The following is a 144179-nucleotide window of genomic DNA, read 5'->3' as shown; positions in this document are numbered from 1 at the left end:
GCTGCTTTTGCTCCTTAAAGGTACAGGACGCATTGGGATTCTCCTCTCATCTTCCTATCCTATGCCATGAAACTGATTATTTTATACTATTATTCTATTGCCATATTATTATCATCATATTCTGTTACTATTATTATATCCCATTATTATATTATCCTATTAATATATTTTAAATCATTATTTTATATATTTTTCTATTATTATATCATTATATTATTATTCTATTATTATTCTATTATATTTTCATATTATTATATTATTATTCTGTTATTATTAAATTCCATTTTATATTACCCTATTAATATATTTTATATCATTATATTCTATACTATTATTCTATTATATTATCATATTATTATTTTATTATTATTAGCATATTCTGTTATTATTATTATATTCCATTTTATATTATCCTATTAATATATTTTATATCATTCTATTCCATTCTATTATTCTATTATATTATCCTATTATTATTATATTATTATGCTATTCTGTTATTATATCCCATTATTATATTATCCTATTAATACCATATTATCATTTTCTGTTATTATTATATCCTATATTATATTATCTCATTAATATATTGTATATCATTATATTATTATTATATTATCATATTATTATTATAGTATATTATATTATTCATCATTTATGACTACATTGAAACTAGAATAGAGAGAAATCAGCGTGGAAACCTTGTGAAACCTAAATTGCAAGAGGTACCATAGATTGTTGTACATGTAAATAATGGTAGTAACAAGAAATTCTTGATAGGATTCATAGTTTGTCTGGTTATGCTGGTTTGTGATGACAACTACTTTAGAGTATATAATAAATGTTCATTTTGTTGTTCAACAATAAATGTGAGCTCTTCTTCATGGAAAAATAAGACATCCCCTTAAAATAAGACCTAGTGCATCTTTGGGAGCAAAAATTAATATAAGACCCTGTCTTATTTTCGGGGAAACAGGGTAAGTGATGTGAATCACACAGCTGGGATGGGGAAAGGGAAGACTATTGGTCCATATGGGCAAGGATGCAGGCAGTCAGAAAATAAATAATAAATAATAATAATAATTTTATTTTTGTATGCCGCCACCATCTCCCCGAAGGGACATGGAGCAGCTTACACGGGGACAAGCCTAATCAGTCACATTTAAATCATAAAATATACAGTTAAAACACCAGTATCGAACTAAAAACAGATAAACCATGGTTAAAATAGCTAACTATAAAAACATTAAAAATATTACCAATCATCTGTGAACCTTTAACAGGTCCAGTCCTAGGGCATAACGGGTGACTAACAAACTCATTAAAATTAGAACTGATGTATATATCGAAGTAAAAATACATGGAGTAGGGAAAATAGTCCTGAGATAGAAAACAGCTGTAAGGTGGAAGGGCAGATTTCAGTATGAATAGGGGCCAGGTTATCTTCTATATATATAAAAATGTAATGTGCATTTTTCCCATGGAGTAAACAACAAAACCACTGAACCAAATCGCACCAAATTTGGCCACAAAAGACTAAAGTCATCCAATCTATGTCTTTCAATCAAAAAGCTTAGAGAAATAAAGTCTAAATAACAGAAAATCTCCAATTGCTTACCACACATGCGCAGAAGCCCCCCGGTAACTGAAACAACTACATTACCCAGAGGACCTCGTAGCTGTGCGCAGAGCCTAACACCCATTTTAAAATACATTGCCATGGTGGAACAGCCTTGTAGCTTCAAAGCCAAGCTGCTCCCTAACCAGTGGGATCTTCGGTTGGCCACCTTGAATACTACTGAACAGCCTTACAGCTTCAAAGCCAGGCTGCTTCCTAACCAGAGGGATCCTAACCACCAGACTACACTACAGCAACACGTGGCCGGGCACAGCTAGTAAGGTTATAAACTGGCAGTAATAGATCTGTAGAGGTAGCTACATGGGATGAAAAGTAAGTTGTGCTCTTGTTGTTGATGTTGTGTGCCTTCAAGTCATTTCCAACTCTAAGGCAACCCTATCACAGGAATTTAAAGACTCTTAGAGTTGGAAGGGATCCCAAGGGCCATCCAGTCCAACCCCCTTCTGTCAGGCAGGAAGACACAATCCAAACTCTCCTGTGAGATGGTCATCCGATCTCTAATTAATCACCTGTAGAGAAGGAGCCGCAACCATTTCCAGGAAGGATATTTCACTGTCACACAGCTTATACCATCAGGAGGTCTTTTCCTAATGTGTGCGTCTCTTTCCTTGTTGTTCATTGCTCCATGTTTTAGTCTCCAAAGCAGGGGTCCTCAAACTTTTTAAGTGGAGGGCTGATGCACAGTCTGTTGGGGGGCCGGACTATGATGAAATAGTCCAAAATTAGGGTTGTTGTTGTTGTATGCCTTCTAGTCATTTCAGATTTAGGTCAACCCTAAGTCTAAAGTTGAGAACAAAGGCCAGGTCAATGACTGTGGAGGGCCTTAGTTTGGAGACCCCTGATCTAGACAATCTCATAAGACCATAGGTAAGCAAAGAGGCCTCCAAAGACCATCTAGATGGTCTCATAAGGCCATTGGTAAGGAAAGGGACCCTCAAAGGCCATCTAGATGATCTCATCAGGCCATCAGAAGACCATAGATAAGGAAAGGGACCCTCAAAGACCACCTAGATGGTTTCATAAGACCGTCGGTAAGGAAAGGGGGCCCCAAAGGCCATCTAGACAATCTTATAAAACCACAGGTAAGGAAAGGGACCCTCAAAGGTCTCATAGGACCATAGGTAAGGAAAGTGACCTCCAAAAGCCATCTAGATGGTCTCATAAGGCCGTAGCTAAGCAAAAAGACCTTCAAAGACCATCTAGACGATCTCATAAGGCTATAAGTAAGCAAAGAGACCTCCAAAGACCAGGTAGACTTAGGTCAACCCTAAGTCTAAAGTTTAGGACAGGGGCCAGGTCAATGACCTTGGAGGGCTGCATCCGGCCCCCGGGCCTTAGTTTGGGGACCCCTGCTCCAAAGCAATGGCAACAAGCTTGCTCCCTTCTTAGTATGACATCCTTTCAAGTATTTAAACATGACTATTGTGCCATCGCTTCACCTTCTTTTCTCCAGACTCCTTAAGCTACTCCTCAGAGGAATTCAGGCTTTCCAGACCATTGATCATATTAATTGCATTTCTCTGAATACCTTATAGCTTGTCCGTATCCTTCTTGAAATGTGATTCCCAGTGCAATGGGTTCAAGTGGAAAGAAAGGAGATTCCCCATAAACCTTAGCAAGAAAGTCTTGACTGCAAGAGCTGTTTGATGGTGGAATGGACTGTCATGGAGGGCGATGAAGTCTCCTTCTTTGGAGATGTTTGGATGGGCAAGCCACTGGGAGAGATCACCCATAGACATCGGGTGGGGTGTTAACAGTGTGCTGATGACACCCAAATATATTTATCCATGACTTCAGCTAAGGATAGAATGTCTCCTCTGAATGAATGCCTGGTGGAGGCAATGGGCTGGATGAGGATAAACGAATTGAGACTGAACCAGACAAAACAGAAGTGCCTGCCATCAAGGGTCCTCCTCTGGGGATGGAGGTGTGTCAACCAGTCCTGGATGGGGTCCCACTCCCCCTGAGAGGCTGTGTTCACAGCTTGGGAGAAGTGCTCCTGTGTCCGTCTCTCTGAATGTCAGCCCAGGCAGATGCGACAATGGTCAGGAGCACTTACTAGCAGCTTCTGCAGATACGCCAGTTGCACCCTTTCCTGGATTCAGAGGACCTGAAGATGGTAGTGCATGAGCTGGTAACCTCAAGGTTGGACTTCTGCAATGTGCCTTGCATTGGGCTACCTTTGTGTCAAGTTCAAAAACTCCAGCTGGTTCAAAATACAGCAGCCAGGAAAGTTACAGGAACATTTAGGAGTGAATGTATTACACCCACTGACTGCTAATTAGTTTCCGGGCAAAGTACAAGGTGATGGTTTTGACCTTTAGAGCCCTACATGGTTTGGCTCCAGGTTTCCTACAGGTTCACCTTCTCCTGTACTATCTGCCCTGAACTCTTTGGTCTTCTGTGGGGCGTCTGGCCCAACCAGACAAAACCCGACTGGCGACTGTCACTCAGAGGACCTTTTCATTGGCTGCCCCAAGACTGTGGAATGACCTGCCAGAAGAGCTCCAGAAGATAGATCAGCTGTCGGAATTTAAGACACAAGTGAAGACCCATCTCTTCTGGCAGACCTACCCAGATAATGATAAATTTTAAACTTCCACTCTATGTCTAACTTTTGTTTCATGTATTTTAATATATATTTTATTTATTATTTATTCATTTACTTTATTTCTATCCCTCTCTTCTCACCCCGTAGGGGACTTAAAGCGGCATACAATATACATCTAGGCAAAAGTTCAAAGCCTCATTATACAAACCAAATAAAACATAACATAAAATCACTAGAAACAATCAACATATAAATACAATTAAAAACCACTAAACATATTAAACCTAACAACCCCATGCACAGATAACACATTGCACCAATCCCTTCATCATAATTTGGCTGCTTCATTTCTAACTGTGTCATGATAGGATGTTGGACAGCATTTCTGTCACTCGTCAAACTTTAATAGTGATGTTTCTCAAGTCTCTTGGTCTAGTAGCAGCATTACAGTCCATGACTATTATAGCAGAATCACGAAATACCCTACCAGGCTCTCCCTCTGTCATGATCTTGAAGTCTTATTTGGCTCTCTTGGATGGTGCTGTGCAGGGCCTGAGTCTGTGAAGAGACAGTCACCAGGATCTAAGGTCAAAGGCGGCCTGCAGCAGACAGACACTGCCTTTTCCTCCAAGCTCCCTGTTGCTGATGTTCTTTGGCTCTCTTGGACGGTGCTGTGTGACTGGGCCCCTGCCAGCATCCTCCTCTTATGCCCCAGCCTCAGGAGGCAGCAGGTGTTTCTGCTGGGCCTTGCTTCATTTCTGTCGCAACCCTACAGCTTCTCTTAGTATAAACAGCTGTTGCATGAGAAAACCAGCCCTGGGTCCTTGAGATGTCTAGTTTACCTGGGCCTCACTGAAGTCTAGATGTCTAGTTTACCTGGGCCTCACTCACTGAAGTCTCATTTTTTCTCTTTTTTCTTCCTCCTTCCCCTTCCTTTCCTTCCTTTCTCCTTTCCTCTCTCTTTTCCTTCTTTTCCCTTTCCCCCCCTTCCTCACCCTTTTCCCCCTTTCCTCACTTCCCCCCCTTCCTCCTCTTCTTCCACTCTGCCTGCCTTCCTTCCCCCTTTTTCTCTGGGAAGCCTGGCTTGTTAAAGGCACTTTGGAAAACTATGTCTCTCATATGCATAATTTGCCCTAAATGCTCCATGTTCCCTGCCCTCTGGGGAAGAACCAATTTCACCACACTGCGCCTTTGATGAATGGGACCTCTCGCATTGGAAGGAAATCTGCATGTCTACAGCCAAACCCATCCTCTGTAATTTTTGCATGATTGTATTAATATATGGTGTTTTGTTTCTCTGGGGTTTGGAACCGCCAGCCCAGCCCTATTAATGGGCCATGCCATGTTCATCTCATAAGACAATAGCATTCCTGGGTAGGGCCAGAAAATGTCCTCAATCACTTTGTTATTTTTCCTGTTCAATAAAAGGAACCCCATTCATCGACACTTAATCATCCCTTGTCCCAGCCGATGCTGGCATGTGAGCCAAGCCCCTCTCTGCGATTGGTCAGAATTCGAGATTTGGCTGCAGCCTGCCAACTTGTGTATAAAAGGGGCTGTGAAACTGTATGCTATCTACTTCATGAATGTATCACTGGCTTGCATCTTATCTGCAGATAATAAAATCTTCCTTGGCTGAAAATCACCTTCTCTCCTTGCTTGCTGGCTAATTTCAATTGGGCCTAATCTGAATGCTCGCCAAAGCAGGGACTCACTTAAAATGGGCAGCTCAGGTAATTCACTTGCCTGGGTTTCTGCCAACAGGCATCTTCCTGATCTCACTGCCAGGGGTTGCCTCCTAAAATGGGGCCAACACAGCCACTCACAGTCCGAGTCAAAGCCAAAGTAGATTCAAACACCAAACCATGTAGGGATAATCAAATAGGCGTAGTCAATAGTCCAGTCCAAAAGTTCTCACCAACTCATCCAAACTATACATATTCCAAGGTCCAAAGTCAAGGTCTAACATACGATAAGGCACACAAAGTCTTCTGACAAAGCTCCAAGCTGTAGCAGGTTCCAAACGTTGCTCCCAGCAAAGAGCAAATCTAAACTGCCACTCTTCATGCTCCATAGCACAAGTGCTCTCACCTGTTGGCCCTTCTCTTTGCCAACCAGGCGGATCCACGCAGCTGAATACCATGAGTCCCCAGTTTTTCTGGGATACTTAACTCTGCCTCATTGCTCTCCTGATCCTGAGCTAACTCAGGACTCCCACTTGCCTGAGGCACTTGGTCCTGCACTGCAGGGGTGGCTTCCTCAGATTTAGGCTGCAGCTGTTGTTGTTCCCTGCTTTCCACTGACTCAGATATTTATTGTTTATTTATTTATTTACATCATTTATATTCCGCCCTTCTCACCCCAAAGAGGACTCAGGGCGGATCACATTACACATATTAGGCAAACATTCAATGCCTTTTAAACACAGGACAAAGATAAACAAACATAGCTCCAAGCGGGCCTCGAACTTATGACCTCCTGGTCAGTGACTCACTGCTCTCCCGTCTGCGCCACAGCCCCCGGCCTGGCAGCCCTTCCTCTTCGTCTGTATTGCAGACCCTGACAATTTCATTTTGTGGAAAAACATTTTAACAAGTGTATTTTAACAACTGTTTTTGAGTGAATGTATGTTTTAGCAGTGTTGTAACCTTCTGCGAGCCGTGAGGAGAGGCGGTCACTATATTTCTCCTTGGATTTAAAGCTAACTTTTAAAAAAAGAACTGGGCAGCCCTGGGTCTCAAGCATTTTAACCAGAGGTCAGCTGTAACCAACATTGGTGCTATGGATTTTGAAGAGGCACGAATGGAGCGCGAAAGGAAGAAACGTGCAGACAGGAAGGAGGTGCCTCAAGCAAATCCTTGTCGGGATCATCTTCCATCTGGGAATCTATGTCCTCATTGTGAAAGAAAGACTATGTGGATCCAGAATCGGTCTCCACAGTCACCACCAAGACCTTCAGACTCAGGGGCCACGAGGGATTGCCTATGATGAGTTTCCTTCCAGTGTGGCCAAGGGTTGGACTAGATGGCCCTTGGAGGTCCCTTTCACCTCTATGACTTTAGGCTATTTTTTCACCTGCAGTTTTGCCGCAGTTTCCAGCAAAGGCGAAGGGGCCATGGGCTCCACCATTTAATATCCCTGATGGGCTTCTTATCCCAGACAGAGAGCTGGTTAAGCTCTCAGCCTCTTTTGGAGACAGCTGCACATCATTCCGGGTTGTAATTACTTGATGGATGAGCTTAGGAACCCCGGAGAATTGAACTGTGCCAGCTGCTGAGTGGGAGCCCTCCGCACTTGGCTGCACTCTGCCTGCTGGGTGTTGTCGGGGTGCAAACAAACGGGAAGGAGAGATTTTCATGAAAAGGAGGAAACTCTCACGGGCGGGAGGGAAATGAGGCCATGAGGTGGGAACCGCAATTGCAGAACCAAGCATTTCTTGTTCCCAGCATTTCACACAGGAAAAATAGGAGAAGTGTGGCCAATCAACATCGGAGGGTGGTCAAGAACCCATCAACTGGAAAGGCTATTGCCTAACATACTGGGAAGGGCACCGTTTTGCTCCTTTTCTCCTTTCCCTGCTCCAGCTGCATTAAAACAGTACAAACGACTGCTTTTACTTCAAAATCACCTTGCAGCCAACAAAGTGAGCTCAGGATAAAAAAGGATAGTGAGAGGATGAAACTGGGACATTTTAAAGCAGTTTAAAGGGTGGGATGATAACACTTTGATTTCACTTTATTTGCCATGGCAACATCCAATGGAAATTGAATCCAGACAAGACAGAGGTCCTCCCGGTCAGTTGTAAGGCCGAACAGGGCATAGGGTTACAGCCGGTGCTGGATGGGGTCACACTCCCCCTGAAGACACAGTTCACAGTTTGGGTGTTTTCCTGGATTCATTGCTGAGCCTGGAAACGCAGGTCTTGGGGTGACCAAGGGAGCATTTGCACAACTAAAACTTGTGCACCAGTTGCGGCCATACCTTGGGAAGTCATACTTGGGCACGGTGGTCCACGCTCTTGTTTCATCCCGCTTAGATTACTGCAACACACACTATGTGGGGTTGCCTTTGAAGACGGCCTGGAAGCTCCACCTTGTCCAACGGGTGGTACTCCAACTAGTACTGCAGTGGCATACAGGGAGCATACTGGTCCTCTGTTACGTTAGCTCCACTGGCTGCCTATATGCTACCAAGCCCAATTTAAAGTGCTTGTCTTGGCCTATAAAGCCCTAAACAGTTCTGGTCCAACTTACCTGTTCAAACGTATCTCTTATGAGCCTATTAGAACTTTAAGATTGCCTGGGGAGGCCCTGCTCTCGGTCCCATCTGCCTCGCAAGCGCAGCTGGTGGGGACGAGAGACGGGGCCGTCTCAGTAGAGGCTCCTCAGCTCTAGAAGTCCCTCCCCTGTAACATCTGGCAGGCTCCATCCCTTCTGGGTTTTAGAAAAAAGCTGAAGACCTGGCTATGCGCACAAGCGTTTAAAGAATAAGTTTCTATGGCTTCGTCTGGATGAAGGATTATGCACAAGGTTTTGGATGAATGGAACTATGCACTTTATATGTTTTAAGTTAGGAGCCCCCATGGCCTTGTGGATTAAAGTCTCGTGACTTGAAGGTTGGGTTGCTGACCTGAAAGCTGCCAGGTTCGAATCCCACCCGGGGAGAGCGCGGATGAGCTCCCTCTATCAGCTCCAGCTCCACGTGGGGACATGAGAGAAGCCTCCCACAAGGATGGTAAAAACATCAAAACATCCGGGAGTCCCCTGGGCAACGTCCTTGCAGACGGCCAATTCTCTCACACCAGAAGCAACTCAGGTTGCTCCTGACATGAAAAAAAAGTTTGTATATTGTTCCATGTGTATTAATTGTTGTTGTTGTTCAATCACTCATTTGTTTCCAACTCTTCCTGACGTCATAGACCAGTCCAGGCCAGAGTTCCCTGTCGGCTGTGGCCACCTGCAGCTCCTTCACGGTCAAGCCAGTCACTTCCAGGATACCGTCCATCCATCTCGCCCTTGGTCGGTTCCTCTTCCTTTTTCCTTCCCTTTTCCCCAGCATTGTGATCTTTTCCAAGCTTTCCTGTCTCCTCATGATGTGGCCAAAATACTTCAGCTTTGCCTCTAATCTCCTTCCCTCCAGTGAGCAGCCATTGGGCATTATTTCCTGGAGGATGGACCGGTTGGGTCTTCTTGCCAAGGTCCAAGGCATGCTCAGCACCAGAGTTCAAAAGCATCTTTCTTCCTTCACTCAGCCTTCCTTATGGTCCAGCTCTCGCATCCATAGGTTACTATGGGGAATACCATGGCTTTCACTATGCGGACCTTCGTTGCCAGTGTGATGTCTCTGCTCTTCACTATTTTGTCCAGGTTGGCCATTGCTCTCCTCCCAAGAAGGAAACGTCTTCTGATTTCCTGGCTGCCGTCTGCATCTGCATTGATCTTCGCACCTAGAAAAACAAAGTCTGTCACTTCCTCCATGTTTTCTCCCTCTATTTGCCAGTTGTCAATCAGTCTGGTTGCCATAATCTTGGTTTTCTTAATGTTTAACTGCAGCCCAGCTTTTGCCCTTTCTTCTTCCTTTCCCCTTGGTGATAAGGCTCCTCAGCTGCTCCTTGCTTTCCGGCCATCAGAGTGGTATCATCTGCATACCTAAGGTTGTTAATGTTTCTTCCAGCAATTTTAACTCCGTCCTTGGATTCCTCAAGCCCCGCCTGTCGCATGATGTGTTCTGCGTACAAGTTGAATAGGGAGGGTGAGAGGACGCAGCCCTGATGTCCGCACTCCTTTCCCAATCTGGAACCCGTCTCCTGTTCCGTGCTCTGTTCTGACTGTGGCTACTTGGTCTTTATACAGATTCCTCAGGAGACAGACAAGGGGACTTGGTCTCCCCAGACCACCAAGAACATGCCATAGTTTATTATGATCCACGCAGTTGAAGGCTTTGGAATAGTCAATAAAGCAGAAGGAGATGTTTTTCTGAAACTCCCAGATCTGTAAGCCACCTTGAGTCCCTTGAGGACAGTTAAGCTGTTATTCTCCAATAATGTGATAGTATATCCTCCAAATATTTCAGCTGGAACCCTGTGTCCAGTTTGAACTATAACTCCCAAGTCCTCCAGCCAGCCTGTCTCCTAGCCAAGCTGGTTGGGAGCTTCAAGGAACAGTAATTTGAAAAAAGAATTTTTTCAGAGCTACAGCTCATTTCTATTTTTCTGCCTCGCTGAAATAATTGGAAGAGCTTTAGTTCATAATTAGAAGACTTCTGAATTAATTAGACAACATCCCACAAGGACAATGAGGTTCAGACTGCAATTATCCAAACCACCCACCCAATCATATGCTTGGAAATGGCGCCACCTCATGGCTTGTAGTGGAATGGACTACAGGCACTTTTTAAAAAGAAGTACAGTAGAGTCTCACTTATCCAACACTCACTTATCCAACGTTCTGGATTATCCAACGCATTTTTGTAGTCAATGTTTTCAATATATCATGATATTTTGGTGCTAAATTCATAAATACAGTAATTACTACATAGCATTACTACGTATTGAACTACTTTTTCTGCCAAATTTGTTGTCTAACATGATGTTTTGGTGCTTCATTTCTAAAATCATAGCCTAATTTGATGTTTAATAGGCTTTTCCTTAATGCCTCCTTATTATCCAACATATTCGCTTATCCAACATTCTGCCGGCCCGTTTATGTTGGATAAGTGAGACTCTACTGTAATGTTTTTATTACCTTCATTCAGTACTGCATCCTAAGCAGTTGGGTTATAACATTGAAAGTTCACGCAAAAAATAGATTTAAAGATACTGCCTTTGTTCTTTTTTCTTCTTCCCTTTCCATGCACGAGTTAAAGCGGCGTCAAACTGCAATAATTCTACACTGTAGATACATTTCCTGTTTTGTGGGCAGACACAGTTGCATTTTATTTTGGTTATGTTTATTTATATCCTGCTTTTTCTCTCCATGGGGAGACTCCAAGCGGTTCCCAATTAAAACCATTACAATACAACTTAAAATATACACATATTAAAACAGTATTAAGCATCGTTAATACTGAAAAAAGAATTCAAGTCAAAACCATAATAGCATATACCAGGGGTCCTCAAACGTTTTAAGTGGAGGGCCGATTCATGGTCCCTCAGATTGTTGAGGGGCCAAATTATCATTTGAAAAAACAAAAACAAAAAACAAATTCCTATGCTCACTGCACATGTCTTATTTGTAGTGCAAAAAAACCCTCCAGCAACAATTACTTATTTATTTATTTATTACATTTCTACCCCACCCTCTCTCACCCCGAAGGGGACTCAGAGCGGCTTACAAGTTGTATGTACCTACAATATATTATATTATTAGCATAGCACAATATTAGCATTATAGATTACTATATTGTACTATACCATTATACCGTAATATTATTAGTAATATTATATTTAATATATGATATGTAATTAATATTATTATATTATACAATATTATTATATTGTATTATTATTATTAGCCGCCCTGAGTCCCCTATTGGGTGAGAAGGGTGGGGTAGAAATACTGTAATAAATAAATAAATAAATAAATAAATATTATATTGTATTACATTATATTTATTCTCAATATTATATGTATACACAATATTTATTTATTTATTTATATTACAATATATTATATTATTACCATACCATTCATTTACAATATTGGTAAATGAAAAAACAATACAATATTTAAAAATAAACATAATTTTAACCAACATACTGTAAACTTATCAGGATTTCAGTGGGAAGTGTGGGCCTGCTTCTGGCCAATGAGATCATCAAGTAGGATTGTTGTTGTTGTGTGCCTTCAAGTTATTTCAGACTTTGGGTGAGCCTAAGTCTAAAACTGAGGGCGGGGGCCAGGTCAATGGCCTTGGAGGGTCGCATCCGGCCCCCGGGCCTTAGTTTGGGGACCCCTGGCATATACAATCACAGCACCCCAGAGACCTTCCTTGTAAATGATACATTTGGGCAAAATTTGGAGTTGCACAGCAGTGTCAAGAAAGTGAATTGCTAATACGGATTGTTCCAGGCTCAGGTTGATGGCAGGTTTTATTTGTAATTTACAAATTTGTCTTCGCAATTGCTTTACAAATGCACCATCTTTTGCTCTTTGTGATGATGATGATGATGATTGTATTTATTTATATCCCACTTTTTCTCTCCACGAAGGAGACTCAAAGAAGCTCTGAATGAAATGCAATAAAAGGACATTATTTCCTCCTACCCTTAACCTTCCCTATTGACACCTTGAACCTTTCATAGAATCATAGAGTTGGAAGAGACCTCGTGGGCCATCCAGTCCAAGCCCATTCTGCCAAGAAGCAGGAAAATCACATTCAAAGCCCACTCAACAGATGGCCATCCAGCCTCCACCAAACTCTGCAGCAGAGAGTTCCACTGCTGAAGAGCTCTCACAGTTAGGAAGTTCTTCCTCATGTTCAGGTGGAATCTCCTTTCCTGTAGTTTGAAGCCATTATTCCACATCCTAGTCTCCAGGGCAGCAGAAAACAGGCTTGCTACCTCCTCCCTATGACTTCCCCTTTATCATCATCATCATCATCATCATTTAATTACTTATTAATCGCCCTCCATCCACAATGCTCTAGGCCAGGGGTCCCCAAACTAAGGCCCGGGGGCCAGATGCGGCCCTCCAGGGTCATTTACCTGGCCCCCGCCCTCAGTTTTATAATGTAATATTTTTATATAAGTTTTAATAATATAATATATTGTATATACATATAATATTGATAATAATCTTATGTTATACAATACTAATAGTAATACCATATAATAATATTAATTATATGGTATATATTACATATTATATAATAGTATAGTGGTATGGTTCAATATAGTAATATATAATGCTAATAGTGTGTTATGCTAATAATATAATATATTGTATGTACATACAGCTGCTCTGAGTCCCCTTCGGGATGAGAAGGGTGGGATATAAATGTAGTAAATAAATGCAGTAAATAAATAATTAATTTTAGACTTAGGCTCAGCCAAAGTCTGACATGACTTGAAGGCACACAACAACAACAACAACAACAACAACAACAACAACAATCCTAATTAACTTGACTATCGTATTGGCCAGTAGCAGGCCCACACTTTCCATTGGAATCCTAATAGGTTTACGTTGGTTAAAATTGTTTTCATTTTTAAATATTGTATTCTTTCGTTGTTGTTGTTGTTGCACTACAAATAAGACATGTGTAGTATGTATAGGAATTTGTTCGTATTTTTTTTCCAAATGATAATTCGGCCCCTCCACAGTCTGAAGGATTGTGGACCGGCCCTCTGCTTAAAAAGTTTGGGGACCCCTGCTCTAGGCGATTTACAAGATAAAATTGTAAAGGATAAAAATACATACATACAAATATTGATAAAATTAACATAGATTAAAAGCTCTAGTAAAGAGCCATGTCTTGAGTGCGAGGGTAAAAGGCCCCAACTCACGCATGGCTCTCATCTAGGGCGGCAAGGCCTTCCATAAGGCAGGGGCAGAAACAGAAAAAGCTCTGCATCTGGTCCTTTCCAAGTGCACTTCTCTAGGACCCGGTACATAGAGTAAGTCTCGTTGGGATGGTCGTTGCGACCTCCGATGATGGGAGAAGGAGAGACGGTCCCTAAGATACGATGGGCCCTGGCCATAAAGAGTTTTAAAGGTCAGAACTAGCATCTTATAGAGACCACGGTAATCAGTTGGAAGCCAATGCAGATGCTGCAGCACTGGTGTGATGTGGCATTTCATGGGTGTTCTTGTGAGTAGCCTGGCTGCCGCATTCTGAACAATACGGAGCTTTCGGGTCGTGGACATCGGAAGGCCAACATACAGGGCGTTGCAATAGTCCAGCCTAGACGTGACCGTGGCATGGATGACTGTTGCCAGAGCCTCATCAGATAGATAGGGAGCCAGTTGCCTCGCTTGCCGTAGGTGGGAAAAGGCCTGTTTGCTGGCAGCAGCGACCTGAGCTTCCATTGTCAGCTGCGAATCTAAAACGACACCCAGGCTCTTAACGGTGGGCGAAGGAGATAGGGCAGCACCATCGAAGGTGGGGAGCAAGTGGGTCAGACCAGTCGAGCGGCCATGGCAGAGAATCTCAGTCTTCGCCGGGTTCACCTTCAGTCTACTAGCACGTAGCCAGTTCGACAGAGCCTCCAGACAGAAGGTGAAATTGTACATGGCTAATATGCCTCTCTCATCTTCTCTTCTGCAGGCTAAACATGCCCAACTCTTTAAGCTGCTCCTCCTAGGCCTTGTTCTCCAGACCCTTGAACCTTTGAGTCACCCTCCTCTGGACACATTCCAGCCTAGAGTCAACATCTCCCTTCAATGGTGCTGCCCAGAATGGGACACAGTGCGATTCCAGGTAAAGTGGTCTGACCAAGGCAGAATTGAGGGGAGCAGGACTTCCCTGAATCTAGGCACTAGACTCATTGATTCAGGCCAAAGTCCCATTGGCTTTTTAAGCTGCCACATGACATTGTTGGCTCATGTTCCCTTCCTCCCTACAAGGACTCCAAGATCTTTTTTGTCGAGCCAGGCATCGTCCCGTCCCCCATTCTGTCTCTTTGCATTTCTTTTTTTCTGCCTAAGTGGAGTCTCTTGCATTTGTCCCTGTTGAACTTCATTCTGTTAATGTGTTGTCGAAGGCTTTCATGGCCGGGATCACAAGGTTGTTGTATGTCTTTCGGGCTGTGTGGCCATGTTTCAGAAGTATTCTCTCCTGATGTTTCACCCACATCTATGGCAGGCATCCTCAGAGGTAGCGAGGTATGGATAAACTAGGTAAGGAAAGGAAAGAATTTATATCTGTGGAGAGTCCAGGGTGTGGCGAGAGTCCTTTGTCACTGGGAAGCCAGCATTAATGTTTCAGTTAATCACCCTAATTAGCATTGGAAAGGTTTTGTCTCTTGCCTGGGGGCATCCTTTGTTCAGTCATTAGCTGCCCTCTGCCCTCAGAGTGTTGGTTCCCATCTACTGTTTTGATTTTAGAGTTTGTTTTGGCCAATCATCTCTCTAATCTGTGAAGATCATTTTGAATTCTGCTAGTGTCTTCTGGAGTATTGGGTCTCCCTCCCCATTTGGTCCTGTCTGCAAACTTGATGATTCTGCCTTCTAACCCTTCATTTAAGTCATTAATAGAGATTCTGAGCAGAACCAGGCCTAGGATGGAACCCTGCTGTGATACTCCACTCGCCACTTCTTTCCAGGATGAAGAGGAAACATTGGTGAGAATCATCCATTGGGTTTGTTCATTTAACCAATTACAGATCCATCTAACCGTAGTTTTGCCTAGCTCACATTGCACTAGTTTGTTTGCCCGGAGATCATGGGGGACCTTTTTTGAAGGAAGACCTTCTACCTGCTTCAAAAGGATTCAAAACTCTCGATCCATAGTTGTTTATCATCTTCTTTTTATTTATAACATTTCGGGATGTTTCCCAGTCCATTCTGTAGCTGCCTTGAAACTTTTCATTAAGCATCATTTGTCCATTTCTGACAGTGTAAAGACCTTTATGATCCTTTCTTCTGTCATTGGTACAAACAAGTAAAATCAATGCATGCTAATATCTTACAGTATATGACAACTGGAGCAAGCGTGCTTTAGGCACAATATTCTGCATATAGTATTCTCACTCTAATTGTCATGTAGTGTAGTAGCATTTATTGATTTTTACTTGCTTGCTTTGTAGTCCTAATTAAAATAATACTGCCAAGGTGTATAACAAGTTTTAATCATCATTCAGTTTATATTTATATGTCATCTATATAAAGTCTATGAGAGGATGCTATTAAATCGACTAGGACCTGTTATCGAACCCAAGCTTATTGCACAACAAGCAGGTTTCAGACCAGGGAAAAACTGTACAGGTCAAATTCTTCATCTGACTGAGCATATCGAGGAAGGCTATGAGAAAGGCTGCATTACGGGAACAGTTTTTGTGGACCTTACGGCAGCCTATGACACGGTGCAACATAGAAAAATGCTGCATAAAGTCTACCATATCACCCGGGACTTTGACTTTACAAAAACTGTCCAGACCCTCCTAGAAAACTGCAGCTTCTATGTGGAGTTTCAGGGCAGGAAAAGTAGATGGAGGAGGCAAAAGAATGGTTTACCCCAAGGCAGCGTTCTTGCACTGACCTTATTTAACATCTTCACAAACGATCAGCCACAACCACCACTCACAAAGAGCTTTATATATGCTGATGACCTTGGCCTTACAACACAAGTGAAAGATTTTGAAACAGTTGAAAAGCAACTCACTAATGCCTTGAAAGACCTCTCCAGCTACTACAAAGAGAACCACCTGAAGCCCAACCCTTCCAAGACACAAGTGTGTGCTTTCCACCTACGTAACCGCGAAGCCAACAGGAAACTGAAAGTTACTTGGGAAGGCCAAGAGCTCGAACACTGTTTCCATCCTAAATATCTTGGTGTCACCTTAGATCGAACACTAACATATAGGAAACACCAAGCACAAAGTAGCTGCATGCAATAACATCCTGGGGAAACTGACTGGCAGCGCGTGGGGTGCAGACCCACAAGTAGTAAGAACATCAGCCCTGGCCTTGTCTTTCTCAACTGCAGAGTCTGCCTTTCCTGTCTGGCACAAGTCTGCCCATGCAAAGCAGGTGGACATAGCACTGAACGAAACATGCAGAATCATCACGGGATGCCTTAAACCTCCACCTGTTGATAAACTCTACAAGTTAGCTGGCATTGCCCCTCCTGACGTGCGACGGGAAGTTGCTGCTAACGGTGAGAGAAATAAGGTTGAACATTGTGAAAGCCACCCACTGCATGGCTATCAGCCTCCTCCCACCAGACTCAAATCAAGGAAGGGCTTCATGAGAACCACCACTCCCTCCTCTTGATGTTCCTCCAGCAGCAGCAAGGATGTCCCTCTGGGCAGCTAAACCTGGCAATTCTAACTGGATGGCCCCCCATGAGGGTCTTCCTTCCTCCAGGGACAAACCAAGAATGGGCAACTTGGAAGTCCCTGAACAGACTGAGAAGCGGAGTGGGCAGATCAAAAGACAACTTGGCAAGGTGGCACTACCTGGAGGAATCCTCCACCTTGTGTGACTGTGGAGCTGAACAAACAACTCTGCATATGTATGCTTGCCCACAATGCCCTGCCTCATGTACGGAGGAGGAGTTGTTTAAAGCTATGGACAATGCGGTTGCTGTTGCCCGCTTTTGGTCCAAAACTATTTAGTTGCTTGTGATTTCCTTTTTTCCCCTCATCATTTTGAAATGTATTTGTCGTACAATGCTTTTAACACGAAATAATATATAGTTTATATTTATTCCGACAATTTTATTGTTTAATTAATATGTTTTTACTGTTTTATTTTGTTTATGATTTGCTGATTTGTTGGTTGAAGAATGTTGTTTTTCCTCATCGGTCAAGTATTATTATGTATACTGTATTTTTTTTTCTATTGTGAACAGCCTTGAGTCCCTTTGAGGAGAGGGAGTGAGATTTAAATAAAGTTTTATTACTATTATTTTATTATTAAGGTGGAGGTTCTTGAAATCATGGTGGAAAACCTCAAATGTTGACTTTCCTTGTGGCCAAATTACAAAGATGTCATCAATAACAAAGGAGTCATCTAGGTCCTCCAGCATGACCCTATGGCCAACTTCTCTTGCAACTCCCATTGAAATGGTCATCACCTTCAAGCATCTATTGCTTTCTTTGGACTAACCCCATTGTGTCCACCAGAGCCCAACAATTAAACCTATCATAAACCCATTGCAATCCTTCTTGATTGAGTCCCTCTTGGAGGAGTATCAATAAATGGATTGACATCTCAAAAGCTACAGTTACAGTTTATTAAATTTCCCATCACACAAAGAGCCAATCAGCAAAGACAACTAATAGAGTCCTGAGACACTCAGGATGCAGATTCTAGCCAGACAGTTTTTGAACCAATCAGGAGTTGGTATGAATTTCTCGAATAGTTGTCCAAATGTAATAAATATGCTCTGTATTCACAAATGGCCATGTCAGTTATTTGGAGTGTTTTCTTCGCTGACATCCTCTCTGGCCATTAAGAATAAACCTCTGATTTTGCCTTAAGTGTCTCATTGAGTCTTCTGGGTAGCTAGGCACATTGGGCCCCCAAAACCATGCTTCTTGCGGAAACTGAAGTCACTTAACAACTGGAAAAAGCTGATCATAGAGTCAACACTGGAGGATCAGAGGTTATTAGGGACAACTTTTTAAATCAAATCAAATAAACAAGTCCTGGAAAAAGACTTCTGTTTGCCTGAACATGAGCTTTGCCTCCGGAGCTCAATTTTCAAGCTTCTGAATTTCCGGGAAATGCTTCCTTATTCTTTTAAAAATGTTATTAGTATTTTCCACTATGTATGAAAGAAGGGATACAACTTATTCAAGTTATTGTTAGTATTTTAATAAGTTTTAGCACATGGCTAATGAATCATCATGGAAAGGGAAAATGTTGTGAAGGGCAGGTAAACAAAACATTTTATAACTTTATTTTGTGTTACATTTAAGTTTTTATGAAGTCAAACTAGAATTTGGAGGGTCTCTCCCAACGGGAGAGAGCCCACAGACCCACCAAATAAGGGTCCGATACCCTGGTGAGAAAAAGAGAGCCTCTAGATAAAGGATTCCCCTTGAATTTCCCAGATAAATCTCACCAGAGCCGAAGAAAATGCCACCGAATTGTTTATTGCGATCCAGCTGGAAAGGATGTCAAACCGTGATAATTCGTCAAGCAGACATACCACACAAAACATTACAGTACATTTTATAGCAACAGAAGAGGGCGGTCAACTTTAAATTTCCCGCTCCCGTCCCCCTCTGCCGGCTCCGCACTGATTGGTTGTTGTCATCGTCTGGAGAGGAGGCGTGGACGCCTCAGCCAATCAGAGAGCCAGCGCTGCTTCGGCCTCTTGGCCAATCAAAGTGAGGAGGCAGTTCGAGCAGGAAACAAAGGACCGGGGATGAATTTTGAGTGGATTAAAATGGCTTAGTGGATGTCCGGCAGCTGACAATAACCCCTGGGGGGTCCTCCAGCCAGCTAGGTATTATTCCCAGTAGTGTGAATATACATCTGAGTCTGACGTGGCCGTCAGGATCTGGATTTTCTGGGGACTAAATACAGAAATAGATGGGTGAGATTTTGACAGCAGTTTCATAGAATCATAGAATCATAGAATAGTAGAGTTGGAAGAGACCTCATGGGCCATCCAGTCCAACCCCCTGCCAAGAAGCAGGAAATCGCATTCAAAGCACCCCCGACAGATGGCCATCCAGCCTCTGCTTAAAAGCCTCCAAGGAGGGAGCCTCCACCACAGCCCGGGGGAGAGAGTTCCACTGTTGAACAGCTCTCACAGTAAGGAAGTTCTTCCTGATGTTCAGGTGGAATCCCCTTTCCTGTAGTTTGAAGCCATTGTTCCCTTGTGTCCTAGTCTCCAGGGCAGCAGAAAACAAGCTTGCTCCCTCCTCCCTATGACTTCCCTTCACGTATTTGTACATGGCTCTCATGTCTCCTCTCAGCCTTCTCTTCTGCAGGCTAAACATGCCCAGCTCTTTAAGCCGCTCCTCATAGGGCTTGTTCTCCAGACCCTTAATCATTTTAGTCTCCCTCCTCTGGACGCTTTCCAGCTTGTCAACATCTCCCTTCAACTGTGGTGCCCAGAATTGGACGCAGTATTCCAGGTGTGGTCTGACCAAGGCAGAATAGAGCATGGGGAGCAGGACTTCCCTGGATCTAGATGCTATTCCCCTATTGATGCAGGCCAGAATCCCGTTGGCTTTTTTAGCTGCTGCATCACATTGTTGGCTCATGTTTAACTTGTTGTCCACGAGGACTCCGTTTCGGCCAGGGTGCGGGACAATCTCAGCTTTCCGAAGGCAGATTGCCCCTCATTGGAATATGACAGGATTACCAGGGGGCATCCTTTTCCAGGTGGCCTTGCTCCGAAGCTGGGAGAGGATGTCCATTGTTCTTGTCCATGCAAGGAGTCTTTGGTTGAGTCCTTTTGTTTAGGGATTATTTACTCTCGGAAATGAGAAGGTTTCCCTGAGGGCTGGAGTGCTGGGGTTCTTTCCCTTTAAATTTGATTCCTTGGAATAAAGGTTATTTCCTGAAGCACAGGAGTCCAAAGTGCAAGAAGTGAGATAGCACTTAGTCTTAGAATTAGTCTAGGAAAGTATGATGCCAAAATGGTGCCGATCCGTTGACGCGTGGATACCAGGACCCAGTGGTTCTCAGTATCCACGGTTCAAAGAGACACAGTTTTGGCTTGCCGGCAGCTTCCTGTGGCTCGGGGAAGGGAAGGTTCATGTGTTAGAGGGCTAGTATCTGTGAAGAGACACAGTATTGCTATGAGAGGGGAAGATTAAAGAGACACACAGTATCACTATGAGAGGGAAAAGTTAAAATGCAATGGTACTTTTATTTGGGATTTGTTACAATTGTTGCACCTCAGAATAGTTCACCTTGCTATAGATATCCAGTCAGACACAAATGGAAGTCTTTTGAGGTTTTTATTAAGCAAAGCAGTATATGAATCAAGCAAGCAATCAAAAGGTTTTTCAAAGTTGCAATGAAAGAGTCAATAAGAATCCAAATACATCACAAGGCAAAGAAAGGTCCATAAATCCATAAAACAAGGTCCAGTAGTCCATGAAAACACAGCAAGAGTAATAATCCATAAAGCAAGGCAATAGTCCTTAGAATCCACGAACAAGGCCCAAGAATCCCAAGATCCAAGAACTCTGATGACAAGAACATCCACCTAGATTAAGCGAGGAATTGCTCTGACAAAGAAACAATCTACAAAGCACACTTTTAATAACAACTCAGAAATGTGTTTCTTTTCCCACAGCTGGTCTCTTTTTTGCGCGCCAGTCTCTCACTTCTTCGCACCTGAGAACTTCTCCAAGATAAACGGTCCTCCCTAGATAAATCATTGCTTGTGCTAACGTTATCTTGCACCTGGAATGGGGCTGAAATCTCTCCCTCATTTCTCTCATTATTTCTCTCATTATTTCTCAAGGGAATGTCACCCTGTCCGTTATCTATAGCTCCTTGGGTCAGCAGTTCATCCTGCTCAAACTGAAACTGCAAATCTCCGGCCTCTGAGTCAGAATGCATCTCTGAATTAACTTCTGCCTCTGCCGGCTCTTGGATCTGAAAACCAAAATCCCCTTGGTCTTCATCCTGAATCTGGCCAGCCTGTGGCTGGGTCACAACAACAATGTTGGGGTTGGGGAAAGAAGTAGAGAAAAGGATAGTCCCAGCTCGTTGAGACTGCTGCTGGGGCGCACGTTTCATGAATGACTGGCCCAATGGGGCTTTTTGGATCAGTGGAACTCCCTGCTGCAGGTCAGATCAGTTTGAATTCAGGAGGTCCCGGGGGGCTCGACCTCATTTAGTCTTTATTATCTTAACATCCTCTATTAAACTACTGAAGTTTTTGAGAAGTCAATTTTTCTTCTCTATAAAGGAGGGATCTTGTTGTTCTTTAAATTTACTGTTCACGTCTTCTTTGAATAAGTCTCTATATCCTTTTGGTTATCCTTTCTTTCTTTCTTTCTTTCTTTCTTTCTTTCTTTCTTTCTTTCTTTCTTTCTTTCTTTCTGTCTTTCTTTCTTTCTGTCTTTCTTTCTTTCTTTCTTTCTTTTCTTTATCTTCTTAGACATTCTTCTCAGTTTTTCCTGTTGGGTTACTTGTTTTTTCTACTGAACCAGTCTTAGGAAAACATTGTCTAAATCTGTTTATTAGTACGTTAGTGTTAAACATACTTAATCAACCTTATTCTGATTGCCCTGCAATGAGATTTGAACCTTGGGCACAACTAACAGCCAATTGTAGAGAAGCATCAGGTGAATGGGAAGGGTTCTGGAATGTTCTACATCACAGGGAAAGGTGGTTGGAGCTTCTGGAGGAAGGAACAACTGCAAGGTAAGGAGAAGATAAAGTGACACGTGGGCAGTCAACATTATCCGTGTGAAGCTGCCTTGCGCCCATTCATCCTCCTCTTGTTGCCACCACCATCACAAATGCAGTTGGCAGCAATGAGAGAGAGGGCCTTCTCGGTGGCCACTCCAACTCTTTGGAACTCCCTCCCCAAGGAGGTTAAAACAGCTGTTTCCCTGACATCTTTAAAAAGCAGTTAAATACCTTCCTGTTTGCACAAGCTTTTGATGAAGACACTGGAAACCGCCCTGAGTTCTCTTGAGGAGATGGAGCGATATATAAATAAAGGATTATTATTATTATTATTTTATTATGACACAGCAAACAAGATAGATATGCTGGATTTCATTTCACAAAATCACAAGTCGAACACTTCCCAAGTGTCTAGGACTGTGTGATGTATTTTCGGATGATGCGCGCAGATCCCAGTAGGGTGGCCTTTTGTAGCTGGCAGATCATAATTTTGTCAATGTCTATTGTTTCCAAATGCCAGCTGAGATCTTTTGGCACAGCACCCAATGTGCCCATCACCACCGGGACCACCTGCACTGGTTTCTGCCACAGTCTTTGAAGTTCAATCTTGAGGTCCTGATAGCGGCTGAGTTTTTCCTGTTGTTTTTCGTCAATGCAACTGTCACCTGGGATGGCGACATCAATGATCTAAACCTTTTTCTTTTCCACAACTGTGATGTCTGGTGTGTTGTGTTCCAGAACTTTGTCAGTCTGGATTCGGAAGTCCCACAGTATCTTTGCATGCTCATTTTCCAATACTTTTGCAGGTTTGTGATCCCACCAGTTCTTTGCTGCTGGGAGGTGGTACTTGAGGCATAAGTTCCAATGAATCATTTGGGCCACATAGTTGTGCCTCCGTTTGTAGTCTGTCTGTGCGATTTTCTTACAGCAGCTGAGGATATGATCCATGGTTTCGTCGGTTTCCTTGCACAGTCTGCATTTTGGGTCATCAGCTGATTTTTCGATCTTGGCCTGAATGGCCTTTGTCCTGATGTCTTGCTCCTGGGCTGCAGGGATCAGGCCTTCTGTCTCCTTCTTCAGGGTCCCATTCGTGAGCCAGAGCCAGGTCTTCTCCTTGTCAGCTTTTCCTTCAATTTTGTCAAGGAACTTTCCATGCAATGTTTTGTTGTGCCAGCTGTCAGCTCTAGATTATTATTGTTGTTGTTATTATTATTATTATTATTATTATTATTATTATTATTATTATTATTATTATTCAATACTATAAACAGACAACATGTATGAAATATAATTTAGATTGTTTCTGAACTATGTGACAAGCAGGTAATCAGAGTGCAAGTGCAATAAGTCTTTTAAAAAATTAATTTATGCTGCTGACAAAAATAGAGCTGAATTTTAATAATTTTTTAGTATAGACTCTATGCAGTCATCTGCATTTTCAGTTTGACAAATAGGTTTGGGAATCTCTGTTTTAGAGCCTAAGGCATTTCTACTTTTCAAAACTGGTAAAAAGGAAAAATGAAATAAATTAATGTTTCATCCACCTCTGTCCATTTGTGTTTAATTGTGAGAGGGTCAATTTCTCAATAACATTACCGTATTATATTCATCTAAAATGGGGACGGGAATCTTGCAGCCATCCTAATGTTGCTGGGAATACAGCTTCCGGCCTTCTTCAATAGCGATTGTGCTGCGTGGGGATGATGGGATGCACAATCCAGCGACATCGGGAGGCCTGCCAGGTTATCAGTCATGGCCTTAGGATAGTGTTTTAACAGACTGTTCCATTACATTATCTCCCAAACAGAAATCAATATGAGACAACACTGAAAATAAGGAAAGGATGGCACCCGAAAAACCTTCACCATCTCAAACAAAACCTCCCAAAGCACCAGCCCCAAAATTGGAACTGAAGGCTAAGAGTAAGTTGATTCTACTTTTATTCCATCTTCACAAAATCCAGAAATACTCTGAATCCTACCTCTGCTCCCTTTATTCATGGGTTTCCTTCTGTCCTAAGGACAGGATGTAATTACTGTAATAATAATAATAATAATAATAATTATTATTATTATTATTATTATTATTATTATTATTATTATTATTTTCCAGCAGAAACAAACTACTGGCATTGTTTGCTCTTTCTGAAAGAGGCGTCTTAAAAATAACACAGATTTTGAGGACTACTCATAGCCTGAATCCATGCAAAATTAATTCCATGAGGTTGTGAGATTTTCTGTGCAGGAAACCTTTTTAGTGCTGTCCTGCCCCCAGCAAAGCAAACAAACAGATGAGATTTAATTTTACAGGCAATACATTTCAATTTGACAATCAGCTGATCCGTCTTAAAAAACTTTATCAATTTGGAAATGGATGGTCCCCTTTTGAAGGAGAAGCGTTTTTAGTTAGGGATATAAAAGGGGGCAATGTTTGGGGTTGAAATGAAGAAGATATGACTGAAGATAGAAGCTGGGGGTAGCTCGCAGCTCCCAGTTCGTTCGGGGAGGGAGGAGTGAGGGAAACCCAGGCTCCCTTCAATATGTGGCCAAAGGTTGGGGAGAGATGAAACACACGTAAAGGGAAATAGGTGAGTTAGGAATCTTCCAGGGAATCCATATCCAAGTTATGTTCAATTAAACAATTAATAAGGGATAGGGTCCAATATTACACAGGTACACAATTAATATAAGGGGGGAAGAATTCATAGAGTAATAGAAGAAATTGAAGTATAAAAATCATTTGTGGAAAGTCCAGATCTTCAGCAGGGGGCTTAATAGTCTTCATAGAGCTTGGAAATGAAGTTAAGAATGGATCCAAAGGCAAAGTCCTGCAGCGCGGGGGTCAGAGCCGGTCCTTAGTCCTTGGAGAACTAAAACTCCCTTCCAGGGTCGCAACCCAGCCACCGGGTCACCCTTGGGAGGCTTCGGGGAGCCACTGCTGAGATCCCCAGCTGCGATCGAAACGAGTGGCGTGGACGAGGAGAGTGGCAGCAGCGAGTTTCAATAATTAGCTGTTTGTCCCTTTTAAAAAATATTTTCTCAAATCAAGGTTATTCCCTGAGTTTTGGAGCCCTTGGTGCAGAAAGTAAGACAGCAGATAGTGTTAGAACTTTGAACTCCCTGGGACGCATGGAAGGCATCCCAGATGGAATGGCAGTCTCCCACAGTTCGAAAAGGCTTTCCCTTTATGTTAGTGCAGTTTCAGGCAGGAAAGAGACACAAAGTATCAGCAAAGAGAGATAGAAGTTGCAACTTGGTTAGTCTTTATTTGGGGTTTGTTACATCGTGAGGGTTAGGGAAAAGACCAGAGAAAGAGGCGTTAATGGTGAGTTGCTGCTGCTGGGACACTTTCCCATTTTGCTTTATCCAATGTTGGTCTTATGGACCTGCGGAACTCCCAGCTGCAGGTCAGATCAATTTGTAAGCAGGGGTCTGCTGAGTTCTCGATAACAAGTCCAGTAATAGGAACTCTGGTTTGCAGACTGGCAAGCCTTTGAATAGAAAATAGACTCTGGTATGCAGACCAGGAAACTTTGCACGGAACAGGAGCTCTGGTTTACAGAACAAGAAGGCTATTCCTGGAGAAGGAACTCTGGTTTGCAAATTGGGAAGTCTTTGCATGGCACAGGATGTCTGGTGTTCAGACCAGAAAACTTTGTATGGAACAGGAGCTCTGGTTTGCAGACCAAGAATGTCCAGTCCAGTAATAGGAACTCTGGTTTACAGACTGGGAAGCCTTTGCATGGAAAAGGGACTCTGGTAGGCAGCCTAGGAAACTTTGCACGAAACAGGAGCTCTGGTTTGCAGAGTGGGAAGACTTTGCATGGAAAAGGGATTATGGTATGCAGACCAGGAAACTTTGCATGGAATGGGGCTTTGGTTTACAGAACAAGAAGGCTATTCATGGAAAAGGAATTCTAGTTTGCAGACTAGGAAGTCTTTACATGGAAAAGGGACACTGGTATACAGGCCAGGAAACTTGTCTTTGGTTTGCCGACCATACAGGCTTTACATAGGACAGGAGCAATGCTATTTGTTCATGGTATCTACCTACATGTTACTGTCTTCCAGAGCAAGGTGCTAAAGGAGGAGGAGGAGCTAAAAAAGGAGCGGCATCTAAAGGAAGAGCATCTAAAGGAAGTATAGCTGAAGGAGCACCAGCTAAAGAAGGAGCAGCAGCTAAAGGAAGAGCACCAGCTAAAGGAAGAGCACCAGCTAAAAAAAGAGCATCTAAAGGAAGTACATCTGAAGGAGGACCAGCTAAAGAAGCAGCAGATAAAAAGGTTACTGGCACGGCCAAGAAGAAGAGTAAGTAAGCTATAGACCAGCAGTTCTCAACCTGGGGACTGCAACTCCTAGGTGGTTCGAACGGGCCATTTGAGAGAGTGTTGTATCCCAGCTTGCATCTGAGCTATCAGGTGAACCTGGGGTCGGGCCTGCTCAGCCTGTGATTGTACCTGCACCTGACCTGTCAGATGAATCTGGGTTGGGGTCTAGGATTCCCATGTAGCCAGAGGTAAAGGATTCTGTACAGCCAGAGTCAGATGAGGCTTCTGTTCCCGATTCTGGGAGCAGGCATACAATGGTTTCAAGCAGACACCTTGAACCACATTCCTTGGGATAGTCAAGGCTGAGTTATCCCTTGGCAGATGGGCATTCCAGTTGTGATAAGAAGTTGACAGAAAGAAAGCAATATGTCAACAGAGACAAGAAAGGGAGGTTTTGAGAAGGAGCAGATGGTTGCTAATGAAAAAGGGTTTTGAGCAAACTTCCCACGGAAAGAGACCTTGATCCTAACTTTAAAAAGAGCTACTTCTGAGAGAGATTTCAGAGGTGGTAACTTTGCTCATTGAGAGGTTTGTTTCTGCTTCATGGAGCCTTGTTTCATGTTACCTTTGGACTTTCATGCCAAGTTCCTGTAAGCCTTGTATCTCCAGTTCTTGTCCTTGCTCCTTGGGATTTTAGATCATCAAGTCATGTCCCTGAAAGCCTTGCCTTCTGAATATCTTGTTCCAGTTAAAAATTCTGTTCTTCGTTCCAGTTTTTGATCCTGTTCCTTGGACTAATTTTAATTACCTTGTTTGAAGTTTATTCTTGTGTTTGATTTCATGGACCCTTACTTCAAGATTCTTAAGTATCTAGTACCTTGTGTACTAAAACCTTGTTTCTTTGACTTTGAACTTTGATTTGCTATTGCTTACATATATTCTTCAATAAACAGCTTATATTGCTTATAGTCTGGAGCTCCAGTGTGGGTTTGAGATTTCTCTGCAGCCTAGGGATGCAACAGAAAGGTCATGCCGCTGCCTTCTTTAATGCTGATATTAAATCTTTAAGAGAAATGTCTAAACGTGTTGTGATACATTGTTCATTCACTAGGATATCTTTAAAGGTATAGCTTGAGCATTGTTTATTCTGAATTTCTGAATACTCCACAACTGTCCACATACGTGTCTGAGTGACACATTTGCTTCTTGAGTTTCAATGTTCACCCACTTTATTTCATGCCCCAAAGCATGAAAAATATATAATTACCTCCATCCCATGTATACAAGGTGTACATGAAACAATACCAAATGTTTTGGAAATGGGACTTGGGTCCCACCTGCAAGTTCTTTCATTACATATGCATTCGATATCCAAATACTGGTATTCCAAAATCCAAAGCAAGCCCAAAATCCAAAAAGCTTGTGGCCCCAAACATTTTGGATAAGGGATACTCAACCTGTAGTATGAATGGCCATATCCCCCTTCCCTTATGCCCATGGCAACAATTGAAAATAGCTTAAAACAAGTTAAATTACTAAAATGATTGGTGTTCAGTTATTGAACAATAAATATGAGATTAGTTCTTGAAAGCTTTAACAGATGTGAAAGGTACCATAATTAATTCATTTTAATTATATTTTAATGGTAAATGCTGGCTCCCACACCAAAGGGTTGGTTGATCTACACTGGAGTTTAGTCTGAACTTTAAAGGAACTATTCAGGATGGTAAATCCACTTTCAGTGATATGATATAGGATTTTGGATAGCTCCTTAAAATGAAATTTGTTAAAGTTTCCAACAAGTCCTTTTTCCAGGTTCTGCTCTTGATTTTGCAGGTGTAGACTATGCAAAGGCTGATTGCTGAGGCCACACAAGGGAAATTGAAATGAATAATCTTCAGTTGACTTCCTGCATCTGTTTTGTTGTTTGAACTAATGACATAGTTAGCCCTTGGGTGCAATTACACAATAGAATTAATGCAGTTTGACAACACTTTAACAACTATGACTCATAGTTGTAGTTTGATGAAGCATCAACACTCTGGCAGGGAAAGTTAAAGACCCTCTAAAATTACAGAATCCATGAATGCTCTAATAGGATGGAGCCATGGCAGAGAAAGTGGTGGTGCTGCACCCCTAGGAGAAGCAGAATTGCTATTCAAGAACATATGGAGAACTTCATGGTTTCACTCCAGGCTTAACTTCATTGACCAGCTTCTCTGTTGGAAGCCAATTCCTTCCTACAAGTTTGAAAAGTTGGCTTTTGTATCATCATAGGCTATCACTCGTGGCTGAGTATGATTGCCTTCCAAGTTCAGAGTCTTGGCAATGGTTTTGTAGGTGACCATAGAGACCTATTCTTGATTCTTTTGCAGTGAAGACATCAGTTTTCTTATGGAATACAGCCACAACTTGGCTTGGAGTGCCTTCTTCCTCTTTACACATTTCTCCCATTCTCCCTCCATTCGATCCTCTTTGAATTCCACAGCACTGATGCTCACAGTTGACCTCCAGTTAGAGGGCCAGGACTTCCCAGTTCTCTCGGTGTCTATGCCACAGTTTTTAAGGTTAGCTTTAAGCCATCTTTTAATCTCTTTTCCTGTTCATCAAGATTCTGTTTTTCGTCCTTGAGTTGAGAGTAGAGTAACTACTATGGGAGACGGTGATCAGGCATTTGGACAGTATGGCCAGTCCATCGGAGTTTATGGCAGAGGATCATTGCTTCAATGCTGGTGGTTTTTGCTTCTTCCAGTGTTGTGGCTGATAGGAGAGTTCACACCAAGAGCTATCCTTTGTTGAAGATGAAAAGTACGGTTTTATTTTCAGCTGAGACTCTGGCATGGAATTTCCTCCAAAAGCAAACCAGAGTGAGGATGAAAGCGTTGCCATCCCCTTTTTTACATCTTCACATACAGGCAAATACAGGCTCTCACGTACATCTCATCATCAGTACATCACTTCACATGTCTACATACATGGGCATATATATGCATGTCAGAATTTTCCTGTCTAAGTGCTATAACCAGCCTCTAGTCAGTTACAGATACAGTAGAGCCCCTGTTATCCAAGATAAAGGGGTGGGCCCCATCTCGGATAACTTAATGACTCGGATAGGGCCAACTGTAACTAGGGTTCAGCTATAGACATCAATCAGGGGCCTACTTTTGAGTACTTCCTCATCACCAGAATGCTGTCATTTGTTAGCCTGTCTTCTTCCCAAGAGATTTGCAGTCTTTTTTGGAGACAACGCTGATGAAATCATTCCAGAAGATAAGAGTGATGTCTGTAGATAGATGGTCCATGTTTTGCAGGCATATAACAAGGTTGGGAGAATAATAGCTTTATAAACAAGCATCTTGGTATCCCTAAGAATGTCCCAATCCTCAAACACTCTTTGCTTCATTCAGAAAAATTCTTTACTCACAGAGCTCAAACAGTGTTGATGTTGACTTTTGCGGAGAGGTGGCTGCCAAAGTAGCGGAAATGGTCAGCATTTTCTTGCATCACTCCATTAAGCTGTATTCCTGGCTTTGCAGAGGGATTGGTTGGTGCCTGCTGAAAGAGCACTTTGGTTTTCTCAATGTTCAGTGAAAGGCCAAGCTTTTGGTATGCTTCTGCATGAGCACAGATTACATTTAAGCAGCTTGTGGGTATTCTTCTGAATGAGCACAGATTACATTAGGTAAACTAATGTAATGCTGAAACTAAGACAAGTCAAACACGCATTCTGGACTTTAAGAGAGCTGACTTTCAAAAAATGAAGGAAATACAGAGCGGCATTCCATGGACGCCAATATTAAACGACAAGGGAGTTAAGGATGGATGGGAGTTTTTTAAAAGTGAAATATTCAAGGGGCAAATGCAAACAAAAGAACTTCTAACCGGGCTAAGACTCAAAAGTGACATGCACAAGAAGCGGAAAAGGGGAGAAATCACCAAAGAAGAATTCAAATGTATAGCCAACTCCTGTAGGGAAAATGTTCACAAGGCTAAAGCGCAAAGTGATCTCAGGATTGCCAGGGACATTGAAAACAACAAAAAAGGCTTTTTTGCTTACGTTGGTAGAAAAAGGAAGAAAAAGGAGGCGATAGGGCCACTGCAAGGAGAAGATGGGGTGATGGTGACACGGGATAGGGAAAAGGCAGAACTGCTTAATGCCTTCTTTGCCTCGGTCTTCTCGCAAAAAGAAAGCCATCTTCAACCTCAGCAACATGGAATGGACGAAGGATTAGGGGAAATCCAACCCCAAATAGGGAAACAAGTTGTCCAGGAACACCTGGCCGCTCTAAATGAATTCAAGTCCCCAGAGCCAGATCAGCTACATCCAAGAGTATTGAAGGAACTAGCTGAGGTTGTTTCAGAACCACTGGCAATTATCTTCGAGAGCAGATTGGAGGAGGGCAAATGTGGTCCCTATCTTCAAGAAGGGAAAAAAGAACGACCCAAACAATTACCGTCCAGTTGATACCAGGCAAAATTCTGGAAAAGATCATTAAGGAAGTGGTCTGCAACACTTTGAAACAAATGCAGTCATTGCTAATAGTCAACACAGATTTACCAAAAACAAGTCATACCAGACTAATCTGATCTCTTTTTTCGATAGAGTTATGAGTTGGTTCGAAACAGGGAATGCTGTGGATGTAGCCTACCTGGATTTCAGTAAGGCCTTCGACAAAGTCCCTCACAACCTTCTGGCAAACAAACTAGTAAAATGTGGGCAAGACAAAACTACGGTTAGGTGGATCTGTAATTGGCTAAGCGAACGAACCCAAAGGGTGCTCACCAATGCATCTTCTTCATCTTGGAATGAAGTTATGAGTGGAGTGCCACAGGGTTCCATCCTGGGCCCAGTTCTGTTCAACATCTTTATTAACGACTTAGACGAAGGGTTAGAAGGCACGATCATCAAGTTTGCAGACGACACCAAACTGGGAGGGATAGCTAACACTCCAGAAGACAGGAGCAGAATTCAAAATGATCTTAACAGACTAGAGAGATGGGCCGAAACTAACAAAATGAAGCTCAACAGGGACAAATGCAAAATACTTCACTTTGACAGAAAAAATGGAAATCAAAGATACAGAATGGGGGACGATGCCTGACTCAACAGCAGTATGTGTGAAAAAGACCTTGGAGTCCTCGTGGACAACAAGTTAAACATGAGCCAATAATGTGATGCAGCTGCTAAAAAAAGCCAATGGGATTCTGGCCTGCATCAATAGGAGTCTGGTGTCTAGATCCAAGGAAGTCATGCTACCCCTCTATTCTGCCTTCGTCAGGCCACACCTGGAATCACACTGTGTCCCATTCTGGGCACCACAGTTGAAGGGAGATGTTGACAAGCTGAAAAGTGTCCAGAGGAGGGAGACTAAAATGATCAAAGGTCTGGAGAACAAGCCCTATGAGGAGCGGCTTAAAGAGCTGGGCATGTTTAGCCTGCAGAAGAGAAGGCTGAGAGGAGACATGAGAGCCATGTACAAATATGTGAGGGGAAGTCATAGGGAGGAGGGAGCAAGCTTCCTTTCTGCTGCCCTGCAGACTAGGACACGGAACAATGGCTTCAAACTACAGGAAAGGAAGGAGATTCCACCTGAACATCAGGAAGAACTTCCTCACTGTGAGAAGGGCTGTTCGACAGTGGAACTCTCTCCCCCAGACTGTGGTGGAGGCTCCTTCTTTGGAGGCTTTTAAGCAGAGGCTGGATGGCCATCTGTCGGGGGTGCTTTGAATGCGATTTCCTGCTTCTTGGCAGAGGGTTGGACTGGATGGCCCATGAGGTCTCTTCCAAATTTACTATTCTATGATTCTATCATTCTAAGGGTAATGGTTTCCCCCTGACATTAAGTCTAGTTGTGTCTGACTGGGTGGGGTGGGGGTTAATGCTCATCTCCATTCCTAAGACAAAGAGCCATCATTGGTGACTTCTTCCAAACTAGACAGTGCTGAAAGCTCATCCCGATTGTTGCGGTGTTTGTAAGAGAACCTATGCGGCCACGTTGGAGCTGCAGTTAAGGAGGTTATGTTAGTGCTCTTTCCAATATAGTGCAATTGATTTTTTGTCCTTTAGAAATTTGGTTCCATCTGATGAATGTAGAGGGTGTATGCCATGATTTGTTGGGTTATTTGATGATCGTTGTGGCTTTAAAGAATCCCAGTGCATCATGGACATTAGCAAGGGGTCGGATTTCTTGAGCCTTTTCTGTCCACTAGATGTGCTTGAGCTCTCTGGTCCTTCTTTTGACCTCAGCTTTTGGATTAATGTAACACAGCTGATGTCTCTTTGCCATATTTGGATGGCTTTCCTTTTTTATTGATGAACTGTGGGATCTCATTATCATTTTCATCAAACCAGTCTTGATGTTTTAGTTTGTTATTCAATGTTTTTTCCCCCACAGGCTGTAATGATAGAGATCTTCAGTTTATTCCAACATTCCTCAACATTTTCAGGGTGTTACATGGGTAGATGATCCTTGAGTGTTGTTTGGAGATGGTTTTCCTTAAAGGACTTTTGGACGACTTGGGTGTTCATTTTATGACTTATCTGTCTTTCTTGGAGTCTGTGTTTGGGGGTGATCTTGATGGTTATCATGGATTGAATTAACCTGCGGTCTGTCCAGCAGTAATTAGCACGTGTCATGGCTCTTGTGAGAAGTACATTGCAGTGGTCTCTGGCATGTATGATTACATAGTTTAAGAGGTGCCAATGCTTTGGTCAAGGGTGCTTCTGGGATGTCTTAAACTTATTTTTCTGGCAGAAGAGTGTATTGGTGATAACAAGCTTGTTCTCTGCACATGTGGTGAGAAGCAGGATGCCATTAAGGTTGCTGTCTCCAACACCGTCTTTTCCTATAGGATGTTAGGATTTCTGGAATTTGAAGGCCAGAACATCTGGGGACCCACAGGTTGAGAACCACTGCTATAGTCCTTGGACAAGGGTCAAAATCTTGTCCAATTCTTGCATTAAAATCACCCAGGAGGATGATTTTGTTGTCCTTTGGTATCTCCAATAGGATGGTGTCCAACTGACAATAAACATTTTCCTTGATGTCTTCATCAGAATCTAGTGTGGGTACATAGGCACTTATTGTTGCACTGTAGCCCTAGAACACCTCTTCACCCAACACCACACAATGTTCAGATAATTCAAAAAGTAAAAGTTTATTAATTAATAAGTATAAAAGGAAAAAGGCATGTCAAAAAAATTCCAGTAATTTAGGATTAGAAACCGGGAGTTACTTCCTCTTTTTACAACATTGTTCCCACTAAAGGCTTGAGAGCCCAGAAACCACTTAAAAGGCCTCAGTCTCTTCCATGGTATCACTATGCACACACCTGATTTTTCTCTCCTTATCTCTAAGCCTCTGAGAAAAACAAGTTTGCCTTTGATTTACACTCTACCTTCTAATTTCAAGGCAACTTGATCTGGAGAAACCTTTGTTTCCCATGTTCTCCTCTGAAGGTCACTCTGCCCTATTCTCATGAGAACTGATGTCACTTTCTCCTCTTGCCAGGGAACAGCCTGGATATTCCAAAACATCTCTCTACCTGCTACCTTCCACAGACTCCTCGGAAATTACAGATTGCAACCCATCATCCACTTCCTCATGCTCTGAGCACTCAGAAAGTTCATTGGATGCTTGCCAGGTTACACTTTTGATAGTTGCCTACTGGTTTTTGGCAAAGTTAATTAAGAGGGCTGAGAGTGTTAATGTCAATGGGTGCTTCGGACAGGAGCTTCACCAGATCATTTCTGATAGCAAAGCCAACTCTATGTATTCTTCACTCTTGTTCAGGTAGTGCCAGTAGCCCTTTTTTCCTTCCTTCAGCTGACCCTCTCCTGCTCTCTGGGTCTCTTGGAGTGCTGCTATATCAATGTTACAGCACCTCAGTTCCCTTGAGATAATAGCAGTCCTGTGTTCATTGTCTGTGTTATCCAACAATGTCCATATGTTCCAACGTTCATTTTTTTTACTGCAAGGTGGTGACCCCTCTGGACTTGGCAGTCAAGACAGGGATAAGAGAGACAGACTATGTTTAGCACACATTTTCTAGCCCCCCCCCCCCGATATGGGGTGAGTAGAGTGGATCCTTAAAAGGGCTGCTCATTCATGGATACAAGTGCCAAACTACTCAACCGCCTTGGACCTTGAGGTAGAGCAACTGAGTCCATATCCACCATGTCAGAGCAATGATTAATATAGTGTGTGAAATGTTCACTCAGTAAAGTAAGTGTGTGCTTTGGTAAGCATTCCAGCAGAGGAATGGTTAACTGCATAGAATTAGATTTAATGCCTAGAGTGACAGTAACTCAGTTTCCGCTGATGTAGCCGGACATAAGTCACTGGGAATAAAATGTGGGATGTGGAAAATGTTATCTGTAAGCTTCTTTGTTGGGCTGGACATGTGTGTTAGCTGCGCTTATTTATATAGCTGTAAATAACTTCAATAAAGCTCTGAACTGCTGACTTTGGCTGACAACTGACTGATGAGAGTTTATTTTTCTGTGAGACTGGACAGATTGCCAGACCTTTGGAAGGAGAGGAATTGAGACAGAAAAGGTATAAGTCTCAATTAGCCTCTCACACATCGACACACCACCCATGTGCTAGTCTGTGGCAAGGGGCTTCGAGATTTCACAGTCCTGCCCCTGTCGCCACTTGCTGGTTGCCGTGGACTTTTGGTTTTATTTTATTTTTCTTTGAAGATGCCTATGTGTGAATTTGTTTTATGTGTGGAGATCAGTGTACACCCGATCAACATACAGTCTTCACAGAATGAGGGTTCCATCCAGTGGTATGGTCAACCCAATGACCGGTGGCTTCTCAGCCTTTTTCTGCCTTCACAGCCATTGTAACATATGCTATTTTATCATCCCCCTGCTCCGCCATTGAGGACTTGAAAATGTTCTTGGTCTGGTTCCTCCCCTGTGACCTTGCTGCTCTTGGAGCACATGACTCTTGACAGTTTTGCCCATAGGTTCACTGGAACACACAAGCTCCCTCACCATGACAAGGTGCCATTCCGTCAAGGAGGTGGCATTTTATGCTGACCTACTGAACACTATTTCTATGCTATGGGATTTCTATTACTGTTGGTTGAAGCAGAATTCTCTCCCCATTTTCCTTTTCAGACTTGCCAAGGATAATCCGGAACCGCAGTGTTGCTTTCTTTCAGTCCGCCCTTGTCTTGCATGCTGCTGTCATACTGTGCTTCCTTCTCTTTGCTGCCACCATTTCTGCCATTGCCCTGTGTAAGTCCAATACTTCCTGCAAAGAAAAGATCAAGATGTATTTGGGTTGGCTTTTGTTCTTTGGGAAAAATGCTTTTCAAAAGAGAAGGGATTATACTGATTCCTTTTAGTCTTCTTGATTTGAGGAGCTATGGCTGTCATCTAGTCTCAGTGAAGCATTGCACTGAAAGAAAGATCTGCTCAGATACGAGGGGTCTTCAAAAAGTTTCCCCACTGATGTTTTTTGTTTACAGTGGTGAGGGTGGGAGGAGGAGTAATTGGTCATGTCTGTTAGTGTCATGTGAGCAATCTGTCTGACAAGCTGACTGACCTTGTAGCTTAATATCAGAGTTGCACCAAAGAGAAATAGCATTGTGTCCTATACTTTTTGTGGACAGAAGGTGAGCCTGGAGCACAAATTCATCCCTACATATATGCTCAGTATGGGGATAAAATCCTCTCTCATAGAGTCATCTATGAGTGGATGGAAATGTCTGAAAACAACGGGATTACTTCTGTATAGTAGATGCTCCCTTGGATCAGAAAATTGTAGACTGATGACCATCTTCACAGTTCAGGGCTAATTCTGGATAAAATTTGCATAGAAAGCGGCAGAAAATAACAGAACATGCTGTTTTTTGCCCAGGCAACATTGAAATGTTTCTATATGTAGAAGTACATAAACATAATGAAAAAAATTGATGTTTTTTGCCCAAGAAAAGGGCTAGGACACACAAGGCAGAAGCAGCTCCGCTCTCACGGGAAGTTACTTTTTTTATTGCGAATAGAGTGTCAAGGATAAAAGAAGTAGGATTACATTGCTATGACATTTCCAGGAATTACAGTTTAGGAATTAAATTAATTGAAATTGTTTACATTTCCCTGCTAAGAATGACATCACTTGCATGAGAAGGAAAGCCAGTTTGATGATCATGGGAAAAAAGTGTTTATAATTGCCTTCATCTTTGTCAGATGCAATGGAACGTGGCAAAACAAACAGCCTACGTGCCGGAGCCAAAAAAATTACAAAATTTATGCGAGCACATGAACCAAGACTCCGAACGCTGTTGGGTAAGCGATAATTGATTAATCACAATGTTGCTACTTTTTGCCATGCCTGTCATCATCATAGTTATTATTATTTTTTATCTTCCTCTACCGATGGATCAATCTCTGTCTCTGTCTCTGTCTCTATCATCTCTGTCAACCCTATTATCTCTATCACTTCATCTTTTTGTAAGGAACATTGCATTTTGCGGCAAGGGTGCCAGTTGCATGAGATTCCAACACAGCAGTTGGGTGCATTGCCTCGGAAATACCAGGATTTTTGAGATGTGCTCAGTGAAAAGGAAGCAGAACAGTTGCCTCCGCACCAGCCTTATGATTGCACCATCGATTTGGAGCCGGATGCCCCAATTCGGTGTGGGCGTTTGTATTCTCTTTCGGAACCAGAGCTTGCCGCTCTATGGGAGTTTTTGGATACCAACCTATGCAAGGGGTTCATCCGCCCATCGCAGTCACCGGATGGGGCTTTGTCCTGTTTGTCAAGAAGAAGTCTGGGGAGTTGCGGCTGTGCAACAATTACCGTGCTTTGAACAACATCACGATCAAGAACGATTACCTTCTGCCGTTGATTCCCAAGTTTCTTGACCGGCTGAGGGATGCATGAGTTTTCACGAAGCTGGACTTGCAGGGTGCATATAACTTGGTCCGCATCCGGCAGGGTGATGAATGGAAGACAGTGATCCAGATCCGCTTCGGGTCATTCGAGTATTTAGTTATGCCATTCGGGTTCTACAACACTCCCTCCATGTTCCAACACTTCGTCAACAACGTGTTCCATGATTTTTTGGACCGCTTTTTGGTCATTTATTTGGACGATTTTCTGATTTTTTTTCTCCCCGAATCAACAGGTGCATGATCAGCAGGTGCTTGCTGTACTCCAGCACCTGCAAGAACATGGACTCTATGCCAAATTGGAAAAATGATTTTAGGGAAGTGCATTTTAGGGAAGTGGACTTTCTGGGATACTGTATTTCAGCTGAGGGGATCTCCATGGACCCTGCGGTGCTAGACTGGAAGTCCCCCATGAACAAGAAAGATGTCCAATGGTTCATGGGTTTTGCCAACTATTACTGCAAGTTCATTCCTGATTTCGCCAAATGGGCTGACTCCATTACCCAGTGTCTGAGGGGAAAGACTCCTTTCCAGTGGACTAAGGAAGCCGAGGGAGGGTTCCGGAAGCTCAAGAAACTATTCACTTCCCAGCCAATCCTGCAACATCCTGATCCTGTCACTCCTTTTGTGGTCCAGGCCAATGCCTCGGATGTGGCAATTGGAGCGGTTTTGCTTCAACCTGTGGGTGAACATCTGCAATCCTGTGCGTACTTCTCCCGACGTCTTACAGCACCAGAGCGGAACTATACCATTTGGGAGAAGGAGGTGTTAGCCATCAAGTCCACATTCAAGACTTAGAGACATTGGCTGGAAGGAGTTTGACACTTTGTGGAGGTCCATATGGACCATCGTAACTTGGAGTACCTGTGTACCTCGCAAAAAGCTGAATCAGCGGCAGCAACGCTGGGCCCTATTCTTTGAGCGTTTTGACTTCTGAGTCTGTTATGTGCCTCCGGCAGAGAATAGGCAAATTGACGCGCTGTCTCATAAGCCAGAGTACACTTGCGGGCTGGAGGACACTCCAGAATCCTGCATTTTGCGCCCTGAGAACTTTACCATGGTGGCTGCCGCAGCAGGAGACCTTGCCAATGCACCTAAGGACTCGGAGCAGTCACCACCCTGACCTGTCGTGAGTGGTTCCTTGACTGACAGAATCTGGGCTTGTCAGGAAGACCTGTGGGTACCAGAAAAGCTGATTGCCAGCCTGTCTTTCCCATTCCATGTGACAGATGGGCTGCTCTGCCATCGCTCCCGGGTGTACGTGCCGCCGGGGCCTGAGCAGGCTGAAATTCTGAAGTTGTGTCATGACACTCGGCCTGCTAGGCATTTTGGAATTTTTAAGACCATGCACCTGGTGTTATGGGATTTTTGGTGGCCTAAGGTTTGACGAGAAGTGGAGAAGTATGTAGTCAGTTGCCCAGTGTGTCAACATGCCAAGAACCCTGTGGACAAGCCAGCAGGTTTGCTACAACCTTTGCCTACCCCAGCTCGACCCTGGGAAATAGTCTCTGCAGACTTCATCACAGATTTGCCCTTGTTTCAGCGATTTACAACCATCTTGGTGGTTGTAGACTTGTTCACCAAGAGGAATCATTTCATTCCTTGTTCTGGATTGCCTACAGCCAAGGAGACGGTGGATTTGTTCTTGCACCACGTTTTCCGCCTACACAGACTACCAAAGAGCCTCGTCACTGATCGGGGTGCTCAATTCACATTTCTGGAAGGAACTGCAATGTCAACTGGGCATTGAAGGGTGCATGTCAACCACGCATCATCCACAGATGGATGGTCAGATAGAGAAAACCAATGCCACTCTGGGACAGTACCTGAGATGGTTTGTGAACTATCATCAGGACAATTGGTCATCATTGCTTTTGATGGCTGAGTTTGTGTACAACAACGCAACCCATGGATCTACCAAAGAAGCCCCGTTCTTCGCTAACTACGGTTATCACCCTCAGTTCTTCCCTGCTGTGGTGGAAGTTCCTGCGGCAACCACTTGGTTGCAAGAACTGTCTGCAATTCATGAGATCCTGAAATCTCAACTTGAGCTAGCCAAGGAGGATTAAAAACAGATGGCGGATGCTTATCGGCAGCAAGGCCCGGAGATCAAGGTGGGAGACCATGTTTGGTTGTCTACTAAACACCTTCCCCTCCAGTGGTCTTCCCGTAATCTTGACACTCGGTTTGTGGGTCCTTATCCTGTGATAGATCAGATCAACCCTAGGATTTTTAAGTTGAAACTCCCTCGAGTGATGCAGATTCATCCTGTGTTTCATCGGTCCTTGCTATGTCTGGCTACTGACGTTTGCCCGGATGAGGGTCAGAGCGCACCACCTCCTCCGGTTCTCTGTGACAAGGAGGAAGAATTTGAAGTAGCGGACATTTTGGACTCTCATCGGCGTTGGCTACAGTACTTGGTGCACTGGGTTGGATATGGCCCAGAGAAGCGTTGTTGGATTGACGCTCGGGATATTCATGCTCCAGATTTGGTGGCTCGGTTCCACTGTAATTACCCGGCCAAGCCTCAGCCACTGAGGAGGTGGAAGGGGGGGCTTTGAGGGGGGGGAATAGTGTTGTGGTTCAGCTTGATGATGAAGGGGTATTTGTGGAACAGCAGTTTGTCCCTGGGAATGTTGACGTTTCTGAAATGCAGGTGGATTCGGAAAATGTTGATAGCTTAGAAAAACAGACAAAATGGGAATGTGGATAGCTCTGAGTTTAGCAGAGATGCTGCCAAAGTTTGTGATAAGGATGACCTTTCATGGGAGTCTGAGAATTGTCAATATCAACAAAGCCCAGGTGCAAATGAGGGGGATGAATTTGTTTTAGACAGAGATTCCAGGTTGAAATTGAGATCGGGCCCCACACGCTCTGTGAGAATTGGAGGCAAGCATGGGGGGGGGGGGGGCTAGACCTCAGAGGGATGTGTTTTTAGCTTGCAAGGAGGTTTTATAGGACATGTAATTTGGAAAGATTTCAGCCAGAGCAACATCACTGTTGAAGATTCAACTCTTGCTTAGTTTCGGTTCATGCCTCGTCTCATGTGTTTGGATTATACTTTTGAAGCTCATGTTTTCTGGTTTCTTTGGAATTGCCTTGTTATTCTTGGGACTCTGTACTTTTATCTACGAACACTCTTAACTGTGTTTTATGGATTGCACTCTCAATTGGATTATTGCTTTCTTTACTGCTTTTTATTAAGTTTTGTTATTCTTTATCAATAAACTGAAAAACTCAAGCCTGCTGTGGTGGAGTGTGTGTGTGTAGCAAGGTGAACCAGCACAGAGGTGCGACAATAGTTCACGTACAATCAAAGAGCACTCTGAATCCCACCAACAATGAATGTGGACTACACTTGGCACAAACATCCAACATGGCCAAGTCTGAATACTGGTAGGATTTGGAGGGAATTGCTCTGGGATGCTAGGATTTATAATTCAGCTACAATCAAAGAACAATCTGAACTTAGCCAACTCTGTATCTGAACCAAACCTGGCACACAGACTCAACATGGCCAACTTTGAATGCTGGTGGTGTTTGGATAGAATTGACCCATGATGTTGGGAGTTGTAGTTCACCCATATCCTTATGCATTTTCTGATAGGAGCATTCATAAAAACCAAAAACTAACAGTTAGTATTTATTTATTTACAGTATTTATATTCCGCCCTTCTTTCTCACCCCGAAGGGGACTCAGGGCGGATCACATTATGTACATATAGGGCAAACATTCAATGCCCATAAACACATGGAACCGAGACAGAGACGACAGACAGACAGATGCAGAGGCAATTTAACCTTCTCCTGAGGGGATGTTCGATTCTGGCCACAGGGGGGAGCAGCTGCTTCATCATCCACTCTGATGGCACTTCCTCATTCCAACGTTGTAAATTAGTTAAACTTGCCTCCCCACTTTTATAAGTGGCACCTTATTTCCTACTTGATAGATGCAACTATCTTTTGGGTTGCTAGGTCAGCAACGAGCAGGGGCTATTTTTTATTTTTAATTGACGGGTGCTCACCCCACCACGGGCTGGCCTCGAAATCATGACCTCATGGTCAGAGTGATTTATTGCAACAGCTGTTTACCAGCCTGCGCCACAGCCCGGCCCCATTTATTTATCTATTTATTTCTTATAAATAGCATCACAAAAGATCTAGCTTGGGTATTCAGGTACACCTAAGCTAGTAACATATTAAAATATAACATATGCTATCCGCTAAAAGCATTCAACATACAAATTAGTTAAAATATCAGTTTAAAAAGAAGATATAGGGTTGGACTAGATGGGCCTTGGGATCTCTTCCAACTCTAGCATTCTATGACTCTAATTGTTTCAGATTCTGAAGTACTTGAGGAAACCCTGAAGTATGCAGAAACATTGGCATCCTGGAGAACAAAGATTATTGAACTGGATGAAGCTATCAGTAAGTAAGTTACTCAGATACTGTGAGGGTGAAGACTCACTTGGCTGTGTCAATTGGGGTTGTTCCAGTCCTCCCATCTACGCTGCCATATGATGCAGTTTCAGAAGTGCAATGAACTGGAATTTATAGCAGTGTATATCCATATAATCCAGTTGAATCTGCATTATTTGAGCCTACATTGACCATACAATGCCATTCAAACTGAATTATTTGGCAGTCTAGATGGGGCCAATGAAGAACTAAGGAAATCTATGGTTTTCCGGATCATAATGAGGAAACTCCAGGCAAGAGCACTGTCTTGAAAACCGTGTGTCTATATTGTCTTCTTTTGGTGTTTTATGTCCATGTAAGTGTCCATATACATTTAGTTTTATTTTTTTAAAAAAGCCGTGATATTATGCCTGTATCTGTCCAGTTCTGGCACTCCATAGGGTTGCCCTGGGGATTCCTATAGATAGAAGGATACTCTATAGGAATTTGCTCAGTTCTTCAGTGTGACTGCCAGAGCTTTCCAAACTTTTTGTGTTGCTGCCGTGCTTTTTAGATATGCATCCAAGGAGCGGGTGGCTCAAAGGGAAATAGGCTACTGTATCTAGACCAGGTATGGGCAAATTTGGGCCCTCCTGGTGTTTCAGACTTCAACTCCACAATTCCTAGCAGCCTATCTCCTCTAACTAAAATGGCTTAAATAAAGGTAAACAAACAGTGAGAGTCTTTACAGAGGCACGACAGTAAGCATACCATAGAACCATGCTGGAGGACCGAGCAAATTCTTAGTGAGAACATTTCCTTCAGGGTCCAGGTTAGTAAAACTGTAGATATGGGTTCTGAGGTAGTATGCGTCTGACCATAGTACCATATCACAGTGCTATATCATGCATTGTCAGTACTGTACATGATGCCTTTAGTCTTTAAATATAAATATCAGCAGGGAATTGCCATAAATTAACTTCTACTGAATCCTCTCTCCTGTATTTCCCACCCCTTCGTCCTTCTTCCCATATTCCTGATTTGGATTGCAGCCGATATTACCAGAAAGATTACCAAAGACTGGGAAGTGTTTGGTGGCAGCCTCTTTCTGTTTCACATGGGTGCACAAACGTATGTGCAAGCAATACACACGTGTTCGACCAGAGATTCCTCCTTGGCTACCATTGACACTCCAGCGGAAGAGGTGAGCAGAACCCAAGGGGACCTCCATGGTGCTTGTAACTGGGTGGCAGTTTCACCATTGGTTCCATTGGGTATGCCTCTACATCACCTGGACTTGGATATCTTGGTCATGTCTTCAGGAGCACAAGGAAATCACAGAAGAGGGAAGACCTGGGGTACATCTACACTGTGGAATTAATGCAGATTGACACCACTTAAACTGGCATGGTTAAATGTGATACAGCCCGATTAAAGGTAAAGGTAAAGGTTTCCCCTGACGTTAAGTCCAGTCGTGAACGACTTTGCGGGTTGGTGCTCATCTCCATTTCTAAGCCAAAGAGCCGGCATTGTCCATAGACATCTCCAGATCATGTGGCTGGCATGACTGCATGGAGCACCATTACCTTCCTGCCGGAGCGGTACCTATTGCTCTACTCACATTTGCATGTTTTCGAACTGCTAGGTTGGCAGGAGCTGGGGCTAACAGCGGGCGTTCATTCCGCTCCTGGGATTTGAACCTGGGACCTTTTGGTCCGCAAGTTCAGCAGCTCAGCGCTTTGACACACTGTGCCACCAGGTGTGCAACAACAGCAGGACTAAGAGGAAGCCACCTCATCTGCCATTTATTATACCACTAGCTTAGGTACCCGGCAATGCCCGGGTTAGGTCATCTGTAATGCTATTGATTAGAAAAAGTCAGTCTTTGCTTTTGTTTTTATGAATGCTCCCATTAGAAAATGCATAAGGATATGAGTGAACTACAACTCTCAGCATCATAGGCCAATTCCCCGCAAACTCTGTTGTTGGCCATGTTGGTTTTGTGTGCCCAGTTTGGCTGAGATCCATCACCAGTTGGTATCATAGTACTCTCTGGATGTGGGTGAACTTCAGTTCCCAAAATAGTGGATCAGTCCTCCCCAAACCCTGCCAGTATTCCAGTGTTCTTTGATTGCAGGTGAACTACAATTTCCAAATTCATGGTGCAATCAAAACCAAGCCCTACCTGATTGCAAAGTTGGGTATATGTGCCAATTTTGGTCCAGATCTATCGTTGGCTGGGTTCACAGTGCTCTCTGGATGCGAATGAACTACATCTCCCTGAATACAAGGTCAATTCCCCCCAAATCCTGCCAGTATTCAAAGTTGGCTGTGTTGAGTCTGTGTGCCAAGTTTGGTCCAGATCCATTGTCAGCTGGGTTCAGTGCTCTCTGGATGTGGGTAAAGTACAACTCCCAGGATCTTCACTTCCCCTTCAAACCTGCCTATATTCAAAGTTGGTCTTGTTGGGTCTGTGTTCCAAATTTGGTTTAGATCTGTCATTGGCTGGGTCCACAGCACTCTTTGGATGAGAGTGAACTACAACTCTCAAAAATCAACATGACCCCCCCCCCCCCAATCACTTCAGTATTTTCTGTTAGTCATGTGGGTTCTGTGTGCCAGGTTTGGTCCAATTCCACCATTGGTGAGGTTCAGAGTGCTCTCTGATTATAGGTGAACTATAAATCCCAGAAACTACAACTCCCAAATGTCAAGGTCAAACCCCCCCCCACCCCCAAATTACAGTACTTACAGTTGGTCATGGGAGTTCTGTGTGCCAAATTTGGTTCTGATCCATCATCGGTGGGTGTCACAGTGGTCTCTGGAAGTGGGAGCCATTATGCAATTGGCCACAGACATCATCTCCCACATACATACATTCGCTTTTACTATATAGATAGATAGATATTTGTGTTGACTCTCAGATTGCCTCTGGCTATCATGCTTGGAGAACAGCTGCAGAGCACAGCAGATCTTTGCTAAGTTCTCCAATGTGATTGATAGGTCCTCCAAGGTGACCCTATGGTAACTTTGGGAGAAGCATACTATCGAATTACCTGGAGGGCTTAGCAAATTACTAGAGAGATCTTATTCACTGAGCATGAGTGAAACTGCAGATATGGATTATGATACGGTTATGGAGGTTTTATTGTTCTTAATTGAAGATGATAGGGTGAAGGAGCCTCCTGTACACATGTTTAATACATCTGTGTGCAAGAGAAAGAGCTTTGTAGAAACACTATCAAGATAGTAGGCATGAGCAAAAAAATCGGAAAAGTCGTTAATTGTAATAAATATGTTAATCGTATTAATATTGAACTGGGTTCCAAGGTGCTTGGGCACTTCTGAATTAACCTTCCAATTCGGAGCGTTGGTGCCCATGCCTCAAAATACCTTCGGATAACCTTCAGATATATGAGAAAGTGTTTTAATTCAACCAACCGTTGCTATTCAGGAAAGAAATCCCCTTCTCGTCCTGGAGTGGTTGGTTTCTATGGGGCTCTTAAACAGGGTTGCAGATAATATGGGATCAAATCCTGGGATATAGGAGCAGTGTGGAAGAGGAATCAGGCTGGATCTACACTGCCCTATATTCCAGTATCTGCTTCCAGATTATCTGATTTAAACTGGATTATATGAATCCCCACTTCCATATAATCTGGGATAAGAAGAAAAGTGACGGATCTGGACCAAGCTTGGCACACAGACCCAACATGGACAGCTGTGAATCCTGGGGGAGTTTTGGGAGGGTTGACCCAAGACCTTTGGGAACTGTAGTCATGCTCCCCCTCTATTCTGCCTTGGTCAGACCACACCTGAAATACTGTGTCCAATTTTGGGCACCGCAGTTGAAGGGAGATGTTGACAAGCTGGAAGGTGTCCAGAGGAGGACAACTCAAATGATCAAGGGTCTGGAGTACAAGCCCTATAAGGAGCGGCTTAAAGAGCTGGGCATGTTTAGCCTGCAGAAGAGAAGGCTGAGACGAGACATGATAGCCATGTACAAATATGTGAGGGGAAGTCATAGGGATGAGGGAGCAAGCTTGTTTTCTGTTGCCCTGCAGACTAGGACACAGAGCAATGGCTTCAAACTACAGGAAAGGAGATTCCACCTGAACATCAGGAAGAACTTCCTCACTGTGAGGGCTGTTCGACAGTGGAACTCTCTCCCCCAGGCCGTGGTGGAGGCTCCTTCTTTGGAGGCTTTTAGACAGAGGCTGGATGGCCATCTGTCGGGGGTGCTGTGAATGCGATTTCCTGCTTCTTAGCGGGGGGTTTACTAGATGGCGCATGAGGTCTCTTCCAACTCTACTATTCTATGATTCTATGATTCTATGTAGTTCACCCACGTCCTTATACATTTTCTCATGGCAGCATTCATAAAAAATGAGAAGACTGAGGTTTTTTCTGAAGACATTGTGTAACATCGGAAGTGGGCTAAGCCTCATAGGGAAGAAAGCCACTCGTGAGAAGAAGAGGTCTAAGCCACATAGGAAGAAACAGCGGGCACCTTTTTGGGACAGCATGGTGTAGCGTAGAGGTTTGAGAGTTGGACTACGATTGTAGCTTCATTCCCCACTCAGCCATAGAAACCCACTGGGTGATCTTGGGCAAGTCACACAATCTCAGCCCCAAAAAACCCAATGAAACAGGAAATAACACTTACAAACCAAGAAAAGATTTCCTTATTCAGAGGTTGATGGCCATCTGTCAGGAGTGATTTGATGATATGCTATGATTTCTGTTCTTGGTTGATAAATGTCATTTCCTAATTGGTTCTGTCATAAAAACAGCAAGAGTCATCATCCTATAAAAATAGCACATTGTTGAGTCTCTCTCCACCAATTTAACAAAGTTTCAGCCACAAAAATAAAGTTTCTGAAGTAGAACAATGACTTTCAAAGTAAAGACAACCCAATGAAACAGGAAATAACACTTTCAAACTAGGAACAAATTTTTGTTATTACAGTAGAGTCTCACTTATCCAACACTCGCTTATCAAACGTTCTGGATTATCCAACGCATTTTTGTAGTCAATGTCTTCAATACATCATGATATTTTGGTGGTAAATTCGTAAATACAGTAGTTACTACCCTGTTTCCTTGAAAATAAGACATCCTCAGAAAATAAGACCTAGTAGAGGTTTTGCTGAATTCCTAAATATAAGGCCTCCCCCGAAAATAAGACCTAGCAAAGTTTTTGTTTGGAAGCATGTCCAATAAACAGAACACCAGAGCATGCAGGATCAGTAAATATATGTACCATAGAGTGTTGTACATGGAAATATTGGTAGTAACAAGAAATTCTTGATAGGATTCACAGTTCGTCAGGTTATGCTGGTTTGTGATGACAACTACTGTACAGTATATAAGAAATGTTCATTTTTTTTGTTCAACAATACATGTGAATTCTTCTTCATGGAAAAATAAGACATCCCCTGAAAATAAGACCTAGCACATCTTTGGGAGCAAAAATTAATATAAGACACTGTCTTATTTTCGGGGAAACACGGTACATAGCATTACTGTGTATTGAACTACTTTTTCTGTCAAATTTGTTGTATAACATGATATTTTGGTGCTTAATTTATAAAATCATAACGTAATTTGATGTTTAATAGTTTTTTCCTTAATCCCTCCTTATTATCCAACATATTCGCTTATCCAACATTCTGCCGACCCGTTTAGCTTGGATGAGACTCTACTGTATTAAAAATGTTTTTTATAAAAATGTTGAAAATTTGCCAAAAATCTGAGGATAAGCCAAACATTCTTAGATTTGGTGAGCTAACAGTGGTTTTTGTGTTCTATCACTGTAGCAAATTTCATTAGCATAGCTCAATCAGGGAGGGAGAGGCCCCTAAATTTCCCCCATTGATGATAATGTTTTCCTTCATGTGCATGCGTACCCACCATTAACGAGGTACATATGAAGATTCGGCAGTTTCGGAAAGTTTTGAATTTTTTGCTTCAAAATTCGGAAATGACTTTAGTAACAGTAACCCCTACTTTCAAAGCGAGTATTGAACCTTTTTTTGTGGATCACACATGCCTAAAAGGTAGGTTTTGTCTTTTGGGGAAGGAAATGGTTGTGCAGGAAGGCTTGGAGAAAAAGACCTACTGATTTCTGCTATTTTTAGGAGTTTATAGAATCCCATGTCAAGGGCAAACATGTTGACTATTGGATTGGACTTCATAAGCAGCGAATAGATTGGATATGGCTTGAAGATACTCCTGTGAGACAAATGTAAGTTTCTGAGCAAAATTCATCCACTTTTTGTCTTTTAGAAGTTTTATGAAAATGTATTGTTTCTGCTACCCAATCATTAATTCTTTTTAGAAAAAAGAGAGAAAGAGAGATTTGTAGAAAGTATGTAATACTCTGTATTTCTGGGCCAGGGTCAATAATTGTCATACCACTAACACTCACCAGCTGAAGTTCTGAAATTGAATTTTTGATAGGGATATGGAAAGTTTGAACTATGCAACACATAATCACATTTTGCAGTAACATCAAACATGAGAAGCATGAATGAGGAGGGTATGCTAATGGTAAAGAAAAGAAAAGGAACTTATAAATATTACTTAGGCTGAGTGAGCTTAAGTGCGCAGCAATGGGACATTTTGAGCCAGATAGTTACACAATGTTATCCTCAGGAAATGGAAATAAAAAGTTAAGAAATGGGGTGGCATTGATAGTGAGGAGAGATGTAGCAAAAGCAGTTCAAAGGATGTGATGCAACATCTGAGCAAATCATTGCAATAACACTTTTTCCATGGGGCGAGGGGGGGGGGGGGGCGGGACTCCTCAATATAACCATGATCCAAATTTATGCTCCAACTGCAGAGGTAAAAGGAGGAAACAAAAAGGAAACATTCTGTGATGAAGTCCAGGAGAAAATTGATCTTTGGCAGAAAAGGCTAAAGACCTTGCAAACTAAAACTCCCAGAATTCTATTGGAGTTAAAATGCCATTAGAACTACATTAATTGTATATGGTAGATACACCCATTAATCTACAAGGGGCCTTCAAAAACATTTCACACTTAAAAAAAACTATTAAGAATTTCAAAAACAAATTACAAAGCTTTTCTACATAATCACATTCCTTTGCAATACATTTTTACCAGCATCATACCAACTTTTTAATGCCAGTAACACAAATGTTTTTGGTTTTGAGCACATAGCCACTGATGTGCCACTGCTTTAGCATCATCATCACATGAAAATCTTCTTCCTCTTTAAGCTCCTCTGTTAGTTGTTTCGGCACCCAACTGGCACACACCTTACTGAACTTAAGGCTGTTGTGAATCATAGGCAAATTCAACACTCACATTCAGCTTTCCTGCAGCCTCTTCAACTGTTATTCTTCTGTTTTCACGAATCAGTTCCAGGGTTCATTCCTGGTGGTCCTGGCTATAGCTGGGCGTCCAGAGGATTCTGCATCTGTCACACTTGTAGCATAGCTATTTTCAAACATTTCAATCCACTCATAGATGACTCTATGAGAGAGGACTTTATCCCCATACTGAGCGCATATGCATTGATGGACTTGTGCTCTCAGCTCACCTTCTGCCCAAAGAAAGGAAAGGTCAGAAAACATTTCCTCTGTGGTGCAATGTATACATTTTGCAGCCATCTTCACCACAGCATGATAAATGGCAAGGTCAGCCGGCTTGCCAGACAGGTGAGTCACATGACACTCTTGTTGTTGTTATTTGTTCAGTCACTTCTGACTCTTTGTGACCTCATGACCAGCCCACACCAGAGCTTCCTGTCAGCCGTCGCCGACCCCAGTTCCTTCAAGGTCAAGCCAGTCCCTTCAAGGATACAATTCATCCATCTTGCCCTTGGTCGGCCTCTCCTCCTTTTTCCTTCCATTTTTCCCAGCATCATTCTCTTCTCCGAGCTTTCCTGTCTTCTCATGATGTGGCCAAAGTACTTCATCTTTGCCTCTAATATCCTTCCCTCCAGTGAGCAGCCATTGGGCATTATTTCCTGGAGGATGGACTGGTTGGATCTTCTTGCCAAGGTCCAAGGCACGCTCAGGATTTTCCTCCAGCACCAGAGTCCAAAAGCGTCTCTCTTTCTTTGCTCAGCCTTCCTTATGGTCCAGCTCTCGCATCCATAGGTCACTATGGGGGATACCATTGCTTTGACTATGCGGACCTTCATTGCCAGTGTGATGTCCCTGCTCTTCACTCTTTTGTCAAGGTTGCCCATGGCTCTCCTCCCAAGAAGTAAACGTCTTCTGATTTCCTGGCTACAGTCTGCATCTGCAGTGATCTTCGCGCCTAGAAATATAAAGTCTGTCACTGCCTCCACGTTTTCTCCCTCTATTTGCCAGTTATCAATTGGTCTGGTTGCCATGATCTTGGTTTTCTTGATGTTTAACTGCAACCCAGCTTTTGCCCTTTCTTCTTTCTTTCCCCTTGGTGATAAGGCTCCTCAGCTCTTCCTCACTTTCGGCCACCAGAGTGGTATCATCTCCATACCTAAGGTTGTTAATGTTTCTTCCAGCAATTTTAACCCCAGCCTTGGATTCATCAAGCCCCGCACGTTGAATGATGTGTTCTGTGTACAAGTTGAATAGGGAGGGTGAAAGTATACGGCCCTTCTGTACTCCTTTCCTAATCTTGAACCAGTCTGTTGTTCCGTGGTCTGTTCTTACTGTGGCTACTTGGACTCAGACACAACCAGTTACTACTATTCCCACACTCACCATTCCCAATGAAAATATAAAACATGCTGAAACTTTTTGAAGACCCCCTAGAATTTCCTCAGATGCATGCATGACATGTCCTTATGCTCGCGCTTTCTCTACATGCTATAAGATCCCTTTGCTATAAGATAGCTATGGATTTGAATTCTACCTGTGGTGTTTGTTTTGTTTAGCAGTTGCTCTATTGACTGGTCCTAAATATCGAGAGTACTGTACAACTTTTAACTGCTTTAAAGCCTTTTGATACATGGTTTTAATAATTCCTGAAAGGTTTGCTTCTTCTTTTTTCCAGGTTCTGGAGCCCTGGTGCACCAATAAATAAGGGCTTAGCAGGAGGAGATACTGAAAACTGTGTTTTTGTTGATAAACACTGCACATTGAACAAGCAATGTTGGAGGGATAGCCTATGCACTTCCCTAAAGAGAGCCATTTGTCGGATAAGACCCAACGAAAAGTGGATGTACTGACCAGGGTCCCTGAAGGCAAACAAAAGCAGATTTTGTGATGCTTCCAAGGACACTGATATTGAATAAGCTGAAAGTTGGTTATGGGACTGAGATAAAGAATTGTTTACGGCTTCCTGGTGTTTGTTCAGAGAAAACCTGTCATCCACCCAGATGGAGAAAAAAACTTAGTTTGTAACCCCAGACATAAAATGCCTACAAATTAAAGAGTAGAAGAGGTTGCTGGGTGGCAATATGTTGCTTTAATACCATTCAGCGTACTCCCGGTTTCCAGCGTGTCTTTCCAGTATCAACAATTTGGGATGCAAAAGCAAACAATTTGATGTCCTGAGGTGTCAGGAAGACATCCATACCATAACTGGCTCTGAGTGGTAAAATATTTATTAAGTAGGGATGCGGTCAGTTCATTGTCTTCTTAGGTCCCCTGCTTTGGTGAGAGGACCTCGGCAGCAGCACAGGCATGACATGAATATATGATGTTTGGTTTAAATGAAATTGGATGAAAGAAGTATGATTGGGGCTTGGAGATGCCATCCTAAGAAATAATGCCGGGAAAACTACAAAAGGAAAATTTGTGAACTGTAATTCAAATTTGCTGATAAGAACTGCTGAACTGCTGACATTGATGATCAGAGATAAATGATAAACTGATTAACTCTTTGTGGAAAACAACATACAGTAGAGTTCCGGTTATCCGACATAAAGGGATGGGCCCAATGTCAGATAACTGAAACTGTTGGATAGTAGGGAGGCTCTATTATCCAAGCCAAGGGCTTGGCAAGGAGGGAAGGGACTTTGGCACACCATGCATGGAGGAGCCCCTCCAGGGGATGCAGATGGGATGGCCAAACTGGAGAGGAGCCCTTTGAGGAACTTTTGAAACAGGCTGCAGGAAGGTGCCTCGAAGGAGGGAGGCAGGCTCCGAAGGAAGTTTTAATGGAAGGGTTGCTGTGGAAGGAATGCTGTGAACCCAGCTACTAAAGCCTTCGACAACATGAAGAGGCGAGTGGACCAGACTCCTCTGGTCTGCACAATTTTGGAACAGTAAAGTGTCCCTTATATAGCATATTTCTTGCTGATGCTGTTCCAAAATGACAAAACTTAAAACAGTGTTGTTGAAGGCTTTCATGGCTGGGATCACAGGGTTCCTTCCAAAACAACCCTTCCGTTAAATCTTTCTTCGGAGCCTCCCTCCCTCCCTCCCTCCCTCCCTCCCTCCCTCCCTCCCTCCCTCGAAGCACCTTCCCGCGGCCTGTTTCAAAAGTTCCTCAAAGGGCTCTTCCCCAGTTTGGCCGTCTCATCTGCATCTCCTGCAGGGGCTCCTCCATGCTCCTCCATGCATGGTGTGCCAAAGTCCCTTCCCTCCTTGCCAAGCCCCCTGGCGGTGCCTCGGATAATACGGAGTGTCAGATAAATAAAAGTCAGATAACCAGAACTCTACTGTATTGACATTACCAAAGGCAATGATTATTTAAGTTAAGGAAGTGTTTGCAATTATTCCTTATGTTTTTTTAAAAAGCAAATAATGCTCCTTAAGAAGGAAAACAACTTATCACTTAAGGAAGCAAAGTCAACATCTGCCCAGGAACTGATGGAGTCAGGATGTTTTAGTTGCCTGTCATTAAGTTTTGTCATTTTGGAACAGCATCAGCAAGAAATATGCTATATAAGGGACACTTTACTGTTCCAAAATTGTGCAGACCAGAGGGGTCTGGTCCACTCGCCTCTTCATACAAGGAATGGAGGGAGATGGTGTATTCGCAGAATGGCAAATTTGCAGGGAACGCAATCTGGCCTACTTCAGGATCTCTTTTCCAGGAGAAGGAGCCGCCCTGAGTCCCCTGATGGGTGAGAAGGGCAGGGTAGAAGTGATGTAATAAATAAATAATAAATAAATAATGTATGCATCATGAAGACTGAATGTCTATATGTGTGTGAATGTTGAGTAATATCCCCTTTGTTTGTGTACCTGTTACACCCCTGGGCAGCGAGAGCACTGAAAACCAACACAGAGGCTGATAACAATATAATACCATTATTGAAGCAAATAAACTTCCAAACGAAAATAAGCAGAAAAGTTGAGCAAGCAATTGACCTTTCAGGAAAGATCAAAATTAGTCCAATAAGTGAAAGTTTTATATACAATATTAAGGTCCAAAGTCCAGAAACCGAAACACACTCAAATTCGGCTTGAGTATTGAGCGGGGAAAAAGGAGCAAGGTATCACAAAAGAGTTCTCTGGAGTGAAAGTCCAAAACAGGATCTCAAGGCAAGGTAGGAGCTGGAAGTGCTGGATCTGAAACGCAGTCCAAACTTGGCAAGAAGGTAGACCGGCACCCGGTCTACTCAGGAGTAAGCGCACCGTCAGGCTGCTTGGGTTTCAGGAGCTGGAGACGATGATGCTTCTCAGTAAGAAGTAAAGTTGACACAGCACAGGAATGTTCCCAGCGCAAAACTTTTATGGAAGTTCATAAGCTCCCCCAAACCAGGTGCCAGACTCCCTAATTCTTCTCAAGAGAACTGAGCTTGCCATAGTCACTGCACCAGGTGCCTGACTCCCTAATTCTTCCCAAGAGAACTAAGCTTAGTCATAGTCACCACCCTCCGCTAATCTGGCGCTTCTCCTCAAGCTTTGTCTCTGCGATCTCTCTGTTTTTAAGAAGACCCTACGATCAAACACTAACCCGTCAGGAGAATCTGGGAGAGCCGGCACTGTCTCAAGGGCATCCTTAATTGGCGCTAGCTCAGAAATGTCAACAGGAGGCATCTGGAAAGGAGTTGAATCTTGCTGACCTTGGAAAAAACCAAAGTCTTCTTCGTACCCTTTTATCTATCCTTGACTGGACTGCCACATCTAGAGGGGTCACCATCTTGTAGCCAAAAAAGGCAAATGAATGTTGTTGGATAATGCAGAGAATGAAAATACTGAACAAGGGATTGCTAATATTGCAAGATAGTTGAGACATTTTGATATTGATATAGCATCTTTCCAAGAGACCCAAAACACAAAAGAGGGACAGCTGAAGGAAGAAAAAGGAGACTACATTTTCTTTTGGAAGGGATTGCCTCAACAAGAATGACACAATGACACAGTCAGCTTAGCTATACAAAGTGATCTGGTGAAGCATCTGTCTGAAGCATCCACCAGCATTAACAAACAACTCTCATCCTTCCAAATTAATTTGCCAGAAAACAAGCAGGCAATTATCATAAATGCCTATGCACCAACACTAGAAGCTGATGAAGTCAATCAAGAAAAATTCTACTGTCAGTGGCTACTAGAGGTGCGAGAAATGGCAGAAATCTGTTTTATTTCAAAAGATGAAATTCAGATCCCCCCCCCCCCCCCCCCCCGTTTCATTTTGTAAGTGTTTTGAAAAATTCGGAAAAGGGGTAATTTTGTTTTGAATCTGAAATTTCAAAATTTTGTTATTATTTTGTGGCATTTGCGGCAATGGGAAAACTTTTGGGACTTGATTCTCTATCATTTTTATAGCTATCAGGAAGAAATTTGCTACAATTATAGCACACATTTACCATCATAATCCCTCCAAGTTTCAGAATGTTTTACTCATCCTCTGATTTTTGGGACTTTTAAAATTAATATCTTTTTCAAAAATACTACAAGAGGTATCTCCTTGAATTTCTCTACAATGGCACAACATAACAGGATATAATTCCTCCACAGTTTCAGAAATATTTGCATATCCACTGAGTTTTAGGGATTTTTTCAATTTAAGCCATTTAAGCACCTTGGGCAAGTAACACTTTCTCAGCTACAGAGAACTTTGGACTTTCAATTTTTTTAAGTCTATCAGAATGTAACTAGGGATACTATAGGATACATTTACCACTTAGCCTACCAAGTTTCAGAACATTTCACTCAACCACTGATTTTTTTTTTGGAATTTTAAAACATTTTCTCTCTCTCCTGCTGGGAGGAGACAGCTTGCAAAAAGAAAAGATGCAGCTGCCGTTCCCAGCTGGTGCAGGGATTTCTGGTACTTGAAGTTCAGACTGTAATAGGCTAAGAAAGAGCCTATTTCCTCTGTGTGGCCGAGCTCTATGGAGCTGTCCTTTCTTTACCTTCCATTTTTGTTGCCTTTAATTCCGCCCGTAGTTCCTTAGTTACGCCCTTGGTTTCCACCTTATTTGATGCCCTCTTGGAGTAAATTTACCCACTTCTGCTCTTAGTCTGTGTTCTGGATTTAACTTCCTTTCCGGTTTTGCATCACTTGTTCCTGAGATTGTTGATGAAGAAGGGCACTGATAGTCAAAACAATATGTCTCTCAAGGTCAGCAGCCGCCACCTTGGTAAGTCATTTGCTTCCATACTTTTTGTTTCTTTGCTTTAATCCTCTTCTCCCCCTCCGGAATGTCAAAATTGCCCCCCAATCAATTAGACCACCGTTTTGGCCTTTTTAACTCTTAGACTGAGTCCCGCCATTAAAAAGGGTTCATCTCTTTGTTTCTTGGACCAAAGATCCACCTCGAGTAAAAAACTTATTATTTGGAAAAGACTCACTTTTCCTGCCGTTCTGGCTTCATTGGTTCTTCTCCTTCTTTATGTTTTAAAATGGGCCTGGCTGGCGGTAATTGCAGGGTTTTCAGCCCTGCTTCTCTCCTTGCGGACTGCACCCTCCACGACTCGTTCGGATCCAGTTGGCCACCCACCTTAAGCAGTGGCCTCGGATCGACAGTGGTCACACCGGAGGCTTGTGTCCCTTCCTGTCTCGATCAGCAGGGAGAGGGGAGCTAAAAGCTCTACCAAATGGAGATGGCTTGCTAGGAGCCCCTAGCAAGTCCTGCCCAACACCATCGCCGCCCACCGGAAGTCTCTTATGTCTGGTGCCTTAATCAGGTTTTATTCGAGAATATAAGGAGAAAGGATCCCAGAGAGGGTGTTTTCTTATGTCTGATGCCTTAATCCAGGTTGTATTGAAGGATATAAGGAGAAAGGATCCCAGAAAGGCTCCCGAAAAATGGATCTGGAGAGACACCAAAATCCAGATACCGAAAACAGAACTAGGTTTAACCGAATTGCACAGCACTATTAACCACCATCACCTATGTTGCCAGAACTGTTGCTGAAATAGCAGTGTATTGCAATAAAGTGAGCTGGAGGGGGCCGGAAGACGAGAAATAGAGGAACATTGAATTATAAGGATGGTAAGAACAGTGCTTGGCACCCCTTGGTGCCCCTGGCTGCTTCTCCTTCTACAAAGCAATAATCGGGTTAATATGGCCACAGCTGAAGTTGAGCTTCAGATGGTGAGGAAAAATAGACAAATATCCTAAGGGTCCAGTATTTAAGCATGCTTCAGTGGAGTGATATTATTAGGACATTTGTAGATATCAAGATACTCGACTATAAAACTATTGTCCTTCCAACTCTGTTGTATGCCTGCAAAACATGAACTATCTACAAACATTGCTCTTGAGTTCTGGAACAAACCCATTAGCATTGCCTTTGAAAAATCCTGCAAATCTCTTGGGAGGAAGACAGTCGGACAAATGTCAGTGTTCAGGAAGAAGCAAAAACCACCAGCATCAAAGCCATGATTCTTCACTATCCACTTGGCTGGACTGAAGGCTACGTCATCCGAATGGCCAATCACCGTCCACCAAAGCAGATACTTTACTCTGAGCTCAAGAAAGGTGAGGCCATGGGCCCAAAAAATCATTCCTAAGACATGTGCCAGCTAGCACTGACACTGAGAGGTTAACTATTCAGAGCAAGAAAGAGCTGGAGCAAGAACAACATGTCCAGCCAGCTGGAGGTCATGTCCAGAGGTGTCACAGAGATAAGCAAAGGAGTGACCAATGAGCAATTAACTATATAAGCTGAGACAATGTGTTCTCTTGCTCTCTTGCCATGATTGCCTTTCTTTGCTGGACTCTTGTAAGTAGTTGTTTGAATATAGTTAAGAAACTGAAACAAGGCATTAACTCAATCAAGGCTTTTGATAGAATATCAGTAGCAGAGTGTTTAATTGGCACAGCAAAGAGACAGAAAGGGGAAAGCAGATAAGACGCAGCATGTATGCCACAGATAACATTCGTTTCTATAGCTTCAAAATTTAATCCAGGGGTTGGCTGTATCGCAGTGCTTTTGGGGGGTCCTGACATGGGAGTGAGAAACCATGCAGGTTTCAGCAGGAAGTTCCTCATGGCTCTCACTTGGCACTAAAGAGTCTCAGCTTTAATGTTAGCTAGCTGAGGGTTTAATAAGGAACATTGGTTGTTCCATTTCGGACAAAAACAGATTTCCAACAGACATGCTCCAGGTTGAGCTATTTCCCCAAACATCACATTTTCCACCCAGAAAATGAGAGATGGGTTACTCGAGTTGATTTTATCAGGAGGCTCCATGCTGTGGAATCCTAGGAATTTGTAGTTTGGTGGAGAAATCTTTAGCAGGGCAGGCTAAAGGCCTTGTAAAATGATAACTCCCAGGATTGCACAGCATTGGGCCATGACAATTCAAGTGTTGTCACACTGCATTAATTCTACAGCATAGATTCACCCTTGGTTGTAGAAAGCAGGCAGTGGGAATACCTGCCTGAGCACCTAATGAAGTTTATGGTTTAAGCGGTAGGCTTTGGAATTGCATATAACTCTTCTTTTTACCTGTCTGCTAGAGATGTGTCCTGATTGGCTGCCTGCCCAACCAATCACAGAGAAGCATAAGGTGAATAGGAAGAGCTCTAGAATAGTCGACCTCACAAGGAAAGGGATTTGAAGCTCCTGAAGGATGAGACACCCGGGGGGAGAAACACGGCCAAGGAGAAGAAAAGGTGACTGACTTTCAGTGTTTCTTAATGAAATGCAATGCTGATTGGGGGAACGGCTCTTCCTCTGCACCGTCTGAGTTAGCCTTCTCCATCCAAAGCAGTGGTGCCCAACTGTTGGTCCTCCAGCTGTCTGAGACTTCAACTCCCAGCAGCCCAGGTCAACTGGACCAAGAGTCAGGAATTCTGGGAAGTCCAAGACATCTGGAGGACCAAACATTGGGAACTCTAGGCTAAGGCAATGGTCAATTCTCAAGAATAACATTTAGCGGGTGCCCTTTTCACCCATAGGACAGAAATGGTGGTGTGGAGTTCTGGTCCTTCAAGTATTTCGGACTTCAACTTCCAGAAGCTTCCAGAAGTATAGTGTTTCATGAAGCCTTTGAACCCTAAATGATTATTTCTTGACTGATGTACATATAGAATCTCCTTATTTGTTACTAATCCCATATTTCATGCCTGAAAATTTGCAGAGTATCCATGGAAAACAGCACACTCTTTATAACACCACCACTGCTCTTACTTTTGGGTCAAACATTCGACACAGAACATGCTTCACGTTCCATCTTAGCATCTGTCTGGAGATCCCTATTTGACAATATTCTCTCACCTTCACTTTGCAAACAGATCACACCATGAAAGACTAATAACAGCGAGGAGACAAGTATGGCACCCAAAAACGCTCCAGCGGCCAAGAAAGGTAAGTTACTTCTCCCTATGTGATCTCTTTGCAGGAATACAGGCATCTAATGGCCCTTTGCTTGCTGTTTGGATTCCAAAGTAATATTTCTGGATATTCAAGTGAGGTTTTAATTCATTGCAATACCAGAAATTTGGGGATGGAAGTACCATTTCACTGAAGGAAAGGTCAAAAAGTGACATCTGGGAATGTTAACCTGAAATTAGAAGGGAAAGGGATAGGATAGGCCTTGAGAGTTAGGGCGGGATCTACCATAAGGGAATGGATTCTCAAGTCAAGAGGAAAAGGATGTGAATGTAGCAGATCTGGATTTCAGGAAGGCCTTGGGTAAGGTCTCCAAAGAAGCTACAACATTGTGGGCTACAGCATGCTATGCTATTGTTTAGAGGTGAATCAGCTGACTGCTTAAGATCCAGTAATGTGGAGTCTACCGTATATCCCTTTCCTCTCCAGAATATCTTAAATATAAGGTGCCTCTTTTAGTAAAGACTTCACTAGATACGTGCTCTGTATATAAATGCATGTTATTTGTTTATCTTACATCAATTTTAGTACTGATGGGAAACCTATTCTGCTTTTTTTAGAAGCAAAGAAGCCGGACAAAGATGCAAAAGATGACAAAGCAAAAGATGCAAAAGATGACAAAGCAAAAGATGAAACAGATGACAAAGCAAAAGATGCAACAGATGTAAATGAATCAAAATGTATGGAGGAGTTATAGACATTCAAGTGGTCCACTGAACTTCTTGGAATGTACTGGAAAGGGAAATTGTCAAAGGGGCTGAAAACAGATATGGTTGGTGGGGAAGACGGGAGTGAAGGAGAAGCTCTCCTTCTAAGACTGTGGTTCTCAACCGGTGGGTCCCCAGGTGTTTTGGCCTACAACTGCCAGAAATCCCAGCCAGTTTACCAGCTGTTAGCGCTTCTGGGAGTTGAAGGCCAAAACATCTGGGGACCCACAGGTTGAGAACCACTGTTCGAAGGCATTAGAACAATCTGGATGCTGGGCCAGGCTTAGGTCTTGATTGGCATCCTGGGCAAATGACAAACATATAGCTGTAACCATTCTTGGAGGGGAAGAGATTCCCAGCATCCACAAGGACAGGGGAGGGATTGCAGCTCAGGCGTTGTGTATTGCTCCTTTTGCTGTACTGAAGTTACCCAGGTCTGTTTCCCATAATAATCTCTAGTATCTAAGTCCCAAAATAGTCACTAGAGACAGGAGATCTCCATGATAGTGAGTTTATAGATCAGGTAAATGCACGGTGAGCTTTACAAACAAAGGCTCCAACTTCTGTTTTTATAGGCGATTTAACTTTCGTTCCCAAAAGATGTTTCCCTTTCTGTGCACATGTGCCATTGCTGTGAGCATGCGCCATAAAGCCATTATTTCAGTACTAACTACCGTATATATTCGAGTATAAGCCGACCCAAATATAAGCCAAGGCACCTAATTTTACCTCAAAAAACGGGGATAACTTATTGACTCGAGTATAAGCTGAGGGTGGGAAATGCAGCAGCTATGGGTAAATTTCAAAATAAAAATAGATACCAATAAAATTTCATTAATCAATGCATCAGTAGGTTAAATGTTTTTGAATATTTACCGTATTTCAAAAAACAACAACAATAAACTAGCTCTATAAGTGGAAACGTAGGGGCAAAAAAACAACAACAATATGGTATCAACAATAAACTAATAATAATAATAATAATAATAATAATAATAATAATAATAATACTTCATTCGGATAACACCCTATCTCCCCATGAGGCCGGCTTCCAACATAGTAACAGGCAAACATTCAATGCTTATATAAACAATGCAGAGCTAGATATAGATCTATAATTATCGAAACTAATTTTACATATGCATTTTCCCCTGAAACGTTTGCAAATCCCCCCTCTGTGTGTGTGTGCATTTCCCCTACAATATTTGCAAGCCCTATATATATATTCATATCTATCTAGACATGTCTATATATATATTTGTGTGTTCATTTCCCCCCTGTAATATTTGCAAGCCCTATATATAGGTAGGTAAGAATATATTCTCTTTATATAGATAATTGCAAACATATGAGAGTAAATTCATATATACAAATAATGTATATGTATGGCTTCAGATACACAGGTACATGGATCTATATGTATAAAGGATTTGCAAAGACCTGCAAACATATGAGGGGAAAATTCATATATAAAATTATTGTATATAGATAGATACAAATACAGTAGAGTCTCACTTATCCAACATAAACGGGCCGGCAGAATGTTGGATAAGTGAATATGTTGGATAATAAGGAGGCATTAAAGAAAAGCCTATTAAACATCAAATTAGGTTATGATTTTACAAATGAAGCACCAAAAACATCATGTTATACCACAAATTTGACAGGAAAAGTAGTTCAATACTCAGTAATGCTATGTAGAAATTACTGTATTTACGAACTTGGCACCAAAATATCACGATGTATTGAAAACATTGACTACAAAAAAGCATTGGATAATCCAGAACGTTGGATAAGCGAGTGTTGGATAAGTGAGACTCTACTGTATAAAGGTACATAGAGATTGCAAAAGCTTGCAAGGGGTTAATGCCTATATATATATATCTGTAGGAGAGTTTAACAAATATTTCAGGGGAAAATGCTTTCATAAGATTAATGAATATATATTTTTCTTCTTCCTGACTTGCAAGGGCATCTTTCTCTTTTCAAAACATTCCCTTGATTAAGAGCGAGGGAGGCTTTGCAAAAGAAAACACACTGATAAGGGAGGAGAAGAGAGAACTAGATCACATATTGCAAGCAATAGCCTGCTGGCTCCATTGCCGGCCTTGACCTTGACCCGAGAGGAGGCTTTTTCAGCTCATAAAAAGGGCTGAAAAACTTGGCTTATCTTTGAGTATATATGGTAATTAGCTTCCTTGTTTATTCCCATCGTCTATGAGAAGATTTATGGCCTTGCTGTGTCAACCAGTTTTCCCTCCCTACTACATCTCCCTGTGCTTAAGCTTTGAAGTCTTCGGCCGTCCACACAGCTGAATAAAATCCCATATTATCTGCTTTGAACTAGATTACATGGCAATGTGGACTCAGATAACCCCATTCAAAGCAGACATTGTGGGATTTTCTGTCTTTATATTCTGTGTGGAAGGGCCCTTAGCAAACAACGAGTTAAGCCTGTTCTTTTGAAGTTCCTTACTGGGTCAAGCTGCCCTTTCTCAGCAGCTGTTAGAGCTAACTAAAACTAACTTTCAGTTGAGTCCCAGAGCAGTGATCAATTTCAATCTGCTTGTTGGTTAAGTTATTAGGCAATTATCAATACACAGCATTCTTTGTAAATCAAAGCAGTGATTGCTACACATTATGCAATTATTAAGTACACTTGTTAAGCATTTATCATTGGCAAATATCACAGAATTTAATTATTCCAACCTATGTCTCTTCAGTACTGTTCAGACACTTTATTCAGTGTGATATTAATGAGATTTCTGCTCCTGATTGTTCTTGCTGTTTTATTTCTTCTTATCCTGACGTTCAACAAATCAAAGCATTTCTTCATACACCCGTGGCATACTTGCTGGCTTCCATATTGGTCCTTCTCATCTATATCATCGCAATTATATTGCTTTATCTGAGTATGTTTATTGATTTTTTTATTTTTACATTTATATACAGATTGAGCATCTCTAATTGGAAATACTTGGGACCAGGAGTGTTTGGGAATTTGAACTGCTTGGAATTTTGGTATATTTTGTAATTACATATATGCACAGATAAAGATATCTTGGAGCTGGAAGAAAGCATATCTGAAATCATGGAACTTCAGTTCCCTAAATCCTTGCCAGCTTGTTCAATGGTCAGGAATTGTGGGAGCTGTAGTCCAAAACATCTGGAAGACCAAAGGTTCATGTATTTATTTCATCTATTTTCATAACCAACCATATATCAGTACTCTCATTTCCCTTCTCTGCATATCTTTGGATTTGCTGGAATAAAAGGTTTGGTGAAAGGTCCTGATAGTCTGGGGGTTCTCCTGGACTCATCGCTGAGCCTGGAGCCCCAGGTCTCGGCAGTGGCCAGGGGAGCCTTCGCACAACTCAGACTTGTGCGCCACCTGCGCCCGTTCCTTGGCAGGTCTGACTGGGCCACGGTGGTCCACGCTCTGTTTACATCCCGTTTGGATTACTGCAACACGCTCTACATGGGGCTGCCTTTGAAGATGGCCCGGAAGCTCCAATTAGTACAACGGGCGGCAGCCAGACTAATAACTTAGGCGGCTTACAAGGAGCGTACCACCCCCCTGTTAAGCCAGCTCCACTGGCTGCCTATATGCTACCGAGCCCAATTTAAAGTGCTGGTTTTGACCTACAAAGCCCTAAACGGTTCTGGGTAAATTACCTGTCCTAACGCATCTCCTCCTATCAGCCCACGAGAACCTTAAGATCATCTGGGGAGGCCCTGCTCTCGATCCCACCTGCCTCACAAGCGCGGCTGGTGGGGACGAGAGACAGGGCCTTCTCGGTGGAGCTCCTCAGCTGTGGAACTCTCTCCTTAGTGACATCTGGCAGGCTCCATCCCTTCTGGGGTTTAGAAAGAAGTTGAAGACCTGGCTATGTGCCCAAGTGTTTAATGAATGAACTCAGTTAGCGTTGACATGGATTGGATTAAGGCTCTTGCACAAGGTCTGATGGATGACTGGCATATATATTCGGTGTTGCACTGTGTTAAATCTTTTATATATTGTATTTTAATATGTTATTTAACTATTTTAACTGTTTTATTATTTTACTAGCTGTGCCTGGCCATGCGTTGCTGTGGCTAGGACTTAATTTTTGTTTTCTTTTTGTTGTATGAACGTAGAGGCATGGATGAGAGGTTATGCTGTCAATTTTCGAGGTTGTAGGGCATTTAGTTTAGTTGTTTTGTCTGGTGCCGTGATTCCATTACCCTTTTATATATATAGATTGTATTATGATAGACTGGTAGTGATCCTGCCAGTTGTGTAAGCCGCTCTGAGTCCCCTCGGGGAGAAGGGCGGGATAGAAATATTGGAAATAAATAAATAAATACAAAGTTTGGTGAAAGGTCCTGATAGACATTATTTGGGTACATTGTATAGGAATACGCAAGCAGAGACAAAGAGCAGACAGTAACAGATATTTACCTTTCCATTAGTCTATTATGAATGGAAGAAAACAGCCAACTTACGTCGTGCAACGGAGATTGTTAGAGAATATATGATCACAAGAAATGCAGCCTACGTTGAGATGAGTGGTAAGGAATAAATTATAATCTTCTCCACCATCCTTATGTGTTGCTCTACATAAGCAGAATTTATTTCCAGGCATTTGTTTCCAGCCTGTTGGGGGTACTTTGATTGTGCTTTTCCTGCTTGGCAGAAGGGGCTTGAACTGGATATGTCACACTACAAGATCTTGTTAGCAAAAAGAAGACCACTCATAAGCAGGTTTGATTGGAGATGGCTGCAATTGCAATTATCTCTACAGAAGAAAAAGACTCTACTGGTATTTTCCCTGTCCTCCTTTCCTTGTAAAGCCCCTCACCCCCTTCATTCCAAGGTCTCCACTTCCCAAAAGTTCCACAACTTGGTCTCCACCGCCATCTGCTGGTCCAGGCTGTCAATGTCAGGGAGAGAGTTTATGAGGTTATCCAGACATCAAAAACTTCAAATCCTGACAGGATACCCCATGTGGTCTCCTCCAACTCTTCTAGGATTCTACGATTTTGTAGCTCAGCTTAGGCCACATCTACACTGACTGCTCAATCTGGGGCCAGTCTAAAGCACTGTGGATCCTTGATACCTCAGAGCTGCGCCATTCATTAGAGACAATAAAGAGACAAGTTATGAATAAAGAATTAAGAATGTTTATTTTAAATTGAGCAAATCAGAAATTACAGGGTACTAAGTAGGTCAAGCTAATTAGGATTGTTGTTGTGTGCCTTCATGTTGTTTCAGATTTATGGCGACTCTAAGTCTAAGGTATAGGGCAGGGGACATGAGGTTTCAGGACCCCTGATATAAACTAAGACTTGTTGAATTGTTACTCACTGTACCCCCTGGGAAGGTCCCAGGGGCTTACATGTCTTTATACTAATGTACAGAGCATAGGAAATAAACAAGACAAATGCCAACTTTTATCACAAAACCACACTTATGATGTCATAGGCATCACTGAAACCTGGTGGGATGACTCCCATCACTGGAATGTAGCCATTGAGGGGAGGTAAAGATGGATGGGAGTTTTTCAAAAATGAAATACTCAATGAACAAATACAAACAGTGCCAACAACGAAAAAAAGAAGACAAGTGCAAAGACGCCAGAATAGATGTCCAAAGAACTTCTAACTGGGCTAAGACTCAAAAGAGACATGCACAAGAAGTGGAAACGAGGAGAAACAACCAAAGAAGAATTCAAACGTATAGCCAACTCCTGTAGGGAAAAGGTTCACAAGGCTAAAGTGCAAAATGAGCTCAGGCTTGCCAGAGACATGCAAACAATAAAAAAGGCTGTTTTGCTTATGTTGGTTCCAAAAGGAAGAAGGAGGATGCGATAGGGTCTCTGCCTTGAGAAGATGGGGCGATACTGGCAGGGGGTAGAGAAAAGGTAGAACTACTCAATGCCTCCTTTGCCTCAGTCTTTTCAAAAAAAGAAAGTCGTCCACAACCTCAGCAACATGGAGTAGATGAAGGATTAGGGGAAACCCAATCCCAAATAGGGAAACAAGTCATCCAAGAGGGCTTCTCAGCAGAGGTTGAAGAGTGCCTCGTTGGTAGCCTGGCTCTCTCCCACTTGGCAGCCAGTGGAATGGCAGTTAATGATGACAGGGGGGCTTCTCAGCAGTGGTTGGAGAGTGCCTGGTTGGTAACCTGGCTCAGTCCCACTCGAAAGATGGTGGAATGGCAGTTAATGATGGCAGGAGGGCCTCTCAACAGTGTTTGGAGAGTGCCTGGTTGGACACCTGGCTCCCTCCCACGCGACAGCCGGTGGAATGGCAGTTAATGATGGCAGGAGGGCCTCTCAGCAGTGGTTGGAGAGTACCTGGTTGGACGCCTGGCTCCCTCCCACGCGAAAGCTGGTGGAATGGCCGTTCATGATGGCAAGAGGGCCTCAGAATAGTGGTTGGGGAGTGCCTGGTTGAAAGCCTGGCTCCCTCCCACTCGACGGCCGGTGGAATGGTAGTTAATAGGCTTGCTCAAATAATTCGATTTCCCCGTTACCCGTTATTAATTCATTACTTTCGTTACTTTTGAAGCAATATACGACCTTGATTGTCCACACGTCTGGATATCGCGGTTTCAAACCGCGACAGGCCGTTTTTTCTTATGTCGTCGTTTTTTTTCGTTGGGAAAAAAAGCTTTTGCAAATCACCCAAACTTGTTTATGTGCACTGGGGCAACCTAGCGTGTTGCTTGCACCTTGTGGCCAATCAGAGAGCACGTTTAACCCGGGGGAGGGGCTGGTAGTACGTCCTGAATGAAAAGACGGTGCACGGGAGCCTCGTGGCTCATTTCGGGATCTGCAGAGAGAGGGTGGGTTGGGAGCGAGATTCCGCAGGCACAGGCAGGCAAGATTGCTGCGTCAAAGCTTCCTTGGCTGAGCTAGAGCTAGGCTACAGATTAGAAGACCGGGAGAAAAGGTTGGGTGGGTGAGGTGGGGTGGGGTGGGGTTGGAAACTGTTGGGTGTTTCTTTTCTTTTTTTTTTCCAAAGGGCCTGTGGGCTTTTTTCCTCACAAGATTGGCGTTTGCCATTTTCCCACCCGGCCTGCAATTTTTCTGCTGCGCCATTTTGCCTGTTGCGGGCGGGGTGGGCTTTCGTTTTGATTAGGATACTTTTCTTTTTTCAACGCTAATAGCAAAGTCTGGCACAAGGGTTTTGTGAAATAAGGGAGCCTGATTTTGCCTCCTTTCCTTCTAGGCTGCTCAAGCAGGGCTTTTTGTCTGTGCCAGGGCCGCTGTGAATCAAAAGCCATGTTTGGCAAAAGGGTTGCACGTCCCATCGTCCTTTGTAGAACAACACCTCCTTTTTGGGAAATAAGGGAGCCTGATTTTGCCTCCTTTCCTTCTAGGCTGCTCAAGCAGGGCTTTTTGTCTGTGCCAGGGCCGCTGTGAATCAAAAGCCAAGTTTGGCAAAAGGGTTGCACGTCCCATCGTCCTTTGTAGAACAACACCTCCTTTTTGGGAAATAAGGGAGCCTGATTTTGCCTCCTTTCCTTCTCTCGCGGCTGTTCCTCCGCACCCCTTTGGGCAATTTTTCCCAGATCCTTCCTTTGGTGCGGGGTCCTCTGTTTTTTTCTCTCTCTCTCTCTCTCTATGGGATGCATGCCGGCCAACTGTGGCCGGCCCGGCTTAATGTGTGGGCCTTGCTGCCTGTGGCTTTTTTCTTTCTTTTCTTTTGTTTTTGCTGCCTCTCGTCCTACGTGGTCGAGTTTCCCACGATGCACCGCATCTCTCTTCTCTCGCGGCTGTCCTTCCGTTCATATTTGGGCAATTTTTCCCAGATCCTTCCTTTGGTGCGGGGTCCTCTGTTTTTTTCTCTCTCTCTCTCTAGGGGATGCATGCCGGCCAACTGTGGCCGGCCCGGCTCAATGTGTGGTCTTTGCTGCCTGTGGCTTTTTTCCTTCTTTTCTTTTCTTTTCTTTTGTTTTTGCTGCCTCTCGGCCTACGTGGTCGAGTTTCCCACGATGCACCGCATCTCTCTTCTCTCGCGGCTGTCCTTCCGTTCATATTTGGGCAATTTTTCCCAGATCCTTCCTTTGGGGCGGGGTCCTCTGTTTTTCTCTCTCTCTCTCTCTCTAGGGGATGCATGCCGGCCAACTGTGGCCGGCCCGGCTCAACGTGTGGTCTTTGCTGCCTGTGGCTTTTTTCTTTCTTTTCTTTTCTTTTCTTTTGTTTCTGCTGCCTCTCGGCCTACGTGGTCGAGTTTCCCACGATGCACCGCATCTCTCTTCTCTTGCGGCTGTCCTTCCGTTCATATTTGGACAATTTTTCCCATATCCTTCCTTTGGGGTGGGGTCCTCTGTTTTTTTCTCTCTCTCTCTCTAGGGGATGCATGCCGGCCAACTGTGGACGGCGCAGGGTGGGGTCTTTGCTGCTGAGATAGACATTGGGGTTCGGATCCCCACGGGGATTTTTTCTTTCTGCTTTTTTCTCCATCTTGGACATTGCGGTTCGGATCACCACGTTGATTTTTTCTTTCTTTTTGCTCCAATTTTTCTCACTCCCCCTGCCAGTGCTTTTAATGGATCCAAACCCTCATGTGTATCTCTGCAGCTAAGCCCCCGCCCTACTGCTTTAGGGAAAGGGGCAGGGGTGTGGGATCCATGCCCCCATGTCTATTTCCGCAGTTTAAGCCCACGCCCTGCTGCTTTGGGGAAAGGGGCGGGGGTGGGAGACGGCCCACGGTGGCCGGCTCCCCAGGGGAGTGGGATCAAGCCCCCATTTTGCCATCAGGCAATAAATCAAACCAACGTCGCACAAATCTTACATTTCTTGGGAGGGGGAGGGGCTTGACCACTGTGGTATAATGGCCTCCAATATGGATGCCTGGGGAAAGTCATTGCGCATTGTGGCAGGCAGCAAAATGTGTCTCTTGGCCAATGGCCCCCAATGCCCTAACATTTTGACAGATTTACGGGCACTGAAACAATGTTACACAAGTAGAAGAAGGACTTTCACAGTGAAGGAACCCCTATTGAACAGGAAATAACAATTCAAAAGCAGGAACAGATTTTTTGCAATTGGTAAATAAAGTTTTTTTATATGAACTATAAAATTGCGCAATAAATCTTAGGAAATGGCAAACGCTCTGCAATTTAGCGAACAAGCAGGGTGGATTGTGTTCTCACACTGTACCAAATTTGATCAGTATTGCTGAAAAAATGAGTGCAGGAGAGCCCCCTAACTCCCCCCCCCGGGCTGTTTTTGGGCGACTGCGCATGCGCGTCCGCCATTAACGAATTAATTTTGAAAATAACGAATTTTCGTTAATTTCAAAAAAAAATTTGGGGCAAAATTCGGAAATGACCTCAAAAACGAATCGCCGCCCCCCTCTACTTTTGAAACGAGTTTAGAATCAAATTTTTCGTGGATCGCTCAAGCCTAGTAGTTAATGATGGCAGGAGGGCCTCTCAGCAGTGGTTGGAGAGTGCCTAGTTGGAAGCCTGGCTCCCTCCCACTCGACGGCCGGTGGAATGGCAGTTAATGATTGCAGGAGGGCCTCTCAGCAGTGGTTGGAGAGTGTATAGTTCAAGCCTGGCTCTCTCCCACTCGATGGCCGGTGGAATGGCAGTTAATGATGGTGTGATGGTTCTAAAGCCAATTGGGAAGACTCAAACCAATTGTAATGGTGTCAAAGCAAATTGAAATGCTGTTTCCACTGCTGAGGGGATTTTTGAATCTTTTAATCCCTCTAGATTATATATATATCACCTTTATATGAGAGGAAGATTACAGGGGGTGATCTTTATTTCAAGATCCCAGCCTCTGTCTCTGTAGTTAGGGATTTCTGTGTTGTTGTTCCCTTTCTGAGGTAACTGTGACTATTACTCTTCCCCAATTAGGTGATTTATTAAGGTAACTGACACCAACGTGAGGCTTTTGAATTATCACCGATGAAATTTGGCTACACAGACGCAGATGAGATGAAATGAGTCAGTTGTTAACAAAGAACAACAAGTTTATTGCGTACAAAGCTTATGGTTGCAGGTTGATTGATTTACTTATGGAACTTTAGATAAACAAGTGGTTTAATAACTCTTATAACCACCACAACAGTCGTCTCTGGTGTAATTCCACTCTCACTCTCCTACTGATGATATAAATTGTAGCAAACTCTAACCTCAGCTGAGCTCCTTAGTGAACAATGACCCAACTACAATAAAAGCCTTTAATTTGATCTACTACCGATCAAATTCCTGATCACTAGTCTTTCTCAACTAGAGATCTTGACTAGGCTCCCTTTAGTCTGCCTTGACTAAAGATTTTTGGCCATGTCTGTCTCCTCAGCCCTTCTTGACTGAAAAGCCTCCAGCCACGCACACCTCCTTGGCTTCTTTTTTTAAAACTCCCCTTTTTCCTTTTCTTGGCTCCGCCCACTTCTCCCTCTGATGAGCTACCCAGCTTCGTCTCCTTGGTAACAGTACTACTGTGGATTGAAACAAGATGGCTTCTGTTTCAGCTACTGTGTCAACTGAACACAAATACATACTCCAACAGTCAAAATTAAACACAATAACTATGACTTCTCCACGATGGCAGGAGGGCCTCTCAGCAGTGGTTGGAGAGTGCCTGGTTCGAAGCCTGCCTCCCTCCCACTCGATGGCCGGTGGAATGGCAGTTAATGATGGCAGGAGGGACTCTCAGCAGTAGTTGGAGAGTACCTAGTTGGAAGCCTGGCTGCCTCCCATAAAACGGCCGGTTAAATGGCAGTTAATGATGGCAGGAGGACCTCTCAGCAGTGGTTGGAGAGTACCTAGTTGGAAGCCACCTCCCACTTCATGTACGGTGAAATGGCAGTTAATGATGGCAGGAGGGCCTTTCAGCAGTGGTTGGAGAGTGCCTAGTTGGAAGCCACCTCCCACTTGACGGATGGTGGAATGGCAGTTAATGATGGCAGGAGGACCTCTCAGCAGTGGTTGGAGAGTGCCTAGTTGGAAGCCAACTCCCACTTGACGGATGGTGAAATGGCAGTTCATGATGGCAGGAGGGCCTCTCAGCAGTAGTTGGAGAGTACCTAGTTGGAAGCCTGGCTGCCTCCCATTCAACGGCCGGTTAAATGGCAGTTAATGATGGCAGGAGGACCTCTCAGCAGTGGTTGGAGAGTGCCTAGTTGGAAGCCACCTCCCACTTCACGGACGGTGAAATGGCAGTTAATGATGGCAGAAGGGCCTTTCAGCAGTGGTTGGAGAGTGCCTAGTTGGAAGCCACCTCCCACTTGACGGATGGTGGAATGGCAGTTAATGATGGCAGGAGGGCCTCTCAGCAGTGGTTGGAGAGTGCCTGGTTGGAAGCCTGGCTCCCACTCAATGGCCGGTGGAATGTCAGTTCATGATGGCAGAAGAACCTCTCAGCAGTGGTTGGAGAGTGCCTACTTGGAAGCCTGGCTCACTCCCACTCAACGGCCGGTGGAATGGCCGTTCATGATGGCAGGAGGACCTCTCAGCAGTGGTTGGAGAGTGCCTAGTTGGAAGCCTGGCTCCCTCTTACTCAACGGCCGGTGAAATGGCAGTTCATCATGGCAGGAGGACCTCTCAGCAGTGGTTGGGAGTGCCTGGTTGGCCGCTTGGCTCCCTCCCACTCAACAGCTGATGGAATGGCAGTTAATGATGGCAGGAGGACCTCTCAGCAGTGGTTGGAGAGTGCCTGGTTGGAAGCCTGGCTCCCACTCAATGGCCGATGGAATGTCAGTTCATGATGGCAGGAGGACCTCTCAGCAGTGGTTGGGGAGTGCCTAGTTGGAAGCCTGGCTCCCTCTTACTCAACGGCCGGTGGAATGGCAGTTCATCATGGCAGGAGGACCTCTCAGCAGTGGTTGGAGAGTGCCTAGTTGGAAGCCTGGCTCTCTCCCACTCGATGGCCGGTGGAATGGCAGTTCATCATGGCAGGAGGGCCTCTCAGCAGTGGTTGGGAGTGCCTGGTTGGACCCCTGGCTCCCACCCACTCAACGGCTGATGGAATGGCAGTTAATGATGGCAGGAAGGCTTCTCAGCAGTGGTTGGAGAGTGCCTGGTTGGAAGCCTGGCTCCCTCCTACTCAACGGCCAGTGGAATGGCAGTTCATCATGGCAGGAGGACTTCTCAGCAGTTGTTTGGAGTGCCTGGTTGGACGCCTGGCTCCCTCCCACTCAACAGCTGATGGAATGGCAGTTAATGATGGCAGGAGGGCCTCTCAGCAGTGGTTGGAGAGTGCCTGGTTGGAAGCCTGACTCCTTCCCACTCAATGGCTGGTGGAATGGCAGTTCATGATGGCAGGAGGACCTCTCAGCAGTGGTTGGAGAGTGCCTGGTTGGTAGCCTCATTCCCTCCCACTCGATGGCTGATGGAATGGCAGTTAATGAATGACGGAGGGCCTCTCAGCAGTGTTTGGGATGCCTGGTTGGAAGCCTGGCTCCCACCCACTCAAAGGCTGGTGGAATGGGAGTTCGTCATGGCAGGAGGACCCCTCAGCAGTTTTTGGAAAGTGCCTAGTTGGAAGCCTGGCTCTCTCTCTTTCGACGGCCGGTGCAATGGCAGTTAATGATGGCAGGAGGGCCTCTCAGCAGTAGTTGGAGAGTGCCTGGTTGGAAGCCTGGCTCCCTCCGACTCGATGGCCGGTGGAATGGCAGTTCATCATGGCAGGAGGGCCTCTCAGCAGTGGTTGGAGAGTGAGTGCCTACTTGGAAGCCTGGCTCCCTCCCAATCAACGGCCGGTGGAATGGCAGTTCATGATGGCAGGAGGACCTCTCAGCAGTGGTTGGAGAGTGCCTACTTGGAAGCCTGGCTCTCTCCCACTCAACGGCCGGTGGAATGGGCGTTCATGATGGCAGGAGGACCTCTCAGCAGTGGTTGGGAGTGTCTGGTTGGACGCCTTGCTCCCTCCCACTCAACGGCTGGTGGAATGGCAGTTAATTATGGCAGGAGGGCCTCTCAGCAGTGGTTGGAGTGTGCCTAGTTGGAAGCCTGGCTCACTCCCACTCAACGGCCGGTGGAATGGCAGTTAATTTTGGCAGAAGGGCCTCTCAGCAGTTGGAGAGTGCCTAGTTGGAAGCCTGGCTCTCTCCCACTCAACGGCCGGTGGAATGGCAGTTAATTATGGCAGGAGGGCCTCTCAGCAGTGGTTGGAGAGTGCCTAGTTGGAAGCCTGGCTGCCTACCACTCAACGACCGGTGGAATGGCAGTTAATGATGGCAGGAGGGCCTCTCAGCAGTGGTTGGAGAGTGCCTGGTTGGAAGCCTAGCTGCCTCCCACTCAACGGCCGGTGGAATGGCATTGAAATATGGCAGGAGGGCCTCTCAGCAGTGGTTGGAGAGTGCCTAGTTGGAAGCCTGGCTCTCTCCCACTCAACGGCTGGTGGAATGGCAGTTAATTATGGCAGGAGGGCCTCTCAGCAGTGGTTGGAGAGTGCCTAGTTGGAAGCCTGGCTCCCTCCCACTCTACGGCCGGTGTAATGGAAGTTCATGATGGCAGGAGGACATCTCACCAATGGCTGGAAAGTGCCTGGTTGGAAACTTGGCTCCCTCCCTCTCAACACCTGTTGGAATGGCAGTTAATGACGGCAAGAGGGCCTCTCAGCAGTGGTTGGAGAGTGCCTGGTTCGAAGCCTGACTCCTTCCCACTCAACGGCCGGTGGAATGGCAGTTAGGAAGGCAGGAGGGCCTCTCAGCAGTGGTTCGAAGCCTGGCTCCCTCCCACTCGATGGCTGGTGGAATGGCAGTTAATGATCGCAGGAGGACCTCTCAGCAGTTTTTGGAGAGTGTCTAGTTGGAAGCCTGGCTCTCTCTCTTTCGACGGCCGGTGCAATGGCAGTTAATGATGGCAGGAGGGCCTCCCAGCAGTGATTGGAAAGTGCCTGGTTGGACGCCTGGCTCCCTCCCACTCGACGGACGGTGGAATGGAAGTTCATTATGCCAGGAGGACCTCTCAGCAGTGGTTGGAGAGGGCCTGGTTGGTAGCCTGGCTCCCTCCCACTCTACGGCTGGTGGAATGGCAGTTCATGATGGCAGTGGTTGGAGAGTGCCTGGTTGGACACCTGGCTCCCTCCCACTCGACGGCCAGTTTAATGGCAGGTAAAGATGAAAGGCTACCCGCCTCCCGCGCTGCTCGCCCTGACCCCGCCTCTCACGCAGCGGCCTGGAGGGACCTCCGCTGCAGTCTGGCCAGCTGGAAAAGGCCAGACGAGCAAGGGTGAGTAGCGCGGGAGGCGGGCCCAACCCTGGCCCCGCCTCCCGTGCTACTCGCCCTGATCCCGCCTTCCATGCTGCGTGAGAGGTGGGGCCAGGGCACGCTGGGCCGGAGGCGGGCCACCGTCCTGACGGTGCCCCGCCTCCCGCCCAGTGCGCCCGGGCCTCGCTGGCCTTGCCCAGCCGGCATTGGCCATGTGGACCTCGCTCATTGCCAAACAGGCCTTCCTGTTCACTGGCGAGCGAGCCCATGGGTCCCCGCTGGGGCGGGGGAAGCCTGACGGTGCCCCCCGGGGACCTGCGCCTGAGGCGGCCGCCTCACATGGCCTCCATGGTGGGGCCGGCCCTGGTGGCAGGTAAAGCAGTGCTTGGAGAGTGCCTGGTTGGAAGCCTGGCTGCCTCCCACTCGACGGCCAGTTTAATATCAGGTAAAGATGAAAGGCTACCCAGTACTAATCAAGCTTGCTAATTGCAACAGTTACACTTGCTTTAAACAGAAAAGGGTTCTTTATCCCACCCTGGACATTCAACAGATGTATATACACTCCACTTGCCTTATTTCCAACATTCCTCTGAAAAAGCCTCTGAGGATGCTTGCCACAGATGCAGGCTAATAGCAGGAGAGAATGCTACATCGACATGGCCATACCGCCTGAAAGTCTCACAGCAATCCAGTGATTCCAGCCATGAAATCCTTCCACAGCACAGATACCATGTTATCAGCTGTCTGCTCCGCTGTTTAGGACTTTCGATTATTCTTAGTCTGGTTCCTCCCCTGTGGCCTTGCCTCCCTGGGAACCCCTGACTCCGAGGGCCTCACCCGCAGGTTCACTGGAGCACACAAGCCCCCTCACCACCAAAAAGTGACCATCCATCGTGGGGGTGGGGTAGCAAGATTCCTTTATAGTGGTTTTGGCAAAAGTATGCAAGACATCTTTTGGCAAGTTTTTGACCAACCAAGTAACTTGCCTTTTGAGCTTTCTCTGATATCTTCATTCTCTTTCTGAATGATGCAGACTGCTTATTTATAGATTTTAAAAGCTCAATGAAATATTCTAGCTTTTTTTTCTGAGCCAAAGGTTTCTTGTTAAGATCATATGAGACATCTAAACACTGCAGATGACATGCTGATGTCTTACGCCACACAGTTTGGAAACTTCCGCCTTAACCTATCAGCTCTGTGGCTAGCAAGGATCTAGCAAGGAGCTATGGGCACCACCCGGGGACCAGCCATTTCCTTCATTGGAAGTTTATTGTAAACATAGCCATGTCATCAGGTTTCAGCAAACAACAGAAGAGTCAGCCAAAGTCAAGAGTCCAATGTCAGAGAAGCCAAATTCAGGAGTCCTTGGAACTCAAGTGCGAATAATAAGAAATACAAACCACAAACAGAGAGGTGTGAGGCATATCCAAAGTCCAAATAGATGAAGTCAGAATTCCTTGAAGTTAAGCCAATGAAGCAACAGAGTCAGGTCAGGAAAAAAGGAGTCAGATAACCACGAAAGCTAAGGTCACGGTCCAGGCTCAGAAATACTGTTTGTCTGAGTCCAGAAGTCCAAAAACTAGGAGACCTTCAATATCAAGCCAAGGGCAACAGAACAGATTCCAAGACAAGAACACAGTGATGCCAATGGGGTCACTCTCCAGAAAAAAAATCCATTTATCAAAAAGGTAGCAGAGTCAGTATCAAGACAAGGGTAACAACAAAAAATACCATTTGTTAGAGTCCAGAAATTAAAAGCCAGGAGTCCTTGGAAACAAACCATGGGGCAGCAGAGCCAGATGAAATAATAATCCTTTCTCAGCTAACTTCAAAGATCAATTATACCTTCATTCCAGAGGAGGAGATATGCTTAACCCTTCATTAGCTTGCTCAAAATGCTGGAGAGGGTCTGCTTCTGCTAAAGGCAGTGGCTGAGCTGAGCCAGCCAGACTTCTGGGAGCTGCTGGCCATGACACACTGGTTGGAATGGGTGATGGCAGCAGTACCAGTTTGAACAGAGGATTCGTCTGAAACAAACCTGATCTAGCTTTCCAGGCAGACGTGAAACTCTGGAGTTTCTGGCAAACTTCGAGTTGTCCCCCAATTTTGCTCAGTGTGCAGCAAATTCAGGTTAAGGGTTGCAAACTCTGTATACTTACCCTAAGTCACATTGTATCATGAAATCTGCACGTGCCAGATTTGAGGTGTGTACCCTTGGTTTCTTGGCCTCAGAGAAAAGCTCCCAAAATGGGTGAATTAAAGCAGAACAGAAGTGAAACTATTGAACTCCCATAGTTCCATAGAATTCAGTCGTGGCAGTTAAGGTATCCATTCTATATGATAGATGCACCCAGTGTTTGGGACTAGAGTGGATGAGCTTGTTGATTAAAAAAAAAAACAAATGTGTTTTTCAGTCCAGGGGCCATACCAACTTAAATTATTGCCAATCTTTCAGATGTTGATGTACTGATAGACGCAAATAAGTATGCCGAAATACTGGCTAATTCATCCAAGTTGCTTAATGAACTCGATCGTGACATAGGTAAGTTACTGAGACTGGGATGCAGGAGAGCCTAAATAGAAGGGGAATCCTTGCCGTGAGGCAATATGTGTTGATAGTCCACAGTGCTTGTCCTCATTCCTTGCTGATAGACCAAGAGTTGACATCTGTGAGCCTAGAGAAGTTTTCAAAGCACTCTGCAGTAATAGCTGTTTGTCCAAATGGACCTGCAATCCTGGCTTTTTGATGGGAACTTGGGAATTGTAGTCTGTAACTTTCTCCTATAACACAGTGATAGAAATGGCTTACTTCCTTTCCCACCTAATATTGTTTCCTAATAACACCTTCATGGGTCATGTCTTTGGGCCCCCTCACATCCACTACCCACACATGTGCCCTTTTGTCCCTTCAACGACGTAGCCACAAGGATTCAATTTGTAATTGTTTCGTTCATCACATTACAACCCCTTCAAAAACCATCATTTGAGTTCACGCAGAGGTGAGGAGAGGAAGCAAGAAGGCAGCTTGCTCCTTGGTTTAGGTAAGGCCTGTCTAAGATTTCCTTAAAAACCTGAGAGTGGGCACTTTTTTCTTAGATTGCTTACTCTTTTCTTAGATAGCCTTAAAAACCTGTGTCTGTTGGACTCTTTACCTTTAAAAACTTGAGTCTGTGCTGATTCTTGAGTGTGGGCTAGCTGTAATTAAGACTGGCTGCTCTGCTATTATTTGGAAGGTGAGGCGAGGCTATTGTTATTGAAAGTGTTGGCTTCCTGTTGAAGCTTTCTGAGCCAACGTCGCTCGCACCTAATGGCGCTTGCGAACCCACCTCTACATTAAAACACGTTCTTACAGTACATACAATAAACAAAACAACATTAAAAACACACACACAGGAAGATGGATAGCATTCTGCCCATAACACACACGATCCTGCTCGGTCACTTCACTCACCAAGAGATGGATCAACAGCAAATACTTGCCACCACATGCACAAGTTGCGGCATGTTCACCTTCTTTGCACAACAACTACTACATCTGCACCAAGTGTAAACAGATTACTCTGATGGAGCAGAGGATCCAACAACTCGAGGCCCGCATTAAGACCCTTAAGGACATTCAGGCACTTGAGCTCTTCTTGGACACTGCACAGCATGCTGCTGTAGATCTGCAACCTGCATCACACCAACACCACCGTGATCAGGAATTTTATGGGGAGATCAACTCAAAGGTAGACAACCCTCAGGCTTGGAAGGAGGTCACCCATAGAAAGAGACACAGGACCAGGCAGCCTCCGCAGAACTCCTCTGCTCAGCTGCATTTACACAACAGATTCTAAATTCTTACACCACTAACACACAATCAGGAAACACATCTTATGGAGGACCACCGTTACTTAGATACCACTCACTGGGCCACTCTTGATCAATGCGCAGGGGATAGACCTGACGGGGACAGTGCATCACCACATTCACACTTATGTAATCATGCAAATGCTCCATCCCCAATCGTAGACCAGGCACAGCAGGAACACCCTTGGGAGAGTGATGGGCTCTTGGACGCATCTCAATGGATTGTCATTGATGAATGCACTGGGGATGTCGAGGAGGAGGGCAACACTTTACACCTACACAATTCACTTCAACTGGAACACTCTTCAGGGGACATAAACACTGTCTTGCACAAAAGAGACCCTGTCAATCCTCAAAGGAAACAGGTCTTGGTAGTAGGTGACTCCCTCCTTAGAGGAACAGAAGCCATCATTTCCAGACCGGATGGGATGGCTCGAGAAACATGCTGCCTCCCGGGGGCAAAAATACACCATATCACTCAGAGGCTCAGCAGGCTCCTAAAGCCCCTTCACCCTCCCCGCCTTATGTTGATTCATGTAGGTACCAATGACACCGCTAGGCATACTTTTCAAAAGATCACAAATGATTTTCGAGCCCTCGGAAGTAAGCTAAAACTGTGTAATGTACAGGTGATCTTTTCATCCCTCCTCCCCGTTGTAGGACACGGCTCTACAAGGGCTGGAAAAATAGTACAGGTCAATAACTGGCTCAGAAAATGGTGTCTTCCAGGAGGATGGCCTGCTGGCAAGTGATGGGGTGCATCTCACACAAGTAGGAAAACATCTTTTTGCACACAGACTCACAAACCTCATCAGGCGCACTTTAAACTAGATTCACTGGGGGAGGGGAACAACAGCCTGGCAAACACTATATTACCCACGACCACAGGGAACTGCCAAAAGGCTAAATGGAGGGCTGCACAAACACAGCAAGGACCAATTACCGAGAGCACAATAATTCCAAATAAACAGCTCGAGGGGAGGTCACAGGGGCTTACATGTCTTTACACTAATGCACAGAGCATGGGAAATAAGCAAGACAAACTCCAACTTTTAGCACAGCACCACACGTACGACGTCATAAGCATCACTGAAACCTGGTGGGATGACTCCCATCACTGGAATGTAGCCATTGAGGGCTATAACCTCTTTCACAGAAATAGAACAAAAGGGAGAGGATGGGGAGTAGCTTTATATGTCAAAAACAGAAGAAATGCAAGATTGTAATCCAGGAAACCAGCTTGAAAGCATCTGGATAAGAATCAAGGGAACCGGGACTCAAAAAGATCTCGTTGTGGGTGTCTACTACAGACCTCCGAACCAGGATGAAGAACTTGATGAAGCCTTTTGTCAACAGCTGACCAAACAGGCACAAAGAAGAGATGTAGTAGTCATGGGCGACTTCAACTATACTGATATCTGCTGGAAAACAAACTCGGCCAAGAGCACAAAATCCAACAAATTCCTCACTTGCCTTGCAGACAATTTTATGGCCCAGAAGGTAGAAGAGGCAACAAGGGGATCAGCAACTCTTGATCTAATCTTAACAAATGTGGAAGACCTGATCAATACAGTCGAAGTGGTCGGATCCTTAGGGGCAAGTGACCATGTGCTCCTGAAGTTTGTGATACAATGGAAGGCTGAAACTAAGACAAGTCAAACACGCATTCTGGACTTTAAGAGAGCTGACTTCCAAAAAATGAAGGAAATACTGAGCAGCATTCCATGGACGCCAATATTAAAAGACAAGGGAGTTAACGATGGATGGGAGTTTTTTAAAAGTGAAATATTCAAGGCGCAAATGCAAACAGTGCCAACAAAGAAAAAAATATGACACGTGCGAAGAAGCCAGAATGGATGTCCAAAGAACTTCTAACTGAGCTAAGATTCAAAAGAGACATGCATAAGAAGTGGAAAAGGGGAGAAATCACCAAAGAAGAATTCAAATGTATAGCCAACTCCTGTAGGGAAAAGGTTCACAAGGCTAAAGCGCAAAATGAGCTCAGGCTTGCCAGGGACATAAAAAACAACAAAAAAGGCTTTTTTGCTTACGTTGGTAGAAAAAGGAAGAAAAAGGAGGTGATAGGGCCATTGCAAGGAGAAGATGGGGTGATGGCGACAGGGGACAGGGAAAAGGCAGAACTACTTAATGCCTTCTTTGCCTTGGTCTTCTCACAAAAAGAAAGCCATCTTCAACCTCAGCAACATGAAATGGACGAAGGATTTGGGGAAATCCAACCCCAAATAGGGAAACAAGTTGTCCAGGAACACCTGGTCACTCTAAACGAATTCAAGTCGCCAGGGCCAGATCAACTACATCCAAGAGTACTGAAGGAACTAGCGGAAGTTGTTTCAGAACCACTGGCAATCATATTTGAGAGTTCTTGGAGAACAGGAAAAGTCCCAGAAGATTGGAGGAGGGCGAATGTGGTCCCTATCTTCAAGAAGGGAAAAAAGAACGACCCAAACTATTACCGTCCGGTCAGCCTCACATCGATACCAGGCAAGATTCTGGAAAAGATCATTAAGGAAGTGGTCTGCAAACACTTAGAAACAAATGCAGTCATTGCTAATAGTCAACATGGATTTACCAAAAACAAGTAATGCCAGACTAATCTGATCTCTTTTTTTGACAGAGTTACGAGTTGGGTCGATACAGGGAATGCTGTGGATGTAGCTTACCTAGATTTCAGTAAGGCCTTCGACAAAGTCCCTCACAACCTTCTGGCAAACAAACTAGTAAAATGTGGGCTAGACAAAACTACGGTTAGGTGGATCTGTAATTGGCTAAGCAAACGAACCCAAAGGGTGCTCACCAATGCGTCGTCTTCATCTTGGAAAGAAGTAACAAGTGGAGTGCCGCAGGGCTCCGTCCTGGGCCCGGTTCTGTTCAACATCTTTATTAACGACTTAGACGAAGGGTTAGAAGGCACGATCATCAAGTTTGCAGACGACACCAAACTGAGAGTGATAGCCAACACTCCAGAAGACAGGAGCAGAATTCAAAACGATCTTGACAGACTAGAGAGATGGGCCGAAACTAACAAAATGAAGTTCAACAGGGACAAATGCAAGATACTTCACTTCGGCAGAAAAAATGGAATGCAAAGATACAGAATGGGGGACACCTGGCTTGACAGCAGTACATGTGAAAAAGATCTTGGAGTCCTTGTGGGGAAGAAGTTAAACATGAGCCAGCAATGTGATGCGGCTGCTAAGAAAGCCAACGTGATTCTGGCCTGCATCAATAGGGGAATAGCATCTAGATCCAGGGAAGTCATGCTCCCCCTCTATTCTGCCTTGGTCAGACCACACCTGGAATACTGTTTCCAATTCTGGGCACCACAGTTGAAGGGAGATGTTGACAAGCTGGAAAGCGTCCAGAGGAGAGCAACTAAAATGATCAAAGGTCTGGAGAACAAGCCCTATGAGGAGAGGCTTACAGAACTGGGCATGTTTAGCCTGCAGAAGAGAAGGCTAGAGGAGACATGATAGCCATGTACAAATATGTGAGGGCAAGTCATAGGGAGGGGAGCAAGCTTGTTTTCTGCTGCCCTGCAGACTAGGACACGGAACAATGGCTTCAAACTACAGGAAAGGAGATTCCACCTGAACATTAGGAAGAACTTCCTCACAGTGAGGGCTGTTTGGCAGTGGAACTCTCTCCCCTGGACTGTGGTGGAGGCTCCTTCTTTGGAGGCTTTTAAGCAGAGGCTGGATGGCCATATGTCGGGAGCTTTAAATGCGATTTCCTGCTTCTTAGCGGGGGGTTGGACTGGATGGCCCATGAGGTCTCTTCCAACTCTACTATTCTATGATTCTATGACTTTTTCACTTATATGAGCACACTGTATGAAAAGTTTCGATTAGCATAGGCACCCTAGTGTCTGCAAAATTTGCCCATTCAGATTCACTGCAGGCAGGGGAAGAGGATGGGGGTGTCACAGTGCAGATCCAACGAGGTTGTAAATTAAGCAAGTAGTTTATTGTAGAATATATATAGCCAAAGCAATAAAAATAGTAAGAAAGTATCAATCCAAAAATCCAAGATAATCCATAGAATTGCATGAAAACGTCAAGTTCAACATGCTTCCAGATCTATAGAGCAAGGAACATGAAAAACACAAGGAACTAAAACAGTAAGAATCCTCAGGCATAACCTTAACCTGACAGGAACCTAGTACTTGAAACTTGGAGCATGGAACTTGAAATGAAACCTGCAGTTGAACATAAGAGATGTTGACTCAACTGACCTAAAGTTTCACATTAATCATTATAGATCCTTTCCAAGGGCTGGAACTGACAGGAAAGCATTCCTCTTCACTTTCCCATTAGATAACAAATTGTTATCTCTTCTCTACTTTAAACGAGCAGAGCACCTGATTTTTTGAATGTCTTGGCTGTGTTTATTGAAACTCTGCTTTCTGCTCAAGGTTTCATTTTTGCCAGCACCTGGCACAGCATTCTCAGAGCAACTGCCAGACTGTTACTCTGAGAAAGGCAGTGAATGGTCTTTCCCAGGGGGTTGGACTGGATGGCCCATGAGGTCTCTTCCAACTCTACTATTCTATGATTCTGTGATTCTATGCACATCAGTATGAACACCATTCCCATCATGAACATCAGGCACAATCACAGGCTGAACAAGCTGACATACAACAGGGGGAAGGTCTACTTTATAAAATATTGTTCAGTTTGGAGCCCAAATTTTCTGCCATCTCATAATGTTGGTTTTCACCTATCGTTATTGGGTGTCATCTGCTATTGTCAGGTGGAGGCTTGAACATAATAAAATGGGAAATAGGGTGAAACTGTCTCTATGTGTTAGGTAGGTCCAGTTCTGTTGCCATCTCATTTATTAGTCATTTGACCTTGGAGGGTCCAATATTTTTGATGCCAATTTCTTGGCAGACTGTCTGCTTTTCAGATGTTTCAGATATTTCCTGGCTTGAGTGTAGAGCATTATTGTAGGTCATTTCTGTAAATAACAACAACTCACTTCAGTCATCATAATGAAAATTGACATAGCACCGCAAATATTGTCCCCAAACCTGATTAATTCTCTGTCTGCCCATCAGTCTGAGGGTGATAGGTAGTGCTGAGGGCTTGATTTGCTCCCAACAATTGCTTTCCAAAATCTAGGTTTCCCCTGATGTTGAGTCCAGTCATGTCTGACTCTGGGAGTTGGTGCTCATCTCCATTTCTAAACCGAAGAGCCGGCGTTGTCCGCAGACACCTCCAAGGTCATGTGGCCAGCATGACTGCATGGAACGCCAAAATCTAGACACATAAATGGATCTGAGATGACATGGGGGAGATGCCTATAATGATTTTCAATAAATATTTGGGCTAGTTGCTGAGCAATTGGTATGGCCTTACATATAATAAAATCAGCTTGCTTTAAGGTGGAAAGTGTCCAGAGGAGGGCAACTGAAATGATAAGGGGTCTACAGAACAAGCTCTATGTGGAGCAGCTTAAAGAGCTGGGCATGTTTAGCCTGCAGAAGAGAAGGCTGAGAGGAGACATGAGGAGGACCGTGTATAAATATGTGAGGGGAAGTCCTAGGGAGGAGGGAGCAAGTTTGTTTTCTGCTGCCCTGAAGAGAGACTAGGACGCAATGGAGCAATGGCTTCAAACTACAGGAAAGAAAGGAGATTCCAATTGAACATAAGGATGAACTTCTTCACTGTGAGAGCTGTTTAGCATTGGAACTCTCTGCCCTGGAGTGTGGTGGAGGCTACTTCTTTGGAGGCTTTTAAGCAGAGGCTGGATGGCCATCTGTCAGGGGTGTGTTGAATGTGATTTTCCTGCTTCTTGGCAGGGGATTGAACTGGATGGCCCATGAGGTCTCTTCCAACTCAATGATTCTATGATTGTATAATTCTAATAAATCTACAGTTATCCTAATAACTGTTTTCCCATTGTTTGGGGGAAGGTCTATGATCATGTCCATGCTTATGTGGTCAAGGGAAGTTTGGGGATCTCTAATGGGAGCAGCAATCTTGGTGGCTGGCCCACCGCCTCCTTGGACAAGGCACACACAGGACATTTTTACAAAGGCAAAATATCCTGCTGCAGGATCCCTGTTTTTCAGGCACATCTATTTTGCCACCTTTTACCACATGTCATGTCAGCCTGTGATTGTGTCTGATGCTCATGATGGGGATGATGATCACAATGTTGTTCATGATGGGAATGATGTTCATGTTGATATGCATAATGGGAATAGGGATGATGTTCCTGATGATGGGCTTGGGCCAGAGTTAAATTCAGAAGAAAGGCCTGAGCATGGTCACATTTCTGGGAAAGACCTTTCACCGATTTTCTCAGAGCAGCAGCCTGAAAATGATGCTGAGATTGCTTTGCCAGGTGCAGAGGGAGAGGATAGTGAAACCTTGGACAGAAAGCAAAGCTTTAGTAAACAAAGGCAGAAGCTTCAGAAGCTCGGGCATTCTGCTTGTTTACAGCAAAGGAAAGATAACAACCCATTATCTGGTAGGAAAGTGAGAAAGAATGCTTTTCTGTCAGTTTCAGCCTTTGGAAAGCGCTTATAATGATTCTTGGGAGACTAGTGTCTCAGTCGAGTCAACGTCTTTAATTCATGCTGCTTTCATTTTCAAGTGCTCGGTGTTCCAAGTATCAAACTGTTGCCAAGTTTAAGCTTTTTGCCTGAGAGTTCCTGCTTGTTTTCATGCGCCTTGCTTCATGGATTTCTATGTAACTAATGGACGTGGTCTTCTTCTAAGGTTTATGGATTATCTTGGATTTGAGTTTATGCTGTTTTACAGAGGGGTTCCTGCTCTGGAGTGCGACATCCACATCCTATCCTGGTAGCTCAGCTCTCAGTTGTCTTCCCTAAACTAGTCATCAGAGACATCTACTGTATAACAACAACAACAACAACAACAACAACAGTTTATTTATATTCTGTCCTATCTCCCCTAAATGTTTTGCCCCAAGCCCTCTCCCTTGAGCCAGATCTCCTTCTTGTTTCATTCTGTTCCTAATGACTTCTCTGATTCCTTCCTAGTGATGTGTTGGAAGATCTTTGGCAGACTATCTGCTAGGAAGTTTTCCTGTCTGGGAAGGATTTGAATTCAAATTTGAATTTAAAGAAGAATTTGACTCACCTCATTTGTTTTGGGCTCCTCCTATGTGATATTTTGAGGATTTCCAAATTCTCAGTCTGTGTATACAGTGTTCCCTCACTTATCACGGGGGCTAGGTTCCAGGACCACCTGCAATAAGTGAAAATCCACGAAGTAGGGACACTATATATTTATACATTATGCAAAGAACTCAGGCAGGGGGTGGGGAAATCTTTTTTAAAAATCCCACCTCTGACACCGATTGCAGAGATGTGGAGAAGGATGATGTTTTTATTAAATTATATTATATATAACTATATCCGCTGCCACCAGTTATTAAAGATGTTTTATTTAAACACTGCCACCAATATAACGATGTTTATTTTAAAACGCTGCCACCAAATCATAGAGGTTTTATAATGCTGCCCCCAAATGTCAAGGGGATCATCAACTCTTGCCACCACTATAGGAATACGTAGCCACTAGCTACTTAGAGAGGAGACTTTTAAAATTTTATTTTTCTTTCTTCTTGTTTATTTTTAATGTGTGTATATATGACAGAGACTGAGATGCTTGAAGGAACAATAACACGTTTGTTCAGGCACAAGCTTAATAGTTACAATAATTTTTCTTCTTGTTTGAGGCACTTAGATTAACAATTGCAAAGCTATATTGAGGTGTTTCAAATTTTAAAATGCCACTTCTTTCTCTCTTCTGCTTTAACCTGCAGTCACCCTGTGAATTACAATCACAGCCTATCTGTTCTTTATCTGGAAACAGGTTACCTTAAAATAAGTCACCAAACTTATTTTTAAAATGACTCAATTAAACTCTTGAGTCTCCCTGATCCCCTCAACTGAGACTCAGTCTTCTCTGTGTCTCGTAAGAACACAGACTCTAAAATCAACCTTCCTTATGGTTCTCTGACCACAGGCTGAGTTTCCCTCCAAATTCTACTCTCTTCAGCTAAACGCAGTTGGCTCCGCCCCCTTCTCCATGGCAACCACTCATGAGAGCAGAGTAACTGAAATACTGACTCTTTTAAAACACAATTAAACATGACTTTTAAAATGCAATTAAACATGACATCTGTAAACTAAAATAAAAGCACACTTCTTTACACATTATTTTAGTAGCTATACACTATTTTAAGTCTTTATCAACCAATTGTGTGTTGATAAATGTCTCCTTCTCCTCCCGTTGCCGCTTGGGCTCCTTTTCTCTCCCTTCGGCTTCTCCTTCTTCTCTTCATTAGGGTAAATTGCAATTTTTTATGATTTATAATAGTCTTTTAAAGTTTATTGAAATACCACAAAACAGCAACTCTGCAAAAGCGAACTGCGAAGTAGTTGAGGGAACACAGTACTTCACATTTTGGAGAGGGGGTCATACCTTCCAGGCTTATAAAGCAAATTTTAAAGCCGCTGCTTCATTTTCCCAGATGGGCCAGTTTTCTTTTGCCTAGACCACTGATTCTCAACCTGGGGTCCCCAGATGTTTTTGGCCTTCAAATCCCAGAAATCCTCATCGCTGGTAAACTGGCTGGGATTTCTGGGAGTTATTGGCCAAAAACCTTTAGACAGATAGCCACATGGATGTAAAGTTCCTTTTTCATCTCTCCATAGTAAAATACTCCCAGTTGCTGCCTCACTGTCATGATCTCCTTTCCTGGTGTTGTGGGGAACCATGGAAGTAGGTCATGCCTTGGCCTGTAGCAACCTGAAACAAGGGAAAGCTGACCAGGACGGGGGGTCTCCATTGAAATGGGGTGGTGAAGGGGAGGGCCAGAGTAAGGGATAGATGAGGTGGTGAGAGGGAAAGCAACTTTGAAATGGAACTTTGCTTGTAACCATACTGCATATTTTGAGAAATAAAAGCCTTCCAGTCTGCCTATGATTTCATCTCTAGAGAGCTGCAGAGCAGGACACTCACTTGTCAGGGTATTGTGTATTGTGAAATGTTAAAGTCAATCTGGATTCAGCAATTATGGAGTTAATGAGAGTCTGCTATGATTGATGTATCACAGGACCAATGGGGTCAAGTGTGTTTTGACCGGGACTTACTATCTTGGTTCCTGTGGAATGCAGGAGGGAGCTTCCTGTGTAGAGCGGAGAACAGCGATGAGCAATGTGCTGTGTGTGTGCATGGGTGCTTTCGGCAAGCACTCATAGAGGAAAGGACTGAATTGACTCTATTTGTATATAGATCATGTAAATAAAGTTTAATCAACAGTTGGACTTCGTCTGTTGGAGTGAGTTTATCCAGTGCTGTTTTCCACACGGGGAAACAGTCTGGAGAGAAGGAGGTGAACCGGGATGGTGAATTTTTGGATTTCACTCTGCTACCCATCATCCCCGCTGACATCACTAGCATCTGCTTGTATTAAGAAAGCACTGGCTCTGAAGTAATTAGGTATAAAAAGTCTCTTGGCATTCCTTAGGGCATTGTCACTTGGCTCTAGGTTTGGATTTGCATTGTTTTGGGGCGCTTCCCCCCCCCTTTTTTTTAGCAGATCAGCGAGTGGCAGGGCTATGATTAGCACTGAATGGCCTTTTAGCTTCAAAGCTGAAATTTCATTTCCGTTATTGAAGGGGCAAGGATGTAAAAGATGTAAAAAAAATACTCCTCTTAATCCAAAGTCAAAAGCAGGAGGCTCCTTTTCTGTGAAGAGGGCGAGGAAAAACACCACAAAAGTTGGATCTTCAAACTGCAAAAGAACTATTTATTGCGTGCCCATAGCAATGTAACAAATACATGCATACATGCAATCAAAGGATTTGTCCGAATGTCACGACCCAGGCTGCAGAGCACCAATAACCATACACAGAGGCCAGAATCTATCTATATCTTTATTAAGGAAATATATAAAGTTAATAAAAGCAAGTGTATGAAATAGTCCAGAAGTAGACCTTTCAGGAAAGGTCAAAATTAGTCCAAAGAAACAATGTCCAATATGAAATATTAAGGTCCAAAGTTGTAATCCAATAACCGAAACACTCACTTTGCCAGGCAAAGTGAGGGGAGATGACAATGTCCTTTAGTCCATGAAACTTGAGCGAGGCTAGGGAGTAACTTGAAACAAGGCTTGATACAGGGCAACAAGGAACGAGGAGCAAGAACAAGATCCGTGGAATTACTTGGCAAAATCCGGAAAACAAGGCAAGGCTGAGTCCTGGAAAACAAGGCAAGGTCCGTGGAGGTAAACAAGGCTGGAAACGGGAACGAAGGCTTGGAAACAGGAGCGAAGGCTTGGAATCAGGAACAAGGCTTGAAACAGGAACGAGGCTTGGAAACGGAGCGCGCTGTCCACACACAACTTACTCCAGTAGCTGACGAATTGACTCCGCAAGATCCCTTTGTGGGCAAAACACCTAAATAGGGTCTAGTTTTCCCACCAAAGAGCAGTTCTCTGGGGAACCAGAAACGAAAGCTAATCTCTGAGTCCAGATGCATGACTCCTTAAAGTTTCCCATGGAAAGCAGGCTTAATCAGCTGAATTCTTAGCAGCTATCCTAGCACTCCTGCGAGACGCTGCTTGAACTCCCCTCTGTTGTTTACAAAACTCGTGGCGAGAAAACACAGGAGATTTAGGCTCAGGGCTTGTTTGACAGACTTCTGGAAGACAAATCTCTTGCAGGTGCAAGGTTCCCAAATCTGGCTGGGAAGTTTCCAATTCTGACTGAGACGGTGAAAAACCCAAGTTCTCCTCTTCATCTGGCACTACAGTGCCAGAAACGGGACTACATGGCCCATGACTCATCACACTATCCCCCTCCTCAAGCCCCCTCTCAAACTGGGACTCTCTCCCCGAGGCGCGAGGCCGCGGCTTGGCGGGATAGGTCTGATGGAAGCGGCGGGTTAGATCAGGAGCATGGACTGTGGAAGCGTCTTCCCAAGAGCGTTCCTCGGGGCCAAAACCCACCCAGTCAATGAGATATTGTAGGCGGCGGCGGTGAAAGCGAGAATCCAAAATGTCCTGAACCTCAAACTCCTCCTCCCCATTCATCAAAACAGGAGGGGGGGCCGGCCGGTCTGTATCAGGGCGCACACCATCCGCCGGAAGGAGCAGGGAGCGGTGGAACACTGGATGAATGCGCATTGAGCGCGGAAGTTGGAGTTTGAAAGTCACGGGGTTAAGTTGCGCCACCACTGGATAGGGGCCAATGAAACGGGCATCTAACTTCCGGCAAGGGCGATGGGAGGGCAAAAAGCGAGTGGACAGAAGAACCCGGTCTCCTACCTTGATTTCGGGGCCCGGCTGGCGATGTTTGTCCGCGTGACGTTTATAGTCCTCCTTGGCTTGGTCTAGTTGCTGGAGCAAGAGTTGTTGCACCGCTGTGAGTTCCTGCAGCCAGTCCTCTGCTGCGGGAACTTCTGAGGTTTCAATGACAGGGGGAAAGAAACGTGGATGGAAGCCGTAGTTTGCAAAGAACGGGGTTTCTTTAGTAGAAGCCTGGACCCCATTGTTGTAGGCAAACTCTGACAGCGATAACAGGGAAGCCCAATTGTCCTGCTGGTAGTTCACATAACAGCGAAGGTATTGTTCCAAAGTGGCATTGGTGCGCTCGGTTTGCCCATCTGTTTGGGGATGATGAGCCGAAGATAAACGAGAGTCTATGCCCAATAGTTTTTGTAGTGCTTTCCAGAAACGAGAGGTGAATTGGGACCCACGGTCTGTGACCAAACTCTTGGGCAATCCATGCAATCTGAAAACATGTTGGAGGAATAGATCTGCAGTCTCTTTGGCCGTGGGAAGGCCATCACAGGGAATGAAATGGGCTAACTTGGTGAAAAGGTCCACCACCACTAGGATCGTGGTGAATCCACAGGAAGGTGGTAGATCAGTGATAAAATCCGCAGAGATTATTTCCCATGGGTGGGATGGGGTAGGGAGGGGATGCAGAAGCCCTGAGGGCTTTTCTCTTCTTGTCTTGGAGCGCTGGCATACTGGGCAGGTGTTGACATATTTTTCCACATCCTTGCGGATCTTGGGCCACCAGAAATCTCTTAGGATCAAATGCATGGTTTTAAATAGCCCGAAATGCCCTGCTGGCTTGCAGTCATGACACAGACGAAGTGCTTTTTCCCTGCCCGGTCCTGGGGGGATGTAAACATGATTTCTATAGCAAAGTAGCCCATCCTTAAGCGAAAAGGGAAAATGTAGTCCTTGGCGAAGTTGGTCCTGTGCCCAGGCATCTGCTTGCTGACTAGCCCTGATTTCCTGGGCACAAAGGGGTCCTGGAGTAGGGGGAGTTGATTCAATGGGAGTGGATTTGGTGTTTCCCACTGTGAGCGTGGCAAAGTTCTCGGGTTGCAGCAGCTGGGACTCAAAGGCCTCCTTGCGCCCTGCAGCGTATTCCGGTTTCCGTGACAGAGCATCTGCTTGCTTGGTCTGGGCTGGGGTTACATAATGAATTTGGAAGTTAAAACGTTCAAAGAATAAAGCCCAGCGTTGTTGCCTCTGATTTAGCTTGCGGGCAGTTCTTAGATGCTCTAGATTCCGATGATCAGTATGGACTTCAATGGGAAATTTGGCCCCTTCTAACCAATGTCTCCAAGTTTCAAAGGCTGCCTTTATGGCCAATAGTTCCTTTTCCCAAATGGTGTAATTTCTCTCTGGTGCGGTCAATTGACGGGAATAAAAGGCACAAGGATGAAGATGATCTCCTACTGGTTGTAGGAGTACAGCCCCAATTGCCACATCGGAGGCGTCCGCCTGCACGACAAAAGGGGTTTCAGGATCTGGATGCTGAAGGATTGGCTGGGACGTGAATAATTTCTTTAGTTGTTGGAACCCTTTCTCTGCTTGATCTGTCCAGCGGAAAGGCTGTTTCCCACGGATGCAGCTGGTGATTGGGTCAGACCAGCGGGCAAAGTCTGGAATGAACTTGCGGTAGTAGTTCGCGAACCCCAAGAATCGTTGCACCTCTTTCTTGTTGGTTGGCGCCCGCCATTCCAATACTGCTGCAACCTTTGCCGGGTCCATGGAGAGCCCTAGTGGTGAGACGCGGTACCCCAGGAAATCTACCTCTTGTAGATCAAAAGCGCATTTTTCCAGCTTGGCATAAAGTCCATGATCCCGCAATCGTTGTAACACCATTCTGACGTGGTTCTCATGTTCTGATTGTGATCTAGAAAACACCAAAAAATCGTCCAGGTAGATGATCAAGAACCGATCTAGATAATCCTGAAAGATGTCATTGACAAAATGCTGGAACGTTGCGGGAGCTCCACATAAACCATAATTCATAACTCGGGACTCGAATAATCCGAATTTAGTCTGGAAGGCGGTCTTCCACTCGTCCCCTTCTCTGATGCGAACTAGATTATAAGCCCCCCGAAGATCCAGCTTGGTGTAGACCTTGGCTCCTCGAAGTTGGTCTAATAGGTCCGAGATCAAAGGCAGGGGATAGCTGTTCCGCTTAGTGATATTGTTCAATGCTCTATAGTCCACCACCAAGCGTAAGTCCCCTGACTTCTTTTTCACAAACATCACTGGGGAAGCGGCTGGGGATTGAGAGGGTCTGATGAATCCCTTGCGAAGGTTTGACTCTATGAACTCCCTGAGAGCTTCTTGCTCCGGTTCAGTCAGGGAGTAGAGATGTCCTCGCGGGATCGGGGCCCCCTCCACCAAGTCAATGGCACAGTCATAAGGTCTATGTGGGGGTAATCTCTCGGCTTCTTTTTCATTGAATACATCCCAATATTCTGAGTACTTCTTGGGCAAGGTGATAATGGGTTCAGTGTCTGTGGCATGGCAGACCTTGGCTACAAGGCAATGGTTTTGGCAATATTTTGAAGCAAACTGCAGTTCTCTGTTGGACCAGGAGATGCTTGGGTCGTGAAGTGTCAGCCACGGAATTCCCAAAATCACAGGGAAATGGGGAACCTCGGTAACAAAGAAGGAAATCTCTTCCATATGTTCCCTTATCCACATTCTGGTGGGTTCCGACCACTGGCTTACGGGACCCGTCTTGAGGGGGCGGCCATCGATGGCTTGCACCACACGGGCATTCTTGAAGTCATGGTATTGTAATCCCAGAGAGTCGGCATACTCTCTATCAATGAAATTGTTTGTGGCTCCTGAGTCTATCATGGCATGGACCATGACGGGCCCTTTTTTTGCTGACCACAAGGTGACCACTAGAAGAAATAGGACCCCGGTTGGCGGCTCTTGAGTGGGTTTTTTGACCGGGTTGGCGAGCCTCTCTACGCCCGGTCGCTGGCTTCCCCCGCCGGCTGTGCGCCAGCCGCCTCAGACGTCTTCGTCTCCGTGGAGGACGCCGCCGCCAGACGGGCGGCGGGCTTCCCTTTGGCTGGGCACTCTCTGGCAAAGTGGCCCCCGTTTCCGCAGTACCAACAGAGATTTAGGCGTTGGCGGCGGGCCTTCTCGGCAGCATCTAATCTGGGACGCACATTGCCCAACTGCATCGGCACCTCCTCGCTCCCTCTGGGGTATGGGGCTGGTGGCGGGGGTCTCCATACTGGACGCGGCTGGACGCCGGTGGGAGCGGGAGGTTTCACCCCAGCTCTACCGCTCTGGCCTCGGACCCATTGTTTTCTGTTGGCAAGCATGACTTCAGCTCGTAAACATTGATCAATGAGTGCTTCAAGAGAGTGGGGAGGATCCACCTTGGAGATTTCTTCCAGCATCTCAATGTTGAGACCCTCCCGAAATTGTCCTCTAAGGGCAACATCGTTCCAGCCGGTGTTGTGGGCCAGCACTCGGAACTCGGCTATGTACTGGGACATGGGTCTGTCCCCTTGGGAGAGGCGCCGGAGTTTGTGGCCGGCTGCCTCTAAATTGTCCTCGATTCCCCAGGTCGCCTTAAGGTGGTCCAAGAAATGTTGCGCTGACCTTAGATGTGGGGAGACTTGGTCGAACAGTGCCGTCGCCCAGTTGGCCGCTGGCCCGTCCAAGAGACTGTAAATCCACGCCACCTTGATGTCTTCTTGGGGAAACTCGGCAGCACGGGCCTCTAGATAAGCCTGGCATTGGCGACGGAAAACATGAACCTTAGAAGCTTCTCCAGAAAACTTGGTTGGCAATGCCAGGGCCGGGAGACGTATTCCGCGTTCCTTTAATCCCTTTATTTCTCCCTCCTGCGCATTGAGCTTATCACGGATGCGGTCCACTTCGTCCTTGTCGATGGTGTAGCTAAGTGGCTGGCCACCCGGCACAGTTCCGGTAGACATTCTGGCCTAGGTTAATTGGTGCTTAGGGTGGCGGAGTCAAACTGTCACGACCCAGGCTGCAGAGCACCAATAACCATACACAGAGGCCAGAATCTATCTATATCTTTATTAAGGAAATATATAAAGTTAATAAAAGCAAGTGTATGAAATAGTCCAGAAGTAGACCTTTCAGGAAAGGTCAAAATTAGTCCAAAGAAACAATGTCCAATATGAAATATTAAGGTCCAAAGTTGTAATCCAATAACCGAAACACTCACTTTGCCAGGCAAAGTGAGGGGAGATGACAATGTCCTTTAGTCCATGAAACTTGAGCGAGGCTAGGGAGTAACTTGAAACAAGGCTTGATACAGGGCAACAAGGAACGAGGAGCAAGAACAAGATCCGTGGAATTACTTGGCAAAATCCGGAAAACAAGGCAAGGCTGAGTCCTGGAAAAAAAGGCAAGGTCCGTGGAGGTAAACAAGGCTGGAAACGGGAACGAAGGCTTGGAAACAGGAGCGAAGGCTTGGAATCAGGAACAAGGCTTGAAACAGGAACGAGGCTTGGAAACGGAGCGCGCTGTCCACACACAACTTACTCCAGTAGCTGACGAATTGACTCCGCAAGATCCCTTTGTGGGCAAAACACCTAAATAGGGTCTAGTTTTCCCACCAAAGAGCAGTTCTCTGGGGAACCAGAAACGAAAGCTAATCTCTGAGTCCAGATGCATGACTCCTTAAAGTTTCCCATGGAAAGCAGGCTTAATCAGCTGAATTCTTAGCAGCTATCCTAGCACTCCTGCGAGACGCTGCTTGAACTCCCCTCTGTTGTTTACAAAACTCGTGGCGAGAAAACACAGGAGATTTAGGCTCAGGGCTTGTTTGACAGACTTCTGGAAGACAAATCTCTTGCAGGTGCAAGGTTCCCAAATCTGGCTGGGAAGTTTCCAATTCTGACTGAGACGGTGAAAAACCCAAGTTCTCCTCTTCATCTGGCACTACAGTGCCAGAAACGGGACTACATGGCCCATGACTCATCACACCGAATTTCCAAAATGGTTGCGAGGGTTTTATCACCTCCACAGAAATTAGCAAGCATATCCTTATTGGCTTACAAAGATCATTTACCCCATTTGTCTAATGTTGTCTACGTCACAAGCATCTTAACCATCATGCAATCCCATTGGTTTTCTATGCTGTAACAACATGTAATTCTTTAGACAATGGTGCTTTCATGTTATTGACTCTGACTTGTTGCAAGTATATGCTCGAAATCGTATGGGAACCGGTTCTGACTTGATGTATTGTCATTATTTGAAAGTAACTTCTTTTCTCTGGAACAACCCTTTTCCCAAACATCAGCATTTTCTCTCAAGTGCAGGCCTTCCTCAAACATAGGCCTTTTGCAACTTAGGTCAATCAAAACATATGGGACTAATAGTCATTACAAGTATCTTTGAAAATTCTTTTTAAACCCACGTCTCCATCAGATCAGCAAGTGGCAGGGCTCTGATTAGCACTGAATGGCCTTTTAGCTTCAAAGCTGAAATTTCATTTCCGTTATAACTTGGTTACTACTCAACCATCCGGTATTGACTTTCTCCTGTATTTATTCCATATATCTAATACATTACTCAACATTGGGTTCCCAATCTCCCTAATTTCTTTTCGCATAAACACTTTAAAAAGGATATTCCAGATTTATTTCTACACTATATCCTGCTTATTTGTCATTCCTTCTATAACCAATCTATTTCACTCATAACATTTTTTTATAATGGGAAGTGCTAATCCCCCTACTTTTTGTGATCTGTACCATCATTGTTTATTTAATCTATTTCAGGGTTGTTGTATGTCTTTCGGGCTGTGTGGCCATGTTCCAGAAGTATTCTCTCCTGACGTTTCACCCACATCTATGGCAGGAATCCTCAGAGGTTGCGAGGCATGGATAAACTAGGCAAGGAAAGGAAAAAATATATATCTGTGGAGAGTCCAGGGTGTGGCAAAAGTCCTTTGTCTCTGGGAAGTCAGCATTAATGTTTCAGTTAATCACCCTAATTAGCATTGGAAAGGTTTGTCTCTTGCCTAGGGGAAATCCTTTATTCAGTCATTAGCCATCCTTGGGTCTCCTCTGCCCTCAGAGTGTTGGTTTGTTAAGATTTAACTTTATACTTGCAGAGTCTCAGCGCCTTCCAGTAGCTTACACCTGCTCAGTACTTTCAGTCTTCCTGTGATGCCTCATGGGCCTTGTAGTCCTGTTCCTAGTACTATTGTGACAGATGAAGACGAAAACATGGGGTTTTCGCCGGTTCAACAAGAGCTGGAGTCTCTTCACCTGCCGGATGTTGATGTTTGCCCTCAAGAATTCAGTAAAACAGGCCTTGGGCAGAACTCCCCTCCGTTTCCCAGGAAGGAATCTTATTCTAGAGACAGGGGAATTAGAGAGGCCCAACGGAGGAGTTTGAGGATTGCTGCCAAACAACAAACTGATTAGGTCTGCTTCCCTTGGGAAATTCTAAGGAGTCTTGCATCTGGACAGAGTTGGGTTTCGCTTCTTGTTCTCTAGGGAAAGAGACTTGTTGGCGGGAAAACAAGACCCAATATAGGTGTTTGGCGCGAGAGATTCTTTGCGGAGTCAATTGATCAGCTTCAGGAGAGAGATCGTGTGTGGACTTCGTAACCTCAGTTCCTTGCTTCCCGGATCAAGTTTTCGAGCCTTGCCTAGCCTTGCAGTTTAACCACGGACCCTGCTCCACGCTTCATGTTTTGCCTTGTTTCCAGTCACGGACCTAGCCAAGAATCAAGTTTATTTCCAGCCTTGCTGTCAAGCTTCATTGGACTTCTAAGACTCTGACATTTCCCCACACTATTGCTTGGCAAGAGTGTGTGTTTCAGTCAAGTGGATTAAAACTTTGAACTCTAATATCATTTATTGGACAATACATTTTTGGACTATATTTGACCTCTTTTGAAAGGTATGTTTCTGAACTATATTCTTCACTAGATAGAGACTGGCCTCTGTGTATGGTTATTGGTGCCCAGCAGCCAGGGATCTGACACTTCCAGTCTGCTTCCACAGTAGACACTTGAGCACATGCCTGGCCATTGTCAGTTTTTACTACTGTCTTTCCCCTAGTCTAGATGATATTACAGACTCACCACAGAACGTAGTATCTTGTCCTAGTAGACAGGTTTAATTGCATATAGACTTCATAACATCAAAAGGAAAGGGAGAGAGAAAATACACTGAACATAGTTCCTTATATACAATACAATTACACATAGTAATCCTTGATTGGTTACCAACTAATTGACCCAACCCAAACTCAGGATTGCATCATTGACAATCACCTGGAGTAAGCCCAAACACATTCCCCAAATGATTCCTCATATACAATCAATCAGGATTCCCAATAGAAGCCCATTAGCAGTGCATGACTCAATACATTGTAAAACCTAACATGGTTCCTACCTACTGTTTTGATTTTAGAGTTTTTTTAGTACTGGTAGCCAGATTTTGTTTAGTTTCATGGTTTCCTCCTTTCTGTTGAAGTTGTCCACATGCTTGTCAATTTCAATGGCTTCTCTGTGTAGTCTGACATGATAGTTGTTGGAGTGGTCAAGCATTTCTGTGTTCTCAAATAATATTCTGTGTCCAGGTTGGTTCATCAGGTGCTCTGCTATGGCTGATTTCTCTGGTTGAGTGAGTCTGCAGTGCCTTCCATGTTCTTTGACTCGTGTTTGGGCAAAGCTGCGTTTAGTGGTCCCTATGTAGACTTGTCCACAGCTGCATGGTATCCGGTAGACTCCTGCAGAGGAGAGAGGATCCCTCTTGTCCTTCGCTGACCGTAGCATTTGTTGGATTTTCTTTGTGGGTCTGTAGATAGTTTGTAGGTTGTGCTTCTTCATCAGTTTGCCTATGCGGTCAGTGGTTCCCTTGATGTCTGGTAAGAACACCTTTCCTCTTGGTGGATCTTTGTCTTGACTCTCATGGCTTGTTCTTGGCCTTGCAGCTCTTCTGATGTCTGTGTTGGAGTCTCCATTGGTCTGTAGAGCCCAGTTTAGGTGGTTTAGTTTACCTTAGAGGAGGTGAGGTTCCCAGATTCTTTGTGCACGTTCTGTCAGGGCTTTGATTGTGCTTCTTTTTTGACTTGGGTGATGGTTGGAGTTTTTATCAAGGTATTTATCTGTGTGTGTAGATTTTCTGTAAACTGTGTGGCCCAATTGTTGATTGGGTTTGCGGATGACCAAAACATCTAGAAATGGCAGTTTTCCTTCCTTTTCTTTTTCCATTGTGAATTGGATGTTTGGGTGGATGCTGTTGAGTTCTACCTCTCCATGGCTGAGTTCTACCTCTCCATGGCTCCAAATTGTGAAGGTGTCATCAACATATCTGAACCAAACAGTTGGCTTTTTTGGTGCTGTTTCTAGGACTTGTCTTTCAGAGTGTTCCATATAGAAATTTGCTACTACTGGGCTGAGAGGGCTTCCCATGGCCACTCCATCTTTCTGTTCATAGAATCCATTGTCCCACTGAAAGTAGCTAGTAGTGAGGCAATGGTGAAACAGGGCTGTGATGTCTTCTGGGAAGTTTTGTTTGATTCGTGTGAGGTGTCAGCTACCGGGACCTTGGTAAATAGGGACACCACATCGAAGCTGATCAGGATGTCCTTGGTGCTTAGCTTAAATAGTTTATTTAATCTATTTCTTTTACCGTCATTACAATATTATTTAGTTATTGTTGTTCTCATTTATTCAGCTCTTCCTCTGCAATCTGGAGTGGTAGCATCCTAAATATGAAGTTTATCCCCAGAGAGGTTTTCATTTTGAGTAGTGCTGTCTTTCCAAACCAAGATAAATGTATATTTTCATATTCCATTGATTTTTTAAAACTGCTTCCCTTAATGTTATTACATTTAACTCTTCTGTTTCTTTTAAGTCCTTTGTTATAATTACTCCCAAATATTTTAATTTGTTCTTGATTCTAATTCCCATATTGCTCAGTTCTATAAAGTTTTTCTTCTTTTTAGTATAATTAAATAACATCATTTCTGATTTGTTCCAGTTTACTTGTAACCCCATTGTTTTTCGAAATATCTGTAAGTGATCTTTTATCCTGTCCATCTTACCAACCATATTTTCAATAAATAAAAATGTGTCATCTGCAAATAAGCTCACTTTCTGCTTTTTCTTTATTCCTACCCCTTCTAAATTCTGGCATTTGCAAATAATTCTATCACCATAGCAAACAAAATTGGCAGTAGAGGGCAGCCGGGTCTTGTTCCCCTTGTCACCCCATCGTTAATTGCTACTACCGCTGAATTTTTAAAATAATGTTGTTCTGTTAATCCTTTTTTATTTTACTTCCCATTCCAAATTTATTCATCATCTCCCTTAATGTCAGTCAGGGAAGTTCAAGTTCTGTCGAGCTGCATTACTTCTACAATATGGATGAATCTGGAGTTATTGGAACAAACAGGCAATTCTTGAAGTTCAATCAATATGGAAGAAATGCCATTGAACATTAGCATTTAAGAGATTTTCATTATATAGACAGTTCCCAACTTACGAGCAAGCTCGGTTCTGTAGGTTTTGTGAAGACTCGATGTGATGACAGGGATGGAATCTTTTTGGATCCCACCTCTGCCACCAAATTGCGAAGGATTCAACTTCTACTTCTATGTATCCTACTTTTCAATGTTGTCGCTGCCACCACCTTTGAAAGATGCTTTGCTCAAATAATAAGCAACATTTGAAGAAACAGTAACTTGTTTATTTATAGCACAAAGCTTGATGGTTGCAAGAATGTTATATCTTAAGTTGAATGATGTTACTTCTGTACAGTAAGTGTTGCAAGACTTCTCAATAGTTTCACTGAGCTTAGTATGGTATCAGCTTTATATTACTTGTTTCTTTCAGTTAGGAATATTGTCCTTCTTGAACTCAGTTGATCTGTACCCGATCAAACTTGGACTGGGGAGTTTAACTGATTAACCCTAGTCTTCCTTGACTTAGGGATGCAGCCTCAGCTCTTTAGTTATCTCTACTAAAGGCTCAGCAACTTTAATTTTAGCCCTTCTCCGCTAAAACTCTCTAGCTGCTCAACTTCCTCCCACAATCTCTCTTTTTCGATCACTCTCCTTTCTCACTAAACAGAACCAACTGCTCTGCTCAACCGACAAACTCCAACTGCCCAATTCCAACTGCTAAATTTTGAATTCTAAGGCTTCCACCAGCAAGGTGAAGCCACGCCCCTTTTCCTGGCCATGCCTTAGAGGCTCCCAGCTTCTGTATAAGAATAGCTGAAATATATAACCTTAAACAGTCAACCTAAACATAGCAATCATGAATAAAACACAATGATCATGACATCTTTACATACCTTCCAACCCGGAAAGATTATTTTTGCTTTTTCTAGACCCAGAATAAGCAAAAATAATAGAGAGTAACACAAAATACATATCTATACATAAACACAACATCATACCTTAAACTCTAAATACAAACCTGTAAGTCTTCCGATCAAGGTGCTCTGGATAGAGCATCAGCTACTACATTACATTTGCCCTTTATATGTTTAATATCAAATGTAAAGTCCTGTAGTGATAAACTCCATCTCAATAATTTGTTATTGGTCCCTTTTACATTATCCAACCATCTTAGGGGTGCGTGATCAGTTTGTAACGTAAACTTCCTTCCCCACAAGTATGGTTTCAGTTTCCTTATGGACCAAATTATCGAGTAACATTCCTTCTCGATTGTGGACATGCTTAGCTCATTAGAATGCCACTTCTTACTGAGGAATAGTATGGGCCTATCCTCTCCATCTTCATCAATTTGACTTAGGACTGCTCCTAGTCCAGTGTCTGAAGCGTCACAAGTTAAAATAAATGGGTTATCAAAATTTGGGGCTTTCAAAACCGAATCAGAAGTAAGGGCCCTTTTTAAATTGTCCATGGATTCCTGACACTTGGAAGACCAAATTACTTGGTTTGGGTGTTTCTTTTTTGTAAGGTCTGATAATGGGGCAGCTAAATTACTGAAAGACGGAATGAACTTTCAGTAATATCCGGCCAAACCAAGAAATGATCTAATTTGTTTTTTTGTTTTCGGGATTGGCCATTGGTGTATATCTTTGACCTTGGTAGGATCAGGTCTGATACACCCTCCACCTATAATATGTCCCAAATACTTAGACGTATGGTTTCCTAACTTGCATTTAGAAGCTTTAATAGTTAACCCAGCTTCTAATAACCTGCCCAACACACAATCAAGATGCTTAAGATGGTCCTCCCAACAATCACTATAGATACCTATGTCATCCATGTAGGCTAAACAGAACTCACCTAAGCCATAGAGAACTTTGTCTACCAGCCTCTGAAATGTTGCGGGGCTATTTTTTAATCCAAATGGTAAAACGACGAACTCGTAGAGTCCTCCCTGAGTTCTAAAGGCCGTTTTGGACTGGTCTTCAGGTGCCATAGGCACTTGCCAGAACCCCTTAGTCAAATCAATACTACTTATAAATTTGGCTTTTCCAATTCTTTCTAGTAAATCATCCAAACGGGGCATCGGATACATGTCGTTTTGGGTGATTTTATTTAACCGCCGGTAGTCTATGCAAAACCTTACGGTTTTGTCTGGCTTCTTTACTAACACTATGGGCGAAGCCCAAGGGCTGTTAGATGGCACGATTATATCCAAATCTAACATCTCCCTGACCTCTTGCTCTATGCATTCGCTTATCTTACCCGTTACCCTATAGGGAGGGGATGCTATCGGTGCGGCGTCACCGGTGCATATCTTATGTTGCACTCCCTGCACTCTCCCGGGTAAATCCGAAAACATGACTTTATACTTAGCCAAGATTCCTTTAACCTCTCTTTGTTGTGATGGAGATAAGTCTGAATTTATGGTTACTTTATCCAAGTTTCTATGTATCTCCCTATTACCTTCCCAAAATGAAAAAGGACCTGTATCTTCCTCTGATACTATACAGTAAACATTTGCCGACCTATTTACATATGGCTTAATCATGTTTACATGCACCCGTTTCTCAATCCCCAATCGTTCATCTAGGATGTCACAGTTCACATGGTTCTGCTTCCTGACGATCCTCCACGGTCCAGTCCAGTCTATCTGTAGTTTGTTGTTCTTGTTGGGTGTTAAAAACAGGACCTCATCTCCGACGTTGAAGTCTCGGGGTCTCGACGTTGCATCGTACCGGATCTTTTGTTGCTCCTGGGCCGTCATAAGATGTTCCTGGGCGATGTCCCTGGCCATCTTTAATGTTGACTGAAGATCCTTGATGTAGTCGTTGACAGGAACAGGATCTGGCGTAGGACTTGCTTCCCAGTGCTCTCTGATCAAATCAAGGGGTCCACGAGCCTTCCTTCCGAATAACAATTCAAAAGGCGAGTAACCAGTGCTGTCCTGTGGGACTGATCGATATGCGAATAACAGCTGCTGCAACTTGGTGTCCCAGTCGTGGGGTCTCTGCTGGCTATAGGCCTTGATCATTTTCACTAGTGTTTTGTTCAGGTTTTCTACTAGGCCATTCGTTTGCGGATGATAAGGTGTGGACGTTAGGTGTTTAATTCCGCACAACTCTAATAACTTCTTCATTAGCCGCGAGGTGAACTGAGTCCCCAGGTCTGACACAAGCTCTCTGGGGAATCCAGCCCTTCCCCAAATTGATAACAGCGCATTGGCTATGGTGGAAGTTTCAATATTGGTCAAAGCCACTGCATCTGGATACCTGGTTGCATAGTCTATTACTGTGAGGATATATTTGTATCCTCTCCGACTGGGCTTATACAAAGGACCAACTAGATCAATCCCTACTCGGAAAAAGGGTTCCCCAACAACCGGCATGGGAACTAAAGGAGCTTTGGTCTTATCTCTTCCCGTGCTAAACCTTTGGCAAATATCGCACGACCTGCAAAACTCCTTGATATGTTGATACATGCCAGGCCAGAAAAAGTTCTTGCTGATTCTTTGGGTGGTTTTTCTAACCCCCAAATGCCCTCCTTGTGGATTGTCATGGGCCACATCTAACAGTTGTTTCCTGTAGTTTACAGGTACCACTATTTGGGTACGTGTTTCTGGCTTATTCAAAGTCTTATGGCTTGTACTTTTCCTGTACAAAACTCCCTCCTTAAGTACGAACTTAGGAGTTTTACTTTCTTCTGTTCCTGTGGCGCTCTGAGCTTGCAAGAACAAAGGTTGTAATGTTTCATCTGCTAGCTGCTCTTGCAGTATCTCTTGTTTTCCCTCTATTCCGCTGACCAACTCAATGATGCTCGAACTAGACTCAGGAAGTTGCTCTGAGCTAGCTTGGATGGTCAAACACTTGGCTTTTGGAGTGTGGACCTCCATGTTGCCTTCATGTTTATCAGCTTCTTTCTGCCAATTCCTAACTTTTCCATTTAAATCATTCCCAATCAAACATTTGTATGGGATATCCGCGCAGACAGCGAAGTCCCATAATCCTTCCCAGCCTTTGTACTTGATGGGTAAGGATACTACAGGGGTTGGTATCGACGGACCTATCCCCTTTAAATTTATCTCTGAAGAGGGATGTTGGTATCTCTGTGGGACCGCTTCAGGACGTATAATACAGACATCCGACCCAGTGTCTCTCCATCCCTGCGTGTGTATCTCATCTATGACAATAGATTCTAAATAGTCTTCAGAGATTTCTCTTGAAAGGATAAATAAACATTGTTTTTCTTTTGGCCTCGCATCAGGGCTTCTAGACTTAACTTCAGGTTCTACTTCTTGTTCTATTGGAGCTCTATTTACAAAGAAAGTAGACCTGTCTTTCTTGATTAAGTTACATTGGTATCTAAGATGCCCTGGCCTTCCACAATGGTAACATTTTATCTTTTCCTCAGGCCTGGCTTGGCCTGCAACTGCCTCATGCTTCCTATAGGTGGTGTTTTCTCCTGAACCTCCCCTTTGCATCTGTGTGCGTGCGTGAGGGTAAAACGTCGGCTTTAGAGGTTTTTTCTCTTTCGGGTCTTCCTCCTTCCTAAAGCCTTCTTTCAAGGTAATTAGCTGGTCAATCATAACTGCAGCTTCATTGGCTGTCTTTGGGTTTCGGTCTTGAATTAGCCATCTGTATTCTGAGGGAACTAGGTGAAAGAGCTGCTCCAGCTTCAATAGTTCCTTAAGTTGCAGAAAGGAATCTACTTCAGAAGTCCTCACCCAGCTGTCAAAGTATTGAGCTTGCTTTGAAGCAACTTGCGCAAAACTTTGGTGTCTGTCCCTCTTTAAAGTTCTGAACTTTAATCTGTAAAATTCAGGCGTCAACTGAAACTTTTGTTGTACCGGCAGTTTAAACATCTTATAATCTCTGTGAGTGTCTTCAGCCATATCACTATATATTTTTAGAAGCTTTCCACTAATTTGTGGCCTCAGATATAACATCCATTTGTCTTCACTCACTTCAAAATCTTTACAGCACCGTTCAAAGGATATAAGGAACTTTTCTATATCATCTTCCTTGTTATATCTGGGAAACCTTTTTAAAATTACGTCAGGTGCTTCAGCTCTCAAATCCCCTTCTTGGGTATCAGCGTGAGGTTGAGAGTGTGTCAATCTTTGCTTCTCCAAATCTATTTCCATTCTCCTCAACTCTGCTTGCCTGGCCCTCTCCTCAGCTTGTCTCTCTTTCTCTTTTTCCTCAACCTCCATCTTTTTCAATTCCAATTCCAATTCAGTCTGCCGGGCTCTCTGTCTCTCCTCAATCTCTAATTTCTTCATCTTTAACTGATACTTGAGAGACATTTCAGACAAGGTTACTTGTTCTGAATCTGAGGAGGAAAGCTCTCCTGCCTCCTCTGCCAACTTTTTCTGTTTCCTGGTGGCCATTTCCAGGCAAGTTTTACCTCAGCCCTTTTACCTAAAGCTGATCTCCGGCACCAAACTAACTTTTGCCAAACGAATTTCAGGCACTGAATCAGTCTTTGTTACACGTATCCCACCGCTTGGCACCAAAAATGCGAAGACTCGATGTGATGACAGGGATGGAATCTTTTTGGATCCCACCTCTGCCACCAAATTGCGAAGGATTCAACTTCTACTTCTATGTATCCTACTTTTCAATGTTGTCGCTGCCACCACCTTTGAAAGATGCTTTGCTCAAATAATAAGCAACATTTGAAGAAACAGTAACTTGTTTATTTATAGCACAAAGCTTGATGGTTGCAAGAATGTTATATCTTAAGTTGAATGATGTTACTTCTGTACAGTAAGTGTTGCAAGACTTCTCAATAGTTTCACTGAGCTTAGTATGGTATCAGCTTTATATTACTTGTTTCTTTCAGTTAGGAATATTGTCCTTCTTGAACTCAGTTGATCTGTACCCGATCAAACTTGGACTGGGGAGTTTAACTGATTAACCCTAGTCTTCCTTGACTTAGGGATGCAGCCTCAGCTCTTTAGTTATCTCTACTAAAGGCTCAGCAACTTTAATTTTAGTCCTTCTCCGCTAAAACTCTCTAGCTGCTCAACTTCCTCCCACAATCTCTCTTTTTCGATCACTCTCCTTTCTCACTAAACAGAACCAACTCCTCTGCTCAACCGACAAACTCCAACTGCCCAATTCCAACTGCTAAATTTTGAATTCTAAGGCTTCCACCAGCAAGGTGAAGCCACGCCCCTTTTCCTGGCCATGCCTTAGAGGCTCCCAGCTTCTGTATAAGAATAGCTGAAATATATAAACTTAAACAGTCAACCTAAACATAGCAATCATGAATAAAACACAATGATCATGACATCTTTACAGTTTGTTCTTAAGTTGAATTTATTTGTGAGTCAGAACAGGTACATTTGTTAAGTCTAGCACGAGCCATATATATATAAAAGCGTTGCATAGTATAGGGAAGGGTGAACACCCCTGTGGTTTTCTCTCTGTGCCCCTGTTCAGAAAATTGGATTTTGGGGGAAAATGGCTTGTTGTGGTAACAAGGATTGCAGATAAAGCTTCAATTGAGACTCCTTTCCCCATGATAATAACTCTTCCAGAAGTGACTTTCCCTTCCAAGGGGAAGATTTCTGTCACTTCCTATTGTCTCACCCCCACTTGTAACTATCTATTCATTTATTTATTTACATCATTTCTATCCCGCCTTTCTCACCCAAGGGGACTCACGGTGTCTTACAAATCTGGCAAGATTCAATGCCAATAAACAAAAATACAATACGATGAAAAATAGAGCAATTAAAAGCAGCTAGGCAATTAAAACAATATACAAAGCTTAAAATATGTAAAGTGCTTAAATCCATTCATCCAAAGGCCTTGCGCATAATCTTTATTCCAGACCATGTCAAGCCATAAAAACTCATTTGTTAAATGCTTGCACGCATAGCCATGTCTTTAATTTCTTTCTAAAGCCCAAAAGAGATGGAGCCTGCCGATGAGGAATTTGTAAGTCAGATGTTTGTAACTTGAGGACTGACTGTATATGAAATCTGTACTGGCACCCATCCTATCTTTTGTCACAGCGGACGCCCTTTACCGATTGAACCATGACTGGGTAGCCAATAAACATATGATGCATGTATTCAGAGATGAGTCAATAACTTGGCAGCAAGCAAAAGAGTTGTGCAAATTTGAGAAGGCTGCAATGCTAAAGATTGAAAGTGATGAGGAAGAGGTAAGTGGAACAGGGTAAGTTGAACAGGGTGTCCTTTTGGGCTCTGCAAAAGGAGCCATCGTGGCCATTTATCCTATGTGTTGCACCCCTACACTGCAGAGACTAGGCCCCAACCTACTAGGCCCCAACCCAGATTCCTCTGATAGGTCAGGTGCAGGGACGATCACAGGCTGAACAGGCCCAACCTCAGGCTCACCCGACAGCTTAGGGGCAGGCTGGGATGCACCACTATCCCCACCCCAATTTATTTATTTATTTATTTACAGTATTTATATTCCGCCCTTCTCACCCCGAAGGGGTCTCGGGGCGGATTACAATGAACACATATATGGCAAACATTCAATGCCAACAGACAAACAACATTCAGTTTTAGACAGACACAGAGGCATTTTTAACATCTTTCCAGCTCCACGATTCCGGCCACAGGGGGAGCTGTTGCTTCACCATCCATTGGTGGCTGTTCTTCCTCTTCTTTTCCTCGTGAGCAGTTTTTTATGGTGTTGTAGATTAGTTAAATTAGCCTCCCGCATAAAGCGTCCCTAAATTTTCCCTACTTGACAGATGCAACTGTCTTTCGGGGCTGCTAGGTCAACAGCAAGCCGGGGCTATTTTATTTTTTTTATTTTTTTATGGTCGGAGGCTTAACCCGACCCGGGCTTCGAACTCATGACCTCTCGGTCAGTAGTGATTTATAGCAGCTGGTTACTAGCCAGCTGCGCCACAGCCCGGCCCACCTCAACCCCCCCTTGCCCTCCCCCGAGGCCAAGGCTTGGAAGGGTAGTTCTGACCAAATTTGGGGCGTGAACATCTCGAGCATCCTCCCTGGAATGCTCTTCTGGTCCATACCCAGTCCAGTCGTTCAAATACTGTAGATGACAGTGGCAATAATGAGAGTCCAGAATGTCTTTTATTTCAAATCCCCCCCCCCCCCGGCCATCTTCCAAAATTGGAGGAGGTGTTCACTGTCCCTCATCCGGATGATTGGTGAAATGCAGGTGAATCCGCATAGAGCGGGGAAGTTGACGTTTAAAAGTCACAGGGTTTACTTGAGCCACAACTCAGTAAGGCCCCACAAACCGAGCGTCTAGTTTACGACAAGGGCATTGCGAGGGAGGATCTTTAGTGGATAACCAAACTTGGTCTCCTACCTTGATCTCTGGTCCTTCTTGTCGATGGCGGTCAGCTACCCGTTTGTAATCCATGTTAGCTTGTTCAAGTTGCACTGGAAGAACATCATGAACTGCGGATAGACACGAGCCAGTCTTCCGCTGCAGGAACATCTCCAGACTCCATCACAGCTGGAAAGAACCGAGGGTGATATCCATAGTTTGCAAAGAAGGGGGCTTCCTTGGTAGACCCCAGCACAGAATTGTTGCACGCAAACCATAGAATCATAGAATCATAGAGCTGGAAGAGACCTCTTATTCTGTGATTCTTTGATTCTATGGTTTGTGTGCAACAATTCTCCACCAGCAAAATTAGGGACGCCCAATTATTTTGCAGGCAGTTCACGTAGCCCCGTAGGTATTGTTCTAGGATGGCATTGGTCCGTTCAGTCTGTCCATCAGTCTGTTGATGATGTGCGGTAGACATGCAAGTTTCAAATGAGCCATCTTGGTGAACACGTTCACTACAACTAATACAGTTGTAAATCCATTGGAACATGGCAAGTCAGTAATAAAATCTGCCGAAATTATTTCCCAAGGCCGAGTGGGGGTAGGCATTGGTTGTATCAGTCCTGCTGGTTTTCCCACCTGTGTCTTTGCCTGCTGGAACACAGTGCAAGTAGTTACATCCTTCTCCGCCTCCCTTTGGATCTTCGGCCACCAAAAGTCCCTCAAGATTAATGGCATGGTTTTGAACAATCTGAAGTGTCCCGCTGTCCGCCTGTCATGGCACAATTTTAGAATCTCTTCTCTTTCAGGAGACACATAAACACGGGATCGATGGCACAACAAGTCATCCCTTATACTGAAGGGGAATTTGACTCCCAGAGGCAACTGTTCTTGAACCCATAGATCTGACTTTTGTCTGGCACGGATTTTCTCTGACAGGGTTGTAACAGGAGTGGATGGGGAAACAGACCTGTGCATGGCTTCCTCAGCTGCTTTGCAAATCCCTTTCTTCATTGCCAGTTGGAAATGGCATTTAGTGGTCAATGTACCTAGGGACACTGTCTGGAAAGACTCTGAGATCAGATAACATCTCCTTCCCAGTAAAGAGTTTCTGGTTGTCCTTTTTTAAAGCTGTACATTGAAGATTACATTAGGGGGAGAGAAGTCGCTTACTGGATGGCCCTCCGGAGGAAGAAAGATGACCTTTTTTACTGGGATACAGACGGAACGGAGGTGCCAAAAAAGGACGGGTAAGTCATTAAACACTGATTGATAGCTTGTAGTGCATAAAGTTTCTCAGATATGTTCTTTTTGTTCTTTAGCTGAGGCTTTCTAGAACCCAGCACAAAATCTGACCTTCAAATCTGAAAGAAAAACTGAGGTTTTGGGAAGAGCAGTTGCTGTCTTTCCAGAGAAAATGTGTGGTGTCATGGCCTCATGGTCTCTTCCAGCGAAATCATTCTATGGGTTGGAAGAGAACTCTGGGAGACCGGGGATTGTCTATACTGGTAAAAAGGCAAAACATGGTCACTGCAGATGTGGCTTGCTACAGTAAACATTCAGAGTTTTTGGCCCTTAATTCATGTATATACTCTAGAAATTTTAGTTAAAAATCAATCCTAAATACTTGGGTTGGCTGCTGGTGGATGGCGCTGTTTCACCCGGAGGGATGAAGCCCAAAGGTGGTTCTGGGGACACCTGCTCAAGCCTTAGCCATTGGCCACTGGAGCCCCCCAAGCCTCGATGTTGTTCCCTGTACTATTAAATATATGCACAAAGCCTGGAGCAAACTATCTCTCGAAATTATGAAGAGCGGAGAGTCTGGAGCTGTATTGAAAGACAAGGTGCCCCAGAACCAGGCCTGGCAGAATGGATTGAGTTTGGCACGTATTTGATTTTCTTTCTCTTGTGTCAGGAGTGACTTGAGAAACTACAAGTCACTCTTGGTGTTAGAGAATTGGCTGTCTGCAAGGATGTTGCCCAGGGAACGCCCAGATGTTTTTGATGTTTTACTATCCTTGTGGGAGGCTTTTCTCATGTCCCTGCATGGGGAGCTGGAGCTGACAGAGGGAGCTCATCCGTGCTCTCCCCAGATTTGAACCTGTCGGCACAAGGGTTTAACCCATTGCACCACTGGGGACTCCACCTATTTAACTGATCTGGTTTGATGATATGTAATCTTGGGAGTTGTGGTATGGCGGAGAAGACCAATGACCGAATTACAACTACCAGGGTTACATAGCACTGAGGCATGGCAGTTCAAGTGGGGCCAAACTGCATTTATTCCGCAGGGTAGATGCATCTGTAAAAGTAGCTAAGGGTTTGGTGTGACCTATCTGTGGCATCTTCTTTTCAGCTATTGGACAGTTGGTGAACCAATTGAAAATGACAAAGTCAACTGTGCTTTCATAAAAGCATACTGCTATGAAAATTTGAAATGTTGGTCGGCTGGTAAATGTACTTTAAAAGCAAGAACTATTTGTAAGGTTAAGGCGAAACCAAAGTGGCTGACTTGACTGCGCATCTGAAGACAAACGTCCCTGTATTCCCCGAATGTTGTGAAAGAAACGAGGACACCACTGTATCGGGACACAGAAGCCACAGCCAGCTGACCAGGATATTAAACACAAACATAAAAAAGACTTCTCTGATGTCATTATTGAAAAACACCCTTTCAGTCCAATTTCCTTGAGAATGGCTTTTGCCAGCTGACTGAGGGGCGGGGGTGGTTCCACCATGGCTCAGTACTCATGGGTCCTGGGAGTTGTAGCACCAGCTAAAGGTCTTCTCTGCCTGGCCTCTCTCAGGTGGAGCCAGGGCAGTTAAAGTGGTGCAATGTGCGTGCAGTTGGAGGGTGGTCTCTCAATCCAAGCTCCTTCTCCAGGAGACCAGAGGGGCCATTTTCTCATGCAGAGCCCGACCATTTTCTTTTGCTTGAGGGGTGCCCCCTCGGCCGCGTCTCAGCCAGATGAGATCTTACCCAATGGAATCTCTGGAGGGACGGGACGCTTTCGCTGAGAGTTGTGAGCAGTGCACCCATTTCTTCAGTGGCCTCTGGGTCAGCAGTTAGTGAAGTCAGTCCGCCAACCGAACACAAGCGGCAGCTTCAACAACACCACGAAGAACTAGGTGGCTAGTTGTCCAGATGTCCTGTGGGGCGGAGGCCTACACCCAGCCCGCAGCCCAGCAGTCTCCTGAACCTGCAATCCTGCAAGACTAGGCTACACCTCTCTAAGAAAAGCTAGATCTTTGTGCCCACTTAGAAATTTGTTACCAAACCCTGAGAGTGTCCTGGGGAACTCCCTGCAGCCTCTCCCACCGAGGAATTTGCTTGGCCTATGCTCATTCATAAAAAGGCAAGTTCATTAATTTCAAAAAACCAATTTAGGTGCAGGGAGGCAAATCAGTGCCATTGAGGTGATTAATGACTTTTTTTTGGGGGGGGGGGGGGGTTGTTTTGTTTTTTTAAAACTGCCTGCAAAGGGCTGCTTCTTGCAGGGAATGGGAGTAAAAGCAACGGCCAATGGAATGGCAGTTCATGACGACAGGAGGGCCTCTTAGCAGTGGTTGGAGAGCGCCTGGTTGGACGCCTGACTCCCTCCCACTCGATGGCTGGTGGAATGGCCGTTCATGATGGCAGGAGGGCCTCTCAGCAGTGGTTGGAGAGCGCCTGGTTGGACGCCTGACTCCCTCCCACTCGATGGCTGGTGGAATGGCCGTTCATGATGGCAGGAGGGCTTCTCTGCAGTGGTTGGAGAGCGCCTGGTTGGACGCCTGACTCCCTCCCACTCGATAGCTGGTGGAATGGCCGTTCATGATGGCAGGAGGGCTTCTCTGCAGTGGTTGGAGAGTGCCTGGTTGGACGCCTGACTCCCTCCCACTCGACAGCTGGTGGAATGGCCGTTCATGATGGCAGGAGGGCTTCTCTGCAGTGGTTGGAGAGCGCCTGGTTGGTAGCTTGACTCCCTCCCACTCGACGGCTGGTGGAATGGCCGTTCATGATGGCAGGAGGGCTTCTCTGCAGTGGTTGGAGAGCGCCTGGTTGGTAGCTTGACTCCCTCCCACTCGACGGCTGGTGGAATGGCCGTTCATGATGGCAGGAGGGCTTCTCTGCAGTGGTTGGAGAGCGCCTGGTTGGACGCCTGACTCCCTCCCACTCGATGGCTGGTGGAATGGCCGTTCATGATGGCAGGAGGGCTTCTCTGCAGTGGTTGGAGAGCGCCTGGTTGGTAGCTTGACTCCCTCCCACTCGACGGCTGGTGGAATGGACGTTCATGATGGCAAGAGGGCCTCTCAGCAGTGGTTGGAGAGCGCCTAGTTGGACGCCTGACTCCCTCCCACTCGATAGCTGGTGGAATGGCCGTTCATGATGGCAGGAGGGCTTCTCTGCAGTGGTTGGAGAGCACCTGGTTGGTAGCTTGACTCCCTCCCACTCGACAGCTGGTGGAATGGCCGTTCATGATGGCAGGAGGGCTTCTCTGCAGTGGTTGGAGAGCGCCTGGTTGGTAGCTTGACTCCCTCCCACTCGATGGCTGGTGGAATGGCCGTTCATGATGGCAGGAGGGCTTCTCTGCAGTGGTTGGAGAGCGCCTGGTTGGTAGCTTGACTCCCTCCCACTCGACGGCTGGTGGAATGGCCGTTCATGATGGCAGGAGGGCTTCTCTGCAGTGGTTGGAGAGCGCCTGGTTGGACGCCTGACTCCCTCCCACTCGATGGCTGGTGGAATGGCCGTTCATGATGGCAGGAGGGCTTCTCTGCAGTGGTTGGAGAGCGCCTGGTTGGTAGCTTGACTCCCTCCCACTCGACGGCTGGTGGAATGGACGTTCATGATGGCAAGAGGGCCTCTCAGCAGTGGTTGGAGAGCGCCTAGTTGGACGCCTGACTCCCTCCCACTCGATAGCTGGTGGAATGGCCGTTCATGATGGCAGGAGGGCTTCTCTGCAGTGGTTGGAGAGCACCTGGTTGGTAGCTTGACTCCCTCCCACTCGATGGCTGGTGGAATGGCCGTTCATGATGGCAGGAGGGCTTCTCTGCAGTGGTTGGAGAGCGCCTGGTTGGACGCCTGACTCCCTCCCACTCGACAGCTGGTGGAATGGCCATTCATGATGGCAGGAGGGCTTCTCTGCAGTGGTTGAAGAGTGCCTGGTTGGACGCCTGACTCCCTCCCACTCGACAGCTGGTGGAATGGCCGTTCATGATGGCAGGAGGGCTTCTCTGCAGTGGTTGGAGAGTGCCTGGTTGGACGCCTGACTCCCTCCCACTCGATGGCTGGTGGAATGGCCGTTCATGATGGCAGGAGGGCTTCTCTGCAGTGGTTGGAGAGTGCCTGGTTGGACGCCAGACTCCCTCCCACTCGACAGCTGGTGGAATGGCCGTTCATGATGGCAGGAGGGCTTCTCTGCAGTGGTTGGAGAGTGCCTGGTTGGACGCCTGACTCCCTCCCACTCGACAGCTGGTGGAATGGCCGTTCATGATGGCAGGAGGGCTTCTCTGCAGTGGTTGGAGAGCGCCTGGTTGGTAGCTTGACTCCCTCTCACTCGACGGCTGGTGGAATGGCCGTTCATGATGGCAGGAGGGCCTCTCAGCAGTGGTTGGAGAGCGCCTGGTTGGTAGCTTGACTCCCTCCCACTCGACAGCTGGTGGAATGGCCGTTCATGATGGCAGGAGGGCTTCTCTGCAGTGGTTGGAGAGCGCCTGGTTGGTAGCTTGACTCCCTCCCACTCGATGGCTGGTGGAATGGCCGTTCATGATGGCAGGAGGGCTTCTCTGCAGTGGTGGGAGAGCGCCTGGTTGGTAGCTTGACTCCCTCCCACTCAATGGCTGGTGGAATGGCCGTTCATGATGACAGGAGGGCTTCTCTGCAGTGGTTGGAGAGCGCCTGGTTGGTAGCTCGACTTCCTCCCACTCGACGGCTGGTGGAATGGACGTTCATGATGGCAGGAGGGCCTCTCAGCAGTGGTTGGAGAGCGCCTGGTTGGACGCCTGACTCCCTCCCACTCGACGGCTGGTGGAATGGCCGTTCATGATGGCAGGAGGGCCTCTCAGCAGTGGTTGGAGAGCGCCTTGTTGGTAGCTTGACTCCCTCCCACTCGACAGCTTGTGGAATGGCCGTTCATGATGGCAGGAGGGCTTCTCTGCAGTGGTTGGAGAGCGCCTGGTTGGTAGCTTGACTCCCTCCCACTCGACGGCTGGTGGAATGGACGTTCATGATGGCAAGAGGGCCTCTCAGCAGTGGTTGGAGAGCACCTGGTTGGTAGCTTGACTCCCTCCCACTCGACGGCTGGTGGAATGGACGTTCATGATGGCAGGAGGGCTTCTCTGCAGTGGTTGGAGAGTGCCTGATTGGACGCCTGACTCCCTCCTACTCGATGGCTGGTGGAATGGCCGTTCATGATGGCAGGAGGGCTTCTCTGCAGTGGTTGGAGAGTGCCTGGTTGGTAGCTTGACTCCCTCCCACTCGACGGCTGGTGGAATGGACGTTCATGATGGCAGGAGGGCTTCTCTGCAGTGGTTGGAGAGTGCCTGATTGGACGCCTGACTCCCTCCTACTCGATGGCTGGTGGAATGGCCGTTCATGATGGCAGGAGGGCTTCTCTGCAGTGGTTGGAGAGTGCCTGGTTGGTAGCTTGACTCCCTCCCACTCGACGGCTGGTGGAATGGCCGTTCATGATGGCAGGAGGGCTTCTCTGCAGTGGTTGGAGAGTGCCTGATTGGACGCCTGACTCCCTCCTACTCGATGGCTGGTGGAATGGCCGTTCATGATGGCAGGAGGGCTTCTCTGCAGTGGTTGGAGAGTGCCTGGTTGGTAGCTTGACTCCCTCCCACTCGACAGCTGGTGGAATGGACGTTCATGATGGCAGGAGGGCTTCTCTGCAGTGGTTGGAGAGCGCCTGGTTGGTAGCTTGACTCCCTCCCACTCGACGTCTGGTGGAATGGACGTTCATGATGGCAGGAGGGCTTCTCTGCAGTGGTTGAAGAGCGCCTGGTTGGACGCCTGACTCCCTCCCACTCGATGGCTGGTGGAATGGCCGTTCATGATGGCAGGAGGGCTTCTCTGCAGTGGTTGGAGAGCGCCTGGTTGGTAGCTTGACTCCCTCCCACTCGACGGCTGGTGGAATGGCCGTTCATGATGGCAGGAGGGCTTCTCTGCAGTGGTTGGAGAGCGCCTGGTTGGTAGCTTGACTCCCTCCCACTCGACAGCTGGTGGAATGGCCGTTCATGATGGCAGGAGGGCTTCTCTGCAGTGGTTGGAGAGCGCCTGGTTGGACGCCTGACTCCCTCCCACTCGACAGCTGGTGGAATGGCCGTTCATGATGGCAGGAGGGCTTCTCTGCAGTGGTTGGAGAGCGCCTGGTTGGACGCCTGACTCCCTCCCACTCGATGGCTGGTGGAATGGCCGTTCATGATGGCAGGAGGGCTTCTCTGCAGTGGTTGGAGAGCGCCTGGTTGGACGCCTGACTCCCTCCTACTCGATGGCTGGTGGAATGGCCGTTCATGATGGCAGGAGCGCTTCTCTGCAGTGGTTGGAGAGCGCCTGGTTGGACGCCTGACTCCCTCCTACTCGATGGCTGGTGGAATGGCCGTTCATGATGGCAGGAGGGCTTCTCTGCAGTGGTTGGAGAGCGCCTGGTTGGTAGCTTGACTCCCTCCCACTCGACGGCTGGTGGAATGGCCGTTCATGATGGCAGGAGGGCTTCTCTGCAGTGGTTGGAGAGCGCCTGGTTGGACGCCTGACTCCCTCCCACTCGATAGCTGGTGGAATGGCCGTTCATGATGGCAGGAGGGCTTCTCTGCAGTGGTTGGAGAGTGCCTGGTTGGTAGCTTGACTCCCTCCTACTCGACGGCTGGTGGAATGGACGTTCATGATGGCAGGAGGGCTTCTCTGCAGTGGTTGGAGAGCGCCTGGTTGGACGCCTGACTCCCTCCCACTCGATAGCTGGTGGAATGGCCGTTCATGATGGCAGGAGGGCTTCTCTGCAGTGGTTGGAGAGTGCCTGGTTCGTAGCTTGACTCCCTCCTACTCGACGGCTGGTGGAATGGACGTTCATGATGGCAGGAGGGCTTCTCTGCAGTGGTTGGAGAGTGCCTGGTTCGTAGCTTGACTCCCTCCCACTCGATGGCTGGTGGAATGTCCGTTCATGATGGCAGGAGGGCTTCTCTGCAGTGGTTGGAGAGCGCCTGGTTGGACGCCTGACTCCCTCCTACTCGATGGCTGGTGGAATGGCCGTTCATGATGGCAGGAGGGCTTCTCTGCAGTGGTTGGAGAGCGCCTGGTTGGTAGCTTGACTCCCTCCCACTCGACGGCTGGTGGAATGGCCGTTCATGATGGCAGGAGGGCTTCTCTGCAGTGGTTGGAGAGCACCTGGTTGGTAGCTTGACTCCCTCCCACTCGACGGCTGGTGGAATGGCCGTTCATGATGGCAGGAGGGCTTCTCTGCAGTGGTTGGAGAGCGCCTGGTTGGTAGCTTGACTCCCTCCCACTCGACGGCTGGTGGAATGGCCGTTCATGATGGCAGGAGGGCTTCTCTGCAGTGGTTGGAGAGCGCCTGGTTCGTAGCTTGACTCCCTCCCACTCGACGGCTGGTGGAATGGACGTTCATGATGGCAGGAGGGCTTCTCTGCAGTGGTTGGAGAGTGCCTGGTTGGACGCCTGAATCCCTCCCACTCGACAGCTGGTGGAATGGCCGTTCATGATGGCAGGAGGGCTTCTCTGCAGTGGTTGGAGAGCGCCTGGTTGGACGCCTGACTCCCTCCTACTCGATGGCTGGTGGAATGGCCGTTCATGATGGCAGGAGGGCTTCTCTGCAGTGGTTGGAGAGTGCCTGGTTGGTAGCTTGACTCCCTCCCACTCGACAGCTGGTGGAATGGACGTTCATGATGGCAGGAGGGCTTCTCTGCAGTGGTTGGAGAGCGCCTGGTTGGTAGCTTGACTCCCTCCCACTCGACGTCTGGTGGAATGGACGTTCATGATGGCAGGAGGGCTTCTCTGCAGTGGTTGAAGAGCGCCTGGTTGGACGCCTGACTCCCTCCCACTCGATGGCTGGTGGAATGGCCGTTCATGATGGCAGGAGGGCTTCTCTGCAGTGGTTGGAGAGCGCCTGGTTGGTAGCTTGACTCCCTCCCACTCGACGGCTGGTGGAATGGCCGTTCATGATGGCAGGAGGGCTTCTCTGCAGTGGTTGGAGAGCGCCTGGTTGGTAGCTTGACTCCCTCCCACTCGACAGCTGGTGGAATGGCCGTTCATGATGGCAGGAGGGCTTCTCTGCAGTGGTTGGAGAGCGCCTGGTTGGACGCCTGACTCCCTCCCACTCGACAGCTGGTGGAATGGCCGTTCATGATGGCAGGAGGGCTTCTCTGCAGTGGTTGGAGAGCGCCTGGTTGGACGCCTGACTCCCTCCCACTCGATGGCTGGTGGAATGGCCGTTCATGATGGCAGGAGGGCTTCTCTGCAGTGGTTGGAGAGCGCCTGGTTGGACGCCTGACTCCCTCCTACTCGATGGCTGGTGGAATGGCCGTTCATGATGGCAGGAGCGCTTCTCTGCAGTGGTTGGAGAGCGCCTGGTTGGACGCCTGACTCCCTCCTACTCGATGGCTGGTGGAATGGCCGTTCATGATGGCAGGAGGGCTTCTCTGCAGTGGTTGGAGAGTGCCTGGTTCGTAGCTTGACTCCCTCCTACTCGACGGCTGGTGGAATGGACGTTCATGATGGCAGGAGGGCTTCTCTGCAGTGGTTGGAGAGTGCCTGGTTCGTAGCTTGACTCCCTCCCACTCGATGGCTGGTGGAATGTCCGTTCATGATGGCAGGAGGGCTTCTCTGCAGTGGTTGGAGAGCGCCTGGTTGGACGCCTGACTCCCTCCTACTCGATGGCTGGTGGAATGGCCGTTCATGATGGCAGGAGGGCTTCTCTGCAGTGGTTGGAGAGCGCCTGGTTGGTAGCTTGACTCCCTCCCACTCGACGGCTGGTGGAATGGCCGTTCATGATGGCAGGAGGGCTTCTCTGCAGTGGTTGGAGAGCACCTGGTTGGTAGCTTGACTCCCTCCCACTCGACGGCTGGTGGAATGGCCGTTCATGATGGCAGGAGGGCTTCTCTGCAGTGGTTGGAGAGCGCCTGGTTGGTAGCTTGACTCCCTCCCACTCGACGGCTGGTGGAATGGCCGTTCATGATGGCAGGAGGGCTTCTCTGCAGTGGTTGGAGAGCGCCTGGTTCGTAGCTTGACTCCCTCCCACTCGACGGCTGGTGGAATGGACGTTCATGATGGCAGGAGGGCTTCTCTGCAGTGGTTGGAGAGTGCCTGGTTGGACGCCTGAATCCCTCCCACTCGACAGCTGGTGGAATGGCCGTTCATGATGGCAGGAGGGCTTCTCTGCAGTGGTTGGAGAGCGCCTGGTTGGACGCCTGACTCCCTCCTACTCGATGGCTGGTGGAATGGCCGTTCATGATGGCAGGAGGGCTTCTCTGCAGTGGTTGGAGAGTGCCTGGTTGGTAGCTTGACTCCCTCCCACTCGACAGCTGGTGGAATGGACGTTCATGATGGCAGGAGGGCTTCTCTGCAGTGGTTGGAGAGCGCCTGGTTGGTAGCTTGACTCCCTCCCACTCGACGTCTGGTGGAATGGACGTTCATGATGGCAGGAGGGCTTCTCTGCAGTGGTTGAAGAGCGCCTGGTTGGACGCCTGACTCCCTCCCACTCGATGGCTGGTGGAATGGCCGTTCATGATGGCAGGAGGGCTTCTCTGCAGTGGTTGGAGAGCGCCTGGTTGGTAGCTTGACTCCCTCCCACTCGACGGCTGGTGGAATGGCCGTTCATGATGGCAGGAGGGCTTCTCTGCAGTGGTTGGAGAGCGCCTGGTTGGTAGCTTGACTCCCTCCCACTCGACAGCTGGTGGAATGGCCGTTCATGATGGCAGGAGGGCTTCTCTGCAGTGGTTGGAGAGCGCCTGGTTAGACGCCTGACTCCCTCCCACTCGACAGCTGGTGGAATGGCCGTTCATGATGGCAGGAGGGCTTCTCTGCAGTGGTTGGAGAGCGCCTGGTTGGACGCCTGACTCCCTCCCACTCGATGGCTGGTGGAATGGCCGTTCATGATGGCAGGAGGGCTTCTCTGCAGTGGTTGGAGAGCGCCTGGTTGGACGCCTGACTCCCTCCTACTCGATGGCTGGTGGAATGGCCGTTCATGATGGCAGGAGCGCTTCTCTGCAGTGGTTGGAGAGCGCCTGGTTGGACGCCTGACTCCCTCCTACTCGATGGCTGGTGGAATGGCCGTTCATGATGGCAGGAGGGCTTCTCTGCAGTGGTTGGAGAGCGCCTGGTTGGTAGCTTGACTCCCTCCCACTCGACGGCTGGTGGAATGGCCGTTCATGATGGCAGGAGGGCTTCTCTGCAGTGGTTGGAGAGCGCCTGGTTGGACGCCTGACTCCCTCCCACTCGATAGCTGGTGGAATGGCCGTTCATGATGGCAGGAGGGCTTCTCTGCAGTGGTTGGAGAGTGCCTGGTTGGTAGCTTGACTCCCTCCTACTCGACGGCTGGTGGAATGGACGTTCATGATGGCAGGAGGGCTTCTCTGCAGTGGTTGGAGAGCGCCTGGTTGGACGCCTGACTCCCTCCCACTCGATAGCTGGTGGAATGGCCGTTCATGATGGCAGGAGGGCTTCTCTGCAGTGGTTGGAGAGTGCCTGGTTCGTAGCTTGACTCCCTCCTACTCGACGGCTGGTGGAATGGACGTTCATGATGGCAGGAGGGCTTCTCTGCAGTGGTTGGAGAGTGCCTGGTTCGTAGCTTGACTCCCTCCCACTCGATGGCTGGTGGAATGTCCGTTCATGATGGCAGGAGGGCTTCTCTGCAGTGGTTGGAGAGCGCCTGGTTGGACGCCTGACTCCCTCCTACTCGATGGCTGGTGGAATGGCCGTTCATGATGGCAGGAGGGCTTCTCTGCAGTGGTTGGAGAGCGCCTGGTTGGTAGCTTGACTCCCTCCCACTCGACGGCTGGTGGAATGGCCGTTCATGATGGCAGGAGGGCTTCTCTGCAGTGGTTGGAGAGCACCTGGTTGGTAGCTTGACTCCCTCCCACTCGACGGCTGGTGGAATGGCCGTTCATGATGGCAGGAGGGCTTCTCTGCAGTGGTTGGAGAGCGCCTGGTTGGTAGCTTGACTCCCTCCCACTCGACGGCTGGTGGAATGGCCGTTCATGATGGCAGGAGGGCTTCTCTGCAGTGGTTGGAGAGCGCCTGGTTCGTAGCTTGACTCCCTCCCACTCGACGGCTGGTGGAATGGACGTTCATGATGGCAGGAGGGCTTCTCTGCAGTGGTTGGAGAGTGCCTGGTTGGACGCCTGAATCCCTCCCACTCGACAGCTGGTGGAATGGCCGTTCATGATGGCAGGAGGGCCTCTCAGCAGTGGTTGGAGAGCGCCTAGTTGGACGCCTGACTCCCTCCCACTCGACGGCTGGTGGAATGGCCGTTCATGATGGCAGGAGGGCCTCTCAGCAGTGGTTGGAGAGCGCCTAGTTGGACGCCTGACTCCCTCCCACTCGACGGCTGGTGGAATGGCCGTTCATGATGGCAGGAGGGCCTCTCAGCAGTGGTTGGAGAGCGCCTAGTTGGACGCCTGACTCCCTCCCACTCGACGGCTGGTGGAATGGCCGTTCATGATGGCAGGAGGGCCTCTCTGCAGTGGTTGGAGAGCGCCTAGTTGGACGCCTGACTCCCTCCCACTCGACGGCTGGTGGAATGGCCGTTCATGATGGCAGGAGGGCCTCTCAGCAGTGGTTGGAGAGCGCCTAGTTGGACGCCTGACTCCCTCCCACTCGACAGCTGGTGGAATGGCCGTTCATGATGGCAGGAGGGCCTCTCAGCAGTGGTTGGAGAGCGCCTAGTTGGACGCCTGACTCCCTCCCACTCGACGGCTGGTGGAATGGCCGTTCATGATGGCAGGAGGGCCTCTCTGCAGTGGTTGGAGAGTGCCTGGTTGGACGCCTGGCTCCCTCCCACTCGACGGCCAGTTTAATGGCAGATAAAGATGAAAAGCTACCCAGTACTAATCAAGCTTGCTAATTGCAACAGTTACACTTGCTTTAAACAGAAAAGAATTCTTTATCCCACCCTGGACATTCAACAGATGTATACACTTGCCTTATTTCCAACATTCCTCTGAACAAGCCTCTGAGGATGCTTGCCACAGATGCAGGCTAATAGCAGGAGAGAATGCTACGGAAACATGGCCATACCTCCTGAAAGTCTCACAGCAATCCAGTGATTCCAACCATGAAATCCTTCGACAGCACAGATACCATTTTATCAGCTGTCTGCTCGGCCGTTTAGGACTTCCGATTATTCTCAGTCTGGTTCCTCCCCTGTGGCCTTGCCTCCCTGGGAGCACCTGATCCTGACATTTAAAGCTCGAAATGGCCAAGGACCATTATATCTTAGGGACTGCCTCATTCCTTTTTTTCAATCAGTGGTCACCTCGATCCTTCCAGGAAAATCTCCTATATGTACTGGGCCCGAGGGAGGTACGCCTGGAAGCTACAAGGCGTAGAGCCTTTTCGGACGATGCTCCAATTCTGTGGAACTCATTGCCTCCATATGTTAGAGCAATGTCAGAGTTGCGACCTTTTGGAAAAGCGCTCAAGACTTGGCTTTTTGGTTGTGAATTTAAGTAAATCAGATCTAATTTGCCAAATAGTCACTGTTGAATGTTTTTATATTGTGGAACGATAATTTAAATTGTAAGTCACTCGGAGCACTCTGGTGGAGAGCGACTAATTAAGAAGTGAAGTGAAGTGAAGTGAAGAAGGAAGGAACAAGAGAAAGCTCAAAGTAAGGAAAGAAAGAGGTAGGGAAGGAAGGAAGGAAAAATTACCTTTATCATAACCCAGCTCTTACTCTTCTCTTCTATTACTAGGCTTGAGCGATCCATGAAAAAATTGATTCTAAACTTGCTTCAAAAGTAGGGGGCACTAGCATTTCGTTTCTGAAGTCATTTTCGAATTTTGTCTCCAAAATTTTTGAAATTTAACAAAAATTCATTAAACTCAAAAGTAATTCGTTAATGGTGGACGCACATGCGCAGGGGCCCAAAACAGCCCGGGGGGGGACATTTACGGGGCTCTCCCGCAGTCATTTTTTGAGTTATTGTGATCAAATTTGGTACAGTGGTAGAACACCACCCTGTTTGCTCACCAAACTTCAGAGCGTTTTCCCTTTCCTCAGATTTATTGCGCAATTTCATAGTTTATATAAAAAATCTTTATTTAAAAATTGCAAAAATCTGTTCCTGCTTTTAAATTGTTATTTCCTGTTCAATGGGGTATTATTCACTGTGAAAATCCTTCTTCTACTTGTGTAACATTGTTTCAAGTGCCTGTAAATCTGTCAAAATGTTAGGACATTGGTGGCCAAGACACACTGCGCTGCCGCAATGCGCAATGAGTTTCCGCAGGCATCCAGGATGGAGGCCATTATCTACCACAGTGGGCAAGCCCCTCCACCTCCCAATAAATGTCAGATTCACGGGACGTTGGTTTGAGTTCTCGCCTGATGGTAAAATGGGGGCTTGGGTCCCACTCCTCTGGGGAGCCGGCCACCGGTGGCCGCCCCCCCCCCAGCCCCAATGTTTAATGTTGCGGAACAGGGTGTGGTTTCTTCTGCTGCGATAGACGTGGGGGTTTGGATCCCACTCCCCTGGTGAGCCGTCCACCGTCAGGCGGCACCCACCCCCCGCCCCAATGTATAATGTTGCGGGGCGGGGCGTGGTTTTCTGCTGCGATAGACAGGGAGGCTTGGGTCCATTATAAACACTGGCGGGGAGGGGGAGGGAGGCTTGCAGCCATTTTACAGCCTTTGACGGGGGTGGTAAACAATTCAAAAAGGCCTCCTCCTGAGACCCGGGGAAGTCATCACGAAAAAGGAAGGAACTAGGAAAAATAGCTCAATTTCGCAGAGAATGAAAACTCTGTGACGTGGAAGAAGGAAATGCTTGGCTTTATACCGATCGCCCGAGTTCTTCCAACAAACCAGGTGGAAGACCCACTTCAGCTTCCCGGACCCACAACGAGCGGGCCTTACCCGGCCATATACACGCTAGTCCAAAGACTCCCTCCCCCATCCCCCACCGGCCACAGTTGTCCGGCCCAGACCCACACCACCTAAGGCCAAGCACAAGGAAGCTGCCAGCCGGCTAAGCAAACAGGCGGGCGGCACCTGTACACCTGGTGCAAAAAAAGGTGAAATTCTGGGAGGGTTCCAGGGAGCCATATGCTGCAGTTATGAAGTTGATTGAATTGTACTGGCGGTTGATTGATTTTGGCAACCATTGGCCGGCCTAGGCCCACAAAATGTCATTTTGGAAATGACCTTCTCCTGCCCACGGTGCAACTCCACCATGTTTCTGCCAGGAAAAAAGCCATACGCCCCCTCTCCTGTGTAAAATCATCATTACCAAATTGGATGTTTAATTGGCTTTTCATTAATCTCTCCTTATCCAAGTTTCTGCAGGCCCATTATCTTGGATAAGTGAGACTCTACTGTATTCTTTTTCCTGATTTTTTTTAAAGGAACTTCATCAATTTCAACACTATCCTTTCTCAAGAGCAACTGCGAGGATTTGGATTAGACCATACATACATACACTTTCGCCAAAATTTTAAAAAAAGGATCGAGAGTTGATTTAAATCTGTATTTATTTTAAACTGTACCCAAAGCGGATGCATTTCCTACATTGGTTTTATACACTAAGTTCACCTTGAATATCTATCTGAATTTACTTCTTCCCAACCCGAAGCCTTAATAAGCAAAACAAAACTTAGACAAACTGCAGGGACTGCCCCCTAGGGATGGGTGTCTCCGAAAACGCAAGCAGAGAACGGTGTGTGTGTGATGATTAAGACGGACAGGAAAACTCTGGGGGACGGAAGGGAGAACTGTGAACTAGGATAGCTTTGGAGAACGGAGGAGAGAGGTGTGGGACATAAGGAAAAGGGACTAACCCCCCTCCCCCCAAGTTGCCAAAATAAACCAGAAACAGAGCAGCTTAAAGGAAGAGTATTGTTGTTCTAGGAGGAATGAGTGTCAAAATCCAACTCGGGGAAATTCAACACGGGAAGGTTGGCCTTCAAGACCAGTTTCTCAACTGTTTGTGTGTCCAGCAAGCTGCGGTGGGGTGTGACTACATCACCCGCAAGGCTGAAGACCCTTTCGCTCTGCACGCTGGTTGGCGGGCAGCTGAGAAACTGGCGGGCTACGTGTGATAGATCCGGCCAGATGTGATCACGTGAAACCCGGTAGGCCAATGGATCACAGGAAATTATCTCTGGAGGTTCCTCAAAGTACCGGTTGACTAAGCACTCGGCCGAGTCTACCTTTTGCACCGAAGCCAGCAAAGAGGTATCTTCTGAGCGGGCTAGTATGGCCATCATCTCCGCAAAGAAAGCATTTCCTTGTCATTGCTGGAGACCCATTACCCTACGGCAACCCCCGGCCGGCTCCCCGGGACTGTCACTCTCGCCACTTCCATTAGTGCTGGGGGTGGCAGGCATCTCCGGTAGAGGGGCCACTGGGCCCATTTCCCCCACCCTGGCAGCAAAGACCTCCCTCACAAGGTTTACTAGCTGGGCCTTCCATACGGTAAAGTCTTTGAGGTAGACGGTGTACTTTAGCCAAGGATCGCACAAAGCCGCCAGCATATGGACCTTGCTGGTAAGAAGTGGCTCAAGGTGTTTCTGTATAGCAAAGGACAACCTCACCACCACCTCCTGGACCGGAGGTGTCAGTGGGCCAGCCAGGGAGTCCAGTGTTCGACCGGCACCAAGCATTTCAAGGTGCCTACTTTCTATACAATCAAATGTTCCCACTCTTTCAATGTTAATTTACTCTATCTTATAAGGTAAAACTTCAATAAAAAAATATATTAAAAAATATATGCACTGCGGATCCCAAGCCATAAGAGGCCTCCCTCTTGAGGTGATACCCAAGAAAGGCTGCAAAAACGGCTGCTAATGGACACAACCGGGAGTCAGTAGATGCCAAAAACACAACAGTTATAAAACAATTACAGTTAAAACAGATAATTAAAGCATCCATTATAAAAACATCCATTTAAAATTACATAAGTTCAAGTCATAATCCAGAGTCTGTCCATTATCAGTCACAAAAATCATTCTTACTAAGACTGCTGCTCGAATACTGTCAGACCCCTGGCTACTGGGCACCAATAACCTTACACGGAGGCCAATCTATATCTAATATCTTTATTAAGGAAATATATAAAAGCAATAAAAACAAGTGAAGAATATAGTTCAGAAGCAGACCTTTCAAATGAGGTCAAATATAGTCCAAAAATGTATTGTCCAATAAATGATATTAGAGTTCAAAGTTTTAATCCACTTGACCGAAACACACACTTTTGCCAAGCAATAGTGTGGGGAAATGTCAGAGTCTTAGAAGTCCAATGAAGCTTGACAACAAGGCTGGAAATAAACTTGGTTCTTGACTAGGTCCGTGACTAGAAACAAGGCAAAACGTGAAGCGAGGAACAGGGTCCGTGGATAAACAGCAAGGTAAGGCAAAGGCTTGAATACTTGATCCGGAAAGCAAGGAACTGGGGTTACGAAGTCCACACACGATCTCTCTCCTGAAGCTGATCAATTGACTCCGCAAAGAATCTCCCACGTCAAACACCTATATTGGGTCTCGTTTTCCCGCCAACAACTCTCTTTCCCTAGAGAACAAGAAGCGAAACCCAACTCTGTCCAGATGCAAGACTCCTTAGAATTTCCCAAGGGAAGCAGGCCTAATCAGCCTGTTGTTTGGCAGCGATCCGTAAACTCCTCCGATTTGCTTCTCTGACTCCTCTGTCTCTAGAATAAGATTCCTTCCTGGGAAACGGAGGGGAGTCCTGTCCAAGGCCTGTTTTACTGAATTCTTGAGGGCAAACATCAACATCCGGCAGGTGAAGAGACTCCGGCTCTTGTTGAACCGGCGAAAACCCCATGTTTTCATCTTCATCTGCCACAATAGTACTAGGAACAGGACTACAGGGCCCATGAGGCATCACACTATCCCCTCTCCCAAGGCCCCCCTCATTCAGGGCCCGTCCCCAAAGGTCGCGGGGCCGCGGCTTGGAAGGGTAGGCCTGATGGAAGCGGCGGACCAGGTCGGGGGCATGGACTATGGAAGCGTCTTCCCAGGAGCGTTCTTCGGGGCCAAAACCCACCCAGTCAATGAGATACTGAAGGCGGCGGCGATGGAAGCGAGAATCCAAAATCTCCTGAACCTCGAACTCCTCCTCTCCGTCCACTAGAACAGGGGCGGGGGGCGGCCGGTTCGCGTCGGGGCGTACACCATCCGCCGGAAGGAGCAGGGAACGGTGGAACACCGGATGAATGCACATGGAGCGCGGAAGTTGGAGCTTGAAAGTCACGGGGTTAAGTTGCGCCACCACTGGATAGGGACCAATGAAACGGGCATCTAACTTCTGGCAGGGACAGTGGGAGGGCAAAAAGAGAGTGGACAACAGAACCCAATCTCCTACCTTGATATCGGGGCCCGGCTGGCGATGGCTGTCAGCGTGGCATTTGTAGTCCTCCTTGGCTTGATCAAGTTGCTGGTGCAAGAGTTCTTGCACCGCTGTGAGTTCCTGTAGCCAATCTTCTGCTGCAGGGACTTCTGAGGTCTCCATGATGGGAGGAAAGAAACGAGGATGAAAACCATAATTCGCAAAAAATGGGGTTTCTTTAGTTGAATTCTGGACACCGTTGTTGTAAGCAAACTCTGACAGAGGTAATAGGGAAGCCCAATTGTCTTGTTGGTAGTTAACATAACAGCGAAGGTATTGTTCCAAAGTGGCATTGGTGCGCTCAGTTTGCCCATCTGTTTGGGGATGGTGAGCTGAAGATAAACGAGAGTCTATGCCCAATAGTTTCTGCAGGGCTTTCCAAAAACGAGAGGTGAATTGAGATCCACGGTCAGTGACCAAACTCTTAGGCAATCCATGTAGTCGGAATACATGTTGAAGGAATAAATCTGCAGTCTCTTTGGCCGTGGGAAGGCCATCGCAGGGGATAAAATGGGCCAACTTGGTGAAAAGGTCTACCACTACTAGAATCGTGGTGAATCCAAGGAAGGGTGGTAGATCAGTGATAAAATCCGCAGAAATTGTCTCCCATGGGCGAGAAGGAGTGGGGAGGGGATGCAGTAGCCCTGACGGCTTCTCCCTTCGTGTCTTGGAACGCTGGCATACAGGGCAGGTATTGACATAATTTTCCACATCCTTGCGGATCTTGGGCCACCAGAAATTTCGCAGGATCAAGTGCATGGTTTTAAATAGCCCAAAATGTCCTGCTGGCTTGCTGTCATGGCACAAATGAAGTGCCTTTTCTCTGCCGGGACCTGGAGGGATGTAAACATGGTTTCTGTAGCATAATAGATCGTTCTTGAGTGAGAAAGGAAAACGTAGTCCTTGGCGAATCTGTTCTTGAGCCCAGGCATCTGTCTGTTGACTGGCCCTAATCTCTTGAGTGAAAAGGGATTCTGGGTTAGGAGGTATTGGCTCAATTGAAGTGGATTTGGTGTTTCCCACTGTGAGCGTGGCAAAGTTCTCCGGTTGCAGCAATCATGATTCTGAGGTGTCTCTGCGCCCTGCTGCATATTCTGGTTTCCGTGATAGGGCATCTGCTTGCTTGGTCTGAGCCGGAGTCACATAATGGATCCGGAAGTCAAAACGTTCAAAGAACAAAGCCCAGCGCTGCTGCCTTTGGTTTAGCTTCCGTGCGGTCCTTAGATGTTCCAAATTTCGATGGTCAGTATGGACTTCAATGGGAAATTTGGCCCCTTCTAACCAATGCCTCCAATTTTCAAAGGCTGCCTTTATGGCTAAGAGTTCTTTTCCCAAATGGTATAATTTCTCTCTGGGGCTGTTAGTTGTCGTGAGTAATAGGCACAAGGATGGAGATGTTCTCCCACTGGTTGCATGAGCACAGCCCCAATTGCCACATCGGAGGCATCAGCCTGCACAACAAAAGGGGTTTTAGGATCAGGGTGCTGAAGAATTGGCTGGGTCGTGAATAATTGCTTTAGCTGATGGAATCCTTTCTCAGCTTGTTCTGTCCAGTGGAAAGGCTGTTTCCCTCGGATGCAGCTGGTGATTGGGTCAGACCAGCGAGCGAATTCTGGAATGAATTTGCGGTAGTAGTTTGCAAACCCCAAGAAGCGTTGTACTTCCTTTTTGTTAGTTGGCGCCCGCCATTCCAATACGGCCGAAACCTTTGCCGGGTCCATGGAGAGTCCTAGTGGCGAGACGCGGTATCCCAGGAAGTCTACCTCTTGCAAATCAAAGGCGCATTTCTCTAACTTGGCATATAGTCCATGATCCCGCAATCGTTGTAGCACCATTCTGACGTGCTGATAGTGTTCCGTTTGTGATTTCGAAAACACCAAAAAGTCGTCCAAGTAAATGATCAAGAACCGATCTAGATAGTCTTGGAAAATATCGTTGACAAAATGCTGGAAAGTTACGGGGGCTCCAGATAATCTGAAATTCATGACTAGGGACTCGTATAATCCGAATTTGGTCTGGAAGGCGGTTTTCCATTCGTCCCCTTCTCTTATACGAACTAGATTGTAAGCCCCGCGAAGATCCAGTTTGGTGTAAACCTTGGCCCCTCGGAGTCGGTCCAATAGGTCTGAGATCAATGGCAATGGGTAGCGGTTTCGCTTCGTGATGTTGTTCAGTGCCCGATAGTTCACAACCAAGCGTAGGTCCCCTGACTTCTTTTTCACAAACATCACTGGGGAAGCGGCTGGGGATTGAGAGGGTCTGATGAACCCCTTGCGAAGGTTTGACTCTATAAACTCCCTGAGAGCTTCTTGCTCTGGTTCAGTCAGGGAGTAGAGATGTCCTCGCGGAATTGGGGCCCCCTCCACCAGGTCAATGGCACAGTCATAGGGTCTATGTGGGGGTAATTTCTCGGCTTCCTTTTCATTGAAAACATCCCAAAAGTCCGAATATTTCTTGGGCAAGGTGATGATGGGTTCTGCGTCTGTGGCATGGCAGACCTTGGCTACTAGACAATGATTTTGGCAATACCTTGAGGCGAACTGCAGTTCTCTGTTGGACCAGGAGATGTTTGGGTCGTGGAGTGTCAGCCACGGGATACCCAAAATCACGGGGAAATGGGGAACCTCGGTAACGAAGAAGGAGATTTCTTCCATGTGTTCTCTTATCCACATTCTGGTGGGCTCGGTCCATTGGCTTACTGGACCTGTCTTCAGGGGTCGGCCGTCTATGGCTTGCACCACCCGGGCATTCTTGAAATCATGATATTGTAGTCCCAGAGAGTCAGCATAGTCTCTATCGATGAAGTTGTTTGTTGCCCCTGAGTCTATCATGGCATGGATCATGACGGGTCCTTTTTTCACTGACCACAGCGTGACCACCAGGAGAAATAGGACCCCCGTTTGTGGCTCTTGAGTGGAGTTCTTGACCGGGTTGGCAAGCCCCTCTACGCCCGGTCACTGGCTTCCCCCGCCGGCTTTGTTCCAGCCGCCTCGGCAGCCTCCGCCTCCGCGGAGGATGACGCCGCCAGACGGGCGGCGGGCTTCTTTTTGGCTGGACATTCTCTGGCGAAGTGGCCCCCGTTTCCGCAGTACCAATACCTGGTCCCACAACAATGTTTTAAGTTTTTTCCGAAAAGACAGGAGGGAGGGGGCCGACCTGATGTCATTAGGGAGGGAGTTCCACAGATACGGGGCCACCACTGAGAAGGCCCTGTCTCTCGTTCCCACCAATCGTGCTTGCATGGGTCATGGGATCAAGAGCAGAGCCTCTCCCAATGATCTCAACCTACAAGGTGGATCATGCCTACCTGTAAAATGATTGGGAGTGAGTCAGGCAGGGTGGTTCATAGTTAAATGAGACATCACTGGAGAAGATATTCTCTTGGGGTGGAATGTCTCTCCAACTTTCAACTAACTCTTCAATATCTTCTGTAAGCTTCCCTGTGGAAAAGTGCACAAGTATATCAATGCAAAGGATTCATTGGACAGTAAAATCATTCTTCTAAGATATTATTTTTCAACTTTTTTCAAAGTAGACCAAGAGTCTAATTATTTGTAGGCTCATTTCCCCAGCCGTGCAAACGCAACAGCAAAGCATTAGAAAGCAATGCTTTAACAGCAATTGATATAATGGGTAATCCTGGTTGGCATATTTGTTTACCAAGGACAGTGTTTTCTGCAATTCTTACATTATGCCAAGAAGAGGATTGGGCATTGTCTGTGTCTTAAAGGAACAAAGGAAAGTTGGTGTTAATGTGGTAACCATCTGCTATAAATCACTACTGACCGAGAGGTCATGAGATCGAAGCCCGGGTCGGGTTAAGCCTCCGACCATTAATAGCCCCGGCTTGCTGTTGACCTATGCAGCCCCGAAAGACAGTTGCATGTGTCAATTAGGGAAATTTAGGGACGCTTTATGCGGGGAGGCTATTTTACAACACCATAAAACTGCCAGCAAAACACGAGGAAAGGAATGAGGAAGTACAGCCACTACTGGACGGTGAAGCAACAGCTCCCCCTGTGGCCAGAATCATGAAGCTGGAAAAATGTTAAAAATGCCTCTGAGTCTGTCTAATGTATGTTGTTTGTCTTTTGGCATTAAATGTTTGCCATATATGTGTTCATTGTAATCCGCCCTGAGTCCCCTTCGAGGTGAGAAGGGCGGAATATAAATACTGTAAATAAATAAATAAATAAATAAATCTAACAATTCTTTGCCTTTTTGGAATGTGTGAGTGATGAGAAATAATCTGGTATTATACATATGTTTGTGTCAAATAAATGAGATTAAATACTAAAAAAAAAGGTGCCTCTTTAGCCCCAAGACAAGGGGGACCGCCTGGCTAAGAAGGGCTCTCGATTCGGAAAGGGTCTCTGTGGCATCTTTGAATGGCTTCAGGACATCTACCAGCTGGGACATGGTTTCCCACTCTTGCTTGCTTGCAGGCGCAAGGGGGGAAAGGGAGATGCCGTGGACCTCCTTCTGCTGCTCGACCATGCGTGCCAGCATCTTATAGGTTGAATTCCACCGGGTGGAGACGTCCTGGAGCAGCTTGTGCTGCGGGAGCCATTCCAAGTTCTGTCTCTCTCTCAGCTCCCGGGCTGCCTTGGTGCTCCTGTGGAAGTACAGTGGAGTCTCACTTATCCAACGTTCTGGATTATCCAACGCATTTTTGTAGTCAATGTTTTCAATACATTGTGATATTTTGGTACTAAATTCGTAAATACAGTAATTACTACGTAGCATTACTGCGTATTGAACTACTTTTTTTGTCAAATTTGTTGTATAACATGATGTTTTGGTGCTTATTTTGTAAAATCATAACCTAATTTGATGTTTAATAGACTTTTCCTTAACCTCTCCTTATTATCCAACATATCCGCTTGTCCAACGTTCTGCCGGCCCGTTTATGTTGGATAAGTGAGACTCTTTTTTTTTTTACAAATTTTTATTTTTTAAAACACAAAAATACATACCGTAGACATACAAAACATTTACAATTCCCACCACCAACACGAGGATTGTTTTCTTTTTACATATTTGTTTATTCGTGAGATAATCTTTATATCTTTATCTTTATCCATTTTCATCCTATATACTATATAACATTTGTATCTTATTTCTTATGGCTTGATCTCCAGATTGATTCATGATATAGTTCTTTACCCTTGTCCATCTTTCTTCCATTTCTCTTGTTCTATTTTCATTAGTTTTTACAACATTTAGTTTCACATTCATAATTTCAAATTCCATTTGCTCCACCATATATTGGTACCATTTACTTACTGACCATTTTGATTTATCTTTCCACCCTAATACTATTACTGCTTGTGCACATTCAATTATTGCTTCTTTTATTTCCCTTTTATTTCCCGTTTCCTCTCTTTTCCCTAATACCGCTATTTCCTTTGTTATGACCCACTCATTTCTTAGTATTGGATTTGACTCTTTTTGCATAGTCTGCCAGAAATATTGTACATATTCACATTCCCACATCATGTGCATAAACCGCCCTTTCTGATGACATCCATGCCAGCACTGACTACTCCCCTTTTTATTGTAGGGTGTACGATACAATTTGTGCAATATTTTCCTCCTTATTTCTCGTACTATAGTATTCCTTTTCATCCCTATTGTCTCACATTTCTCATCTTTTGTTCTGTGATTTGCAACTCCGTTTCCCACATACTTTTCAGATCCCATATTATACATCCATCAGCCTCTATCAGCATTGTATATATTTTGCTGGCCTGTGCCTTCTTTCCTTCTCCCTTTTCTCTTATTATCTTTTCAAAGGCATTCTCTTCTCTCTTAACCATATTAATATTTTCTTTTATTTTGCAATATGCACAGATTGCTCTTATCTGTAACCAATTTTCTTGTCCAAGCCATTGTTTAATTTTATTTTCTCTTACCGTTCCCTCTCTGTCATATAGTTGTTCTACTCTCTCTATTCCTTTTTCCTTCAATATTTGAATATTTCTATTCATATTTGATTCTTTATCCTTATTCATTATCCATACTGTTGATATTTTAGATTTTAAGCTACTTATTCTCCCTTGCCATTTCTTCCACACTTGCATTGTTCCTTTCATTGATCCTATTAATTTATCTATATTTCTCTTATCCCATTTTCTAAATATAATTTTTTCACAATTAACTCTATTCATTTCCTTTTCAAATCTCACCCATTTTTTATTTGTCACTTGTTATTCTATCGCTCTTTCGATTTGGAAGGCATCACTATATAGCTCTAGGCATGGACAGCCCCATCCCCCTTTCATTTCTTTTGCAATTATCAATTTTTTCCTTACTTCCCCCCTTCAACCCAATAATTTAGTTTCCTATCCCATTCCTTTAATTTTGCCATGGGAGGAATTCCTGGGACAGCCTGAAATAAATACATCATTTTTGGAATTATCAATATTTTCAATGCCCTTATCCTAGACATCTGTCTCAAATTTTTATTCTTCCACCTACTCATTTGTTTTAACATTCTCTTCCATGCCATTTTATAATTTCCATCTATTATTTTATCAAGTGTCTTATATATGCAAATTCCCAGATACTTCATCTTTTTAATACCCAATTTTAATCCTGATTCCTTCCTTATCTCTAATTGTTCCTTCGGGGGCGTATTGATAAATAATATCTCTGATTTCTCCATATTTACTGATAGCCCTGATTCTTTTTTAAACTCCCTCAATATTATTTTCATTGATTTAATAATTTCCCTTGGTCTCTGTGTTTATTATTGCATCGTCCGCATATAGGTTCAATCTCAACTCCTCCTTCCTCCCAAACTTATACCCTTCCCATGTTTCATCCATCCTTATTTTATATGCTAGGGGTTCTATTACCAGAGCAAATAACATTGGAGATAACTGACAGCCTTGTTTGGTCCCATTCTCAATTTGAATGTTTTCTGTTCTTTGTCCATTCACTCTAATGCAAGCCGTATTCTCCCTATATACATTTTTAATCATTTCACAAAAATTATTCTCCAGATTTAGTTGTTTACCTAATCTATACAGATATTCGTGGTTTACTTTGTCGAAAGCTTTATACACATCTAACTTTAGAATTGACCATTTTCTTTTTGTTTTTGTCGCTTGGCAAATCGCATTAACAACATTTCTTATTGGTTCACTTATACTCCGCCCTTTAACAAACCATATTGGTCTTCTCCTATAATCTTTGGTAGAATAATTTCCAATTTATTTGCTATAATTTTCATGAATATCTTATAATCTTGGTTTGCTAAACGGATCAGACGATATGATTCTGGGAGCTCTGGTTGTCTATCTGGCTTCAGAACTGGAATAATTTCAGAAAGTTTCCATGTTTCCGGGACAATACCTCTCATATATACCTCATTAAACATTTCAGCCATATATGGTACCATCTCATGCATAAAGGTCTTATAAAATTCTGCTGTATATCCATCTATACCAGGTGCCTTATATTGTTTCAGTCCTTTAATTACCTGAATTACTTCTTCCTGTGTTATTTCTTCATTTAGCATGTTTTTATCCTCCTCATTTACTTTATTCCCAAATTTTATTTCTTAATTATTCACCTATTCTTTTTGGTACAACTCCCTGTAAAAATCTCTCATTATTTCTTCTAGTTCCTTTCTCCCATCTTTCACCAATCCATTTTTATCTTTAAGTTTTGTTATACATGACTTTTCCTTTCTCCTCTTTAAATATCTCACCATTTGTTTCATTGATTTTGCACCCCATCCATTAATTTGTTGCCTCACACTCTGTCTCATTTAGTTCCATTGCACCTCATCCATTAATTCCAATTCTTTCTTTTTCTGCCTAATATACTACTTATATACTATACTATACAATTGTTTCTGTATTGATTCAATTTCTTTTATACATTTTTCTTTTCTCTCTCCAATGTTTCCTTATGTAGGACTCAATACTAATACACTGACCTCTTAAATGAGGTCCCACACCACAGTTTTAGATAACTCTCCAATATCATTTATTCTATAATATTCTTTTATCTCCTCCTGAAGCTTCAATTTATATTCATCTTTTTCTGTTACCACCGGATTACATCTCCAAATTCTTTGTCTAATCTCATTACTCAATCCCAAGGTTGCAATCAGAGGACTGTGGTCTGACAAAAATATTGGTTTCCTTTCTACCTTCTTTATTTGGGCTTTGCTTGCATTATTTAATAAGATGTAATCTATACAGCTAAATTTATTATGTCTTGCTGAATAAAAGGTATCCCTAATACTTTGATTTGCATGTGCATCCACCATATTAAGCTTATTTTCATTTATTGCTTTTTATTTATTTTTTAGTTAAGTCCAAATTGAAATCACCTGCCCAAATCAATGTCCCTTCAGCATAATTATCCAGCTTCTTTTTTGTATTCAATATATACTGTTTTGTGTTTCTATTAGGTGCATACATCACAGCTAATGTTATTTAAACCTGATTTATCTTCCCTTTCACGAAAACTTCTTCCTTCCCTATCTTTTTGAACATCAAGCTCCTGAAATAGAACATTTTCATTGATTAGAATTGCTACCCCTCGTGAGTTCCCTGTCCCTCGAGATTCAAAAAGTTCTATTCTCTTCCCTTCCCAGACTCCTCTTGGTGGCTGCGTTGCCCTTCTCCAGTTCCCACTCCTGCAAAAAAATTTAACCCAGTTTATCAAAGTGGTTTTTTCCCCCTTACATCTTGGATCTTGCTTCCATTCTCCTTGTTTCCTCTTTCAGCTTTTGCTTTTTTAGTTGTCTCAATTGTTTTTCCAAAGTTTGTATTTGATCTAAGTCCATTTCCTTCAAATTTCTTAAGTCTATAGTCTCTTGTAAATCTTGTCCCTGCTCTCCTTCCCTATTCATCGAGTCTCCAATAACAAATATACTCTGAGTCGAGCATGATTCTATTTGCCCGCCTCTGTCTGCAGCTTCCAGCTCTGTTGATCTTATCTGTCCAGCTGCCTGAAGAGTGTCCTTGGCCTTTTTAGTCCCCTTCTTTCTTTTGAAACTTCTATTAACCTCTTCATTATCTGATTCCTCCATCTCATCCAATACTCCCCCTTCTGTACAAAATCTCAGAAGTCTAAGCATGGTCTTTCCACTAGCCAAATCAGTAGCTTTATATAATTTTCCATCTTTATAGATGATCAGGGTAGCAGGAAAAGCCCAAATATATCGCTGGTTCTTCCTCTCTAGGACTTTTGTAATTTCTTTCATCTGTGCTCTTTTATCCAATGTCTCTGATGAAAGATCCAGGAGAGGCCAGACCTTTTTACCTACCAAGGTAAGGTCTTTTATTTTCTGAAGCTGATTATACACCTTTTCCTTCGTTGCCTCCCTTGAAAATCGGATCAAAATGTCTCTGGGTTTTTTTCTACCTCTATAAGCCCAGTGGGCTCGTTCTATATCATCCGGCAAAATTTGGGTCAAAGGATAAGTGAGACTCTACTGTAGCCCGCAATCTTTCTACAGCACTCGATCAGCAGGGCGATGTTTGCGGTGTTGGTCTGCTGCTCTTCGGTGCTCTTTAAACCTTCCTTGATGGTATTGTGAAGCAAGTGGGCCATGCAGGTAACATTCGTAAAGCCAGCATTTTCCACCGCTTTGATCATATTTTTTCCAGTGTCAGTCACCATGAACCCTCTAAATAATAATAATAATAAACTTTATTTTTATATCCCACCCCATCTCCCCGAAGGGACTCGGGGCGGCTCACAACAGGGACAAGCCTGAACAACAACAACATATTTAACATAAACTTAAAACATTCCAACAATACACAAAATAAATTAATGGACAAATACATTAAAATCCAAGCAGATAAAATCAGAGTAATTAAAAGCAACCCAGTGGGGACAGGTTTCATAAAGTGCTGTATCATGGAAATAAGTAGCAGTAATAAAGTGCCATATGCTTTCAAAACAGAAAGAAGTATTCTCATAACGGCTCTTTTGGGCCTGTTCATTTAAACGCGCTCTGGAACAACCATGTTTTCAATTCCCGACGGAAAATGGGCAGAGAAGGAGCTAACCTGATCTCCTTAGGGAGAGAGTTCCAGAGCCGGGATGGGGGCCACTGCCGAGAAGGCCCTCTCCCTCGTCCCCACCAGCCGCATTTGAGACAAAGGCGGGAGCGAGAGGAGCGCCTCTCTCCTCATTTCTTTTGGCCTGCACCACATCCACCGCATCATGTTTTCAAGATAGCTGCAGATGGTGTCAGCCTTATGATCACGATCAACTACCTCCATAGTGAGGAGTGCCCAATGATGGGATGTATCCATACTGCCTTCTTTCTCCCACCAATGCGCCATCAGAGAGAGGTAGGAATGGCCTCCTACCAAGTTCGACCAAATATCAGAGGTAAAATGGATGTGTCCTCCCATGACGCTCTGCAACATCTGGACAATGCGTTCCTTGCAGCCCTCATAAAAGCCGGGTATAACTGTTAGGGAAAAGGTGTGACGGGAGGGGATTTTGTAGCGGGGGCACAGGAGTTCCATCAGGGGAACAAAGCCATATTGCTCGACCATGCGGAATGGATGGTGATCGAGGGCCATCATCTCTCCCACACATTGGGTTATGTGGTGGGGTGTGGGTAACATTTCCCACGTTCTCTTCCTGGCTAATGGTAGACCCCAATCCTCCAAGGTGGCCTGTGTCTTCCTCCCACCCTCTAAACAAGGAGAACTTTGTGTGCTTATGCTACCACTGCAAGGGCTTGCGGCTCCCCCTCCTATCAATATAGTGGGGTGATGCTGCTTCATGTGAGAGCTCAACCGTGAGGTTGCAAGATGTCTCGGGTCTCTCCTGCTGCTGATATTTGCCCCACAGTGCCTACAAACTGCCAAAGTGGCACGCTGAGCATGGACATTAAAATGGTCCCAAATATAAGACCTTGGCCTTCCCATTGCCACAGCGCCAATGCCCAGGGAACTTTGAGTGCTGCCGATGGGACAGGGGGAGGTTGGAGTCGTGGGCGTCATAACAGCAGCCCGAGAAAGTCCAAGATTTGATGGTACTATTTCATCTTCCTCCTCCTCACTGTCAGTAGTGAGTGGAGATTTTGCAAAATGAGCTGCTGTGTTATAAGAGGCCAGCAAGGTTTGAAATAAAACCAAACAAAGGAAAATCTCGAGCCCCTTATCCCCAAGTTCTTCTTATGGGGATAATGGGAATTTTATTCTATGCCAGACTTTACAAAACGAGCTGCTGTGTTATAGGAGACCAGCAAGGTTTGAAATAGAACCAAACAAAGGAAAAACTCCAGGCCCCTTATCCCCAAGTTCGTCTTATGGGGATCATGGGGAATTCTAGTATATGCCAGACTTTGCAAAACGAAAATTGGAAAATTGGACTTCCTGTATTTGTAACTCTGCTTAATGCTTAAAAAATATACAAAGAAACGTTTCCTCAGAAACCCCAAAAAAGCTCCTGAAATAAGTGCTCCTTACTTTTATTCTTTAACCGAAAAAATATTACTAAAAACTAAAAGCCCACCCCACCCCCCACCCAGACAATATGGTGCAGCAGGAAAATAACAGCGCTGGCGGGCAAACACGAAGCTGGTGGGAAAAAAACCCCACAGGCCCTTTTAAAAAACACCCTTTTCCCAAAACACCCACCCTTTTCCCAATCTTCTTTGGCAAGGAAGCTAGTCTGTGACGCAGCAGAAAAATCTTGCCTGGAACCACACTGAGCTAAGCCCAACCACCCTCTCCAGATCCCCAGCACGAATGAGCCACGAGGCACCCTGCAGGCTCTTTTCATTGAGGACGTACAAGCCCCTCCCCTAAGTTCAACGTGCTCTCCGATTGGCCACAGGGAGGAGACAACAGGCTAGGTTGACCCAGTGCACCAAAACAAATTTGGGCGATTTGCAAATGCTTGCTTTGCTTCCGAAAAAAAATACGATGACATCAGAAAAATAGGCCATGACGGTTCAATACCGCAGGATCCACACGACGGGAAAATCCGCGTCGAATATCGCTTCAAAAGCAACAAAACAAACGAATTGCATACGACATACGGAGGAATCGAATTTTTTGAGCAAGCCTAATTAGTAGCCTCAATGAAAAATAGACTTATCATAAATGCACATTATATTATTCTTTTATATCTCTCTGTTAACCAAATGATGACATACTGCTTGTAAATCCTGACTATTACTACTACTACTACTATTATTATTTCATTTTCCAACTGTTGTACTGGAACAACAATGATTGTTTAGTTTAACTTTAACAGTTTTTGGCAGTTCTTTGTTAGACCATTTCCAATGTCATCTGCTTCTAACCTAGCGATTTTATTCAAAGTGTTTAATGCCAGTGCTAATGCTTTTTGTTTTTGCTTTTTGGTGTGTTTCTTTGCCAAGTACTTTTGCATTTTCATATCACCATTTGTTTAGATTTATTATTTTTATTTTTATATAAATATGGACACTAGCTTTGTTTTTGTTTTTTGGTTTTTTTCTCTCTCTCCTTTTTGATCCTTTTTTAATCTCAGTTTTCCTACTTTCTATACAATCAAATGTTCTCACTCTTTCGATGTTAATTTACTCTATCTTATAAGGTAAAACTTCAATTAAAAATATTTTTTAAAAATTAAGGGAATAAGGACTGAAATAAATATAGTTGTGGGGGTCTACTACAGGCCTCTAAACCAGACTGAAGAACTGGATGAAGCCTTCCTTGAACAAATGACCAAACATGCAGAAAGAAGAGATATAAGAGGAATGGGATAGAACCATAGAATCATAGAGTTGAAAGGGACCACGTGGGCCATCCAGTCCAACCCCCTTCTGCCAAGAAGCAGGAAAATCACAATTAAAGCACCCTCTGACAGATGACCATCCAGCCTCTGCTTAAAAGCCTCCAAAGAAGGAACCTCCACCACACTCTAGGACAGAGAGAGAGTTCCATTGAATAGCTCTCTCACACAGTCAGGAAGTTCTTCCTCATGTTCAGATGGAATAACCTTTCTTTCCTGTAGTTTGGAGTCATTGCTCCATTGTGTCCTAGTCTCTCTTCAGGGCAGCAGAAAACAAGCCGGCTTCCTCCTCCCTATGACTTCCCCTCACATATTTATACATGGTTATCATGTCTTCTCTCAGCCTTCTCTTCTGCAGGCTAAACATGCCCAGCTCTTTCAGACGTTCCTCATGAAGCCTTCCTGAAATCCAGATACGTTCCATCCACGACATTCCCTGCATCTACTCAGCTTGTAACTCTATCATGGCCACTCCATCTTTCTGTTCATAGAATCCATTGTCCCACTGATCGAAGCTGATCAGGATGTCCTTGGTGCTTAGCTTGAGGTTGCTGATCTTTTCTATGAAGTGTGTTGAGTCCTTGATATAGTTCGCAGCTTCGATGTGGTGTCCCTATTTACCAAGGTCCCAGTAGCTGACACCCTCACACTAATCAAACAAAACTTCCCAGAAGACATCACAGCCCTGTTTCACCATTGCCTCACCACTAGCTACTTTCAGTGGGACAATGAATTCTATGAACGGAAAGATGGAGTGGCCATGAGGAGCCCTCTCAGCCCAGTAGCAAATTTCTATATGGAACACTTTGAAAAACAGGCGCTAGAAACAGCACCAAAAAATCCAACTGTATGGTTCAGATTTGTAGATGACACCTTCACCATTTGGAGCCATGGAGAGGAAGAACTCAGCAAGTTCCTGAACCACCTTAACAGCATCCACCCAAACATCCAATTCACCATGGAAAAAGAAAAGGAAGGAAAACTGCCATTTCTAGATGTTTTGGTCATCCGCAAACCCAATCAACAATTGGGCTACACAGTTTACAGAAAACCTACATACACCGATAGATACCTTCATAAAAACTCAAACCATCACCCAAGTCAAAACAAGAAGCACAATCAAAGCCCTGACAGACCGTGCACAAAGAATGTACGAACCTCACCTCCTCCAAGGTGAACCAAACCACCTCAACTGGGCTCTATAGGCCAATGGAGACTCCATCACAGACATCAGAAGACCTGCAAGGCCAAGAGCAAGCCATGAGAGTCAAGACAAAGATCCACCCAGAGGAAAGGTGTTCTTACCAGACATCAAGGGAACCACTGACCGCATAGACAAACTGATGAAGAAGCAAACCTACAAACATCTACAGACCCACAAAGAAAATCCAACAAATGCTACGGTCAGCGAAAGACAACAGGGATCCTCTCTCCTCTGCAGGAGTCTACCGGATACCATGCAGCTGTGGACAAGTCTACATAGGGACCACCAAATGTAGCGCCTAAACACGAGTCAAAGAACATGAAAGGCACTGCAGACTCACTCAACCAGAGAAATCAGCCACTTGATGAACCAACCTGGACACAGTATATTATTTGAGAACACAGAAATGCTTGACCACTCCAACAACTATCATGTCAGACTACACAGAGAAGCCATTGAAATCCACAAGCATGTGGACAACTTCAACAGAAAGGAGGAAACCATGAAACTGAACAAAATCTGGCTACCAGTATTAAAAAACTCAAAAATCAGAACAGTAGATGAGAAGCAACACTCTGAGGGCAGAGGAGCCCCAAGGACAGCTAATGACTCTGAACAAAGGATGCCTCCCAGGCAAGAGACAAACCTTTCTAATGCTAATTAGGGTGATTAACTGAAACATTAACGCTGGCTTCCAACTGACAAAGGGCTCTTGTCACACCCTGGATTCTCCACAGATATATATTTTTTCCTTTCCTTGCCTAGTTTATCCATGCCTCACAACCTCTGAGGATGCCTGCCATAGATGTGAGCGAAACGTCATGAGAGAATACTTCTGGAACATGGCCACACAGCCTGAAAGACATACAACAACCCTGTGATCCCGGCCATGAAAGCCTTCGACAACACAGTTAGGACGATCTTGGCTTTCCGAAGGCGAAATCATCCCAGATCTGAATATGACAAGACAATACCAAGCGGGCACCACACTCAAATGGTCTGCTCTGAGGTTTGGGAGGAACGTCCATTGTTCATTGTTCATGCAAATGTGTTTGATTGAGTCCTTTTGTAAGAGGATTTCCCCTCTCAGGAATGCGGCAGCTGAGGTCAAATGGAGGTGGATCTTAATCTATATATATCAAAGGGTGATGGAATCGCGGCACCAAGCAAAACAACAAAAGTAAAGGCCCCCCAACCTCGAAATTTGACAACACAACCCATCATCCACGCCTTAAGGTTGAAACAACGCAAAATCACGTCATGCACCTCCACATGGACAGAACCCACAACGCACCATTGGGAGCCATGCCGGGAGGGAAAGAGAAAGCCTCATGGCCGGCAGGGGAGAGGAAAGGCAGGCAATGGGAAAAGGCTGTCCCCTGGATCCTAGCGCCCGCCCATCATCCGAATTATTTACAGTAGAGTCTCACTTATCCAAGCCTCGCTTATCCAAGTTTCTGGATTATCCAAGCCATTTTTGTAGTCAATGTTTTCAATATATCATGATATTTTGCTGCTAAATTCCTAAATACAGTATTTACAACATAACATTACTGCATATTGAACTACTTTTTCTACCAAATGTGTTGTCTAACATGATGTTTTGGTGCTTATCTCCACAATCTCCACCATAAAAATAATAATACAATCCTACAGTCACAGAAATAGCAGAGACCCCTAAAGGCCATCCAGTCTAACCCCTTCCTGCCATGGAGAACACAATCCAAACATTCCCAACAGATGGCCATACAGCGTCTTCATAATAATAATGCTAATAACAATATCATGGAATCCTCATGTTTCCAGACAGCCCTAAGAATCATCCAGTACAACCTCCTTCTACCAGGCAAGACCACACAATCCAAACACTCCTGACAGATGGCCATCCAATATCTCCACAATCTCCACCATAAAAATAATAATAGAATCCTACACTCACAGAGATAGGAGAGACCCCTAAAGCCCATCCAGTCCAACCCCTTCCTGCCATGGAAAACACAATCCAAACATTCCCAACAGATGGCCATACAGCCTCTTCATAATAATAATGCTAATAACAATATCACGGAATCTTCATGTTTCCAGACAGCCCTAAGAATCATCCAGTACAACCTCCTTCTACCATGCAAGACCACACAATCAAACACTCCTGACAGATGGCCATCCACCCACTATATAATAATAATGATGATAATAAAGATAATAATCATGATGATAACAGCAACAATAATATTAATAATAATCATAGAACTATACCATCCAATAATTTGGACACACCCCTAACGGCCATCCACCCCAACCCTTTCTACTATGCACCAAGACACAATCTAACCATTCACAATACTTGGACAATGTATGCATACTATACAATACTACACAGCGACAAAGACCCCCTCTACTCTCACCACTTTCACATTACACAAACAACCAAATACATACTAAACATAAAGGCAACCATACAACAGACATTCAATACCACCACTAACTCAAATTTCTCACCAACACCACCAGATAACGCCACAGCAACGCGTGGCCGGGCACAGCTAGTATTTCATATAATAGATCATATATGGGGGATACGGGGAAAGGACACATATAAGGATACATTCAGAGGATCAGGAATCATATTCACCCACTCCCACCCCCAAAGAGTAAGTGTAATCTTATAAGTCACATAGGAAGGCATGAAATCCAAGGAAAAGGAAAGGCTTCAATAAGTGTCCATGAATCAAGTCCAAGCTGGCCAAAGTCCATTTTAAAAGGGTCAATGGTGGTGGTGATCGCTGGCCGGGGCATGAGGAGACCTTTGGGTGATCCCCCCTCCGTGCCCACCATGCAGTCCGAACTTCACGATCTGAGGGAACGGCAGTGATACATCAGCACAGCGGTAGAGAGGTTCCTTTGATAATCAGCTGTCGTCTCTTTAAATTTGACTCTTATAGGAATAAAGGTGATTCCTGGAGCGGAGGAGTTCCAAATGCAAAAAGCAGGATAGCAGTTATGCTTAGGATTAGTTCAGAAAGAAGTGGTGTGAATTTGGTGTCAATCTGTTAATGCGTGGTTACGGAGGTCCTGGGATCTCCATAACTGCGGTTTAAAGGAACCACGCTTAGCCAGCTGCTGGCGACTGCCAGCAACCTGAGAGGGAAGAGAGTATATTATGAGAGGCTAGTTTCAAGTGGAAAAAAGGGAAAGCTCTCATGCTGGAGTCAAGAAAGAGATACATAATAACTACCATGAGAAGAGAAGGTTAAAAGGTATTGAAACTTTTATTAGGGACTAGCTTGGGGGCCCGGCGGTGCCCGGGTTATTAGTAGCGGACATTGAGTTGTTTTGGATATTATGAATGGGCCCATTGATGCAGATCTATGGCCGATGGGGTTTGCAGTAGTTTCTGGATGGGGCTGAAGGTACTGGAAATCCCATCGCCTGTGGTCAATCCTCCCAAAAACCTCAGCAGTATATAAGAGGAGTCATGGGGGTCTGTGCAGTCTTTGGTACAGATACATGACTGAGGAGGTTAGGAATAGTCTCTGGATGTGGGTGAAGGTACTTCAGATCCTATCATCCATGTTCCATCATTTACCAAATTCTCCAGGGTTGAAAGTCATAGGGAGTTTGTGTTCCAAGATTGGTCCTAGTCTGTCATTGGTGGGGGTTGTGTGGTCTGTAAAGCAGGTGATGGTACTGCAAATTCCTTCATCCGTGGTCCATCCTTGTCCAAACTGCTCCAGATGCATCTTTTATGAGGGGTTGCAGTGGTCTGTGGGAGTCAGATCCCAGGGCGGAAGTATACACCGCCGCATACATACATATGTACATACAAACATACATACCCACAAACACTGACATTTATTACTATATACCTGGTTGGGTACCTGGCGATGCCCGGGTTATTTGAAAGGGGATTTTAATTTTTTTAAAATGAATTATCCCATTAATAAAATGCATAAGGTTGTAGATGGACAACATCCACAACATCCTGTGGCGCAGGCTGGTGAGCAGCCTGCTGCAATAAATCACTCTGACCATGAGGTCATGAGTTCGAGGCCATCCCGTGGCGAGGTGAGCACCCGTCAATTAAAAAAAATAGCCCCCACTTGTTGCTGACCTAGCAACCCGAAAGATAGTTGCATCTATCAAGTAGTAAATAAGGTACCACTTATAAAGTGGGGAGGCAAATTTAACTAATTTATGACGTTGGAATGAGGAAGTGTTGTCACAGTGGATGTCTCGGTTCTATGTGTATATGGGCATTGAATGTTAGCCCTATATGTATATAATGTGATCCGCCCTGAGTCCCCTTCAGGGTGAGAAAGAAGGGCGGAATATAAATACTGTAAATAAATAAATAAATAATGTTGCCTAAGTACCTGATGTTGCCTGGGTTCATTTGGTAGAAATGGGCATTTTTGGATTTTGGATTTTAAGAATAAAGCTATTATAAAATGCATAACCATATAAACAGAACCATTTATATATATATAAACAGATCACATTATATACATATAGGGCAAACATTCAATGCCCATACACACACAGAACCGAGACAGACACAGACGCAGAGGCAATTTAACCTTCTCCTGAGGGGATGTTCGATTCTGGCCACAGGGAGGAGCAGCTGCTTCATCATCCACTGTGACGGTACTTCCTCATTCCAACGTCGTAAATTAGTTAAATTTGCCTCCCCACTTTATACGTGGTACCTTATTTCCTACTTGATGTGGTGCTACTTCCATCAGCCCAAGATCCTCCTTTTGGGCCTAACAGCATGGGGCCAGCCTGGAAGGCCTTAAACATGTCAGCAGAGGGGCCAAAGGGGGCCATCCGTTGTCAGTGGGTTCATGGGTCGTAGGGGTGATGTGTGTCAAGTTTGGTCCAGGTCCGGCCTTCCTGGTGGTGGCAGTGGTGTTTTTGATTACCAAAGTGTAAGCCGAAGGCTGTTAACTGTCCCAAAGCTAGCGTCGTTCTGAGGAGAGAAGTAGGTCGAACGAAGCCAGTTGGTAGTAGTTTTTCCCTCAGCGATCCCAGTGGCCTATGAAAATGGCGGCCAATCAGAAAGCTGGCACATTCTGCCCAGCCAATCAGAAAGCTGACCCATATTCCGCCAGGCCAATCAAAACGCGAGCACATACACCGCCCGACCAATCAAAACGCTGATACAAACATTCACTTTTATTATATATATAGATATAGATTAGTTACAATGTTTAAGGTTAGAGGGGGAGGCAGAAGAAGAGATTCAGACACATTGAGAGCTGCTGCTGGAACACACATATTTCATAGCTGACTGGTTCAACAGGGCTCTTTTCTGGATCTGTGGAACTCCCTGCTGCAGGTCAGATTAGGTCAAGTGCAGGGAGCATTTTCTCGACCTCAGAGACATACAGGAAGTTACATATGCCTTTAGAATTTGGAGTTCAAAAGCAGAGACTTTC

At 45.1% G+C, this 144179-nt stretch overlaps 2 protein-coding genes and 1 long non-coding RNA gene across 5 annotated transcripts; 2 read left to right on the top strand and 1 right to left on the bottom strand.

Annotated features, from left to right (window-relative positions):
- The first annotated feature begins 22148 nt into the window (after positions 1 to 22148).
- LOC107983694 (tetranectin) lies at positions 22149 to 51162 on the top strand. 3 transcript variants are annotated; one of them, XM_062981865.1, is made up of 9 exons: positions 22149 to 22195; positions 23991 to 24105; positions 26254 to 26490; positions 35581 to 35700; positions 36652 to 36750; positions 41701 to 41787; positions 42810 to 42961; positions 47898 to 48004; positions 50772 to 51162. In XM_062981865.1, exons 2-9 carry the CDS (start codon positions 24027 to 24029, stop codon positions 50944 to 50946), a joined length of 1056 nt encoding a protein of 351 aa, XP_062837935.1. In that variant the 5' UTR covers positions 22149 to 22195; positions 23991 to 24026; the 3' UTR covers positions 50947 to 51162. The 3 variants fall into 3 exon arrangements, with proteins under 3 accessions (XP_062837935.1, XP_062837938.1, XP_062837936.1); XM_062981866.1 differs by lacking the exon at positions 22149 to 22195 and adding an exon at positions 22222 to 22368; XM_062981868.1 differs by lacking the exons at positions 22149 to 22195; positions 26254 to 26490 and adding an exon at positions 22220 to 22368.
- A 5616-nt stretch (positions 51163 to 56778) lies between these two features.
- Positions 56779 to 108853, top strand: LOC103281382 (oxidized low-density lipoprotein receptor 1). The gene is made up of 9 exons (XR_507656.3): positions 56779 to 56845; positions 57585 to 57740; positions 58362 to 58434; positions 59019 to 59138; positions 63618 to 63716; positions 75779 to 75865; positions 104945 to 105096; positions 107343 to 107461; positions 108568 to 108853. It is a non-coding gene; the product is annotated as an oxidized low-density lipoprotein receptor 1 (long non-coding RNA).
- A 13019-nt stretch (positions 108854 to 121872) lies between these two features.
- On the bottom strand, positions 121873 to 143379 carry LOC134299250 (zinc finger BED domain-containing protein 4-like). The gene is made up of 2 exons (XM_062981488.1): positions 128071 to 143379; positions 121873 to 123926 (listed from the first exon to the last, which is right to left on the bottom strand). Exon 1 carries the CDS (start codon positions 135752 to 135754, stop codon positions 134813 to 134815), a length of 942 nt encoding a protein of 313 aa, XP_062837558.1. The 5' UTR covers positions 135755 to 143379; the 3' UTR covers positions 121873 to 123926; positions 128071 to 134812.
- Positions 143380 to 144179: the final 800 nt, after the last annotated feature.

Source organism: Anolis carolinensis, chromosome 5, assembly GCF_035594765.1.
Source record: "Anolis carolinensis isolate JA03-04 chromosome 5, rAnoCar3.1.pri, whole genome shotgun sequence".
Classification (NCBI taxonomy): domain Eukaryota; kingdom Metazoa; phylum Chordata; class Lepidosauria; order Squamata; family Dactyloidae; genus Anolis; species Anolis carolinensis.
Note: the sequence above shows the minus strand (reverse complement) of the source record. Positions and strands in the feature narration are given on the sequence as shown.

Bases quoted from the DNA above. Each gene is read 5' to 3' on its own strand.
- LOC107983694 (XM_062981865.1), top strand. From the start codon at position 24,027: ATGGCACCCGAAAAACCTTCACCATCTCAAACAAAACCTCCCAAAGCA. The intron at 26,491-35,580 runs GTAAGTAAGCTA...TTTCCTTTTCAG, and splicing joins TGGCACGGCCAAGAAGAAGA to ACTTGCCAAGGATAATCCGG. The intron at 35,701-36,651 runs GTAAGTCCAATA...CATCTTTGTCAG, and splicing joins CATTTCTGCCATTGCCCTGT to ATGCAATGGAACGTGGCAAA.
- LOC134299250 (XM_062981488.1), bottom strand. From the start codon at position 135,754: ATGACGCCCACGACTCCAACCTCCCCCTGTCCCATCGGCAGCACTCAA.